The 125,719-nt window shown below is 38.2% G+C and overlaps 9 protein-coding genes and 1 long non-coding RNA gene across 17 annotated transcripts in view; 7 read left to right on the top strand and 3 right to left on the bottom strand.

The window, feature by feature from the left end:
* Positions 1 to 6,965: 6,965 nt before the first annotated feature.
* Positions 6,966 to 31,161, top strand: LOC134310926 (carnitine O-palmitoyltransferase 1, liver isoform). Its single transcript, XM_062992691.1, has 19 exons — positions 6,966 to 7,002; positions 15,239 to 15,381; positions 16,465 to 16,604; positions 17,408 to 17,579; positions 18,340 to 18,441; positions 18,536 to 18,673; positions 19,794 to 19,871; positions 19,976 to 20,083; positions 20,567 to 20,654; positions 21,395 to 21,590; positions 22,508 to 22,696; positions 23,461 to 23,566; positions 23,673 to 23,789; positions 26,040 to 26,204; positions 26,299 to 26,427; positions 27,243 to 27,398; positions 27,509 to 27,622; positions 28,480 to 28,572; positions 28,683 to 31,161. Exons 2-19 carry the CDS (start codon positions 15,241 to 15,243, stop codon positions 28,815 to 28,817), a joined length of 2,367 nt encoding a protein of 788 aa, XP_062848761.1. The 5' UTR covers positions 6,966 to 7,002; positions 15,239 to 15,240; the 3' UTR covers positions 28,818 to 31,161.
* A 2-nt stretch (positions 31,162 to 31,163) lies between these two features.
* On the bottom strand, positions 31,164 to 43,586 carry LOC134310927 (dynein axonemal assembly factor 3-like). Of its 2 annotated transcripts, none has more exons than XM_062992692.1 (12): positions 43,528 to 43,586; positions 42,641 to 42,762; positions 42,347 to 42,453; positions 40,901 to 40,994; positions 40,057 to 40,217; positions 39,773 to 39,949; positions 39,219 to 39,341; positions 38,290 to 38,412; positions 36,752 to 36,962; positions 32,899 to 33,013; positions 31,941 to 32,015; positions 31,164 to 31,845 (listed from the first exon to the last, which is right to left on the bottom strand). In XM_062992692.1, exons 2-12 carry the CDS (start codon positions 42,729 to 42,731, stop codon positions 31,707 to 31,709), a joined length of 1,416 nt encoding a protein of 471 aa, XP_062848762.1. In that variant the 5' UTR covers positions 42,732 to 42,762; positions 43,528 to 43,586; the 3' UTR covers positions 31,164 to 31,706. The 2 variants fall into 2 exon arrangements, with proteins under 2 accessions (XP_062848762.1, XP_062848763.1); XM_062992693.1 differs by lacking the exons at positions 42,641 to 42,762; positions 43,528 to 43,586 and adding exons at positions 41,193 to 41,276; positions 41,386 to 41,454 and having other exon boundaries at positions 42,347 to 42,422.
* Positions 43,587 to 43,766: 180 nt separating this feature from the next.
* Positions 43,767 to 53,592, top strand: LOC134310924 (probable DNA double-strand break repair Rad50 ATPase). The gene is made up of 9 exons (XM_062992688.1): positions 43,767 to 43,925; positions 45,102 to 45,189; positions 46,074 to 46,406; positions 47,449 to 47,475; positions 48,074 to 48,133; positions 48,968 to 49,249; positions 50,276 to 50,335; positions 51,095 to 51,385; positions 52,426 to 53,592. The coding sequence occupies exons 3-9, from the start codon at positions 46,076 to 46,078 to the stop codon at positions 53,370 to 53,372; spliced, it is 1,998 nt and encodes a 665-aa protein (XP_062848758.1). The 5' UTR covers positions 43,767 to 43,925; positions 45,102 to 45,189; positions 46,074 to 46,075; the 3' UTR covers positions 53,373 to 53,592.
* Positions 53,593 to 54,869: 1,277 nt separating this feature from the next.
* On the bottom strand, positions 54,870 to 61,599 carry gnptg (N-acetylglucosamine-1-phosphate transferase subunit gamma). 2 transcript variants are annotated; one of them, XM_062992689.1, is made up of 10 exons: positions 61,464 to 61,599; positions 60,770 to 60,824; positions 60,082 to 60,204; positions 59,846 to 59,929; positions 59,044 to 59,137; positions 58,536 to 58,650; positions 57,471 to 57,553; positions 56,957 to 57,082; positions 55,409 to 55,490; positions 54,870 to 55,072 (listed from the first exon to the last, which is right to left on the bottom strand). In XM_062992689.1, exons 1-10 carry the CDS (start codon positions 61,510 to 61,512, stop codon positions 54,984 to 54,986), a joined length of 900 nt encoding a protein of 299 aa, XP_062848759.1. In that variant the 5' UTR covers positions 61,513 to 61,599; the 3' UTR covers positions 54,870 to 54,983. The 2 variants fall into 2 exon arrangements, with proteins under 2 accessions (XP_062848759.1, XP_062848760.1); XM_062992690.1 differs by lacking the exon at positions 61,464 to 61,599 and adding an exon at positions 61,001 to 61,018.
* A 727-nt stretch (positions 61,600 to 62,326) lies between these two features.
* tsr3 (TSR3 ribosome maturation factor) lies at positions 62,327 to 67,699 on the top strand. The gene is made up of 6 exons (XM_062992686.1): positions 62,327 to 62,657; positions 63,216 to 63,426; positions 64,031 to 64,224; positions 64,762 to 64,932; positions 65,296 to 65,350; positions 66,107 to 67,699. Exons 1-6 carry the CDS (start codon positions 62,537 to 62,539, stop codon positions 66,207 to 66,209), a joined length of 855 nt encoding a protein of 284 aa, XP_062848756.1. The 5' UTR covers positions 62,327 to 62,536; the 3' UTR covers positions 66,210 to 67,699.
* On the bottom strand, positions 66,004 to 68,345 carry LOC134310923 (uncharacterized). Of its 3 annotated transcripts, none has more exons than XR_010011349.1 (3): positions 68,218 to 68,345; positions 67,092 to 67,197; positions 66,004 to 66,190 (listed from the first exon to the last, which is right to left on the bottom strand). It is a non-coding gene; the product is annotated as an uncharacterized LOC134310923 (long non-coding RNA). The 3 variants fall into 3 exon arrangements; XR_010011351.1 differs by lacking the exon at positions 68,218 to 68,345 and adding an exon at positions 68,104 to 68,173; XR_010011350.1 differs by lacking the exon at positions 68,218 to 68,345 and adding an exon at positions 67,460 to 67,542.
* pdpk1b (3-phosphoinositide dependent protein kinase 1b) lies at positions 68,285 to 82,472 on the top strand. Its single transcript, XM_062992685.1, has 14 exons — positions 68,285 to 68,441; positions 73,504 to 73,698; positions 75,209 to 75,251; positions 75,544 to 75,681; positions 76,256 to 76,400; positions 76,790 to 76,887; positions 77,446 to 77,521; positions 77,626 to 77,694; positions 77,789 to 77,885; positions 78,186 to 78,359; positions 78,811 to 79,040; positions 79,173 to 79,230; positions 80,042 to 80,194; positions 81,150 to 82,472. The coding sequence occupies exons 1-14, from the start codon at positions 68,418 to 68,420 to the stop codon at positions 81,261 to 81,263; spliced, it is 1,614 nt and encodes a 537-aa protein (XP_062848755.1). The 5' UTR covers positions 68,285 to 68,417; the 3' UTR covers positions 81,264 to 82,472.
* Positions 82,473 to 84,133: 1,661 nt separating this feature from the next.
* Positions 84,134 to 92,438, top strand: kctd5b (potassium channel tetramerization domain containing 5b). The gene is made up of 7 exons (XM_062991597.1): positions 84,134 to 84,319; positions 88,485 to 88,593; positions 89,483 to 89,574; positions 90,292 to 90,387; positions 90,480 to 90,590; positions 92,197 to 92,322; positions 92,409 to 92,438. The coding sequence occupies exons 1-7, from the start codon at positions 84,134 to 84,136 to the stop codon at positions 92,436 to 92,438; spliced, it is 750 nt and encodes a 249-aa protein (XP_062847667.1).
* A 3,844-nt stretch (positions 92,439 to 96,282) lies between these two features.
* On the top strand, positions 96,283 to 104,955 carry ube2ib (ubiquitin-conjugating enzyme E2Ib). Of its 4 annotated transcripts, none has more exons than XM_062991840.1 (7): positions 96,283 to 96,385; positions 100,535 to 100,611; positions 100,768 to 100,851; positions 100,932 to 101,004; positions 101,463 to 101,572; positions 102,280 to 102,359; positions 104,039 to 104,955. In XM_062991840.1, the coding sequence occupies exons 2-7, from the start codon at positions 100,546 to 100,548 to the stop codon at positions 104,100 to 104,102; spliced, it is 477 nt and encodes a 158-aa protein (XP_062847910.1). In that variant the 5' UTR covers positions 96,283 to 96,385; positions 100,535 to 100,545; the 3' UTR covers positions 104,103 to 104,955. The 4 variants fall into 4 exon arrangements, with proteins under 4 accessions (XP_062847910.1, XP_062847909.1, XP_062847908.1 ...); XM_062991839.1 differs by lacking the exon at positions 96,283 to 96,385 and adding an exon at positions 96,664 to 96,695; XM_062991838.1 differs by lacking the exon at positions 96,283 to 96,385 and adding an exon at positions 98,096 to 98,190.
* Positions 104,956 to 120,432: 15,477 nt separating this feature from the next.
* Positions 120,433 to 125,719, top strand: part of cog7 (component of oligomeric golgi complex 7) — a 12,056-nt gene continuing 6,769 nt past the window's right edge. Inside the window, exons 1-8 of the mRNA XM_062991836.1 lie at positions 120,433 to 120,669; positions 121,373 to 121,594; positions 122,208 to 122,356; positions 122,759 to 122,875; positions 122,954 to 123,122; positions 123,706 to 123,788; positions 125,232 to 125,354; positions 125,620 to 125,719. The exon at positions 125,620 to 125,719 is cut by the window's right edge and continues 99 nt beyond it. Of these exons, the coding sequence (XP_062847906.1) occupies positions 121,429 to 121,594; positions 122,208 to 122,356; positions 122,759 to 122,875; positions 122,954 to 123,122; positions 123,706 to 123,788; positions 125,232 to 125,354; positions 125,620 to 125,719 (907 nt within the window). The 5' untranslated portion in view covers positions 120,433 to 120,669; positions 121,373 to 121,428. The remainder of the gene's footprint in view (positions 120,670 to 121,372; positions 121,595 to 122,207; positions 122,357 to 122,758; positions 122,876 to 122,953; positions 123,123 to 123,705; positions 123,789 to 125,231; positions 125,355 to 125,619) is intronic.

Raw genomic sequence — 125,719 nt, 5'->3', positions numbered from 1 at the left:
AATCAATCAAAAAGCCGCTCAGGTGGCGCAGCGGTAAAATACGCTAGCACACCAGAGCTGGGATTTCGAATACATATTGAATACATATTGTATTGAATCTCAGCTCTGCCGTCCGGCTGGGCTGGGCGATCATATTAACAACGTTTGACTGTTGTTCATCCAGAGAGGGAGCCGGATAGGGACCTCATAACTGATTCAATTATGATCTCTGCTGGCTGATTGATGGCGTCTGCACAGAGTAGAGGAATAATGCATTGATCAGGGTGTGGCTCTCCGTGGACAAGGCTGATCCGCATATGAACTCACCTTGTCTGTGTCAGAGGGGGCGTGTGTCAGTTCGCTCTCCTCAATCAGGGCAGGGGTCAGCACTAGTAGAGAGGAAGCATAACCAATTGGGTAAAAATTTGGCACTAAAATTGGGAGAAAAAGGGAGAAAATTAATCAAAAATGTTTGGGAAGAATGTAAGGTCATCTGTCCATAAACTAGAGCTGAGTTGTAATTGGGTTATGCATTAGAACAATAATCCAGTTAACAAAAGCAAGTCCATATCTAGTCAAAGTCTTGTCTTAAACCCAGTATAGCTGCTGTGCTGTGACCTGAAATGAGAAGTGTATGCCTGAAAATCAGCCCTGTGTCTAATTTAAAGCTGTTCTGCAGAAGAGTGAGCTAGCATCAGCAGTGATATAAAACACATAATTCAAATTATAGAATGTATCAGCTAAAAGTGGTCCAACCAGCAATTAAAGGGGCTATTTATTCATGAGAGTGACATGGGTAATTTTGTTTCTAAAATAATACAATTATTTTTCCTTTGTGTAACATCATGGTTTGTTCAATTGTAAATTGACTGTCAATATTTTATAACATAGATAATTAAACATGGGGCAATTACTTTTTTACAGCATGGTTGGTCACACTCTTTCTATGCAAGTGGGCAGTGCCTATTGTGTCAACAACCTGGACCATTGTTACCGTTAATATACAAACCTTAGTTCCAGAAAAAGTGGACAGTATGTAAAATGCTAATAAAAAGAAAACAGTGATTTACAGTGGTTTACATTTATTTAAACAAAAACAGGACAAAGAAAAGATATTGAATGTTTTAATGTAGAAAACGCTCATTTTTCAGGAATTCCTGAAACAAGTTTGTTTGTTTATTATGATTTTAACATCATGTTTTACACTTTGGTTACATTCATGACAGAAACGGTAGTTACTCATTACACAAGACTGATCAGTTCACACAAGGTTATATCGAACACAGTCATGGACAATTTAGTATCTCCAATTTACCTCACTTGCACGTCTTTGAACTGTGGGAGGAAACCGGAGCACCTGGAGTAAGCCCACGCACACAGGGGGAGAACATGCAAACTCCACACAGAAAGGACCCGGACCGCCCTACCTGGAGATCGAACCCAGGACCTTCTTGAGTGAGGCGACAGTGCTACCCACTTAGCCACTGTGCCGCTCCCTGCAACAAGTAAAAAGCACAAACTGTGAGAACTGTAGGAGAAAAAATATCAAACAGGTGATGCAATCATGGCTGGTTATAAATACAAAATCCAGAAAAGGTTTATTCCTTTATTGATCAAGTGTGAGTCTAGGTGTATTACTATGCCAAAAAATGCATTAGTGAATAATCCAACACTACAGTTTTACAGTTTAAAAACACACCTGCATTCCAGACTTGTGTTCCACTGAAAAATGTGTGGCGCATGATGAAGAAAAAAAGGCCACAATAAAGCTGCATACAGCTGCACAGCTGAAGACTTGCATAACCATGGAATGTCAAACTAATCCACTTTAAACTGAATAATTTTTTTTCAGAGTTGTTTTTCAGTTGTTAAATCTACAGTGGTGCACTTGCTCCTGTCCAGACTTTTTGGAACATGTTTTGCATCACAATTGGAATAAAAAGGTAAGGTCCACCCTTTACCTCCAGAACAGGTGTAACTCAACTTGGAATGCTGTCATACAAGACCTAGATTGTTTGGGGTGAGATGTTGAAGCATATTTCAATAGAAAAACCTTCTGGTTATCTAGGATAGAAGGATGAAGATTTGCACTTTTTAAAAAGATTAATGACGTTTACATTTGTGGATTTAAGGCACTTTATATACACTAATTTCTACAGTTTCTACACCACTGTCCTTTTTATCAGCTCCACTTACCACATAGAAGCACTTTGTAGTTCTACAATTATTGACTGTAGTCCACCTGTTTCTCTACATACCTTTGTAGCCTGCTTTCACCCTGTTCTTCACCCCCCACAGGAGCACCACAGAGTAGGTATTATTTAGGTGGTGGATCATTTTCAGCATTGCAGTGACAATGACATGGTGGTGGTGTGTTAGTGTGATGATGATAATGTAGATTGATGTCTATCATGTTGATCTAGCTCTGTTGGGATCTGATTATGCTCAAGGTTTTGCCCAATTAAAGCAATTCCGTTACCGTTCATAACATCTGAATGGAAGGAATTACTATCCTAAAAGAGACCATACCCATCAGAACAGACATGTATCATTATAGTATACTATCAGGTGATCAGGTACAGTAAATTTGTATTGATTTGCAGTAAGCCTTTTATCTATGAGAACAAGTGGACCAAACTTTGCACCCTACAGCGTACAGAACAGCTGGATCCATTCACTGTAGTGGTCAAGCAATTATGTCCTCGATATAATGTTGTCTGAGCACCACTGTTGCTCAATATGCCGAAACTTCTTTCCTGTTTTCCTCGAATCTTCACTTGGTTTTTCGGGTCATCCTCGTTCTATTTTTGTTTTGGGATTGTTTTGACCGATAGCTTTGCAGACGAATGGCATTTCCTCTGATGTATTCACAGCTGTACAAACATTTTATTCCACAGCCACACATTGATTTACAGTCTGTTAAGCAGTTTGCACATGGCTTCATGCTATAAGCACATGACTTCATGGTCATAATGTTGTGGAAACAGTGCAGTTTGTTGCTGTGCTAAAAATGCAGTATGTGAAGTATAAACCCACTATACCTGTTAGCAAGGATAAAACATGTATACACAAGCCACACTAGTGTACACACACTATATGGTCGAAAGTATGTGAACACATGATCGTTGTTAGACTTCATCCATCTCAAAACCTCCCACATAAGTTGGCTACCCTTTGTTGAAGCTTTCACTTATGTGAGAAGGTTTCCCTCAAGATTTAATTGTATCTGTGAACATTGTGAGGTCATGCACTGGTGCTGGATGAAAAGACGTGGCTCATAATTAACTAGCTGATCCCAAAAGTGTTCAGAGACATTAAGGTCAGACCTCTATGAGGCCATGAGTTCCTCCAGGCCAAACTTGTACTTACAGACCTTTTTCTGTGCACAGGGGCACAGTCATGCTAAATCAGAAAAGGATCATCCCCAAACTTTTCTTACTTGGAAGGTAAAAACATATGTATTTTCTAAAACTGAATGAAGAAGGATCGGGCTCTCTCAGCCGGGCTTTCAGGGTCATTTCAGAGTGGAGTTTGCATGGTTTCTCCTGTTTATATGTGGGTTTCCCCCGGGTGCTCCAGTTTCCTCCTTCAAGTGTAAAGACATGCAGTGAGTCTTACTGGAGTTAGTAAAATTGACGTAGATCTGTAGGTTTGTGGGTGTGTGCCTTGTGATGGACTGGCAACGTGTCTGGGGTGTTTCCTGCCTTAATTAATCAGACCCACCACAGCAACCCTGACCAGGATAAAGCAAGGGTAAACAGTCATAAAGGAATGAAAATAATAATAATGATTTGGCATTTTACCAATTTTGTTGGATGTGTGTAACCTCGTCTTACCACTAGAGGACACTAAAATGCTTTAAAGAATTGACTCATTCGGGTCAGTTGAATAAAAAAGCCTTTTTATAACGTCACTAACAAGTTACCTACTGATTTTCACCAACGCCTCAGCACCTCCTGTTAGGCACCACCCCAAAATACTGGGACATCACAGTAAACACAGTCACGCCCTTACTGAAAAAAACTACACAGACCAGCAGGTCATTATTGGTTTTGTGTTTAAAACACAGTAGATTCTGGGTATCGGGGATATGTAGAAATACACCCTGGACAGACTGCCAATCTATCACAGGGCAACATTCCACCAGCCATTCACTCATTTGCTTACACTAAGGAATTATTCAGAGCAGTCTACCTTTTGCCTGTTAGTGCAAAAGTGCAAAACTCAGACAGTAATGCAGAGGCTTGAACCCAAGTGCGCAGGACCCTGTAGCTATGTGGCACCCACTGTACCAGCTGTACTATTATTGTCTGAAACTATAAGTGTCTAAATTAAAAGTACATATTAATGTGTTCCTGGAGACCTAGGTTTAATCCTCACCTCCAGGTCACAGTCTGTAAGAAGATTTTTCAAATACCCATGTTTCTTCTTGGTACCAAGGTTTTTGACCTGCACAGTGCCTTGCAACTGGTATAGAGTGTGAGGCCCAACAATTTAGGTCCCAGATACCTGGGTTTGATCCTTGCCTCCAGTCTCTGTCTGTGATGAGTTTGGCACGTTCTCTATGAATCTGAGTAAATTTTCCTTTGCATATTCCAGTTTCCGTTTATCTTCCTAAAGTGTCAGTAGGCTGAACAATCCCTGTCAGCTATCTTTTAGTCACAGAAACGGTTGTGCAATTCTAAAACTTTGAACAAACTGTATTGTTTATTTCCCTCAAAACCATTTTTAGAAAAAAAAGCCGGAGAACACTAGATCAGGGTCACTGTGTCTGTAATGAACTGATATATCTTCACCTCCTAGTTTATACTGCCAACTGCGGTAAAGTTGGCTTAATAATAGCAAATTATTATTGTTGACATCCAAGGCAAGCAGCTACAACTTACTTTACTTCACAAATGTTTGTCTTCTGAAATCCACACAGCATGTTGTGTTCTACACAGTAAAAAAAAAACTCATAAATGAGTGTAGCTAATATTGACTTACTATACCTCTTATCCTGGTGATTTTAACATCTGCAGGCCTGTAATAAAAGGCTCTTGTGAAAATTCCAATCTTCAAGATTGATTCAAAACAATATGTATTTAATTCCAACTCCTTATGATACACCACATATATTGGTTAATTTATCTTTAATTTGCTCTTTTGATCAAATGATAAGCAGTATGCTTATTGCTCCATAATAAGCAGTATAAGAACATATGCCTTCTACACAACTGGTAGCTTTAACATTAGCTTAATTCTGGTGGTAGATTTATTTCTGTGAATTTATTTAAATAGCTTTTGAACAACTGCTCATATTGCTTCAAAACAAATTGTGTTTTATAAAAATACTCATTTTACATACTTCAACTCTTATATTGACTGTCACCATTTATTACAACAAATTTTTATTAAATATATTCAATAACTTTTAAACCAGTGGTCATATTGCTCCAAAACAAGTTGTATTTTATCAAGTGTAACCCACATTACATACTACAACTCTTATATTGATACTGTCACCAATTATACAACTTGTTTTGGAGCAATATGACCACTGGTTAAAAAGTTATGAAAATATATAATAAAAATCTGTTATTACTATGAAATAAAGGGTGACGGTATCAATATAAGAGCTGTAGTATGTAATGTGGGTTACACTTGATAAAATACAACTTGTTTTGGAGCAATATGACCACTGGTTTAAAAGTTATTGAATATATTTAATAAAAAATCTGTTATTACTATGAAATAAAGGGTGACGGTATCAATATTAAAGTTGTAGTATGTAATGTGGGTTACACTTGATAAAGTTCAACTTGTTGTGGAGCGTTTTGAAGAATTGTTTGGAAGGTATTGATTTTTTATTATTATTAAATTCTGCCAGCTTAATAAGGCAGTAATTACGTTGTCAATTTGATAAAATACAACTTGTTTTGGAGCAATATGACCACTGGTTTAAAAGTTATTGAATATATTTAATAAAAATCTGTTATTACTATGAAATAAAGGGTGACGGTATCAATATAAGAGCTGTAGTATGTAATGTGGGTTACACTTGATAAAGTTCAACTTGTTGTGGAGCGTTTTGAAGAATTGTTTGGAAGGTATTGATTTTTTATTATTATTAAATTCTGCCAGCTTAATAAGGCAGTAATTACGTTGTCAATTAAAGAGGTGATGTATGTCATGTTGGTTCTATTTGATTAACTTATTTCTCAGAACATTTATTCAAAAGCCACTGAAACGATTTCATTAAAAAAACTAATAACATGTAGTCTGACAGGTGTTTGCTGCTGTTTCTGAGTTTTTAGACGCTCCCTGAGCTCTCGTAGCGGTTACGGCACACATTAAAAGTAATGTATTGTTTACATTTTGAAAAGCATCTATTACAGTAGTAAACTGAATTGTAGTTGATTGTCTTGATTGCCAACAATGACCAGTTACACAGATTAGCCTTTTTGTACGCATCTTTTAACCAACTTTACCGCAGTACACTGCCACACTGAGCTGAATTCTCCTCCTGAAATACACACAAACTATAAAGTCATATGATCTTGCCCTGTCCATGGTGTCTTTCTGTCTTGCGCCCAGTGTTGTTGTTTGATCCACCCCAACACAGAACATCATGAAGCCCCTCGTGCATCTAAAACATGCATAAGGTGGATTGGCTGCCATTTAAGTGAGTAAATGCGTGATTAAATGAGTTAAGGCGTGATGGCCGGCGATGCACTGGCGGCAGACTCATCATGTACAGTATTCCTGTCTTTGGACCACCGCGACCCAGTTCATAAACGTACCGATTTCAACCGTAAACTAGAAACTAGAGAGAGTTTTCGGGTTTTATACAAACGCGTCACAGCTCGGCATCTGATTGGTTCGTTCCTCTTTTGATCTTCAAGCCCTTAGCCAATCAGAAGCGTGCGCGGTGACGAAGAAATCATTTCGGCGAAAGACGCTTCATTCGTTGTTGCGACCGGTTGATGCGCGTGCGCCTTGCAAACGTTCCCGAATCTTCGGTTTCATCTTTTTAACCATCGGGTAGGAGCGATTAAATGTTTGTTTATTTGGTTTTTTTAGCAATTTATGTCATTATTTGTGGTTGTAAGTTTAAATTTGTTGTGTGTGTGTTATTGTTGACGTTTGTGTATTCGTCATGAAACGGGGTTTGGCACTTGACACTAGTTAGCTGGTATGCTAACGCCTTCATCAGCATCATTCATCAGGGTGGCTTCTTTTTTTATCCTACCTGTTTATTTAGAAAAGCCCGCCTACTGTACTGCGATTGGATGGTCGTACTAACAAACGCTTCTGGCATTGGACTGAGGAGTTGGATTGGATCTTTTGGCCAATCCTAATAGAGAAGGCAGAATACGGGTGGAATGAGAAGACTTACGGGATGTGTCTCGCTAACTTAATTCATATTTACAATGCTTTCTGTTGATTAATCTTTGTTCTAATTATATGGAAACTAATTTGGTCTGGTTTTAAATACATTTACCAAAGATATTTACCTGCTGTGAGTAAAACGGTGGCTATATATCGTTGGTTTATGACTTTTGTCGTAAATTTAAACCAACCATTTGCTATATGTACTATAATAGTAAATTCCTATTAATTTAGGAAAGCCCAGTCTTACATCATCTCGGTTTTACAGCAAATAAACAATATTAACCATAGAAATCTTTACTGTGTCTCTTCCAGTTAAAACCCAAAAGTTTACGTACAATTGTCGGTCTTGAGATTATCGTTCCTTGTTTGTCTAAATGACACGAACACACTTCGTTGTCCGAAAAGCTTTTTGTTTACAGTCCAGCGAGCTTCGATGTTTCCAAATAGGAAGTTTTTACTCCGTTGTTTATGTAATCGGCAGCACGTTTTTGTGAAGCTTTAAGTTGCCAAGGCCTTATTTCTCGTAGGGCAGCTTAGTGCTTATGCTATTGTGAATCTTCCTCGACTGTGAACAATGTTGTCCATGTCTCAGCGGCTTCTACGTAAGTCTAAGACGTGTTTTGTTGGTTCTCGGATTACATCTAGGCATTTCGAGAATCATCCTCTTAGAGGTTTCTTTCCAACAAAGACCACTGTTCCATATACTGATAAACATGTGCAGTGTTTATAAAGGCACAGTGAAGTCATAATTACTATCAAATAAGGTCATTATGGAGCTTTCTACATGACCAGATTTCTAACTTAAGTTGTACTGTGTATTGCTGGCTCCTCACATCTCCAAAAACCCACAATAAAATAATAAAGAAGGAGAATGGGATATAAGAGTTAGTCACTGAAAAACAACTAGAGACGTCCAGACTGCCATGACTTGCTTCTCTTGGAGGTGTATGTAAACTTTTGATTTCAGCTGTATGACTACAAGGTAGGGCTGTCCTGGGTGTCACCCTATTTCCTGGTGTGCTTGCTTGCTCATTATTTTACACACCAGTAAACATTTAACAGTGATTGTTTGTAAAGCCACCCAACCGGTTCAGCTTGGTGTAGTATCAATTACTTGAACATTCAACCAACCAGGCAGGCAAGACAACCTTTTAACTTTTAGAAAAGGGAAATGAAATTCTTGGGTGAAACCAAAAATGTTCATGATTTCCCCATACTTTAAATTTAGTCAGCCATCCAAGATCTGTGTCTGATCTGTTGCTGTAGTTTTGCAGATTTAAATATGATAATTCATTTACTAAGTCATGAAAGCCTTTCTTTCTTAAACCTTTTTAAATGTAACCACATATTTCTTGTGAATATAGACTATTCCAGAGCTTGTCCTGCAAAGCAGAATTTTGTGTTAAGCTAGCTATCATTAAGTACTGCGATTTTTGTTTTGTGATGGTGATTGTTTTTAATAGGGTGCATTGCTGTACTTTAAATGTTGCCTGTTTTTAGGGCTTAGGTTGTCTCTTGAGGCTAGCTCTCATCTCAAGAGTTTTTGTGAGGGATTAGTTTTGGCAAAAGGCGGTTATTAATTGCACTGCAAACAGGTGTGGCTTTACCCTGGAGTTTTCTAAATACTATTCCTGTTAAACAGTGGTTTATGTTTTTTAATATACCAAACACAGCTCCTCAACCGGTTGTGAACAAATTATGAACGAACTTATAGCTACAAATTTGACAGGGAGATGCTTTGTACACTATTGATTGCATTGCTTGTTGCATCCCAAACAGCATCTTATGTAGTGTATAACTATATTGTCAATACTAAAATAATCAGACATACTGTTTAGTCCAGTACTGTGTGACTTGAAAGACTTTAAATGTGAACAATACATTAAGCTCCACCTGTAGAAGGCAAATGTTTATAAAGCTCAAATAACTTTGTGTACACACACACAAAGCTTGAAGCCAAAACGTATGTGCCCCTTTATGTTAAATCTCATTATTACAGTAACTGTGTGCATTTTGATATTTTTAAAGTACTGTACTAGAATGTAAATTAAAGCCAGAATCCCATCAACTGTTTTAAAAAAATTAGTAATGTGTGTAATAGTGAAGCTGTTGTTGAACAGGTGTTTAGAAACAGCCTTGTATATTAAAAGCTCTTTGCTGAAAATGTTTATAAATAATATAAAGGGGATTAAATAGACAAACAAAGATAGTTTCATGTTATTTTGGTATGGATTCAGGCAATCTGGAGAAATACCTGTGCATAAAGTGGCAAGGCGAAAAGCGCTATTAAGTGCCTTTGTCTTTTAATTCTGTACATGGCACTGAATTAAAACCTGGAATAAAAATCGGCTTTGAAACACTTGTCAAACCATTGTCAATCACATTTCATCAGAAATAAAAGTTGTGTACTATGGACAGTGAAAGCTGTGTGTCAACAATGTCCAGAAATGCAGTCAACATTTCTGGGCTCAGGCTAACCTGAAATTGACTTCATGACCATTGGAAATGCTGTGCTTGCTTTGAGACAATGTCTATTGTACATAGTGCTATACAATTTCTTGCAAATACTGGATTAATCACAAACATCTGAAAACAGACAACATAGAAAACCGAGTACATCAAAAAATTAACAAAACACCTCTCAGCCATGATTATTAACTTTGTGTGTACATGATGTTAAATACCCCAATCAACCAATCATTCACGAATATAAAACTAAGGACTCACATATGAAGATAAAAAACAAAAACGAAACAAGAAAGGCTATGACTTGATCACAACAAAATAAAAAACTTGAAGAAACAATGATCCTGCCATGAATGTAACCAATGTTTTAACATGGTGTTAAACCATAAAATAAACAAACAAACATATCTCTAAACAAATAAATTTGACTTGACTCTGCTGTGTACGTACATTATTGCCTCTTAGATTGGTAACTTGCACGTAAGTGAGAGCCCCCTTATCACTAGAAGATATGTGCATATTTTGAAACTTTTTTTCAGGTACAATTATGCTTTTTTTAAATGTTCAAACAACAAGCCGCATTCTGCAGGTGTTAGAACAGTGTGGCTGCAGTCCAGACTTGTCTCCAATTGAAAATGTTCATTATGAAGTGCACAATATGACAACAAAAGCCCTGCACAGATGTGTTGCTGAAGACTTGTATAGCACAACAAAAAAGAAATCTTCATAAAGAGAACTAATTGATTTCCTTAGTTCCTCTTATTTTTTTATTTATATATATTTTGCCTACTTTCTGACTGCCAGTGTCACTGTGGATCTGGACCATCAAGGGTGCAAGGCAGAAATACTCCCAGAGAAATACCAGTCCATCAAAGGGTTTAACATCATTATACACTCGCTCACATTTGATGTAATTTAGAGCAGCAGTTTACCTACTGAGTGTTTTGGTAGGTGGGAGGAGAACCTGGGAGGAAACCCAGAAAGATCTGGGGAGAACATGAGAAAACTCTTACAGAGAGAGTTATTTTATTGCCATAGCAACTCTTGGTTGCTATAGCTACATCATCAGATTTAAAGGCATGGCATACTTTCTCCACTGAGATTGCAGTTTTCATTACAGCTCAGATTTACTTGTCTTGTACAAGCCCTAACTGGCATGAGAAAAAACTGAGAATTGTTATTTGCACAGCAAAAACATGGGAGTGCTATAATTAAGAACTATTTTTTAAGTCGATGTGTAAATAAATGAGATTTTTACATAGCCAAGGCTGGTTCTCTGTTCTGACCATTCGTGCCTGTGGGAGCAATAGCAGGATACCCAGATATTTACATAACAACATTTACTGGCACACAAGTGCATCTTTCTCTCCTATCTGTCCTTGTAAAGTATCTTTCCTGGTTTTACAATTTTGCTTTCCATTTTTTTACTGAAAGCATGTGTAAATACTGGTGTATGATTTAAAAATAATATTTTTTGTTGCTTTTATCCTGGTCAGGGTTGCAGCATGTTTGGTTTCACCAGAAAACGCTGGGCACAAGGCATACAAATCCTGCACATGGTGTCAGTCCATTACAGGGCATAGGAATTGTATACATTCCTCAGTAAGCAAGTAAATTGGTAACAGGTGAGGGAATCATGACTGGGTATGAAAAGAGGATCTCAGTCTTTGCAACCAATGGTGGTTCAGGGTTAACCACTTAGTGCCAAACTTTATGAGACAATCGGTTAAAAACATTTCTTAGTGCAAGACTGCAAATAATTTAGGCCGTACATAATGCTGTGAAAAGAATTTGGACAGATCTCAGTTTGCTTTGATCAAGACCAGAAATGTCATTGCATGAGAAACAATCATGTGAGAAATATAGCAACATGGGCAAACCATTGTCTCTTAATAAAAACAAAATGCAACCCTTAATGAAACTCTGTTTTGCAAAGAGAAAGCCATACATCAACGCTGTGGTTAGATGAGTCCATGTAGCAGCTGGATTTATTTACTAAAAACTACCAATGTTAAAATCTTTTTATGAATGTAGCGTTAATGTGGATTTGTTTAAGCTTCTCTATGACTGTTTGGCTGGTGCCTTTAAGTACACAATCTTCTTGCCTCTGTACTGAATATTTGTGTTACAGCATTTGGCTGTACATAACTACTACATACAGAGTGTTACTATTTTTGCTTGGAAAAAAGTGATGCAGATACCCAAAGTCATGCGCTTGCACAAGAAATGACCGTCATACATTGGTGTAATTAAGCAATAGTATACAAGTGGTAAGGTGTTATCACAAATTAGACATGACGTTCAGCGTAATGAGGGCTGTAGTAGGTTCGCATGTGAGGTACTTAAATAGTGATCAGAAGGTTGGAATTTTAGCAGAAATGAAAGGGAAAAAAGCGTAACAATAATATAATGCAGAAAGTAGCTTGGTGCCGTTAATGATCGACAGGGTTGGTATAGACACTGATCTTGTCTTTTTTAAAGTTATTATCTGTCCTTCCTTTTTGTAGTCGCTTTGTTGGTATCATCCAAATCTATATGCTATTTATCTCCAATGATTAAATTGTGTGGAACATGTTCTCTAGACCATTTTTGGCCTACAAAGTAAAACAGGCTCTTAGCAAATTTTGCCAATTTCTCTTAACCAATACCCATTAAGCTCATATAGCTTCTTATCAGAATAGAAAATACATAATCAGGTTTTATATTAACAAGAAGTCATGCTTTATTGATCAAGAAGCATTATGTAGACAATCTTATTATTATTATTACAACCCCTGGCAAAAATTATGGAATCACCACTCTTGGAAGATATTCTGTCAATTGTTTAATTTTGTAGAAAAAAAATTAATCACAGACATGCCACAAAACTATCATTTTTCAAAATGTCAACCTTCTGGCATTAAGAAACAATAAAAAAAAGAAACAAATATAATAGTTGTGGTCAGTCACAATTGCTTTTTTTAGATCAAGTAGAGGAAAAAAATATGGAATAACTCAAATCTGAGGAAAAAATTATGGAATCACTCTGTAATTTGCAGTTTAAAAACAAAACATCTGCAGCAGATTAGATTTGCTAATTATTCTTCAGTTTAAAAAGAGTGCTTACACCTCGGAGAGCTGTTGCACAAAGCAGATTGTCATGAATCATGGTTCCAACACAAGATATGTCAGTTGAAACAAATGAGAGGATTATAAAACTCCTTCAAGAAGATAAATCATTGTGGAATGTCGCAAAAGATGTTGGTTGTTCCCAGTAAGCTGTGTTTAAAATCTGGACCAAGTACAAACAAAATGGGAAGGTTGTAAAAGGGAAGCATACTGGTAGACCAAGTAAGACATCAAAGCATCAAGATAGAAAACTTAAAGCAATATGTCTTGAAAACAGAAAATGCAGAAATGAGAACAAATGAGAACAAATGAGAAACAAGTGGCCGGAAAGTGGAGTCAATTTCTGTGACTGAACTGTAAGAAATCACCTAAAAGAAATGGGATTTACATACAGAAAAGCCAAACAAAAGCCATCATTAACACCTAAAAAGAAAAGAACAAGGTTAAAGTAGGCTAAAGAAAAGCAATCGTGGACTGTGGGTGACTGGATAAAAGTGATCTTCAGTGATGAATCGCGAATCTGCATTGGGCAAAGTGATGATGCTGGAACTTTTGTTTGGTGTCTGTCCAATGAAATTTATGAAGATAACTGCCTAAAGAAAACATGTTAACTTCCACAGTTGTTGATGATATGGGCCTGCATGTCGGGTAAAGGCACAGGGGAGATGGTCTTCAATAAATGCCAAAGTCCACATTGAAATTTTGGACGCTTTTCTTATTCCATCAGTTGAAAGGATGTTTGGTGATGATGACTTCATTTTTCAAGATGATAATGCATCTTGCCATAGGGCAAAGGACGTGAAAACTTTCCTTCAAGAAAACATATAATGTCAATGGCATGGCCTGCAAATAGTCCGGATCTCAATCCATTTGAAAATCTCTGGTGGAAATTGAAGAAAATGGTCAATGACAAGGTTCCAACCTGCAAAGCTGATCTGGCAACAGCAATAAGAGACAGTTGAAGGCAGATTGATGAAGAATACTGTTTGTCATTAGTTAACTCCATGCCTCAGAGAGTTTAAACCATTATAAAAGCCAGAGGTGGTGCAACAAAGTAATAATGGTGCAGTGTTTTCTAATGATTCCATAATTTTTTCCTCAGATTTGAGTGATTCCATATTTTTTTCCTCTACTTGATCTAAAAAAAGCAATTGTGACTGACCACAACTATTATATTTGTTTCTTTTTTTTATTGTTTCTTAATGCCAGAGGGTTGACAGTTTGAGAAATGATAGTTTTGTGGCATGTCTGTGATTTATTTTTTTTCTACAAAATTAAACAATTGAAAGAACATCTTCCAAGAGTGGTGATTCCATAATTTTTGCCAGGGGTTGTAATTATATAATCTTATTGCGTACTACACTACGTATTACACTAGTTATTTCTTAGGCCTAGATAATTGTTTCAGAGCAACCAAACTATGGAACTAAGCAAACGCACTGAATTATTCACTTCCTTAGTGACATGACTGGCCATTGAGTTAATGATTTGCCCTCTCCACTAAGTATGGTTAGGCTTCAGACAGAGTTAAAAATTTTAAAACCCTTTTGCTTTGCATTTTTATCATTGTTATTAGTTTATATAATCTAATATAATCTGTTATTTTCTCAGGGGTTTGACCTTGAGACAAAAATATGCACTTGGTACAATGTAGTGTCTTCTTTTTACAAAGCTTGAAAAGAGCATCACTCAGTTTGAGTGAAAATACTTTAACCAGTTACCTGTTTTTACAGATCTAACCATCTACTTTCATGTGACTGAGTAGACAAGGACCCAATGACCACAAACCACAATTGCATTATAACAGTTTTTCTTTTTTTTAAATGGTTTTTTTATGGCTGACATCTGCATTGTGCTCTGATTCCAGCAGATAGGCATGGGTACTTATTGCATCAGCCAGTGAAGAAAGGCAAATTGAATCTGATTATTGATCATTCAGCTTGCTCATCCTGAAATGACGTCTGCACTCATTTAGAGGGTCACAACTGATTGTGTTTGGTCTATGCTCAGCAGCATACGGCACAAATAACAAAACCAGTCGATTAACCTCTTACAGATATGCTCTATAGGTTGAATTTGGAAGTGTACAGTTTAGAAACTGTGAACTCACTAGTGTTGCTATTTATGGCTCCATGTCCACTGAGATCAAACCATTATTGTTTTCCTACTGTATATTAGCCAGACTGTTTGTGGTCACAGTGAGAAGATTGAAATAACTTTGTCATATTACATTTTAAAGCATGTTTCTGCATTTGTAATCCTGAGTTCATGCCATTTTAAATGTGTTTGTCTTGTGTGTGTTTCTGTACAGGGATGGCCGAAGCACATCAGGCCGTAGCGTTCCAGTTTACTATAACCCCAGATGGAATAGACTTGCAGCTCTCTCATGAAGCCCTGAGACAGGTTTATCTCTCTGGTTTACGTTCCTGGAAAAAACGTGTCGTACGTCTGAAGGTATGACTAATATCTAATGTGTAACTTCAGAGTGTTTCATACAAACCTTTTACATTTACATTTTTTTAGGTTTGTTCAAATAAAAATTAGGAACACTTGAACTACAGAGGTTTTTTAGTGTTACAGCGGAAGTACAAACAAAAGGAGCAGTTTAGTTTTTAATTTTGGTATAAAAAGTAACTTACTAAACGGTAAATACAGAGCTATAAACAGCTACAAACTAATAGTTTTTTTTAATTAACTTAATAAAAACTAAAGGATTAGACATTCTGATACATTTAGTACAAAATGATACTTTTAACACAGATTAAGTTAAAATAATATTTTTTTTTCATGTAGGAATGTTAATGATCAACTGGTTAGCCAACAATGAGGCTGTTTGATTCATGCAGTCAGTTAATATTTCATTTTAATTTATTTGCAACTGCTGGTGCTTGATTCCAATTGAGTGCATGGCTACAGATCTCACACCCCGAACCCACTATCAGTGCACATGCTCCAGCTCAGCTTCAGATTCAACCCAGACAGAAGAACAGTTATGTATTTATTTTCTGATGAAAACTGATGTGGATATTTTGCATCATACTTCAGTTGGTGGAACTCTGCTCTGCTGATATTTTAATAATAACTCTAAAACTACTGCTGTCAGGAAAAGCTCTAATTTATTAACTGGCTCTAATAGCATGTTTATTTAGGGTGTGTAATAAACTGTTTGATACCGACTCTGTAGAACATTTACAATTATGATGCTGAACTGGTTCTACTCTCAGTATTCACTACATAACACTGTTTATTAATCAATACAACATGTCATTTGTTGATGTGAAACTCAAAGGCAGTTAGCTTCTCGGTTATTGGTTAAAAGAAAATTTACATTCATAGTTATATGGTCAATCTCTGTTTATGTTTATTCATTATTAACATGCAATTTGGTGGGAAAAAAACTTGTTAATAAAGACTGATATTTTGTATTTTTTGATAGTGCCCCTTCTTACATAAAAACTTTATTATAAAGACAAAATGCAGGTGATATTTGTAACAAAAAACACAGACTCAACCCTGTACGTTTCTCTGTCTCTCCAGAATAATGTAATCACAGGTGTGTATCCTGCAAGCCCTTCCTCATGGCTGTTTGTGGTTATAGCCATCCTGGCCACCATGTACACACGCTCGGACCCATCCATGGGCCTCATCGCTAAGATCCAGGAGCACCTGCCAGCCAGGTATTAAATCCAACATCTATAGAACATTTTACATGGTTACAATATGCAACAAAATCTCAATATAATATACACAAAACATATATTGGAAATGTAGCGTAGAAATAAACAAATAATAAGTAAGTTCAGATAAAAAACAACAACAGATTAGCCAAAGCAGTTCAATTCCTACATTACAGTTATTACAAATAAAGTACATAAGAGGAGAGTTTTCCGGGTGTTAAGTTCATGCAGCAATCTAAAATGCTTGGCCACTTCTCCAAGTAGAATCCCAACAGACACAATTGCCTGTGTCTGAATGAGGGAACATCAAATAAGGTTTCTTCACATTGGCACTGCATCAATCACTCCTGCTGCCTGGTCGATGTATTAATGAGTGATTTCCCTCCTAGAATTGTATTTTTAGCAGGAATACATCTGATTTGTGATTTACTGGTGTAGCTCTTAAATTACAACAGTGTTTATTAACTTTAAAAAAAAAAAAGCGCTAGATATGCCAATCCAAATTATGTTTTTTTTTCACAGATTAAAACAAATGTAACCATCATAAGCTACTGATTTTTGTCAAGCAATTGAAAACTATAATTCGCAAAGCAGGCACACCTAAGTGCCTTTTTATTCTCAAGAGGTCATAGTCAGGTGACTGTACCCTGTAAATTTGCTACCGGCTTTTACATTTTTTTTTCCATAAGGCGCAATGTAGGCTCATAAATGATTTAGCTAACCGGAGCATTATGCTTTTACTACTACATCAATTATACAGCCATGTGCTTTTAAACTTGAACCCTCTCCTTGTGTATCCGCAGTGGCTCTCTAAGTGTGCAGTGTCAGACGGTGGTTTCTGCAGTGGTGTTCAGCACTCTGCTCTGGCTCTCCCTTATCTTCACTATGAAGCTGTGCTTAAAGCAGCTGCTGTCTTACCACCACTGGATGTTTGAGCAGCATGGCAACGTGTCCACCACCACCAAAGTCTGGATAGTATGTACCTGTCTCTTTTTTAAAACATTTTCTACTTAACTGCCCAGACCTTAGTATCACAGAAATACTACACAGAAGAAAACATGAAAAACCTCTGAGAAAATCCCACCAAAGAAAATTCTAGACTTTTTATTTCACATAAACATTAACCAGCCTGTTTTTTTTTTTTTTTCTTTCTGAATCAGAATGCCAGTGCCTACATTAACTGATCAATAAATGTGCTTGTACTCAAGATGGTTCAAGAACTACTTCAAACTGCATACCTTTGTTACAGTAAACCATTTTAAATATTTAATCAACCCATGAGTATAGGACTGCAAATCAAGCATTTGAGTTTTGATGTTTTGCTTGGGTAATGGAATGTGGAATAGTTGCTGCAGCAGTTGGCTTGAAAAGGAAAGGGCAGAAGGGTTTTTGCCTCTTGCTGCTGCAAGAGCAACCTCTGTGGTGTGGTCAAAGCGCTGGCACCTGTGTTCGAAGGGCAGATGGTGACTATTCAAAATATATAGATTTTTTTATTGAATGTATTTTGATCAAAAGATGAAGTTTGACCAGGGGTATACAAACATGTAATACTAGTGCTGTCTTTAATGTACCATAACTGTACAGTACCACTTAATGCTGCTTAAACAGTCCAGGTAAATTGTTGGTACTAAAAAACTGACCAAGTTTCACTTCTCCAGTGGCAAAAGTTACAGAACTTTTTGCATTGGAAAAATGCTTTTTATAATAATTAGTTCCCTTTTTGGGTGTGCTTCAGATGTTGGTGAGGATTTTTTCTGGTCGGCAGCCTCTACTGTACAGCTATCAAGGCTCTCTGCCTAATCTACCTGTACCTGCTGTCAAAGACACAGTCAAAAGGGTAAGAACACAATCATCATGATGATCATCATCATAAAACTAGGCACACCTTTAAATAGAATTAGATAGTGAAAGTATGTTTCTTCCTTTTGCAGTATCTGGAGTCGGTGCGATCTCTAAGGAATGATACAGAGTTTGAGAGAATGGCCAGCCTAGCCAAAGACTTTGAGCTCAATCTGGGAAACCGGCTTCAGTGGTACCTCAAGCTCAAGGCCATGTGGGCTTCCAACTATGTAAGTGTAAACTTAATTGTAGCTGTTTAAAATCAATACAGATATTTCTGTATGTTCTCATAATTTATCAAAAAGACCAATGATTGAGACAGATTGTTAAATAAAAAAAACTAATGTATTTAACGTACAGTGTGTATATGCAGGTTTTTGAGTGAGACTGACTTCCATTTCTGTAGGTCCAGTATTAAATAAAAGAAGCAAAAACTTGCCTGATTAACTACATTAGGGATAGGAGTATTATTAATTTTTCATTACCAAATTACAAATTCATTTAAGGTCTCAAGTGAATGATTACTAGTTCTATAATTTAACCCTAAGCCACCATTTACACACTTAAACATTCCAAGCCCTATAACTGTTAGTTTAAGGTTTTGTTGGGTATTTACCACTATTTGACATGAAAAGGAATTCAGAGGGGGTGAAAGTGTTCACATCGCATAAACTACTTACTGAAAAAGGACAAAAGTAAATTTCACATCTGGCTTAAAAAGAGATCATGAAAGGGGAACATCTTTGCTTGTTATAGCCACGAGGCAAATTGCAAAATACAGTCACAAGTTAGTTTTGTACTTGTATTTTAAATTCCTCTATACATTTTAAATGAACTGGATGTCAGGATACTGGTTTAAAAATAATCTTGATGTCTTGATGATCTAGCCAGTCTTGAGCCATTTTGGCATTTTGTTGAAACAATAAAGTCCTGATAATTCAGTTTTCCTCATGTTGATGTGATCTAGTCATATCCAACTGCACCCTTGTCCCTGCTACTGATGCTTCCCTCCTCTATAGACTGTCACTCACCCTCTTCTACATGCACTTTGCCACTGACCGTTTCCTCTCACCTGCTGGAGGTGAGGTTTCTCTCAAGTCGAAGTCAGTTGCCTGTGTTTCTCTCCCAGGCACACTGGTTTCCTCTGAACCCCTGGACTCATTCTCTAAATACCGAATAGCCATGTGGAAACATGAGACCCTGTAATGGACTGATATTCTGTCCAAGGTGTATTTGTGCCTCACGTCTAACGTTTCAGGACTCTGCTTCAGATACTGGATAACCACCAAGACTAAGTGAAGTTCTTGAAATGGAAGAATAAACAAGAATGCTAAACTTGGTTTGTTCTAGGTGAGTGACTGGTGGGAGGAGTACATCTACCTGAGAGGTCGAGGTCCCATCATGGTGAACAGCAACTACTATGGCATGGTGGGTATCTGCCACAAACACTGTATAAAGGTATAAAGAGTTGTATAGTATTAACAGTTCATTGTTGGAATACCACGTGTGAATACCTATTATATTTCTGTTAGGACTTCGTGTTCGTCACACCAACCCCCATCCAGGCAGCCAGAGCAGGAAACACCCTGCACTCTCTTCTCCTGTACCGCCGAAAACTGAACAAAGAGGAACTAAAACCTGTGAGTTTAATTTCTAGAAAGCTACAATTTTCTACTAAATCTTCTTTATTGTCTCTTTATTATTATTGTTGTGCATTTTAAATAAAGCAGTAACCAGTTCGTAAGTAAACCAGTTCATACTAACCTCAGCAAAACCTATATTATTTTTCCATCTCAGGGCTTTGCCAACCCCTGCCAGTCATGTCTGTGTAGTCGCTCAATCAGCCGATAGCATCGCCAAGCTTTTGTCACTCCTTGGCCAGCGTAGGGGTCATGTGTTTGGGGGAATTGGATATGTGTCATGTGTTTGGGGAAATGACAAAATGACAATGAATTGAGGGATTTTGTGTTTGTGTGTGTTTACTTTATAGCCCCAGTCCTTTAAAGCTTATTTGCTTTCTTAGCTTTCTGTTAAGTTTATAATCCAGTTGGCATTCAATTCACCCGTGCCTGTATCTCTCTCTGTCTTTCTCTCTGTCTCTTTCTTCTGTCATTCTTTCTTAGAGCCGTATCCCTGGTACTGGTATTCCTCTGTGTGCAGCTCAGTGTGAGAGACTTTTCAACACAACACGCATCCCAGGAGTAGAGACCGGTAATTTATGCACGCACACACACACACACACACACACACGACATACCAGACATACAGCCCATGCAAGTCCCACTGAGCTCTCACACACACACACACACGCACACACACACACTATAGTGCTGCCTTGTACTGCTGAAACAGTGAAACAGATAAGCTGGGTTTGTTTTTTTTAGAAAGAAATGCAGGTGAAGAGAGAGTTCATCATCCCCATCGACTGCAGTGTGTGTGGGTGGGGAAGGATGATGTTGTTGTTCTGATTTGCCTCATTCTTCCTGCTTTAACCTGCTCACACTTTTCTCTTGGTTTTTTTACATCTGTAAAACATTTCACTTTCACTGGTGCTCTGTTCTTATTTTATCGTCTGTTTTATTTTCTCACCAGGTGCAATGTTTTAATTAATTTCTTCTCTGTTTTGGTGTGTTTTCTTGTATTTTCCTGGTGTTTAGAGATTGTTGGGGTCTATCCTTGCTGTTCTTATAAGTTTAAGACATTGTTTAACACTTTAGCATTCCTGAAATTGTGACAGGTACACACACATACCAGGGGTTCTTAGCCTGTAGCCATAGCAAAACAGCAGTTTAAGAACGTAAATGTACTAAAAACCCTATAAAATAATATATCACATACGCTTGCACTACCGTCTGTTTGCACACTACCCTCTGATTGTACTAAAATAAGTGGGTCAGGACAAGAGCGTCACCTTCATGCTGGAAATGTAAATATCTCTTTTCTGTATGCAGACACAGTGCTGCACTGGAACGACAGTGAGTATATAGCAGTGTATCACAGGGGGCGCTATTTCCGCCTTTGGTTGTATCAGGCAGGCCGGTTGCTAACACCACGTGAGATTGAGCAGCAGATCCAGCGCGTCCTGGACGACAAGTCAGCACCAGCACCGGGCGAGGAGAAGCTGGCAGCATTAACTGCAGGGGAAAGGTACACACACACACACACACACACACACACACATATACACACATTGAACTATACAGAGATCTCATGGATTATGCTTTTCTTAGCATTTTACATTGTCAGCATTTTACATTACTGCCCTATACTGCTCCCTATACAGTATGTGTTAGTTCTTTTATAATACTTGCTTACACCTTCCCCTGCCTTAATAATAGAGCTGATTGTATTGGGTGCAGATTCCAACAGTGTCTTCTGTGTTAGCCAAACCCTCCCCTAACAGTTTGCAATAAAAAAAGAACAAAAACCAACATATGATCACTTAAAAGTGCCCTATCCACATTTAATATTATTTTAATGTACACAGCACTTTAACTTCAATTCATGAATATAAGTGACATACTGGATAACAGGACTGGTAGCCTTACATCAAAGGCAAAATTCTTTTGACTGTATCGCCGGTTGTCACTTATCGAGGCCTGTCAGTCAGTTATAGAGGGTACATGTCAGACCTGCATTACAGCTCAGTTTACACAACAATACTTCTGTCAGTATTGATTTACACACATTGTGTACACACTCATCAAAATCTCCTCAACAACCAGATTTTCCAGTTACTTGCTACAGTAGTTCACATGTACAATCTATTAACACTGAACAGTAAGCTACTGCTAATATTGGAGATTGTTGAAAACATGTTAAAGATGTTGGCTAAACTCTGATAGCTAGCTAGCAATCACCCCAATTTTTGGTCATTAAAGCAGCTAAAATAATGTGGCCCGTTGTTGATATTCGCTTATCTTGTTGTAGATTATTAAGCAAGTATTACGCTCAAGCACACGGTTGTCCACCTCTGAGTATAGGGCTAAGACCCAAGAAAAAAGTAACATTAAGCCAGATAAAATAATTAAGAGGCTTTTTATTTCTTATTAACATTTTCCCAGAATTCCCTGGGCTGAAGCTAGAAAGGAGTTCTTTAACTCTGGAGTGAACAAGAGATCACTGGACATTATTGAAAAAGCTGCGTTTTTTGTCACGCTGGAAGACGAGGAGCAGGGCATGAGGGGAGAAGACCCAGATGGAAGCATGGACCGATATGCCAAGTCCCTCCTACATGGAAATTGCTACGACAGGTAAGTGCAACAAATTTTACACTGAGGAAATGTCTGGTTTGTGTTTTACTAGCTTTCTTTACTAGCATTGACTCAAAAAGTGCCTGTATCTCCCTCACTGAGACTGAATTTAAAAAAAAAAATTGAATTTGGGGGTGTTTTACTCACCTACACACCACTGTGGACCACCCAACAACTGCTTAAAGTACTAGCACTTACAAAACTTTAAAAAAAAAAGCAATTAAACTATACACCCTCAAAGTCACACAAACACTCTAACCATTACACACACAGGTAAAGAAGGCAAATTGGCCTTTTCTGATGTTTACAGACTGAATCTATTATTCAGCCATGATAATAACCATAGCAGCTGACATGACGTTAAGAATTAAATAAACAAACACCACTGCCGAGTTCCAACCTGAAATAGACCGACACCTGAGTTTGAATCTCAGCAGAGCCGCCGTCAGGCGTCCACACAAACACAGCTGGCCGTGTTTAAGGAAGGGAAGGTTGGAGGGTTGTGCAGGGATGGTGGAGTTGCAATCAGGATTAGGAAATGACTAAATTTGAAGATGGGGGGGGTATACAGAAAAAAAAGGTTTTCAAATAACAGCACATTTGTGATAGAGCAGTGATGTGTTATTAGGCTTTATAGTAAGACTATAAGATTATGGAGTGACACTTTTTTAGCTGTGAAATAAGATATGATTAATAAAAATTTGTCTTCACTGTATGTATCTTGTGTGTGGTTACATGGCTGTGTTGTTATGGCTGTTTATCAGGTGGTTTGATAAGTCCTTCACCGTGGTGTTTTATAAGAATGGGAAGAACGGTCTGAATGCTGAGCACTCCTGGGCAGATGCTCCCATCGTCTCACACATGTGGGAGGTACGACTTTAAATAAAAAAGGCAAACAAGTATGTTTGAATGTGTGTAAAATGTCATTTTACCATTTGTTCTCATCTACTTATGCATCTTTTTACCTCTGACTCAGTATGTCCTGGCTACAGACTGCTTTCAGTTAGGCTACAATGAGGAAGGACATTGCAAAGGTGATGGAAATTCAACTCTATCCCATCCACAACGGTTAACCTGGAGTATTCCTGAACAGGTATGAATATATTTACTGGAGTTTTATATAGTATTTTGGCGTAGCTGTAAATTGAGCTAGCCCACTGCTGCAGGAATTAGTTAGTGGTTTGAATCCCCAGCAGTGCACACAGACATGATTGGCTGTGTCTTGGGGAATTTGGTGCCATGTCCGGTGTGTTGCTGCATTGAAATAATACTGTAAATATCTTAGTTTCCACAATGCAGTAGTAAGCATGTTGACCCTTTTAGATCACAGAAAAGCTTTTATTTATTTTTACTTTTCTCTTCTTTTGAACTTTACCTTGGGTAAACATGACAGTCCATTTTGGCCATTTTCAATTTTTTTCCTAAAATATGTAATAACCTAGCTTTTGACATCAAGTAAGAAGTAATCATTTATATGTGTTCTTTATCATTTTGGCTATTTGTAGTCAGTTCTAAGTTTTAAGACATTTAATAGCACTTACAGGTTGATAATGCATTCATACGCAGTATGTGAATACAATCATATACAGTGTATCACAAAAGTGAGTACACCCCTCACATTTCTGCAGATATTTAAGTATATCTTTTCATGGGACAACACTGACAAAATGACACTTTGACACAATGAAAAGTAGTCTGTGTGCAGCTTATATAACAGTGTAAATTTATTCTTCCCTCAAAATAACTCAATATACAGCCATTAATGTCTAAACCACCGGCAACAAAAGTGAGTACACCCCTTAGTGAAAGTTCCTGAAGTGTCAATATTTTGTGTGGCCACCATTATTTCCCAGAACTGCCTTAACTCTCCTGGGCATGGAGTTTACCAGAGCTTCACAGGTTGCCACTGGAATGCTTTTCTACTCCTCCATGACGACATCACGGAGCTGGCGGATATTCGAGACTTTGCGCTCCTCCACCTTCCGCTTGAGGATGCCCCAAAGATGTTCTATTGGGTTTAGGTCTGGAGACATGCTTGGCCAGTCCATCACCTTTACCCTCAGCCTCTTCAATAAAGCAGTGGTCGTCTTAGAGGTGTGTTTGGGGTCATTATCATGCTGGAACACTGCCCTGCGACCCAGTTTCCGGAGGGAGGGGATCATGCTCTGCTTCAGTATTTCACAGTACATATTGGAGTTCATGTGTCCCTCAATGAAATGTAACTCTCCAACACCTGCTGCACTCATGCAGCCCCAGACCATGGCATTCCCACCACCATGCTTGACTGTAGGCATGACACACTTATCTTTGTACTCCTCACCTGATTGCCGCCACACATGCTTGAGACCATCTGAACCAAACAAATTAATCTTGGTCTCATCAGACCATAGGACATGGTTCCAGTAATCCATGTCCTTTGTTGACATGTCTTCAGCAAACTGTTTGCGGGCTTTCTTGTGTAGAGACTTCAGAAGAGGCTTCCTTCTGGGGTGACAGCCATGCAGACCAATTTGATGTAGTGTGCGGCGTATGGTCTGAGCACTGACAGGCTGACCCCCCACCTTTTTAATCTCTGCAGCAATGCTGACAGCACTCCTGCGCCTATCTTTCAAAGACAGCAGTTGGATGTGACGCTGAGCACGTGCACTCAGCTTCTTTGGACGACCAACGCGAGGTCTGTTCTGAGTGGACCCTGCTCTTTTAAAACGCTGGATGATCTTGGCCACTGTGCTGCAGCTCAGTTTCAGGGTGTTGGCAATCTTCTTGTAGCCTTGGCCATCTTCATGTAGCGCAACAATTCGTCTTTTAAGATCCTCAGAGAGTTCTTTGCCATGAGGTGCCATGTTGGAACTTTCAGTGACCAGTATGAGAGAGTGTGAGAGCTGTACTACTAAATTGAACACACCTGCTCCCTATGCATACCTGAGACCTAGTAACACTAACAAATCACATGACATTTTGGAGGGAAAATGACAAGCAGTGCTCAATTTGGACATTTAGGGGTGTAGTCTCTTAGGGGTGTACTCACTTTTGTTGCCGATGGTTTAGACATTAATGGCTGAATATTGAGTTATTTTGAGGGAAGAATAAATTTACACTGTTATATAAGCTGCACACAGACTACTTTTCATTGTGTCAAAGTGTCATTTTGTCAGTGTTGTCCCATGAAAAGATATACTTAAATATCTGCAGAAATGTGAGGGGTGTACTCACTTTTGTGATACACTGTATGTATTCAAATATAAACTAAGTGCAAAAAATTATATCCACAAAGTTTTAAATCCACAACAATTAACTGAAGGGGTTTTAAATCAGTGTTTCTCTCTCTGGTCTTTACCCACAGTGTCAGGAGCGCATGGCACAGTCCCTCTCTGTTGCACAGGCACTTGCAGACGACATCGACTTTCATGTATTTGCCTTCAGAGACTTCGGCAAAGGCAGCATGAAAAAAGTCCAGATGAGCCCAGATGCCTTCATCCAGTTAGCCCTGCAGCTAGCCTACTACAGGGTAAATCCTCCACTGCTGCTAGCTTTCCACTTGCAAAGATGTATGTTGTTCAGGATAAAAAAAGCATGATTTGTGCTCTCTCTTTCTCTCTCAGGACAGGGGAATGTTCAGTCTGACGTATGAGGCATCGATGACACGCCTGTTTCGTGAGGGCCGAACAGAAACGGTGCGATCGTGTTCCAGTGAGAGCTGCGCTTTCGTCAAAGCATTCGAGAACGGAGAGGTACACACTGACGTGCACAGTGGTGGTTTATTGGCTACAAAGAATCGCCTGCCAACAAAAAACTGGATACATTTAGCTATACTTGTGTTCCCCTCCAAGCTTTTTCATTTCATTACGATTAAGCGCTTAATCCTGGTCAGGGTCATGGTGTCACACTGAAAGTAGAAAAAAGCTCACAGTTAATCATGCAGAGATGCTTCTTTTTCTGAAGTAGAATTTGTTATTTTCCATTCCAAAATAGACTAACCTTCACAGCCTAGCCTTTATGGTCTTATGACCGTCACTGTCTAAATCACAAAATGGCCCGCAAAGGGCTTATGTGGCAATAAACTGTAAATAAATTTTAAAAAAAACTCTATAACGTTATACATGGCACTCTTAAGCTTTATTTAATCCAAAATGCAATCAAGTTAAATTAAACTATTCCTGCCATTAATTCATTATTATATATATTGTTGTAGCCTTTGTAAAGTAAAGGCTATAAATGCTTTCTGTGAAGTTTGATTGAGCATTCTCAAACTTAAAGTAGAAAAAAAAATAAAAGTGAGGTTTGTGTTTACATGGGTGATACATTTAAACATGTACATGTAATAAACATACATGTAAATCTACTAAAAAGTAAATGTTAAAATTCCAGTACTTTCACTGCTTCATTATGGTTTTATGTTAAATGAAGTCACTCATCACTTCATTTAGTTATGAATTGCATTTTTTTGTGTTTTAACAGATTTTGTATCTTAACCATAAAACATGTTTATTTTTATGCTAATTAAAATGCAAAACTCTCTTTAGACTTAATCTGTTTTTCTCATCAGGAGGCAAACGTGTGCAGGCGCCTGTTACGCACTGCATCTGAGAAACATCAGCTGCTCTACCGGCTAGCCATGACAGGAGCAGGAATAGACCGACACCTCTTCTGCCTTTATGTCGTCTCCAAATACCTGGGTCTCGAGTCACCCTTCCTGAAAGAGGTGTGTGTAAAATGAAACAACTTTCATGCTCTGAATCTAAGCTTACCCTTAAGTTACTTACTTCCCAACAGAGACATTGAAAACCATGCACCATGCTTTGTGATTTGTAGGTGTTTTCGGAGCCATGGCGACTCTCCACCAGTCAGACTCCTTTCCAGCAGGTGGAGCTGTTTGACCTGGTGAACCACCCAGACTACATTACCTGTGGAGGAGGATTTGGACCTGTAAGGCTTTTATATACATGAACTAATCACAGATACAGTAGCACAATATAACATTATACAACCACAGCACAATATAACCTTATTCAAAACTGACCTCCAGTTGAGTCCGTGTCACTTTACTGACCAGTTTCTGTTAAGCAACGGTGACAGTCCTCTCAGCTTCCACAGTTTAATTATTAATGATAAAAAGACTCAGCAATGTTATGTGTTTTCTGCAGCATGTACTTGGGCCAGACCCAAGAAACATAAATAAGACATTAACACGGTAAACTCCAGACCTGTCATTGCCCTTAATCCATTATGTTTGTAAGCTGATACGGACAATGTGCTGATGGACACGCCTTTGTTGTAGCGAGTCCTGTTTAATTCCTACAGACAGACTCTACAATACATCTACAATAAATAGTAAAAATTTTTATATTTAACAGGTTTTTTTATTTGTCTGTAGCATTTAATTTTATACCTGGTTTTACGTTGTGTTAAGACCTTGGCACAAACTCCCACAGACTTACATCAAGTCTTGTGAGAAGCCTTCTCAGAAGAGTGGCTGTTGTAGCCGAAAAGATCACATAGGTTCTATTTTAATACTGCTTGTTTTTTTTATTAGATGTCCAACAAGCTCATGGTCACCACGTATAGTGAATTTTGTGTGTTTCATGGCAGTGGTAGGCTCAGTGGTTAAAGTAATGGTCTAGTGATCAGAATGTCGCTGGTTCAGTCCCCACCACTGCCAAGTTGCCACTGTTGGGCCTCTGTGCATGACCCTTAATCCTCAATTGTTCGCCTTGTATTCAGTCATGATTGTAATTTGCTTTAATAAACACATCTGCTAAATTCCATAAATGTAAATGTTTCAGGTTGCTGATGATGGCTACGGTGTGTCTTATTCCTTAATCGGAGAGAAAATCATCAGCTTTCACGTCTCCTGCAAGCACTCGTGTCCTCTCACTGTGAGTTGCTGGATGGCAAATGAAAAAATCATTAGTGCCCGGTACTTCTGATTACATTTTTTAATAAATATGAAATTGAGCATGAAAAGCTTTTTTATGTGTTTTTTCAGGGCGCTCGTAAGTTTGGAGCGCAGATCAGGAAGGCACTGCTGGACCTCTTGAAACTCATGTCGGATGATCAGAAGGATGCACCCAGAACCGAGCAGAACCACAACGCGAACCTCAAAAACAAGAAAGCACTGTAGACTAAAGAAGAGGAGGGTAGTGTTAGGAGGAAGGATAGTTTACTTGTTTTCAAGAAGTGTATTCCTTTTTAGTTTTTTTTTTCCTCGTGTGTTTGTATGGTAGAAGGAAACTAGGGACTTGGCAGCAAAGAACCACTGAAATTCAAAGATCATCTCAAATGAAGCAGAAATAGAGAAAGACACGGCAGATGATTAAGTCTCATCTCTTTAAAAGCATCTCGTTACGTATTGAGTACTCAGGAGGTAGGAACAAACGATGTCGGTTTATATATGGTCTTACAGTCGCTTGCTATTTAAATCATTTTCTATGTCAACAGGATGAATTGTGGCATTTTGTCAGAACGTGCACAAGTATTTTTGGCATTTATAATCACCTGCCTGTTTTTCCAGGTTCTGCATCAGTCACAATGCTCCCTTGTATTATATCTGAATTAGACCTCTTTTTGCAGTACTGTTAACAAGGTCAAACAGTGGTGCAGCAGGTACGCTGGGTGCTGCACACCACCTTATCCTAGAGACTTAAGTTTAAACCTCTCTTTTAGTCTGTTCTTTTTTAGGAGTTTGGCATTTTCTTCCCATCCATATGGGTTTTCTCTAACCTTTCAAAAACATGCAGAAGCTCGGCTACTTTAATTTGCCCCGGGTGTGTGTGAGAGTGGGTAAATAGTGTGGTGCATTACAATAGACGTAGTGCTCTTAGGTGGCATCTTGGTCTGTTTTGCATGATTGTGCATGTCCCTATGTGGATTGGCAAATCTGAATTGTGAGTAAATGTATGATGACTTGTGTTGAACTGCCATCCTATTAAGAGTGGGTGCCAGCCTTGCACCCAGTATCTCTGGGTGGCCATGATGAATGAACTTGAACTGTATTGGACTGCAGCACCGTCTGCTTGATGCATGCTTGCTTTATTTCTTGAAAAAAAAAAAAAAAAAAAAAACAGATTTGGAACACAGCCTAGGCTCATGAATTTGTATTGATGGTGGTTTCTGTCACAGGTTGACTGTATTCTGGTAATCTGCAGGAGTTTTTTTTTTCTGTGTTATAAAAATCCTTTTGTGTCTATAGTGTGGTAAGAGAGCAGCCTTGCTCTCTCTGAACATTCATGTTTATTCTTCTTCTTTAAATGCTCTTCAAATGAAGAAACCTGTTTAGTGATGAAGAAATACTAGATGTTTCAGTAGACTTGCATTAAAGTCTCTGACCTGTTTTTATTGCAGGAAATTGACTTTCTATTCCACATGAATGCACTGCAATGCAATCTAAGCAATTTCTAAACTAGTTACTGTCTTACTACATGGTCATTTTAGAGACGTGTATATTGTAGGAAACTCGATATTGGAACATGCATTCCGAACCTATTTTACTTGAATGCTGAAGACTGTCTTAAATCTTTTTGCCGTTACTGATTTTGGGCCAGTTTCAAAGTGAAGTTGACTTTAAATAGCAAACTTTAAAAGTAAATGCTCCAAGGACCTGTGCACTATGCAAAAGCTTAGAAGGAAATGAAAAACTAAAATTAAGACATAGGGTATGTATTCCTCCTAAACACATGTAGTCATGCCTGAAGGGAACATGGTCATGCAGTCCAAGCACTGCAGACGTCTCAGTGACGGTGTGATGATGCACGAATCATAATGCACAGGTACAGTAAATGTTAGGATTTGTAGAAGTAGTGGAACCTCGATCAGATGAAAATCAGGAAGCTACAGAGTTTTTTTGTAATGCTGTTGATTGAGATTGAGACCTAGACTTGCACAGGATTGTACCGTCATAATTGTGGTTATTTACTCTTATTATTACTCTGGTAGTTTTTTGTGTTAACAATTTTTTTTGTGTATTCAAGCACTTAATTTACATGTTTTATAATATTGACATATTTATGTACTATTTACATGTTCAGTCACTGGCCAGATACATTTTTATTTGCATATGTAAATTAAGCAGGTCAAACTTGGGCAGTGCTCTAAAAGTTTTCACTCTTTAGCTTCTTTGTTACTGTCAGAATGCAATGTGGTGTCTTTACTAACTAAAACTCTAATAGTGGTACATTTAGACCAAGTCTGGAGAGACATTTATTTATACCTCATTTTTAATTATGATCTTTTCTTGACTTGTATATCCATTCCTTTCTGGGCCAGTAAATTAATTCTGTCATCGTGTCCCACACAGTCTTTAGTCCTATGTCAGAAAGGGCTTTGGGACTTTCAGGTTTTGGCGTTGGGCTTTATCTATTTGGTCTTACTGTAGCGAATGTCTGTATTTTACATGTAATCTTGGAAAAAAGTAATTGTGAAATCCTAGAATCTTTTTTTAATAAAAAGAGATTGATGCACAAATGTCACCTTTGTAAACAAAAGTGGTTACATTTATTTTTTTTACTGTACGGTTCCCTTTTTTAAGTTTATCCAACAGTCATTCCTGTTTTCACTGGAATATAAATATAAGGCCTTTCCCATGTCATTTATCCATGTGTACAGATTAAAGAATAAAATTTGTGCACAATGCACTGACACACCGCAAACAGGATGCCAGTCTATTGCGGGGCCTCAACCTCACGTGCCATGTATATCCATGATCGACCAATAGCACCACTGGGGATTCGAACCCTGGATCCCAGCGATAGTGAGCCAGCATAAATAATCTCTGTGCCACCTGAGTGCCTGCCTTGAATACATACATAGCTTAAATGTCTGAATCCATTGTTGGGGCAATTCTAAATCTGGAGGAGGATGCATGGGTATAACTGTAACTCACCAAAATATTTCATACAGTGCAACAGTTGTGTATTAAGGTCTGGGTTTTTTTTCCATAGCCTGTGCATATAGACTGCTAATACTGTATGGGTTTGTGTGTTCTGTGTATGTGTGAAGAAGTGTGTGATGAGTATCATTCTGTTTGCAATGTGAAGACAGCATATGCATCTTTGTCCTGGTCATAAGCAGGTTTGAATCCTGCTTCTCTAGCAATCTCCACAACTCTGGCTGCAAAATTGGCCTCCTGCTCCTTAGACAAATCCAACAGGTACCTTCAACACAAACACTCAAAACAATTAAAACATGAAACAAAATACCATTTAAAATCTCAGTTTAGTACCACTATTAGATTGTGTGCTAGACTTACTTTCCAAGCTCCACCATTAGGAGAGCATCCGGTGCAGCTATTTGCATCAAGGAGGAATCTAAATGGTGCACCATGCTGTAAATGTTCATTAAAGACAACACAATATGTGAGAGATGACGTCTAAAGAAAGTGTTCTAACAAAGTTACTGGAAACTTTAGCCACATTGCAAAAGTAAGTCAGATTGGATGCTGATGCTTTATAATAACTGAATTATATTTAAAGACTGATTATTTTACATTTGAAACTTACTTTTCCTACCTCAACCAGCTTCCTATGGTCACATGTTAATAATCACTTTATAATGCTGTTTGCCTTTAATTTCCACCCACTCAGATTACAAATAATTACTATTTCAGTATAAATACTATCAACAGTTTAATTGTACCAATAAAGTTAGTTTTGTACAATTACTGAGAAAACATTATTAGGGAAATAAAATGGTTTAGACTTATAGCCTGTTAACAAGTATTGGCTTTATTTTGTTATACTTGGTTTATTGTTTCAAGTTCTTTTAAAATTAAGCTGCTTAAAAATGTTTTTGAGCTGTAATTGCCAACTGTTTTTAAAACAGGGTATTGATGTTATTGATGTTGTTTTTTCCCTGCTCTCATTTTTCTTGGTTTATGCATATAAATACTTTTTGTTTATAAGTACAAAGCCATAAGACATGGAAGTTTGAGTGTACATTTGAAGTAGATGTATGCGCTGGAGGGCATCGGGTGGTGCAGTGGTCTATTACGCTAGTGCAACACAGCTGGGACCCGGGTTAAAATCTCAAGAGTTGTTATTATCTCTCCAAGTGTCTACAGGATTGGCTATATATAAAGGGTAGGTGGATGAAGCCCTGTGATGGATTGGCGCCTTGTTCAGGGGGTTCCTGCCTGGTGGAGTTGGACCTGCTGTGACCCTGACCAGGAGAAAGAGGTTGATGAACATGAAATAAAATGAATGTCGTACCTGGCTGAACAGTAGATGGCGTTAAACAGATGACTGTATCTGCTTTTGACAGGTAGTTTGGCCAGGGAGTCAAGTGACAGGAAGGACACTGTCACATCCTTAAGATTCATCAAATCTATATTTAGACACAATCACATAGGACATCAGTCCATCACAGAGCAACACACACTTATACACAGCTAGAGGGGTGCACAAGTAAGTATGTATGTATATATATATATATATATATATATATATATATATACAGTGTATCACAAAAGTGAGTACACCCCTCACATTTCTGCAAATATTTCATTCTATCTTTTCATGGGACAACACTATAGACATGAAACTTGGATATAACTTAGAGTAGTCAGTGTACAACTTGTATAGCAGTGTAGATTTACTGTCTTCTGAAAATAACTCAACACACAGCCATTAATGTCTAAATGGCTGGCAACATAAGTGAGTACACCCCACAGTGAACATGTCCAAATTGTGCCCAAAGTGTCAATATTTTGTGTGACCACCATTATTATCCAGCACTGCCTTAACCCTCCTGGGCATGGAATTCACCAGAGCTGCACAGGTTGCTACTGGAATCCTCTTCCACTCCTCCATGATGACATCACGGAGCTGGTGGATGTTAGACACCTTGAACTCCTCCACCTTCCACTTGAGGATGCGCCACAGGTGCTCAATTGGGTTTAGTCCATCACCTTTACCTTCAGCTTCCTCAGCAAGGCAGTTGTCATCTTGGAGGTTGTGTTTGGGGTCGTTATCCTGTTGGAAAACTGCCATGAGGCCCAGTTTTCGAACGGAGGGGATCATGCTTTGTTTCAGAATGTCACAGTACATGTTGGAATTCATGTTTCCCTCAATGAACTGCAGCTCCCCAGTGCCAGCAACACTCATGCAGCCCAGGACCATGATGCTACCACCACCATGCTTGACTGTAGGCAAGATACAGTTGTCTTGGTACTTCTCACCAGGGCGCCGCCACACATGCTGGACACCATCTGAGCCAAACAAGTTTATCTTGGTCTCGTCAGACCACAGGGCATTCCAGTAATCCATGTTCTTGGACTGCTTGTCTTCAGCAAACTGTTTGCTGGCTTTCTTGTGCGTCAGCTTCCTTCTGGGATGACGACCATGCAGACCGAGTTGATGCAGTGTGCGGCGTATGGTCTGAGCACTGACAGGCTGACCTCCCACGTCTTCAACCTCTGCAGCAATGCTGGCAGCACTCATGTGTCTATTTTTTAAAGCCAACCTCTGGATATGACACCGAACACGTGGACTCAACTTCTTTGGTCGACCCTGGCGAAGCCTGTTCCGAGTGGAACCTGTCCTGGAAAACCGCTGTATGACCTTGGCCACCATGCTGTAGCTCAGTTTCAGGGTGTTAGCAATCTTCTTATAGCCCAGGCCATCTTTGTGGAGAGCAACAATTCTATTTCTCACATCCTCAGAGAGTTCTTTGCCATGAGGTGCCATGTTGAATATCCAGTGGCCAGTATGAGAGAATTGTACCCAAAACACCAAATTTAACAGCCCTGCTCCCCATTCACACCTGGGACCTTGACACATGACACCAGGGAGGGACAACGACACATTTGGGCACAATTTGGACATGTTCACTGTGGGGTGTACTCACTTATGTTGCCAGCTATTTAGACATTAATGGCTGTGTGTTGAGTTATTTTCAGAAGACAGTAAATCTACACTGCTATACAAGCTGTACACTGACTACTCTAAGTTATATCCAAGTTTCATGTCTATAGTGTTGTCCCATGAAAAGATATAATGAAATATTTGCAGAAATGTGAGGGGTGTACTTACTTTTGTGATACACTGTATATATATATATATATATATATATATATATATACAGGGGTTGGACAAAATAACTGAAACACCTGGTTTTAGACCACAATAATTTATTAGTATGGTGTAGGGCCTCCTTTTGCGGCCAATACAGCGTCAATTCGTCTTGGAAATGACATATACAAGTCCTGCACAGTGGTCAGAGGGATTTTAAGCCATTCTTCTTGCAGGATAGTGGCCAGGTCACTATGTGATGCTGGTGGAGGAAAACGTTTCCTGACTCGCTTCTCCAAAACACCCCAAAGTGGCTCAATAATATTTAGATCTGGTGACTGCAGGCCATGGGAGATGTTCAACTTCACTTTCATGTTCATCAAACCAATCTTTCACCAGTCTTGCTGTGTGTATTGGTGCATTGTCATCCTGATACACGGCAACGCCTTCAGGATACAATGTTTGAACCATTGGATGCACATGGTCCTCCAGAATGGTTCGGTAGTCCTTGGCAGTGACGCGCCCATCTAGCACAAGTATTGGGCCAAGGGAATGCCATGATATGGCAGCCCAAACCATCACTGATCCACCCCCATGCTTCACTCTGGGCATGCAACAGTCTGGGTGGTACGCTTCTTTGGGGCTTCTCCACACCGTAACTCTCCCGGATGTGGGGAAAACAGTAAAGGTGGACTCATCAGAGAACAATACATGTTTCACATTGTCCACAGCCCAAGATTTGCGCTCCTTGCACCACTGAAACCGACGTTTGGCATTGGCACGAGTGACCAAAGGTTTGGCTATAGCAGCCCGGCCGTGTATATTGACCCTGTGGAGCTCCCGACGGACAGTTCTGGTGGAAACAGGAGAGTTGAGGTGCACATTTAATTCTGCCGTGATTTGGGCAGCCGTGGTTTTATGTTTTTTGGATACAATCCGGGTTAGCACCCGAACATCCCTTTCAGACAGCTTCCTCTTGCGTCCACAGTTAATCCTGTTGGATGTGGTTTGTCCTTCTTGGTGGTATGCTGACATTACCCTGGATACCGTGGCTCTTGATACATCACAAAGACTTGCTGTCTTGGTCACAGATGCGCCAGCAAGACGTGCACCAACAATTTGCAGTGATGGGTCGTACTGTGCCGAGGCTTCGGAGCGTGTGTCGAGAAATCTAGGAAGTCTTTCGTGAAGCGCGTATCGAGGCTTGCTTCTTTAAGAACAAGTGACGTCACGGATGACGTGTGCTCGCCGGTTCAGGAAGTGGTTCGAGTACTGGCGCGATTTATGAGCATATTTAAAGCGCCATGAGTCCCAGCACAGTGGAAAAAATACTGTTTCTAAATAAAAATGAATAAAGTCCATCTCACCAGTATTCACAAACACAATCCTATAAAAACACCACTAAAATTTAAACATGAATAGACCTATATTACTTTTTCCCACTTAACAAAAATCATATATGAAATCATGAATGAATGGATGGATGAATTAACCACACAAAATCATATTAAGATGTTTTTATTTCTATTCTTGGCAGTGATTATTCCCATGTTAACACTTGCATGGGAGGCAGGGGTCATCACATCAGTTGAAATGACAATAATAGTTTTGACCAGCAGGGGGGTTTGTGTGCAAATGAAGCCTCGAGAAATGAACCTTTTCTCGAACCAATTTGATGGAAAGCGTCAAGGCTTCACGAGGCTTCATCAGCCCATCACTAACAATTTATCCTCTTTTGAACTCTGGTATGTCACCCATAATGTTTTGTGCATTGCAATATTTTGAGCAAAACTGTGCTCTTACCCTGCTAATTGAACCTTCACACTGCTCTTACTGGTGCAATGTGCAATTAATGAAGATTGGCCACCAGACTGGTCCAATTTAACCATGAAACCTCCCACACTAAAATGACAGGTGTTTCAGTTATTTTGTCCAACCCCTATATATATATATATATATATACATATATATATATATATATATATATATACACACACACACACACGCACACACAATATATGTTTATTTATTTGTGTGTGATTGTAATTGTTACCTAGTTCATGGGTTCTCTGTGACTTGCTGGATTGTGGTTGTTTAACTTCTGATTGTGTTTCACTGGCTGGTTCGATGGATTCTTTAACAGAGAAGTGATGATTGTCCTCTGAATCTTGTGATCTGTCTGGCTCAGATGTATGCAAGTGTCCTCTATTGCACAGAGAAGTAAAGAGCGCCTGTATATTCCATACAGAGATATCCTGAGCAGTCTGATAAAAAAAAAAAAAAGTCATGAGGAGTGAATGTTAATTGTTTATGTTTGTTTATTATGATTTTAACATCATGTTTTACACTCTTTGGTTACTTTCATGACAGGAACGGTAATTACTCATTACACAAGGTTCATCAGTTCACAGAGTTATGTCGAACACAGTCATGGACAATTTAGTGTCTCCAATTTACCTCACTTGCATGTCTTTGGACTGTGGGAGGAAACCGGAGCACCCGGAGTAAACCCACACAGACATGGGGAGAACATACAAACTCCACACAGAAAGGACTTGGACCGCCCCACTTGGGAATCGAACCCAGGACCTTCTTGCTGTGAGGCAACAGTGCTACCCACTTAGCCACCGTGCTGCCCAGGAGTGAATGTTAAACATCCAGATAATGAAAAGAAAGGATCATATTTATATAAGGTGGGAGGGGGGACTAAAACACAAATCAACATGCTTCTATTTTGCATTTTCTTAGTGAAAAAAACTAATGCATAATAGAAGCATGTTCACTAGTGATCCAGGATGAATGGGTTGAGTGAGAAACAATACACACGGTTGATCGATTAAAAAGAATCTCCACTCGAGTGAAAAATAATACAAGCTCCATATTTAAAATCCAACTGCAATTGATTTTATTAAAGCAGTGCAGTAACAAAAATAAAAAAGCTTAAACAAAGCTACAGAAAATTAACCAAAAACACCCACAGCAGGGCAAACCGAAAATCTGATTGTTGTCGCTATTGCTGTTATTTACAGTTACCGTGGCTTTGCTTACTGTCAACTGAGAATGTCCTCACAGCCTCACCTTTAGTGAATTCCTCCTGCTTTCACGAGTACCATTGTGCAGTCGGAAACTGACAAGCACATTAGGTACAGCACGGGTACTTCTGGATTTAGATGTCTACCATATCGTACTGTGAGGTACCATGCGATGGAAAGGAGCGTTAGATTTGTGGCCTCCACTCATGTGGTTTTAATCCACCTAGTTTAACGTACAGCATTTTGTATTTCTGTGTGGGGTTTGCATGTTCTCCCCATGTCGGTATGGGTTACCCCTCGGAGCTCCGGTTTTCTCCCACAAAAAGGCTGTCGTGTATTCAGGTTAACTGGAGATAATCGAGATGAATTAATTCATTTTGTATTCCACAATTTTGTGTCGCACACAAACTGTAACTAGGAAAAAAAATACTATATTGTTTATAGTCCCATCCTTTCTTTATCAAAACTTACACCTCAACTAACTATAATTGCGGTTTGTGTACAAATTCAGAATTTGCATAAACACATACATATGCAGAAAGTTTGTTGTGTTTTTTACCTTTAAATGTTGGTTGTTTTGTGTCTTCAGAAGGTCTTTGTTCTCTGTTTCTATACCAAAGGACAGGTAGGGACTCGAGACAATGTCTCCCCAGTAGCCTCGGACACCCACCCTGTCTCCTCTCTGTCTTACACACACACACACATATATAAAAGTGTTATTTTATGCAGTTACATACTTACAGTATATCAGTTAGAACATACCCAAGAGATTCAACATGGTAATGTTGGTCTTGTGGGTGCAGTACATCATTAATGTATTCATTTTCTACAGCCACTACATCTTGGCTATGGGTGCAAGAAGGGAATATACACCAAAATATACACTGAAAGCGCCAATCTTTCACTGTGTACCACACACTAAAAAGTTAGTGAGACTTAATGTATTTTCCTAAATGTCAGTGGAAACTGAAGCAGAATGTTGGTGCAGCTAGTAACATGGGTCCTACACAATCCTCCGTTGGAATTAATTAAGTAACTAATTAATGTAAACTGGGCTGAGTAAAGCGTACTTAAGCATTAACATCATATAACAGCGAGACTAATGTTCTTTGTCCTTCGTAATCAAAACTTGCTCATTTCTGCTCCAACAACCTATTTGGTGATCCAAATCTGATCAGTTTCCTTGTATGTGACCAAGCTTTGTCTTTTCACTAACATGTGGGCAACAAACATCACAGCCCAACTCATTTGTCATAGAGCAAATGGGATAATTACATATTATAAAACATCATATTGAAACCGTGAAATTAATTCTGACTAAACTAGAAAAATAAAATACAGTGTGTGTTGGTTTAGACTGGTGTCAGATACAGATCACATTAGGATGGTAATATACATTGGTGAAAAACAAAAATCAGAAATAAGCACTAAATAATGTAATGTAAATATTAACTGAATAGAAAACATCATGATATCGCTCTGACTTACATGACGAAACACACGTGTGGACAGTAGAGTCTGATTGGCTATCTGATATAGCCCCTCCCTTAATTCAAAGGCCACACCTGTCTCCCTCCATTTGGCATACTGGAGTTTGTGTATGACACTGCACTATAAAAAAAAAGAGGGAAAAGCAGAAAGAAGTTTAAACATACTCAATTTTACTTAACATGATTTCAGCATTAATGACATTGCCCACATTGGGAAGATCTGTAAATGCACAAAAAAAAGTGTGTACACATTTTATAAATTACACAGATTCCCAGATCCATTGTAATAAACCTGTCTAAAATATGAGCCATATGTATTTTGCTCTGATGCCCAGTTAGGGAGGTAATTGACTAGAAACAAATTCTGTGGTCAGATGAGACCATTTTGGATTTTTTTTACTAGGTTGTTATTAAAACTCTCAGCTTTGGTTTAATGCGAGGTAAAGTCATTGATTTGTGTTGTGTTGCAATAGAACAAAAAAAAAACTCTTCCAAGTCTGAACAAAAATACGGCTAAGTAATTTTTTATTTAAGTAGCAAAACTTTCCATACCCCTCTGTCATGCAGTTTCATAGTAAGGTCCCAGTCAAAGCAACCCTTGCGGGCATCATAGCGTGTGCCCAGGTGTTGCCTGACACGAGCACCCCATGCCTTTTGCACACTGACTGGAGTGGAGGGTGGGCATTGCCACAGCTTGAATATCCGAGCCAGCTCGTCCCGCTCTTTAAACTGTAGACAAGATTGCAGCAAAAATATCAATAAAAACAAGTAAAACTGCACAGGAATCCTACCAGAGGAGGCTGTACATTACAACCTTAATTTCCATTCACACTGACCTTAAGGAAACTAGTATCCAGGCAGGGGTGGGTGTGAGTGTCAGTGCTGAGCGTATCAGTAACAGAAAGAGACAGTTGAGCCGCGATGGATTTTAGTGTTTCTTCTGTCTGATGGCGAATCTCACTGTTCCCGAACTGCTCAAGAAAAAACTCTGTCTTTTCTGTGTAGATTAAAAAAAGACAAACAATATACAGTATGTACACAACACAATGACAGACTCACAAGTGTAAGCATTTTACTGTAAGGATGCAACAACTGATTACTGTAATCAGTTTGGGTTGTGGTTGTTCCATGAAATCACTTGGTACAATGCAGTAACACACTCCAGACAGGGTGGCAATCCACCATGGGGTTTCAGCCATCCCTCCATCTCATACCTAAAATAACAGCCAATTATGTCTGTATGTAGATGCCTAACTGGCTGATCGCTGGGGATTCAAACTCTGGTTCCCAAAGATACTGGGCTAGTGTAATTTACTGCTGTGTCACCTGAGCAATCTTTCAACGGGGTTTTTTTACAGAAATATATGTATATTCATATAAATTTTTTAGATTTTTAGGCAATAAGAAACCATTTGTTAGTCTGCCTTAATAGACTTAGAATTATGTGATGATACATTATTGCTTAGTCAATTCCAGTATGCCATTCTGGCATATTATGTACATGTGAAAAAACATTTCAATACTTTCAATATGATTCAATATCTGTTTTATTGTGCAATAACAAAATCATATTGATTTTGTTAATAAGTTGATGTAACCCTACATAACTGAACAGTTCAAATGCATTTGTTGACCATTTCAGGCATGATATAAAATGAAATGCATATTTTTAATACCCACCTTGCAGTCCCATGATCTTTGGATTAGTCAGAGATATATAGAGCAGCAACAGTTGTCTAGCAACAACTTCCATACTGTTTTCAATCACCCAAACCTGCAAAGACATTCCACAATATGTCAAAAAACAGCCCTTCATGCCCTTTGAGAAATGTGTTTCTTTGAGAAATGAGTTAGCTTTTTTGGGGGCACTTTAACACCCTCAGCACGTTAATGTAACATCCAACTGACTCTGACCAAAATGGCTTTTCATTCTTTTTTTTAGACATTTCATTTGTGATCATGGACTACTAACAGCAGTGTTATGTGGTCCCCAACGTGAAGTGGTGTTTGGGTTCAGAATCCTGAAGACCTAGCTTGCTATGTTCAGGCTTGTGACCTTAAAATAAAGCAGTTATTGAAAATAAATAATGAATCTGTGGTTCATTCAGCCTTGTAGGTTTTAAGATTTATACTTTGTGATGGTGTGTTTTAAACTTTATACTAACCACTGTAATATTGGTTTATTCTCCCTGTGCCCCTCTGGTTACTTTGGCTTCTTCTGACCTTGCAGAAACCTACCAGTAAGTAAACAGTAGTGGACTATTACTCTGTGCAGACAAAATATGCTGGGTCAAAAATATACACAGCAACTTTATATAATAATTCGGTGGTGCAGAAATGTTCTAGTCGTGTTATTTAACTTGATGGCCTCTTGATTCCTTTAATTGATTATAATTAAAGAGAGTTTTTTGTAATGTCCATATAAATGGGGCTGGTTTAGCTGAACCCATTGGGCTATATCAAACAGTAAAACAGGTCTGCCATAAATAAAAAGTTGTTTCAGTCCTCAATCAAACAAGCTCTACATTGCTCTGACCTTAGAAATTGCTGTATAAGAGCTTCTGTTTTCAAACCCTACAACATCTTTCTTAATTTTTAGCATGATAGTACTAAAATTGTGTTAATATTATGCTTTGAAGCTGTATTGCAAACTGTGGATCAAATCAGTAAAATGCAAAATTAGTTCTAAATTGTTTGGCACAACCTCAAACCTCATTACCATGTGGACACAATTCCAGCAGACAATGATCCAAAAGACAAATTACAGCTGGTTTTGAAAGGCTGAATCAGTAGGTAAATGTTTGACCAACTGTCTGTTTCAAATTTTTAGAGAATTCACTTAAATCAAAATTCATTAAATCACTACAGTTTCAAGACTACCATAAAATAATGTGCATACCCCTTACAACTGCACGTAAGCTCTTAACTTTACCTCTGTATACACACTGCTAAGTTTCCTACTGTGTATAAACAGAAGCTTGTATCCTGTTTGAACGGGTTTAACTTATTTGTTAAATATGACATAACAGAAATATTTTTTAATCATCATATGCACAAGAAATCCAAGTGACCAAATCCAAGGGACAAGTGTCCAGAAAAGTATACATCTTGTATTCAGTAACTCACATGAAGCTTGTCAGTGTCTTTTAGGCCTGCAATGGTCTTTAGGATGTGTCTTGGGTCTCCACTGCCCACCAACAACACATTCAGTTCCCCCTGTGGCCTCGGCACTCCTGCATTAATACACACATTAAATAAGAGACATAATAGAATGGCTGTGATGTTTTTTTTTATACTTCCTTATTTAGAGCCAAACACAGCAATATGTGCTGAACTTCCATCAGGACCCATCAGAATAAGGACAAATCCACATGTAAGTAAAATCAACTTAAAATAGACATTGTAAACCTTATATCTCACCTGTGCTGAAAAGATCTCTTGCCGGTCCAAACCCCCACCAAGTGACACAGCCTGCACTCTCAATTGACCAACCAGCACTCATTCTCACCATAGAAGCACAGCTTGAACTCAGAACTAAACACCTGCAGATGATGTTATAATAAATAATGTTATGGAAGTGTTGTCATAATGTCATTAACATTGTGGCATGGCCTCTTAATTTTGTAGTATTTTAGCTTATAATTTTTTACAAAGTCTCTGTCGGAAAGTCAGAAAGAAACCCTTTTTTTAATTACATGAAAAAGCAGGAGCAGAAACTTTTTTGCACTTGCAAGCCTATAGTAATGTAGTTACTAAAAATTACAATAAATAATGAGCAAAAAACATAGCATAAAGTTATGACATTATAGAAGTTGTTTATATTACCAACAATTACCAATTACATACGGTATTTTCTGTAAAAAATTTTATATTTACAAACAAAAATTTCCAGTACATTTTGTCATATTTACAAATGTATGCAAACTTTTGTATATAAACACACAAAGAATTTAGTTTTGCAGGTAGCAAGCTGGCAGTCGTATTATCAGAATGTGTTTAAATAGCTTATATTTGAAACTTATTGATAAATACCAATTAATTACTTATTTCGTACACAAGTGCACTACACAATGTGAAAAATACAGATTTATGTAGCATATTTAGTGCACTATGTAGAATACAAACATCCATTTGGAATTCAGCTATAAACGACGTGAATATTTTTCCATTTTTACGGTCATATTAAGAATTTTCTGAGAACAAATATATGTGCTTTTTGTTTACTTATATAACAACATATAACAACCATATATAACGGCAAATACTAAACAGAATAACTATTATTAATTATTTCATTAATACTTTACCTCACTCCCCACGAAGTGACCACTCAGACTGAAACGGTTTGTCTTTGGTTGGTTGCTTGGCAACGGTTTGCCTGTTGCAAGCTTTACATTTAAACCACGCCCACAATGGATCCTTGCTTCTCTGATTGGACGAAATCTGACACGGGCGAGATCTCTGAAACGGACTTTTCATTCGGACAGAGTGGCCGTCACTAGCTTAGTCACGTGACGGTACGACAACAAAACACAGCAGAGCAGGAGGAGTGAACTGTGCATGTAAATTGTAAGATGAGCGGCGTGACATGGTTTCTACTTTGTGATAAAACGGGAGAAACATGCTGAATGTAGCGGAGAAAAAGTAAAACCGAAGTATCGATACTATCAATATTTGGATCGATCCGCCCATCCCTAGTAATAAGGTAGGAACAGCCGTGTGAAAGTGTCAATATCTAGCCTAGCCAACTAGTTCACAGCTGATATACTGACTAAAACCCAAATAACTCATACAACATTATTATTATTATTATGAAAGATAAAGACTTGTGCACTGTGTGCTTTCTGTGTGGAGTTTGCATGTTCTCCCTGTGTCTGCGTGAGTTTCCTCCGGAAGCTCCGGTTTCCTCCCACAGTCCAAAAACATGCAGTCAAGTTAATTGGAGACACTGAATTGCCCTATAGGTGAATGGGTGTGTGTATGTGTGTCTGCCCTGTGATGGACTGGTGCCTCGTCCATGGTGTTACTGTGTGCCTTGCGCCCATTGAAAAGCTGGGATAGGCTATGTGAGATAGGCTTGTGAGAATAACACAAGGCGATATGCTATTAATGATACAGTTGTGTTCATTAAAGGTGGGTTATAACGCGTTACATAGTCTCTGTTACATTTATTTATTTTCCTACATTTAAATATTATGTACTACATATTGTGAAGTGATCATTTTAATTATTAGCACTTAATTACAATTCCTAACTTGACTGACAAATGGAGTTTTTTATTACCATGGTTTTTATATTATTTTTTTGTATATATGTGTTTAGATTTTATGTGATATCGTAGATATAAGTAATATACAGTAAGTAGAAAGGGGTTAAGTGGGAATTCTACATTTGTATGTGGACTAGCATTCCAGACCTTTAAATTTTTTGGCAAGGAATGTATTAGATGCACCAGACCAAATATTCCCAGGGAGCTACATGGCACAGTGCCTATGTAATGAATTAAACTAATCCACATCAGTGCATCATAAAAGTGGGTGTGCCTGTGAGCCATAAAGAGCTCCACCCAAATGCCAAATAATTTCAGTTTCCTTCTCATTAGATTTTAAATAACAACAAGAGTGAAAACAGGATGCTTTTATATTCAGATTTAAAAACAAAATGAAAAGGGGGGGCTTCTTTTTTGCATTGCAACCTTTGAGCCTTCTGCAATGTAGAGCTCGCTTGACTGTGAACAGACTCACCTGAGTTTTGAATTGTGTGTGCATTATGTAAGTACGCATGCTGTTAACAAAGGAGTTCTCTGGTGTTATAGCCTGCAGCACATTCAGGTCACTGAAGTGTTTGAGCAGTTCTGACAGATGGGTGTGTCTGCATGTAGGTATGTGTGTGAGACTGTGTGTGTGAAAGCATGTTAGTTCACACACACTTCTGCCCAGACGAAGGACGGAAGGAGCTGTAAACGGCAGGTAAGAAAAGAATGTACTGATTTCCTATTTATTGCTGATATCAGATAAAAACTGTATGTACAAAGAATATAATTACTAGTTTGATCATTACTATTAATAGACTGGTTTGCACTTTATTTATAAGCTGCATGACATTAAAAATGTGACTCCTACCAAGGGCAGGTGAAATACCCAAAACCTTTACCTTATCCTGAGAGGAAAATGTCCACAGCAAACCAAGCTTTTGCTGTGGACTTAGAAGTTGCCCTGCCATAAAGGAACCTCTGCTCCTGCTTTCAACTTTCTCTTTGTCTATGTGATCCCCAATGAATTCCAGTCAAGTGTTTTTTAAAACAGCAGCTTTTAAGCCAGGGGCTCACAACCTGCAGCCTGTTGGTTGGTTTGTTTGTTTGTTTATTAGGATTTTAACATCATGTTTTACACTTTGGTTACATTCATGACAGGAACGGTAGTTACTCATTACACAAGATTCATCAGTTCACAAGGTTATATTGAACACAGTCTTGGACATTTTAGTATCTCCAATTCACCTCACTTGCATGTCTTTGGACTGTGGGAGGAAACCGGAGCACCCGGAGGAAGCCCACGCGGACACGGGGAGAACATGCAAACTCCACACAGAAAGGACCCGGACCACCCCACGAGGGGTTCGAACCCAGGACCTTGCTGTGAGGCGACAGTGCTTCCCACTTGGCCACCGTGCTGCCCCGCCCGGTGGTTAGTTATGGCTTACAACACAATCCAGTGCAGCCTATACTTTCATGCTATACTGTATGCCAAATAGTTCTATACATTAATGCATTAGTACACCCTGTAAAAGTGGATTTTTGATATCTGTTTTTGATATGCTTTTGATCACAGTGTTTTATGTTTTCTATTCACAGCCATGTTCATACTAATCTGCCGCTATAACCGGGTGTTAGCCTACCCAGGTGATGACGTCACACTGTCCTCTTACCTCTCACCTGAAACCAGTGCTGTACCCATGGAGATCAGGTGGTTTCGAGAAAATGAATGCATTTACCAATATAAAAATGGGCAGGTGAGTGTAGGCAGAGGGTACGAGGGTCGAATGAGCATGTTCACACAGGAGCTGGCAAAGGGAAATGTGTCTCTGGTTCTGAAAGGCGTCAGACAAATGGACACAGGAGTCTACATCTGTCAAGTCCTTACTGGCCAAAACAAGGTGGAAAAGTCTATACGTTTATGTATGTCAGGTAAGTTATGGTGGATTTATGGCATGCACATATGTATAGATGATGTATATGTAATGTATTTTTAGTATCCGATGGGGTATAACATCAGTCCTAGAATGATGTTTTACTGCCCTCAAAAAGGGACATGGTTCGTTGTTTTTTTTTAGTGTGTTTTTGATCCCGTATTGAACAAAGCAACACTGGCCATCTTAGGTATCTGTGAGCAGGCCAGATAACACCCTCCTTCTAGCATGTTTAGAAGCATTTTAGATTGCTTGAAGAACAATTTTATAAATAGTCAGTACATTGCAGGGTTTCTTAGAGGAAGCATGTGTCAACCCTTACCCTTTTAGGGTGGTAGCTGTGGTAGTAGGTACATATGTATATATAAAATACATCAACAAAGAAGTACATGAATAAAAGCAACACAAAGAAGTATAACTACATTTTCATTTAAAGGTAAGGTTAATTTAACATCAGTCTAAAAAACAGCACAATGTGCAGACCAAACTAGGTACCAAAGAATGATACTCGGACTCAAATGTAGACTTATAAGTCTGTGCCTGTTCCTCTGACAGATCTGAATCTCTGTATTTACAGTAAGCCCATTCGTACCCAGAGGGTATTATTATATAACAGCGTTTTCATCTGGTAATTCACTTTATAAGAAACTTTTGTTGGTTTCTGTTACTCTTACTTTTATAATGCTAATCTTACAAGTGATGTTAATGGCAACCAAACAACATTGCACTATTTTATACTGGTTTACTAGGTTTGTTTTAATAATGTGTACAATATGATCTGTATGGTACATCTAGTATCATATACTGTATATTGATTATAGCTTAAGGAGTTAAAACATATACAGTACTGACAATTTTTTACATTGAAAATGTTGGTACAAAAGAAATACATTCTGCAGCTGTATTAATAAAAAAGAATATATTTGTTATTTTGTTTATTAAGTGGTTTGCAATGTTAATTTCTTAATAAAGGATGAGTTTGCATTCATAACTTTCATAACTTTTATTCATAACTTTTATTTGACCTCTGTTTTATTTAGGAATGGAACCAACTTCACCTGATAGCCGTAAGTTCTGTGTTTTTATTTAATGTTTTAGATTAAAATACTGGAATTTTAATTGCCACTGAATGCTACTAAACTACTAAACTACTTACTACTAAAATTAGATATAGAAGTGATATAGGAGGATGCTATTTAAACACAATAACTGTCAGGCGACCAGATAATTAACAGCATTTCCAGGCCATTTTAATAACATAGGTAGTGTGGAAGCCACAAGGCTCCAGTGTCATGGGGACCTGGATTCATAGTGCATCCCCAGTTAGTGTCTGTTCCTTCAGGTTTTCCCACACCCAGATGCAATTTAGAATAGCCAGTCGAAGCACAGGTTTCAGGGACAAAGTTATTAAACCCTTGAAAGGAAATGATAGAAGAGCCATAGCAAACATTTTATTAATCTCTGTCAGGACAAATCTGATCATCAACTAGTGGAATGTTTATGGGTCTAAAATGGAGTGGGTACTGCAACATTATATAATGGACCAAGAAACTAAATCTGGACAGTTTAACAAAACAATAACTCCAAACATAAAGCCAAAATAATTGGAAATTTGAAGACCTGAAAATAGAATCTAATAATGTTTGTATGTTTGTAAATCCACAGCGGGGACAATGATCACAGAAAAGAAAAATCTGGAGATGGAGGAATCTATCCAACTAATTGGTGGGTGTTTTCTTGTTCTGGTGATATTAACTGCTGATCAAATCCAATTAGTAAATGTACAACAAAGTTTCCTTTTTAATTTCAACTGGAGCAACAAAAACTAATATTGCTAACAAGCAATAGAGGTTTATTTCCCATTGATTCTTCATATATTTAGTTTATTTTTAAATAATAATTTTTCTCAATAGTCTGTATTTATAAAAGATAAAATGACATCAAACTGCACCGTAATAATCCAATATTGGCAGCTTGGCGCTGCACCCATTAAAGTGGGTGGTGCACAGCAGTATGGGTCTTGAGGATCTGGGGTCTTTCCTCACTTTTGCTTACTATCTGTAAGAAGTTTTGTATTTTTTCCAGTCCATGTGTGATTTTTCTCTGGGTACCAGTTTTCTTCCAACCCACATCTTGCTATACAGTAATGCGATTTTGACATTTAATACAATGTATTGTTATTGTTGTTGTTAATGTTGTGGTATTTACTGTGTCCTAAACCACTGTAGCAAATCTTTACAATATTATTTAAGAACAGGATTAAGTTAGAGGTGTGCATGGACCATACTGTATAGTTTCAGTAAAGCTTATATAAGAGTAGCTATTCACTTGTTAGCTACATTAGCTCCAGTGCAAAATTTGCAGACCAGCATCAAAGAAGCAACAAGCAGTTACCAGGCCAGGCATGTCTTGACTAATTAACTACATTCTAAGTTTGTGTAAATAGTAATGTTCACCTATCAATTCCAGTCAAACTTACATATATAAATGGACTGTTGTATGAGTATTTGTAAAGTTATTATTTGTTTTTTTTATATGTTTTTTTCATATTATTTAAAGAGTTGAAGAAATTGTTGCAAGTCAAAGAGAAAAAGCTTGAAGATAAAACAAAGGAGTTGGAAATCATGAGTGAAATGCTAAATAGTAATGCAAGTCTCCTGCATTATAAAGACTCGGATCTGGAAACCATGAGTAACCTAGCTCATGAGAAGGATGAACGTATGAAGACCATGTACAGTGCTCTGAAAATGTATAAAAGCGAACTTGAGATGCTGGGAAAGAAATTGCAGGAGAAGAATAACCAGATCCAGCAGCTGTCACTCACTCAATCAACAGTTACAGGTAAACTCCTTATCTTAATATCTATTCACTGAGGACTAGATTTTAAGTGTTAAATGATATTGTGTATTCATTATGTACAAAATAATAAATGCCAGCCAACAAAGCCAACAAAAATCTACTCTAAACAGAAATTACTACAACAAGTTTCCTCAGTTTCAGTCCCCAGAATTCACTCTATCTTGATCAGATTCAAGACTTTCTTCTAAAGGTTAGGCAATACTGTACATGGGTTTTCAGGACTAGTTTTAATTAGACATCTGCATTTTGCCAGAGGGAACATTGATTAGTCTTTTAAAACTGTTGAAAAGACAACTTATTTGTATATAAGGCACATTAGAATGGTTCTAAGGGGGTGCAACTGTTGTTGAGAAATACTATAGCTAAATTGACCATAATTGTTTAGCTGAGATCAATTATCAAGAGCTTTTGTTAGCTCAAGTATACAGAGTACTCTGCTCCAAGTATGTTTAGCTACCTTGTGATGTCTGGAGTTGGTGATTGACAATCAGTGTTTTGAGGGAAGCATGTGTTAGCCCTTACCATCCAGGCTGGTTACTGTTATGTGATAATGGAGGGTTAATTAGTGAGTGAATGGCTAAATTGGAAGGCAACAAGGTTTGAACAAAACCTTAGGAACTGAAAATAGCTCCACAAATAGAGGCAGATAAAGTTAATTCATGGTCAACTTAAATAAAAACAATAACAAATATTATTATCATTTAATGTCAGGCCAAGCTGGCCTCAATAACAAACATTCATGGATGTCACTGTTCAGTAAGTCAAACACTAATCAGTTTGTGTTTTAAGATGTTAGTTTTGAGGTTAGCTTAGTTTTAATATTGTACACTATATGTATTGCTCATTCTATTTCACAACCATGGGCATTAACATGCAGTTGCCCAAGTCAACCACAATGTAACAGGACAACTGAGCAATTCCTTTCAAAGTGGCAATGCCACGCCAAACATTTCCCCACACTATTTATTATTCTGTTTATTTAGGCTAATAACATGTCTTTGTTTTTAGGGAAGTTAAATAGCACAGATCCTGACATCATCGACACTGAGGAATCTGTCCAGGTCCTTGGTGAGTGTGTAGTTTATCTGAAGCAATGTACAGTTAAAAAAATACATACATTTTATTGAATGCTTCTTTGAAAAAAAAATCACATATGCAAAATTTAGATGAGACTAAACTGGAAGGCACACTGGAACCGTAGGGAGAATTAATGCCACACAGCAAGATGGGTTCTAGGAATCTGGATTTGATCTTTTTTTTTCAGATGTTGCCCCCACGGTTGACAAGTTCGCCAATGGATTTTCATTTGGGTACTTCCTCCCTCCTCCCAAAAAACATGCTTAAGGTGGATTTCCTGCCTTGGAGCAAATAATGTATTAAACAATTTATTCTTCTGTGCATCTTTAAAGACTGGGAATTCTGAGCCTTGAGCCACATAACATTGGGCACACGATTGGAGTACTCTCTGCTCAGCCTCCCAGTCCATCACTTACTTGCTCTCCTACATCATGGAGCAAGTAGAGCAACTAACTGCCAAGTTCTTAGGGTATGGAAAACATTAATTGTAATTAAAGACTATATCAGCTATGCTACTCAATTATTTATAACATATATTTGAATTTCCATTGGTATTTATAGAAAAAATATATTGTAGCTACATTAGCTTTTTTTACCTCAATAAAAAACATAATAAAAAATATGAGCCAGACTGTTTTGGCTAACTGACCACACTGGTTGAAAGTAAAAATTGGGTAAATCTGATTTCAGCTGAACCATTTATTTTATAAGGTATTTCTAATCCAGATGGTATCATTTTTTGTACCTTAGAGTTGAAGAAATTATTGCAGAACAAAACAAGGGAGCTTGACCATAAAACTAAGGCATTGGATACCACAACGAAAGAACTGGGAAGGATGGCAAGTCTTCTTCAGAATGCAGACACAGATGTGCAGTACGAACGGGAAGAACGTATGAGGATGATGTTCAGTGAGCTGGAACTATGCAAAAGAGAACTGAGGAGACTGGGGCAGAACCTTCAGGAAAGAAACAATCAGGTCCAGCAGCTTACAGTGATTCTGCAGGATAAAGAACAAAAACTGGAGGAAAGTCTGAATACAGGTGAATTGTTTTTATGCAATGAATGTGTTTAAATGGACCACTAGTCACTAGATACACATTTGTTTAATAGGTACATTCTGTCTTAATACACATCGTTTTTAATCAGATAAGATAGTGTGTTTAGTTATTCTACTCAGGCTGCTTTGCAACTCCTTGTAACTAACAAAAAACGTCGAATTAATGTACAACCAATAGTGTCATTACGTTATAGATGTTTATGAAAAGGAATATATAAGAATATATGTAATACCCAACTAAGGGCAGTTCAGAACCTCTTCACAAATAGTGACTGGCAGCATGGGTTGTACCCAGATTCACATGATCTAGGTCAAAAAATACATTCCAGCCGCTCAGGTGGCACAGTGGTAAAATACGCTAGCACACTAGAGCTGGGATTTTAGATACATCGTATCGAATCTGAGCTCTGCCATCCGGCTGGGCTGGGAGGCTACATGAACCAAGGTTCCTCATAACTGGTGCAATTACGACCTCTGCTGGCTGATTGATGGCTCCTGTGCAGGGTTGGGGAATAATGCGATCAGGATGTGGCTCTCCGTGCACAAGGTTAATCCGCATTTGAACTTGTGCAGGTGCAGTCAGTACTGCACACGTGTCTGAGGGGACGTGTGTAAGTTGCGAAGCTCCTCAGTCAGTAGTGGAGGGTTGTATCGGCTGGATATATTTTTGATTGGTGGACTATTCTCAGTCCAGCAGTGACAGTGAGGTGTTTAAAAACTCCAGCAGCGCTGCTGTGTCTTATCCACTCTTACCAGCACAACATACACTAACACACCACCATCATGTCAGCATGCAGAGAAACAGATGGACTACAGTCAGTAATTGTAGAACTACAAAGTGCTTCTATATGGTAAGTGGAGCTGATAAAATGGACAGTGAGTGTAGAAAAAAGGAGGTGGTTTTAATGTTGTTTAATGTTGTTGATCAGTGTAATTCAGTATTGTTGTGACTAAATTATTTCCTTTGGTTTAGATTGTTGGAAACCTTCATTACCTAACCAGTTATCTTTTTTTTATTTGTAGCAAACGGAGGAAGTTCCAACATGTTGCTTTATTACCAACATTTTGTGTCTGAATTTCTTAAGAATAGTGAAGATATGCTTACCAAAATGTACCAGAACCCAAAGAACCAGCTGGAGGATATTGAGAAATGGATTTTACAAAAAAGGGAGGAGAAACAAATGATGGAGGAGCAGCAGAGCATTGCAGGGTTGGAAAAAGAGTTTTTTAACAATGTCACGATGATAAAACAACAAATTGAGACAGAACATGGAAAGATGGTGGCTTTAGCAAAGTGGATGGCTAAACTAAAGAATGAGTACGAACATGCAGAGACTGACGAGGAGAGACGAGCCTTGGGTGTGCAGCTAAAAGAAGCTTATGAAATCTACAAGCAAAGAGAAGAACAGATAGAAAGTCTGACCAAAAAAATAGACAAACAGAGAAATGGAATTGAGGAAAGACACAGGCAGGTGATCCAGATGATCAGGGAGAAGTATGAAACCGTGTCCAAAATTGAGGCTGAGACCAACATCCTAAAAATAATCCTTCCTGATGTACAGATCTATTTTAGGAATATCACAGCAAATCTGAGGAGCTTCTTGGAGAAGCAGGCAGATAGCTCGGCTACAGAAAGTCAAACTTCAGATCACACAGATGAGAATGTTCAAACTGAGACGAATGAAGCCACAGTGATGGAAATGAAAGAGAAGCTAGACAAGAAAGAATATGTGACGGTTCAGGTTATCCACCAGACATCTAAAGCAGAACCATCCATTAAAGTTAGTCAGGAAATAAATAATAATTGTGATGAAACACACATGTTTAAAGAGGTTAGAGCAAAAGGAGTAGTATTTGTAAATGAGGACACAGATTCAGAATATGAGAGCTCAAATCTGAGGAGTTGGCACAGAACGGTGAATGGAGTGATACTTGAGGAGGATGAAGGAGAACAAGAGGAACAGGAATAGGGAGGAAAGTTGAGGAAGCATGTTTAGACAGGTAAGGTGAACATGGGTCCTGATTCCTGTTTTGCTCTATCAGCTTTGAATTAAAAAAAAAATACTGTAAGACTAATGCTAACTGACTTCTGTCGAAATGATTGTAATTATGAGATGAAACTCCAACACACCCATGACATACTGTTGGGGTACTATATTTTGTCAATAAACGATATAATGGCTGTCATTACTTAGATGTTACAATAGATGCTTTGATATTATGATACATGTTGCAATGTTTTTTTTTATTAATAATGTTTTAGCACATGCAGAAAGCTTGTAATAAAGAGATGATGTTTACCTTAAGCTCATCTTGAAGCTACAGTATATATTAATATGAAAAAGTAGATGGGGCATATAAATATGTTTGTTTGTTTATTAGGATTTTTAACATCATGTTTTACACTCTTTGGTTACATTCATGACAGAACCGGTAGTTACTCGTTACACAAGATTAATCAGTTCACAAGGTTATATCAAACACAGTCATGGACAGTTTTGTATCTCTAATTCACCTCGCTTGCATGTCTTTGGACTGTGGGAGGAAACCGGAGCACCCGAAGGAAACCCACGCAGACATGGGGAGAACATGCAAACTCCACACAGAAAGGACTCAATCCCCAGGCCCCACCTGGGGATCGAACCCAGGACCTTCTTGCTGAGAGGCGACAGTGTTGCCCCATAAATATATGTAAATGGTTTCAAATTTCAATAGTGCACTTAACAAATCAACCATCATCAGGTCTAACAAATGTAATCTAAATTTCAAGACAGCTTTAGGGCTTGCATTCCCTTGTGGGACTCTATTCCAGAGTTTAGTGGTGTTATAAGAAAAACATCTTTCACAAGATGTGCTCGAGTGGTGCAGTGGTGTATTTCAATAGTCTTCCACCTCTGATTCGAACGCATTGTTTTGGTCTGCGTTACTTAATTTGGCTGTTTTTCCACTGGATACCCCTTCTGGCACAACACTGCTTATTTTTATCCAGGCTTGGGACCTGCACTAAGAGCACACTGAGAAGTGCACCTCCCAATAGCTAGGCTGTTTGGCCAGCCCCCTTAGACATAGCCAATCATGTCTGTGTAGCTGTCCGACCACCAGATAGCACCTCTGGGGATTGGAACCCTGGATCTCTGTAGTAGTGGGATGGCACAATTTTGCTCTGCGCCACCTGAGCACCCAACTAAGCTGTTTGTGTAGTGTAAATGTAGTACAGCTTATCAATGTTTTAACATCCCTGCTGTAAAATAAGGTGGTACAGCATCATGCAGTGGGTGTAATGTGAAAATGAGTCAGAATTATATAAATTTCAGGTTGTTTATCAAAAAGGGTAAATACCAGCAGATGAAAAGCAGGCTAGAGTTCACAGTATTACTTTTATTGTAAAATAACATTTAATTGTCATAGTAAAAACTTTATAGTCAATAAATCTGTGCAGATCACTGTTACAAACAAGTCAATGAGCATTAGTTCAAACACCAATATCATCTTTTTATTACATTTCAATTAGCAAACACAGGATCACATTATAATGCTGAACTTAAATAGTCATGAATAAATTGTCATATAGGTTGTATTTTTTAAAGGTTGGGGATGATTCCTGGATCACCACGTAGATGCCGGTTCTGTTGTACTAAAGGCTGAGGGGTCACTGGGGTGTTTGGTCTTTCTAAAAATAAAAAAAGGAACAGAGGAATATGAGTTTACTGTGATAGAACTTTGTCACAATGGTACATATTATTATTTCCAGATGCTAAGAGGATTGATTAATACATGATTTTGCATTATGTAAAGTTATTCACTTCTGAATTATCTTATATAGTAGCTAGCTTCATACAATGGTGTAAAAATTACACATATATTGTAAAGACTCTTTCTGTACCTTAGTTTTATTGCATTCTGAAATAAATGAAACTTTAATGACTATTAGAATGAATCCTCATAGAAACTACATGCACAGTATGAGTGTTAGTCTTCAGTGAACCAGAACTCTTATGGCTTGCACCTGTCTCCACGCTGTATGAAATGTTGTGCTGGGTGAGAAGAGAGCGCAATCGCTCTATTTCCAAATGCTGCTTCTCAAAGTCCTGTCAACACACATATACACACACACACACACACACACACACACACACACACACACACACACACACACACACACACACACACACACACAATTACATTTACTCAAGTACAGTTTCTCAACCTGTAAGCCCTGTGAACATCTGCAGCCTGTAATTAGAATTAGAATAAGTTACTTCATTGCTGTAACCCATGACACCAGCTTTTCCTCAAGGTTGGTGACATCTAATGGCATGTTTGGTGTAAAGTACACATTCTTGCTTGAAGAATTCAAAAACATTGAGCAGTTTGTATAATTTCTCATAACAAATCAGGAAACGACATTTTTTGTCAAATCCCAATCATGGACCCAACACCATGACACCCATGCAGCCTTGTTAGTAATACATCTGTATTATGTGCCCACATTTTCTTTTCTTATTGCTCAGTGTCACTTTTGCTGCTAAATTCTGGACGCTGTTTACTATGATAGACCCTTGAGAAAAGAAAATCATTTGTTTTTACCACTGTCTTGTGGCTGTTTTTTTCTCTTAATTTTCAGCTACACTTGATAAATATAGTTTAAACAAAGGGATAAAAGTCAGTAATGGGACTAAAAACATCCTGGTTTAAATATTCTTGGTGTCACAGGTCTTGTTAGGTGTTTTGCACACACAGCTGGCCGTGTGTAGTTTTAGCTTAGCGGTTAAAGTACTGGATTAGTAATCAGTACATTGCTGGTTCACCACTGCCAAGTTTATATCGTTGGGCCCCAGAGCAAGGTCCTTAATTCTCCATTGCTCATAATAGTAAGTCATAATTGTATTCCACTTTTCCATCGTGTGTGGTACAGCTCTCTTTAGAATTCTGCCACTGGTGTTTGCACTGGGTCGTATCCCCGTTGGGAGTCACGAGTGAAAAAGAAACTGGCCATAAGTAGAAAATGATAGCATTATTTCATCTCTTTAATCAAATTGAATCGAATCAAGGTTTGTCACATACATAGTCATACACAGTACAACTGGCAGTGAAATGCTTTTGTGACTGCTCGGCCACAGTAATTACAAAATATATATTTATACAAAAAAAATATAAAAATGTTTTTTAAATTTAAAAAGTGTAGAAAATTAGACAATTTAAAATTGAAATTGAGAAAAGAACTTGAAAATATAAAAAAAAAAAAATAGAAGCAATTAAAGGTGAAATAGAAGTAATTATAAGTGAAATAGAAGTAATTAAAAGTGAACCAGTTGTGCAAAAGTGACAAAATAGTGCAGAAACTGATTATAATACTGAACATACTGTATATTGTGCAACATAACGCTATAGAGATGTAATTATTATACACAAATACAAATCTATATACATATACAGTACATAAAAACTGTATACACGCATGTACTAATATACACATACATAAAAGTCTATATATACACACATATATACATATAAATTTAGATCTGTGTAATTTAGCATGAACTATAATACACACCTCTTTACACTGATCCAGACTTTGATGTTTGGGACTCTGTGATTGTTCTTCCTGTCTCTGGGGCTGTTCAGCTAGCTTCAAAAAACCAGCCTCTTCAAACAAGCCCCTTAACATCTTGTTGTAGCCCTGCAGGTAATAATATGTACAGTATATTCCAGAGTTATGCTCCCTTGGTAGATGTATAATAAAGGTAATGAAAAACATCTCTGGTTATACAAATAAGGCACACACATTTTTAAAGTGTATCTTTTCTATGTTTAGTACAAAAGAAGGTGGCACCACTTCGGCTGGCTAGATGTACAAAGGGAATGAAGCACTATGTGACTGTGAAATCTGTGACCACCACTGGTGATCAGTTAACATACTAAATCTGTAGCTAATATTGCCCCTATGGTGAGCTATACTAAGTGGCTATTGTTCATAAGAATCTTATAAGAAGAAGAAGTGTATGTGTCACATAATCTAACTATACATTTGAAACTAATGCCGAGTGACTTTGATGTGTGTTGGTCACCTGTTCAGTAATCAGATCTTCATATCGATTCTGTTCAATTTCATCCCATTCTTTCCGCAGCCTTTCACTCAGCACTGGGTACACTATACGTGCACACATACAAACATACACACACAATTTTAACACATCTACATATACAGTTACAGATATGTAACAACCTATAAAAAAAAAAAAAATCGTCTGGACTTGGTACACTACGGGCCACCAGAACAGCTTCAATGCACGTTGGTTTTGGTTCTCCAAGTCTCTGGAACTAGCCTGGCGGGATGAAACACCATTTGCAGCATCTTCACTTGTCCTAGAGTAGCTTGAAACTTGGTGACAAATGCCATAGCACATTTTTTCCAATTTTCCCTCCAATCTAGTCGTATCCAATTACCAGATTGCATTACGCTTCCTCTCTGCTGATGCTGATTCCCACTTCTGATTGAGTAGAGTGAGACTGACACACGCCCCCTCCGACACGTGAAGTAGCCGACTGCATCTTTTTACCTGCACAAGGCGAGTTCATATGCGTATCAGCATGGTGTATGGAGAGCCACAACCTGATCAATGTATTATTCCTCGACTCAGCCAGCAGAGGTCGTAATTGCATCAGTTATGAGGTCCCTATCCAGCTTCCCACCCTGTATAAAGAACAGCCAATCGTTCGTGTAGCTACCCAGCTCAGCCGGATGGCAGAGCTGAGTTCCAAACCAACGAGTTCACAGGAATGAACAGGTGAATTCACAGGATCCTACCAGCTAAATTTCTATGAACTGTATAGAACATGAACACATAATTTTTAAATATAAACAATAATTAAAGTCACGCATTCAGGTCTGTATTGTTCTTTTGGTGTACGCCACACATGCCCTTGTCCACTTGACGAAAATATTGTGAAGATGACTTCTAACCAGATTACTTACCAAGATGTAAATTTCCTAACTTCTCAAAACATTTATATAAGTTTTTCCTTTCATTTGTTACCTGCCTGGAGGCTGGTAAAAAATAAATGTATTTAGAAATCAAAAAGGACCGATTGATCTATCTTTAGCATGCAAACACACACACTTACACACTTACCCAGGAGGGAATGTGCATGGCAGACAAGTGGCGTCTCAAACACCAGCAAGTACAGACACGTCTGCGGCTCAGAGACTCTGACCAACCTACTGCTATTACCACATGTCAAAAGAACCTGAAGAAAAGCATGTTACATTATTAACAAATAACTATTACGTTGAGCTCTAAAGTAGTGCAGCAATAAAGCATTCACAAAACCTTTGGGAGATTGCCACTGATGACACTAGTCTGGGGGTGGAATGGATGGAATTCATTCCCCAAGCACCAGTGGCTTTTTAGGAAAATGCATTGGCATTTAGCTACCCTGTGATAAACAAGACTTAATAAAGTAAAAGTGGTTTCACAAGACTCATAGGAAGTCCCATGCTGGCCCTCTGCCCACCAGATTAGCAGGTGTTATGATAAAGAATTCTCAGGTAATCATAAACATGTCCTGGCTAATTATTTTGAGATTTCAGTTAATGCAATTATCTCACTCACTGACACACACACCTTCACACCCACACACCTTGGACTGTCTGTTCTTGTTTCCACAGGAATCACCTTCTCTCATCCACATAGCAATGAACGTGTTATTCTGGATCTCCCACTCCTGCCAGATACTGCACAATCACACACAAACAATCCACATGTTAGCAATTACATAATATACTGTGCAGTCTTGTGAAATTTTGGACACCTTAAATTCCATGTTTTGCTGGATTCTAAATAAAAATAAGCTACCTTACTCATCCTTTACCTAAAATACTAAATGTGCTATACCCTTTGCACATGCCACATATATTTTTTTGTCAATAGGTTATTTGTTTTACCACTGCTTTATCCTGGTCAGGGTCACAGCAAATCTGATTTATTGGGTGAAAGGCAGGAAACACCCCGGACAGGTCACTAGTCCATCACAGGGCACACACACACACACACATTTACACGTAGGACAATTTTAGCACCTCCAATTGGCCTGACTGCATGTCTTTTGACTTGGGAGAAAACTGGAGCACCCGGAGGAACGCCATGTGGACACAGGATGAACATGCTCCACACTAGGACCCGGCCGGGGAGTCGAACCCAGGCCCTTCTTGCAGTGAAGTGACAGTGCTACCTACTGTGCCACCCACAATATAGCAACAAAGCAACAAACATTAAATAGTTATTTATATTTATGTGTGTGTGTGTGTGTGTGTGTGTGTGTGTGTGTGTGTGAAATGTATGTTAATTATTAAAATTAAGACAATTCTGAGGTTCAAATCGTATTACTGAATTAAGAGTATTCATATTTCAATACACTGCCTTGTGTGAGTGTGTGTGTGTACCCCAGTATTCCACTGTATGCATTCCACCTAAAGCTCTGCTCGTGCTGTGTTACGTTATGGAAAGGACAGAAGTCAAACTTGTACCTAACGCACATGAAAACAAGAAATTATTCATGAGAAATGAGGCACACATTAACATACAAACATCAGTGAGTGATTACATCATCTTAATGGTCACAGCACACATGGTCCTTTTATCAGAATCTACATCAGAGTTGAGTAAAAAGACTACTCACATGGCCTCGGTGTAGCTGAAGCATTTGCCAGCCAGACGTGCCAGATGAGGTGGACCTGATACAGGGGACGGAGAAACTCGGGCCCGGAGCTGGTTGCTCTGTGCCAGGAGAGGATTGTTCAACCTGAGAGAAACAGACATGACAGACACTGATGAATTAGGAACACTACTGCTGTGTCAAACTTAAGAACACAATTTGGGACTGTCTGATTCTAAGTTTCTGCTCCCCAATTTTGAGGTTAGTCGAATGCAGTTGATAATGCAGCTTGCACTCCCTATTCACCAAACACAGTGCTGTAAAAAGTAATTGCCCCATTTTCATTTTTAATTGCCTCATTTATTGCATATGTCACATTACATATAGTCAGTGTATTAAAGCAAAATGTTACACAGACAAAAAATAAATGAAAATTGGTGCAACATTTTAATTTGCTCAGAGAATCAATGTCATCTAAAGTTTTTGCTCAACTGATTCTTGCTCAAAAGTTCTTGCTCAACTGATAAATAGTGAGTTTTGGTGGAGGGTGGTTTGTAGTACACGCTTGGCCCTCTAATACCATTTAAACAATGTTTAACAGACCCAGCCTGTTAAAGCAAAGAACACACCAAGTAAGTGTGTGATCAGATGTCTGTGTGTGGATTAGTATCTCATGGGCAATTGTCTTAGACTGAATGATGTGGTGACTTACCCAAATGTATTTGGTTCCTCCACAATCTTCATCTTCCCAGCAAACACAACTGACACTGCAACAAAAAATCATGATTTATATACACCTGGATTACAAACACATATGAACTAAATCACTGAGTCAACAATAATAAATAGCTTACAATTTACAAATGGATTCTGGTTAAATAACTGTCTATAGAAGATAATAAAACATACAGTGATGCAGGTATTAATTGTGTGTGGTTTTTACTGAGAATAATCTGTAACCAAGCAGGTCGGCACTGTCGCCTCACAGCCAGAAGGTCCTGGGTTCGATCCCCAGGTGGGGCGATCCGGGTCCTTTCTGTGTGGAGTTTGTATGTTCTCCCCGTGTCTGCGTGGGTTTACTCCGGGTGCTCCGGTTTCCTCCAACAGTCCAAAAACATGCAAGTGAGGTAAATTGGAGACACTAAATTGTCTTTGACTGTCTTTGATATTAATCTTGTGTGAACTGCTGAAACTTGTGTAATGAGTAACTACCGTTTCTGTCATGAATGTAACCAAAGTATGAAACATGACTTTAAAATCCTAATAAATAAACAAACTGCGTCTCTTTGGTTCGAACCATACAAAAGATTCGATTCTTTTTCTGAATCAATCGGTTCATTTGATTCAATCTCTGAAAATACCCGTTATTAGCGTGAAAACACAAAATAAAATAACAGTCAACTTACCCAGACATGCCAGCCATGGTAAATATCGTCCAATAAAAGTACACAACATGAGTGTGAAATCTACAGTGTGTTTAAAGAGAATTCAGCAGAATTCACACTCTTTCCCTGTAGGGTCTGGAGAGCATCGCCATCTTGAAGTTACTGTTAATCACATGACTCAAGAGTTCAAAAAGCAAGGGTGCATTCACTAAGCCTGAAGATTGAGCAGAGAGAACTGTTCTGTGTAAAAAGCTGTATTAGGGGTTATACTAGATTAATTTTGTTTGATTTACGTAACGTTATATTTTTTAAGTTAAAAGAAGTGCAACGCATCTAAATAAATATTGTTTTTATTTGCATCTTAACCACATTATGCCACGATTGGTTCGTTAAAATCAGAAATGCATACCATGATGAATGGATTAAAAAGTCTGTGTGCTTTGCATGTTGTTTCACAACGCAATTTAATTAATTACATTGTAATATTTATAAATCTCAGATTTCTTTGACGACAGACAAAACAAAATGGAAAAACTACACTTTATCTGGCGTTTGTTACAATTCTGATAACTTAACACCCAAACCTTCAAGAACTTGAAGGTAGCATTTGCGTAGTCTATTTTTAACGAACTACATATCCCATAACGAAACGTATGTTGTCTGGACAAATCAGATTTCACATTCTTATCCGGGAATTGTTAGCGTCCAATCCCGGCTATGTTTCAAATTAGATATAGATTACTACATAGTATGACTTACTAGAACACAAGCAAGCCTGTTGTAAACAGACTACTTAGGCTTGTAGTATGCTGTTTGAAGCACAGCCGTTGTAATCGGAAGCTGCACGTTGTTTGATGGTAGCTCCTGTTTTCTTGTCTCAGAGCTTTTCCAGTACTAATAAAATGTTAACGTAGAGATGTATAGATTTAATTTGACAGTAAATTAATACAGAATGAGTAACAACGACGAATCAAAGGCGTTAATTTGAAAGTAGGTCAAACTAAGTTTATATAGTTAAAACAGATATAGAGTTATTAATAAAGTTATAGGTTACCTGCAGTGAAAGCGTGTCAATAGTAAATAAACCTGACATAATGGGTCGCAAAAAACAGTATCATAGCGAGCGATCCCTCAACAAGGGTAAAGAAAAACGCCACAAAATGAAAGGAAAGTCTCTGGAAACCTTCACAGAAGAGATGCACGAAGTCTTAGAAGGTAAGTGCTGGAGGAAGATTAAACCAGCTTCTTTTTCTTTTAATTTGTCACCATTCTGTGTGTGTGTGGTTGTTGTTCTTAATAAAGATCAATGCAAGGACATCCAGTCCAGCCAAGCATTAATTCAGTTTATAATTTAGAAGTGGAGAAACTATGGAATCAGGCAGCCACCATGGCTATCAGGCTACAGATGATCTTGTGTAAAGGATACACAACTGGAGAAAGTTTATAAGTTGGTGGTGTAGGACGTTCTCTAATGTCTTTTAACCTTGTCCTTCTATTCCATTATTATTAGTGATTAGATATAAATAGCTGCTGATCTTTGTGTCCATATAAATAGTGCTAGTTTGCCTCTAGCTAGGGTTGTGATACAGACCCTTGTCTGCATAACATCACAATGGGTTTGAATGCTGCCATGCAAGAAACAGTTTTAGTTAGAATTGTGCTTTTTACATATGAAGCATGTCACTTGACTTAAATAATGTGTTACTTTACATATTATAATCAGTGTGTGTGTGTGTGTGTGTGTGTGTGTGTGTGTGTGTGTGTGTGTTTCAGCAAGCAATAATGCAGAATCCGAGGAGGGGATGGCATCTTTGAAGTTGCCGTGCCCGTTAGCCATGTGGGAATTGGGTCACTGTGATCCGAAACGCTGCACTGGGCGGAAATTGGCACGTAAAGGTCTGGTGCGTTGCCTCAGACTCAACCAGAGATTCAATGGCATCGTCCTTAGCCCCATGGGAATTAAATATGTTACAGCCGCTGACAGGTGAGTTCAACAGTTTGCCACAGTTTCTACAATCTACCAAAAGTGCATTTATATACTGTGTGTTTACAAGCTAACACATCTGGAAATAGTTTAAAATAGGGTTGTTGCCATGTTGTATGTTTCAGTTGGGACTGTTGTAAATACTGGAACTGATACATTAGCCAAGCCAAAGTGATTATGACACAAAATCTAAACTGATATCAAAACGAGTGTCTAATTGATGCCTGTGCTGGATAAATTATTAAAAAGAAAGACTTGGCAATTGCAGATTTATGTGCCAGCCAGAGAGATCATGTCAGGAGTGCATTCAAATGCTGACCACTGTTATCTGAAAAAAAAAGAAGACAAGAACTGTCTGATGGCTAGTGGATCTGCATTACATAGACATGGACTGTAAATTAAACAAGCATTTCCAGTTTAGTGTAGATCGGTACACATTAGTATAAGCCAAGACTGCTTCATTCAAACAGGGAATGTGGCTTTTATCCCAGGTGGTGGCTTTAGGGGTTAGACTGGGTTATCCTGCAATTCACATGAGTCAGAGAAGTCAGCTCCAATAATCCATCTTACATAGGAAGTAACTGACTGGATTTGTTCTTTTCAGAGAAATTGTGGCTGAAGGAGGAGTTGCTGTGATCGACTGTTCTTGGGCCAGACTTGAGGACACGCCTTTCAGTAAGATGATCGGCTCTCATCCGCGGCTCCTGCCATTTTTGGTGGCGGCAAATCCTGTCAACTATGGCAAGCCGTGCAAATTAAGCTGTGTTGAAGCGTACGCAGCCACTTTCTGCATCGTAGGTGAGTGTGAATGTGTGTTTGGGCTTTTGTGCTCGTGCATGCAGGGATGAAATAAGTATCCAGATGACACCAGGCCGACTCACTAGTCCAGGATTAATTCAGCCCCCTAAATACATTTCATTATAAAGGCTTATAGATACAAATATCATACACTCAAATAGTAAGTCAGTAAATAAGTAAGTTTTTGATCTACTATATATAAATTGAAGCATACTGTACTTTTGGTGGGGACAAAATCAGAAAATGCTAAAGATTTAGAATAAATTATTGTATGGTTTGTGTACAGTATGCAATTCATGTCTTAAGTACATTCTGTCAGAGACAGAAAAGGGCCTGCTTTTGGCATTTGGGCCCTTCGCATATGCCTAAATCAAGATGTTTGCATGTGTGTGTGCCTGCTTGATCATTTTCAATACTACGACCCTTTGCTTGTCAGCTGTGCTGGCTTTGCAGCTCTAACATATAAATGCTGATTGCTTACAGTTGAAAATCATCTGTCAAAAAATTTTAAAGGATACCTTTAATACCTGGTTCCAGGTTTTAGGGATCTGGCTGTGCTCTTGCTGAGGAAGTTTAAATGGGGCTTAGGATTCCTCGAGCTGAATAAGACGCTTTTAGAGCGCTATGCTGGCTGCAAATCAGAAGAGGAGCTGCTTACTGCGGAGAAGGAGTACCTCAGTTCTACCCCCTCGGAAGAAGAGCAGTTGGGTATGAGTTTGAAATTGTCTGTTTAGTACTGTTCTCAATACACAGGGTGTGGAATGAAATACGGTTTGGTCAGGTCATAATGCTTTAGGTCTAACTTCTGCTCATTAGATGCAATATGTTAAATTGATCTCTTGTAACTTTAGGAGTCCATCTACGATTTTCCTGTGCTAATAAAACTCTAAAGAAAGTTAAAAGGTGGATGATGAATGCTACTTTCAGTAATTGTTTACCCACATAGTGCATTTATATGGTAGGGGTAGTTCATAAAATGGCTAATGAATGTAAGGACAAGACAGGCGAAACTAATAAATTAGCAGGTGAGTGTGTGTGGATGTTTACTTTTTACACATGTGTTTTATTTAGATCCGTTTGATGTGGACTCAGGAAGAGAGTTTATGAACCTCAACAGGCCAGTGCGGTAAGGAAACAAACCTCAACACCTTTTGTAGTCCACAGTCGTGTTACAGGAGATGACATTACTGTATTCTCTGAACTCTGGGTCAGTGTAGAACACAAAATAGTAATTATGATTGTACTGCATGGAACGTATAGATTTATTCTGTTTTAACAGTTTTTTGTTCGACAACAAAATGACACTCATATACAGAAATTAAAACCTACCATACCTTTAAATGTGATTGGGGCAAAATCAGGAAATTCACAAGGGTTAGCATATGTAATTATTGGGTTTACATATCTAATAATTAATTTCTGAAGACCCAATCTGTCTAAGCCTGTTTAGCTTAACGGGCTAGTCTTTAGTCCCAAGCCCAAATCAAAATGCGGGGGTTGCATTAGGAAGGGTATGAAAACTGCCGGAACGGGTATGCGGAACAGAATGCTCTGCTGTGGCACCCCCTTAATACGTCACCAGCCGGGCAAAAATTATGTCAGCCACTAAGGGGGCATAACTATGTTATATTTTGTTCCAAACATTAAAACAAGAATTTTGGTAGCAGTATTGGCATGTAAGCCATCCAGCTTGATGTGCACTATATGGCCTTAGGTATGTGGACATCTTACATATAGAGTTAGAGAAACTTGTACAATGGCAATGTATAAGTCACAACACAGAGCGCAAAAAGCATATTTATTTACTTCTTGACAACGTAAGACATGAAAAGGACATAATTGCATATTTATGTGTGGTCTGCATTTTCTTAACCGTATGTAGGGTGGATGAAGATGAAAGTGATGATGCAGAGACATCAGAAGATGAGGAGGAGGAGAATGAGGAGGAAGAGGAGAAAGATAACAGCTGTAAAGAACAAGCATGATATTGTCTGGATTGTGGGTTGTCTGGGTTGTGTTTTAAATGCTTATGTAAAAAAAGTCAGAAAAGTATGAAGAAAGTCATATCTCGTCACTGCTGGTTCCTCATGTTTGCTAATAGGAATTTAGCAGCTAGTGAGATTAAGTCACTTTCTGGAATTTAGCACTAGACTCTAGGTAATATGGACAGTAATATGATAAATATTCAGCCACATTTGTTATTTAATGTACTTTTCGTGCAAACATTCACTTTAAATTTGTTTTTGACTGCAGTTATAATTACAAACAAAATTACAGCTTTGAAACTATCTATAATGCGAAATATGAACTTTTTGTAGCTTTGTACATACAGTAAAGTACATCCTTTTGTTTATATTTATTAATCCAACGTGTGTAAATTTAAGGTGGGATATATGCACTGAAACTATAATAAATAACAAACAGTTGAGCACTTGTTGAGCCTCACATCAGGTATTACATAAATTCACCAGCCTAAATTCGTTAAACAATTATCAGGTAAATACTATTGCGTATATACTAAGAGTATTGTGTATATGCATTTAAATAACAATACAAAGGATCTTTTCAGTGCTCTTCGGTTAAGCAGATATAATTACTATAATGTAATTATATTTAATGTTTGTCTTAATAAAATTTCTGACTAATGAAATGTAGGATGTTCTTGATTCGTCTGTTGAAGAACCCAGCTGCAGTGAGTAAGCTATTTTTCTAAGAAATTTCCAAGCAACATGAGACAACCACCACAGTTCTAGAACAAACTGTATTTTCCTGAATTGCATTAGTCACAAAAATACTGTCATGTTTTGGGATGAACAACCTCAAGAGTCATGCCAATGAACACTATATAGGCACAAGTATTGGGACACCTGATCATGAGCTTGTTTGACGTCCTATTCTGTGTCAGTCTCGGCTCTCCTCAACCAGGGTGGAGATCAACATCAGTAGAGAGGAAGCGTAATGCAATTGGATATTCTAAGAAATGGGAGAAAAAGCAAAATAAAAAAAAATAGCTATAATAATTATGAACAAACAACTATATATTTATAAACAAATGTATTTTGGTAGGAAAAAAAGAGTCATGCCGATGTACACTATATAGACACAAGTATTGGGACACCTGACCATGAACTAGTTTGACATCCTATTCCAAAACTTTGTTGCTTCAATAACATTCATTCTTCTGGAAAGCATTTCTACATTTCTTTGGGGGTGGCTAAGTGGGTAGCACTGTCACCTCACAGCAAGAAGGTCCTGGGATTGATCCCCAGGTGGGGCGGTCTGGGTCCTTTCTGTGTGGAGTTTGCATGTTCTCTTCGTGTCTGTGTGCGTTTCCTCTGGGTGCTCCGGTTTCCTCTCACAGTCCAAAGACATGCAAGTGAGGTGAATTGGAGATACAAAATTGTCCATGACTGTTCGATATAAGAATGTAACCAAAGTGTGTAAGTGAAAATCCTAATAAAACAATCAAACATTTCTTTGGAGTGTGTCTGTGGGAATTTGTTTATTCATTTACCTATAATTTACCTGGTCTGTAAATATCAAAATATAATATAGTCAAAATATCATGGCAGAAAGTTGCAGATGGCAAAAATAATCAGAAATGTTAAGGTTTTTTAAACGTTGAGGTAAAAAGCGTTGAAGTTTGGGTTGGTTACTGTGTTACGTTGCATAATGTCGTTACTCCCATGAAAAGTGTTTCATTTCGGCCTACAATAGCGGTTCCAACGATGCCGTGACCATGTAGTTGTTGTTTTTTATCCTTGGCCAGGTTAAAGTTATAATAATAAAACAAGAACATGCCAAACTCTTTACATAAAGTGACCGAAGACGAGTTTGGAACCAGCTGCCCTGGAGTCCCTGGAACTACGCAGTACTCACACTCCTACGGCACCACTGTACCCCGAGGCGGAGCTCGGACCCTTGTGATCGCTGCTCGCTGCTGTATTTATTGTATTTCGTTACCGTGGCAGCAGCAGAGCGGCCGTTACTGACCGTTAGTTTGAATGTCGTTATAACGGCTGTAACCGGCAGAGCGCGCGCTGTGCTCTTCATCCTCCTGCCCGAACTGCCTGACTGCGGTAGCGTTGTTGTTGAGTGACGTCACGGCGGTGAGCAGAAGGCAGCGGTAGCGGCAGCCATGACTCCGGCTCTCTGATTATTTCATCCTGAATAAATCCTGAGCCAGAACGTCCATGGCAAGAGCCACAAGTCAGATCGTGAGTACCAGCTTTTTCTCCTCGAGCCTGATTCGAAGCCGTTAATGTGCGCGTGGCGTGTGTTAGCTGTTAGAAGACGTTGTGTCTCGGGGCCTACATTCACCCGCCGCGGCTGAGAAGCTAGCTTGCTTTGCTAACCTATTATAGGGTGTTTATCTTTACACCTGTCTTTAGATAGGTTCCGCCTTCTTCTATGCTTCGTTCTGCGATTGGGTAGTTGTTCGGGCTTAGTCGGAGATTATCCAATCAATGCGGAGCTTGACGGAGTGCTTGGCGAAATACTGGTGGGGAAAAAAAGTTTAACAAGATGTTATATATCCGTTAGCATATCAGTTAGCCTTAGCTTTGTTATTGTTGCGTTTGCACAGTTTATAGTGGCAGTGTTTTAGTCTAGTACAGAATTTATACTGTGTTGTGTATTTTATTAAATATGTACTAAACACATTATCATTTGGCTGTAAACACACTGTTAGCATTGCTAACTGGCTAGTTAGCGTAGGCAACAACTCCAGTTTCCAGTGCTTACCATAAGCAACACAGTCAGCTGTAGCTACTTCACATTTGTGTTATCTGCTTTATACGAGTTCCTTGTTTGTCAGTTTTTGATAAGTAACAAACCTAGATGTTTTATTTCTGCTATACCAGTTAGCTAACTAGCTCTGATCACTGTCTGAATTTAGTTGACGAGGCCTAATCATTGGACTTTTGACTGGAAGTGATAATCATGTCTTGCTCTGTGAATGCCAGTTAGTCTGAGCTATGTATCAACATGTTGGACATTTTCCTCTCGCTTTTTGGATTCCTAATATCACATTGGTAGCAAAATCAAGGCCCAATTTACAAGCGACCTTGTAAGGATTTGTAAATAGTGAATCGTGAACGCCCCACCCCATTAAGTAGGAGTCACAGGACTCAAACCTACGCTACTGTATCGGAGCTGCTTCACTATCTACGCTGGCACTATTACTAATAATCAATAACAATAATCAGCATTTTCATGTTAACAGGACTAGTCATCTTGGTCTATTTTAATGTCAACTTAATGTCAGAACATTGAATGCGCTATTTACTCTCCAAACTATTTCTGAGGTAAAAAAATATGCAAAGAAAACTGAGTTACTGTCTCTGTATCAATCAGTGGGAAAACTCGTCTCCCAAGAACTAGTGTGGTAAGGTTTATAAATTATCAATAAAAATACAGTCTAGAGAATTTCTCTAAGTTTGGCCATGCTTGATACCAGTTTATAACTAGTCCAGGTTTCTTAGCTTTTTTCCCACATCAGAAATGGGTAATATGCATGTTGACCCTTCACAATGAGAAGGATCTGGGGTCTCTATTAGTAATGCAAATTTAATTATTCAATGGTTAACCAACAAACTTCTAGAGTCCCATCGAAATATAAGACACATCAGTGGTTTTATGCAGTTTTATTCCTGCCGGTCATCTCTGGGTGCTCGGGTGGCACAGCAGATGTTTACGTCACCATTGTGGTTGATCACTTAAATTTCAGTATAGTTTTTGTGCTCTCATTCTGTACCTCTTCAGTTGTTGGAAATTTATTTAATTGACTGCTTTTTAATGAATCGATCAATTATTAACATAATACGTCCCTTAGAAAAGGTCACTGTGAATCAGTAAAAAAGTTAATCTAGTTTGTAATGTGATAACCATGACTGAACAATATCGTCTTCATGGTAATTGTCTTTTCAAATATAAAAGTGACCTCATCCACAGTGCATGTGGATCACTTAATGGTTTGACCATTGCAGTTTCAATGTAATTAAACATCTATTGTCCACCACCATTATTAACAGATCAGTTAAGGCAGGATTTTTGTAACAGTGGGGTTTTATCCTTTCCCTAAAGTTCCAAGGACTTGTAGTCCCGTCCCCCCACCATATGCTAAATATTTGAGAGGCTATATACTGTATAGTGAGGTCCATCAATAATGTCGTTCTCAACTGTGATATTTTTTTTTTTTGGTCACATTAACAAGTATAGTAAAATAATTCACATTTTTTAAGCATGTAAATGACACTTCTAATCACTTCTTTGGTTAAATTACAAAATTGTTACAGTTCTTAGATCTCATGGTTCAGCTATAATTAGCACAGCATGGGCTAATTATAAAAAAGAGTTTTACTCTTTGTCTTTTTGTATATCTGTGAGTTCTGTTCAATTTAAATAACTGTGTCCTGACTGTCTAATTATTATTTATACTCTCTCTGTAAACACGAGCATTTTCTTTAGTCATCCAGAAAATCCAGTTCCTTACTGGCCATCCCTGTTAAGCATTGTTTTTTATGCATGTTTATGCAAGTATATTTAAGAGTTAGTTAGTTTAAGAGTTAGTATGTATGTCCTGGTTGGGCAACATAGTTTTTATTTCGAGTAGTGCTGGAGGTTTAATTGTAAAATGGGCACCAAGTCAAATGAACTCGGTTGCACCTCTGTTACCTTGAGGACTCACACTTGCAGATTTGCATATCAATGACGTCAACAAGTGCTCATATGGGAGGAGGCAAGAAGCGGATTATGGCGATACTGGAATTTGTCATTATGTTGTTAATCGGATCTGTGTCTCAACAGCAACATAAGTCCAGTTTTTGGCTTGAATGTCTGATAGTACAGTATGTTTGTTATTTAAACTTTGCTGTCATAACAGGTACCGAACTTTAATCATTTTGTCTTGTGTGTCAGTTTCACTAAACATTCATGTCTTTCAACCAAGTTAACAACAGTCTGTTATTAAACATTAGTAGCCATTACAGGGTGGCGCAGCAGCTAGAGCCACACATTGACATAGGTCATGGGGACTTAGGACAGTGTATTTGGTGGAAATACACTGCATATGTCTTGTAGCATAATGTATTAGCTTTCTGGGATAACGGATCTAGGCAAGCACATTAGAGGATTTACTTACTGGCTTGGTGGGCCAGTTATTGTGACTGGTATAGTACAGTGTGAGGTGGTAGTTTGATGAATTCAACAGTGCAGTAATAATTGGCAGATCATTGTGGAGCAGTGGGGTTCTGTACTACAGAGAAGCATTGTGCAAGGTTTGGACAAAAGTAGTAGGTAAACCACAACATAGTAGGTCCACAACTCTGTAGAAGAACCTGTTTGTGTTCCTGGTTGCATTTACTTATGTGTTTGCTTAATCTGTGTCTTCTAATTTAAATACATGTGAAATCAATAAGGCTCTTCAGATGTTGTGGACATCTGGCTAATAGGCTTAAAAAAGATTTTTATATACAAAAATGTGCTATATATTGTCCTGTGTAAAATGCAAAAATACTCATGGCCTAATGTGTTAGCTGTGCTGTCTTGTATGTTTAAAGAACATATTTAAGGCAGTACTGTAGTATTAGTAATTAGTGATGCTTTGTGTCTTATCTGATCACTGATGAGACCATACAATCAGGGTAAATAAATGCAAAACATTTATTGGCAGCTACGGTCATTTACATGTAAACTCGGTTTTGCTTTGGAGCTTGTGTTGCATAATAACTCATGATAAAGTTTTCACAACGTACACCTGTACCACAAAGGGAACTCGGTCAAATAGTAAGCCTGTTTCTTTGATGGACTAAACTATGAATTTAACTTCCCCAGTGTCAAACTGGAATTGGATTGTGTCTGTGAATGTAGCTGCACTATTTTTAGCTGTTCATAGCTAACCTTTAGCTAGCATAGACTTTTCCCAAACGGGTTCAGATGGGTTCAGATTTGCCCTGCAATATAGTATGTCACTTGGCAGTGCAAACATTGAGTAGTTGTGGTAACCAAGAACTGATAAGATGCCCTGTAGAAAAGTGACTTTTAATGGTCCAGTGTCTCATGTTAGGAGGTAGATGTTTATGGTTAGAAGGGTTGTCTCTGTCATTTATGCCAGCACAGTTTACACTTGCTAGTGTAAAAGTCTTGAGGGGACCGTAGATTACACTCAGCGAGGTGAAGGAGCTGAACCATGCAGCTATGGAGAAGGTGATGATGAATATCATGATAGAATTGGATCTTATGTTTTCTTGGCACTGGAGGCTCTCTGCTGTTGCCAACTTGTGTTCCAGTATATAGAGCATAGGAGCTAGTTTTATGCTTTACCAGAAGTTCTTCTGACAGCTTAAAAAAAACCGTCAGTATTTATAGCTAGCTATCGAACAGCAATAAAAATCATGGTTAAAGCTTGAATGTAACTGGTAGAGTACAGAGTGTAGACTACAGGGTTTTATTTGGACTCCGGTGTTGTCAAACAGTGGTCCACTTTAGTACATATTCAAAATCTGACTCAAAAAGACCAAAGAAAACACCCCATTCTGTCTCCTCAACCCAACATTTAACAACAGTAAAACCATTTTTCTCATTTTCTACTTTTAAATGTGATTTTTGCAGTATTTGCTTTAGATCAATAAACATACGGACTCAGTACTTAGTTACATCTTTAATGTGGACGTGTAAATCGGTTTGTGAACCTTTGGTATTCTGACAGACAAGACAAAACAAAAACAAGCATTTTTTTAAGGGCGTATGTGTTTCTCTACCTTTTAGCTGGAAGCACTGAGTTTGTAAACAATGCATTTCCGAGTTCCAACTTGCCAGTTTTGAGAAGTTGAATGCTGCATTGCTCTACAGGGCTTGGCTTTTTTGTCATAGACACACACATAATCTATTAGACTAGGGGTACAAAATACATTCAGGGGGACAAACAAAGATACATTTGGTTTTGATGTCTTTCTATATTAGATAAACACCAGCTGCTTGATGTGTTTGATCATGCTTATCATTTTCATCACTCTCTCTTGTGCTTTGTTGTTTGACATGTCCCCTGTCTGTTGTGCTTGGATCATTTCCCCCCTATTTTTTCACATTTTGCTGATTGAATGCAATCATTCAATTCCTTGAAAATGCTACGGGCAGTGTGGGAAGGAAAATGACCAAGATCAAAACTGCATTCTACAAATCAGTTGACATGTGTTTACCTCTACTACAACAGCGTACGACCTCTTTAAATGATTGACCTGCCTTGTTCTTTCTTCGTTTCTTTCTCTTTTCCATGAGCAGTATGATGTTGTATCCCTCCACTCCTCTGGTCTCTGCCCGTGTCCATCCATGGTAAGAGGTCAGCAGGACGCGTCCCGTCTCCACGGCAACAGCATGGAGGGCCAGGCCGTGCCTCCTCAGCCGACTCAGCCTCGCAAAAAGAGACCCGAGGATTTCAAGTTCGGCAAAATCCTGGGAGAGGGCTCATTCTCTACGGTACAGCACACATACACATGAAACGCAATAGTAGTGCCATTGAAGTTATAATTTGAAATAGTTACTTGCATAGCAAGTACAGACATGAGAAAATGTAATGGATATCTTACAAGCTATTAATCTAAGTCAAGTCATGTTGCACATCTCAACATCGTAACAGTTGTGATTAGTCAGAATGTCATAACGGATCTATGGCTGAACTGGGTTTCTTCATAACTGCTGCAATACGGATCTCCATGTGAAATCGCCTAGTGCAGTGAAAAGATGTGGTTGGTACTGCACATGTGTCAGAGGGACGTGTGACAGTTACAACCCTCCTCAGTTAGGACTGCAGCAGCAGAGGTTAATTACGTTTTTAATTAAGTTTTTTTTTTTTTTTTTTTGCATCTCAGTCTGGTCCTATAAAACTAATTAATCGGGTTAATTCTCTACCTGTTGCCTGATGGTGCTTGTTCTTTTTTTTTCGACTGCTCTACTTAAGGGTCACCACAGCTGATCATTCGTCTCACATGCTAGAGCGCTTTAATAGCTAATACATGCAATTAAATGACCGTATTAGAACTCACCTGGACAATTGTAATGTGGATTTTGTGACTTCACAGTGAAGCTCCTTTTCTGTTATTTTGTCCCAATATACAACACATGAATACACACAGCCCTGCAAGCAGCTGCTTTACAGTAGAGCATGCACCCAAACAGAACCATAACCTAGATTTTGCTTCCTCTGTTTTGTAGTGTTTTACTTGTGTTAATGTTGTTCTTGGTGCATTTGTAGAACATGTGAACAAAACAAAGAGAAGTGGCTTCTACTTCATGTGTACAGAATTCCTGTGTACAAAATGGTTATAAAAGTCCGTGCCAGAGTTATAATTAGCTTACCAGGTTGCTTGAAATGTAACCTAGTTATAAAGCTGTAGCAGATTATCACGAGATCCTCTTGTGTCTCCAGATCTGCATTTATTAAATTGTGGGATAATTTCCATTAGTTCCTGGTAACATGATAGCCCCGTTTTATTAATGCAGTGGTAAACATCTGTATCCTATAGCTAGTCTTAAACAATTTTAGTCTTCTTTCAACATAATATTTTGAATTAGTTGTCAGTGGTGCTACATTCTTTAACAGTTCCTTTCTAAAACATTTTCAATTACTTACCCCCATAGAGATGGGTTTGCAAACCATTCTAAATCTATAAAAATGTCTAAAGCCTTGTAAACACATGCCTACTCTGCAGATCACCTGCTTTTTCCTCTCCTATTTAACTCGTATCCACCTACGTAAGTGCCCACTCATTCTCACTCTGTCATTAAGTGATGATGAATAGCTGTTCTGTCTTTTCCCATAACAACAGCTTTGATAGATGCAGTGTGTGGGGAGGGACAGGCGGATGGATGGATGAATAGATGAATGAAGACTTGAGATAGATGGAGGAATTTAGAGACGTCTGGATGATAAAATAATAATTTTAAGTTTCTTAATTCCAATAATATTTCTTATTTTTGTTTTGTTTAGGTTGTCCTAGCAAAAGAACACTCGACGGGGAAGGAATACGCAAGTAAGGCGTTACACTATACTCATATGATCACAATTGTATTGTATTTACTTACAGGTTGATACAGTTAAAGGTGAAAGCTATTCAACAGATGCAATCAAAATCACATTAAATTTAAATGTTCATTAAAACTAGTGGAATACATATGCAGGCATATGTTGTTATTGTTGTTTTCATTACGTGGTGAACATGTGACCAAGTTAAGATGTTGATCCATCAATCACATCTATCAAACAGCTGCTGTCTGAAATGCTTATAATACAATTTGAGCTTGTGTGTGTGTGTGTGCATACAGTTAAGATCCTAGAGAAGCGCCACATAATGAAGGAGAACAAGGCGCAGTATGTGAAACGAGAGAGGGATGTCATGTCCAACCTTGATCACCCATTTTTTGTCAAGCTCTACTTCACTTTTCAGGATGAGGAGAAACTTTGTATCCTTAAATCTACATTTACACCTCAGTATATTGACTTTTAATCTCTGGTGATGTCACTCGGTTTGGATAATGATCTCTCACCAGTAAAGGTCGATGATATGTTCAAAATCCTCACCCAGTTTAGGTCAGGGTAACAGATTTATATCACAATATAGTATTTTTTGCTTGCATTATAGACAGTGGGGACAGTGGAAGCCTAGTGGGTAGAGCTTTGGGCTATCAATCGGGAGATTGTCAGTTTAAATGCAGGCTCTGCTATGCAGCCACTGTTAAGCAGCCTTGAGCAAGGCCCTTAACTCTGTCTGTTTTAGAGGCGCTGTACAATAGCTATCCCTGCGCTCTGACCCCAGCTTCCAAACAAGCTGGGATATGTGGAAAAAGCATTTTGTTGTACTGTTCTTGTGTATATGTATATATGTTATACAGGCATATGACATTCTTCTTCTTTTTCTTCTAGTTTTGTTGCCCTTTAATGAGGTGTTTAAGTGGGTTCATTTGGTTTTCTGTATAAAAAAATGCTTCATAGGCATAAACTTATTAAATCAGATGTTTTTCCTGAGCTCGGAGCCAGATTTTGGTTTGAGTTATGCCAAGAATGGTGAATTGTTAAAATACATTCGCAAGATTGGCTCTTTCGACGAGACCTGCACACGATTCTACTCGGCTGAGATCGTCTGTGCACTTGAATACCTGCACCAGAAAGGCATCATTCACAGGTAAGAATCAACATTTCACAACATCTTCTCACTGTGATCTGCCCTAGTTTGTTCATAGGCTGATGCCAATGTTATACATGTCACAGTTTACAATGTAACACATATATCTTGGCTTCAGACGACCTGCAGCAGCTTCTCATTTGAAATTCAGAATCAGAACAAATGACACAAGATTGAAAAGTATTCAATGCAGCTGATAGGCTACACTCGTTAATTGGATATGCCGAAAGATCACTAAATTGCTGATGAATGTATGTTCATTTGGGTGAACCTAATTAGCTGGTAGGTGTGTGTATGTTTTGTTAGTCTCTGTGTATGACCTTTGGCAGAAACCTGGGTGTCTGCTTCCATGGTCACCTCATTTGGTATGTTTGTGTATAATTCTGCAGAGATCTAAAGCCAGAGAACATTCTGCTCAGCGAAGAGATGCACATTCAGATCACAGACTTTGGCACGGCTAAACAGCTGTCTTCTGACAGCCGGCAGGGTAAGAAACAGCATTGACAGTTTTCTTTCTTTCTTATAAGAATATCTTATTATTACCTTCATTGTTTACTTATGTGATTGAAAAGGTGAGGGAAAGTCCTGAACTTTAACCTGGGAGCACCTTTTGGGAGCATTATCATCCTGGAATTTGGAACATGAAACAAAAGTTTGTGCGTGTTCATGTAATATTGCCCTATTTTTCTGCCTTTTATACAACAATATGGGCGGCACGGTGGCTCAGTGGGTAGCACTGTTGCTTCACAGCAAGAAGGTCCTGGGTTTGATCCCCAGGTGTGGTGGTCCAGGTCCATGACTGTGTTAGACATTAAACTTGTGAACTGATGAATCTTTAATGAATAACTACCGTTTCTGTCATGAATGTAACCAAAGTGTGTGAAACATGACGTTAAAATCCTAATAAAAATAACACACGTTTTCACAGATTTTCTTTTTCATGTGCTTTCCACCAGCTCATGTTCTTAGTTATTTAGCCCAACAACTGTTCTGATATGAATGTGGCTTTATTAGATATTCAGACTGTTGTCATTTTCGTCCACAGCTCGAGCAAACTCATTTGTTGGTACGGCTCAGTACGTCTCCCCCGAGTTACTGACTGAGAAATCTGCCTGTAAGAGGTATGTACATATGCCTTTACTTACTACAGGCCACTGCTAATGTATTTAAATACTTAACAGAACTATTGACTGTATTGTTTACTCTTTTTTTCCCTCTTCCTAAGTTCTGATCTTTGGGCTCTAGGCTGCATTATTTACCAGCTAGTTGCTGGGCTACCACCATTCAGAGCGGGGTAAGTATGCACTTTTTGAACATAAAAACAGCAGTTTAAAAGTAACCAAGTTAGCCGTCACACTGACTCTTGATTGTTTTTTTTTCTCTGTCAGAAATGAGTATCTGATATTTCAGAAGATTATTAAGCTAGAGTACGAGTTTCCTGAGAAATTCTTTCCCAAAGCTAAGAATTTAGTGGAACAACTTTTGGTAAGTGCTGCATCTTTTTCAGAGCAGACAGTATAAGAAGAGAAGTAGAGCAAGGATGCACAATATCTCTTGATTGCCCGGTTTAATCCAAAAAATATGTAAATTGAATTGCCCCGATAACTCTTTATTTTATCCAAGTTTAAAACAGAAATGTTTTCTGTTTAGTAAAGTTATCTGACTATAAACGTCATTGTGATCAGAGTTGTAAACATCACTGCTGTGCATCATCACATCCAAAGTCTAGCTAATTTAATTGTATTGATTTCAAATTTTTATATAGAATAAAAAATGTTTCCACAGTTGCTGGATCCTTGTAAGCGGATTGGCTGTGAGGACATGGGCGGGTACGATCCCCTGAAATCCCACCCCTTCTTTGAGTCAATCACCTGGGATGACTTGCATCAGCAGTCTCCACCCAAACTCACCCCCTACCTGCCTGCCATGTCTGAGGATGATGAGGACTGCTACGGGAATGTGAGTGCTCACACGTGTCACATGTGCAAATTGGGATTCGTGCATTATGTAGATTTTTTTTTTTTTGCGAATTTAAAAAATCTGTTTTGGAAGGGACAGGTTTAGTAAAACTGGTAAAATGCCCAAAAATTTTTTGCAATTATTTGTAATCTAGCTCACATTTCCCAGTAACCTTCCTATAACTGCTGTGCAGATAATTGCACTGTATTTAACTTCAGGTTATAAAATAGTTTTAAATTATTAAGTGTTTATTTGTGTATTATTTAAAGTTTATTGTTTAAAGTTTTTTTTTTTAATTGAAAATATCCAAATGTCCCTAAACTTGTTATTGTTAAAGGTGTTAAAATCACAACCACTTAATATTAAGTAGTTATTAAGCATTACATTTTAAGCTTTTTTTTTTTTTTTTTTTTTTTTTTAATAACAGCATCCTTCTTTATTTTTCTCTCAGTACGATGACCTCCTAAGCCAGTTCAGCAGCATGCAGGTGGCCCAGCCCGGCCCTGTGTCCTCCCTGACTGAGCCTTCAGACAGTTCACTTCCTGTATGTAACCCCGCCCCCAGCGTGGACCAGTTTATCCACATTCTTGAGATGGACAGCAACAGCATGGAGCTGGACCTGCAGTTCAGCGAAGAGGAAAAGCGCCTCCTGCTGGACAAGCAAAGTGCTGCAAACCCATGGTACCTCCATGTTCTAACAGTTATTGCTAATGTTGTTATTTGGACTGGACAGTAATGTAAAGAGTTCCACATAAAATCTCAATTTTTTTCCCTTTGTATGATCGTTGTATCATTTGTTTATTTTTTTCACAGGCATCAGTTTGTGGAGAATAACCTCATCCTAAAGATGGGCCCGGTTGACAAGCGCAAAGTAAGTGATTTATCTTAATTGTGTGTAAATTAGTCTTCAGCTGCTTTATATCAATGCTCAAATGCCAAAATGAACTGGTGGTCCTCTCAGTCTAGACATCAGTACATTCTCAAGTTCAAAACTTCATAGAAGGCTAAGCCTGGCATATGTCTTCGGGGCTATCTATAAATGTGATGTACAAGAAAAACTGCAGGCCAAACAGAAATCAGTCAGTGGGCTACGTTCAGCCCTTACTTACACATTAAAACGCCTATAAGTAAGGCCATTCGGGTGGTGCAGCAGTCAGATTCACTTTACAGTCCAGGCTCCTGACACAATTAGCCATGTTGGAGGACCAAAATGGGAATCACAGAGACTCATTCTGTCTGGTCAAGACAGAGACACAAGCAGTGTAGAAATACTGAGAGTAGCAAGGTGTTCTGTAATAGGTGAAGCTTTCTCTAGGAATTTGCCCTCAGCTGGTGTGAAGATGAGACTGGCAGCTTTCATTTCTTAGTGAAAGCATGTACTAGCCTGCAGACTTTGCAGCTGACAGAATGCACTTGGAATTTAACAAGATCCAGTTTGGGACTACATGAAAAGTGGAAATAATAAATCTCTGTGACTGGCAAATATTTATGTTGTAGGGGAAAGGTTTGCAGCTCTTCCTGTACCTGTGCTAGCTGTTTAAAAATATAAAATCTCTAATGGAATTAAAATCTGTTAAATTAACTACAGAAATGTTAAAAATAAAACAAAGCCAGTGTTTAGGGTGACTTAGTTTTGATGCTTGTGTGTATAACTGAATTTAAAAACAAACTTTTTTGTGTAGGGTCTGTTTGCCCGGCGCAGACAGCTGCTTCTGACTGAGGGCCCTCACCTGTACTATGTGGATCCAGTAAATAAGGTCCTGAAGGGTGAGATTCCCTGGTCACAGGACCTTCGACCTGAAGCAAAGAACTTCAAAACCTTCTTTGTCCACACGGTAAACACACTGTTAAACATTCAAACCTATTTTTGTTCAGCATGTCCACAATAAAAAAAAGAAAAAGCCCATTTTTGATAAGGTGGGTCAATTCTTCTGCCTGGTAGTATATGTTTTAAATCACCTCCTGTTTTATAAACATTTTTTTACTGCTTTATCATGGTCAGGGTTGCAGTGGGCCTGGTCTTCCTGGAATCACCAGGTGCAATGCATTACCACACCCCAGACAGGATGCCAGTCCACCTCTAGCACCAGCACCAGCTGATAGTGTGGCTGGGGTTTTAACCTGGATCCAAACTGTAGTGTACTAGTGTAATTTATCTCTGTGCCACCCAAGCACCAACTACTTTTTTTTAATCCTCCCTAAAACCCCAGTCTGTCTCACACATTCACTGCTGTCACCAAATCTTTACACTGCTGCTTACTTTCATTCATTAATAATCCTTAGTGTTGCATAAATTGTCAGTTTTTTGAAAGTCATTCAAGGTAAAACTGTCAAGATTTAGAACTTCAATTCCTCCATGTAAGTTTTCTGAATATTTATTTAGTCAAAAATATATAACCTGTATCTTTTACCACTTTACAATAGTGTTTGATAGAGCTGCCTTGCGTTCAAAGAGACACGCTAATCTCTTCATATCATCCATTGGTAGCATAGGCACCTCAAACAGACAGCAAAGGCCTCACTGCAGCAATGAATTTCCCCCCAATGCTTGGCGAAATCTGCCAATTTAGATATACATCCAATCTTTTTATTACTTGTCTCTAAAATCACAAGAAAAAGTTGATATTCTTGAGAAAACGTGAAACATTCCCTCTTTTGACTGAATAATCTCTAGATGTAAGTGCAGCACAGTGTTTCAGATTTTTCAGATAAAGAGAATAGCAGTATCAGTAAAAATGAATTTCGAGATTATTACTTTAATAAATATATGTCTGAAATGTTTGCTTGCAGCCAAACCGGACGTACTACCTGATGGATCCGAGTGGCAATGCCGACAAATGGTGTAAGAAGATCCAGGAGGTGTGGAGGAAGATCTACCACAAACACCAGCGCCCCAGCGTATAGGCGCTTTCCCTTTACGGCCACACCCCCAGCTGCGCTTCGACCATTCACAGAACAGGCACACCCCCTGGAGCGTCGACCCACACATTTTGTTCACTCCCCCTGTTCCCCGCACTTTTATCTTGCATTCATGAATTTCCTTGTAACGTGGGGGGGGGGGGTGTGTCCAGTCTGTCTGACTGGTCTGCATTTAGAGTTAAGGCGGGTCCTTTGCCCTCATTGGCCGCAGTAGCTGGTCTAGCTGATCTGATTGGAGGATGTGGTGGTGGTGGGAGGTCGATCTCATGCGACCAAATCCAAAAACTCTGAACAAAAAAAAAAAAACAACACACAAATCTTACAGGAATACAGCTCCATCGCAATCATCACCACACCGCAACAATCACTGCTGAACTATGGGTAATGTAGTTCTTCAGAGGGTGATCCATCTCCCCAGGCCCTGAGCCAATCCGCGACTGATTTTCAGTTATTTTTGTTTTCTTCGAATCGTCTGCAATGGGATATTGACTGTGTGTAAGCTTCTGAGTGGATACATGACCATGTGTGTGTGATTGAATGCCTGATACAGATTGGTGTGAATGTATGCGTGTGTGGTTCCTTCTTTCACTTGGTCGTTTTATCAGGAAGGAGATAAACACGTGTGTGTTTGTGCCTCCTCTTCCTGGTTGGTAACTGATGACTGTGATGTATAGTTGATGTAATATTGAACTTGGAGGCGAGTGCAGCGAGGCGACTCTCGGATCCGGGTTTTGTATTTTTATTCTTGTATAAGGTTATTTGGGCTGCTCTGTTCAGGCCCGGCTACTCTGTGTTATTTAAATTCTAATATATGAGAATCATATTTGCATTGAAGTCATGTTCGAGGGCCTTGCTGTGTATGTTTTGAAATGTAAAGCCTTTGAATGTGAAGAATTATTGTAAACTATGATATTTTACAGCTTTTGTTGTTTTTTTTCTTACTATATCATATACATTTTCTATTTGCGCAGTGATCGACTCATATTCTGATAATTTAAAGCCTTGACATTTGCAGCCCCCGCACACGTGTGTACATGAGAGTGAGTGTGTATGTGATGTGTGTGTCGTGAGAGAGAATACGCGTGCGCCGGTTTTGGCTTTTGCGTGGGCGCTGTGTGTTTTCCTTGTCTGGCTCTTGAGCTTGACGCCACCTAGAACTGAAATAAAGCATGTAGGGGTTTAGGCCAACAGATACTATGTCTCCTGTCCTTTTTTGACCAGTTACATGTTTATTATTACTAACTATCATTTACTTCACCTTTACCAACTACATGGAAATCAAATCAATTCTTAGGAGCACTAGCACTTCAAAACACCATATAAGTTATGAAAAACACTTAAACTCTGCACCATCACTTTAATGTTTAAAGACTAAATCTATTATTCAGCCCTGATAATAACCACAGCAGCTGACATGGCATTAGGAATTAAACAAACTTCACCTTTACAGGACATGTACAGTGCATTCAGAAAGTATTCAAACCCCTTTTGACTTATTGTCTTGTAGATTTGATTTTGAATTTACCATTTTTACCCATCAAATTACACATGATCACAGATGAATTTAAAATAAAAAACTGAATTCTCTTTCTCACAAAAGTATTCAGATTGTTTGCTGTGGCACTCCAAAGCATAGGCATGTGCAGTCTGCTTGCTTTAATTTGATTTCAGATGTGTCTAGAACTCAAGAGCAGTTTGGATCAGAAGTCACTTTTGGATCTGTATGGGCCCACAATTTATGCTGCATTGTATGGACAGAATGTACTGTATGACACCTCAGTCTTAAAATTTTTACTTCAGTTCTTTCCAGTTTGTGGCCATTCTGAAAATCTGCTCAGTTAAAAATATACAGACAGAAACTGAGTTTAATTATTTGGTGGTGTAAAAAGTTTCATAATGGCATGTTAGCCCGACCACCTCATTTGTTTGCCTGTTAAAAAATATGGCTATATTGAAAGCACCTGTAAAAGTACGTGAAAACGTTTTTTCTTGTCAATGTCTGGGGGGAAAAACATAAAAAAATATATTTGCCTAAATGGTCAGGTGTAATCTAAGAACCAGCATCCCTTCACCCCTCCAGAAGAAATAAACTGGTCTGCCATGAATGGAATATGGGTGGGAAACGAGTGAGCTTTTAATGCCTTAATTGTGGTGGCTTGTTGTGCTGAGTAAGTACCCCATTATTGTTTTTATTTGTCCATTAAGTTCATGATTACAGCCTTGGATCTAAAAGACTAACAATGTCTGTATTGCATATCAGAAATGTATTATGGGGTTATTTCCTGTGGTGCGGTTAGAGGAGCGTTGCAGTAATCGATCCGACTCGAAATAAAACCACAGATGAGGGTTTTTTTTCTAAGTCTTGTAAGGACAGGAAGCTTTTAATTCCGCCTTCATTTGTAGATTGGTAACATGATCTCTGCAAACATTTTTCATCACAATTATTCTCGGGCTCAACCAGATTATGTTTCTGCATACCTGCAAAGCAAGCAAAAGCCATTGTTTTATGGTCGTTATGAAGGTAATGTACAGTACTTGCTTTCGGAATGCCAGCCCAGACTGATCTCAAGTGAGGATTCATGACCAACCTGGCAACACTGAACTGAGCCGCACTTCCAACCTTAAAAGCTCGGAGCTGCTGTTACTATTATCATTGGTACTACGACCGAGCAGAGCACCACCATGCAGCCCTTATTCTAACCCACAATTATTACAAGCAAGGAAGAGTTCCAGCACTGCCAGGTCACTTGTCTCTAACTTATGTGAAACGGATCGGACTGTCCGGTGTGCGCGCTCCCGTGCGTTTGGTAAAGGCTGGTACGGTTTACCGTTCATGCAGGCGGCACCGTGCGGCAATGGCAGCTAAGGATGACGATAACTCGTGTCCGGTTCACACCTCCTATTCTCTCAACGTGTCCCGATGGGTCCGTCTAAACGTGGGGGGCACTTACTTTCTTACAACTACTCAAACTCTGTGCAGGGAACCGAAGTCTTTCCTGTACCGGCTGTGCCAGGAGAATCCCGAGCTGCAGTCTGACAAGGTAACATACTGATTTACATAGTAGCTTTAGTAAAAAATACTTTTTCCTAATGGTCACTTACATTGTTAAGCCAAATTATTATAGGACCACTCCCCAAAATTGTGTATTGAAGTATCTCTAAAACAGTAATGGGTGCTGACAGGCAGCTGTGGTGAGTTCCCACATACAGTGGTCCGACGAGGGACAAGCCACAAAACACTGACAGGTTGTTGGGTGCCTAAAACTCATTAATGGCAGAAAACATGAAGGCTACCACAAGAAACCGTCTAGTACTAACTGAATGTGTATCAAATTGCAGATCATTTTTTTACTGGAATGCAGCAAACCCTGCTGTGTATGGGGCCTAGTAGTCACAGGTCAGTCCAAGTGCCAATGCTAACTAATGTCCACTGTTGAAAGCACCTACAGAGGGCACGCAGACATCAGAACTCGACATAGAGCAATGGAAGAAGGTTAACTGATGTCTAATGAATCCTGTCTTGTCAAGATTATGTTGGGTACATGTGCATTGTTTACCTGCATTAAAGTTTATGGCATAAACTATGTGGACACCACCTCTAAGTATTGAGTTTAGGTGTATAGAATCTATTGTACACAAACTGAGGTCCATACAGACATGGTTTACACAGTGTGGAGGAGCCCTGCGCAGATGGGATAAACCTATGGGATAAATTGGACTGTTGATTGCAAGTCAGGCCTTTAGTTCAGTGTCAGTGCCTGACCTAACAAATGCCCTTTAGACTAAATGTGCACAAATTGCTACAAATAAAATCTTGTGGAAAGCCTTCCCTAAAGAGTGCAGCCTATTAGACCACAAAAGGGAGCCAACTCCAGAATGGTTTTGGATGAGATGTCTAACAAGCTTGTGCTATTATTATTTTTGCTTACATTTCTTTATTTCATTACTTGTAATATTATTCACAAGCTATGTAAATACAGTACTTTAATATTTTTCTTGTTTATATGTGCCTGAATATTACCATGACCCCTTTTACACCTTGAAAAACTTCCTTCGAGTGTGAGTGCATGCCGATTAAGCGGTATAAACAATAATAGGCCATCTTTCTGCATGAATAAAAATAGTGCAGTCAGGCGTGAACAAAGATACCCAGCTGTAATGTGCTGCTGTACAGATCAACAACACAATTTGTGCTATGCTAATTACAGTGCATGAAAACACTCATTTTGTATGTATCTTCACACAACAAATGTCATTTTGCTCAAACAAATGTAAAATAATTTTCTGATAATAAAACCACAGATTTTTCAGCCGTTTAGAAGTTAATTCTGGTGCATTTCAGAAGCCAGAGTGGAACAAATCTAAAATTTAACAGCTTCCCAACTAGGAAAGAGAATCAATGTGACTCATGTTCCAGTTGCCTGGAAAAATAATAAAATTCAAAACATAAAGAACACAATTTAAACTCCAGAAAATTTTGGACATTTTGTAACATGCATTAAAACATTATTATTAAAATTCATTTTATTGACCTTTTTCGTAAAGCTAGAAACCAATTTTTAATGTACCTGACCTTTGAGCCCCCAGACAACACTGCATAAGAAACAGTCATGGATAAAATGTCAGTTATAAATCAGTATTCATAATCAAATTCACAGAATACTTTCTGAATCCACTGTATGTTTTTGGCCTTTTCCATCATATGTAAATACTGAGTATTTTTAACCAGACCTTGGTGGAAGTAATCTTTCTTTGATTCTGTAAACACATCGTTTAATTCCACCCCCTTACACACCTTAAGTAGGGGTGTTTTTCCAAACATTTTCAGAAATGAGGTGTTTTATATACAGTATACTGCACACAAAGTTGGTATGTTCTGTTTTTTATGTCTTATAAAGCAATCGGGGTGGCATGGTGGCTCAGTGGGTAGCACTGTCCCCTCACAGCAAGAAGGTCATGTTAACAATGAGGTGTTTTTTTACCCTGAAAATAGCTTTCCAGTAGGATGGTCGGCACACTGATGCAGTTCTTCTCTGACAGCCAAAAACAAGACTCTTTCTGTTTAAAGCTGACCTTACTAACACCTTATTTTTACAATTTTCTCACATTTTACTCATATGATGAACTCAAGGGCTTAAATCTTCTCCAGTGTAAAAGTAACCATTACCTATTAAAAACTAAACCTACAGAGTACTTCTGATGAACAATAAATCTTGCTTTACAATTATAAATTCATCACATTTGATATTCCTGTTATTATAATAGGATTATGAGATTCCCCAAACATCTGGAGAGGCCTTCCTATATCTAAATACATCTAGTCTAATTACGTGTTTTGTTAACATGTGTTCACATAAAGTGAAACATCAGGTCAAGAATTACAGTTTACACACAGTAGAAATGAAAACATTGATTTAAATTTTGGTTATTTATCATACAAGTGATCTTCAAAAAGTTTCCACACATATTTTTCTTTAACGCGGTGAGGGCGGGAGGAGTAGTAATTGGTCGTGTCTGAGAGACTGAGAGAGAGCTTATAATCCGGATTTAGCACCATCTGATTTCCACCTTTTGGGACCACTCAAAGAAGCTTTAGGGGGAAGAAGGTTTTTATGTGATAATGATGTGAAAGTTGCGGTGCACCAATGGCTACGGGGTCAACCACAAACATTTTTGCTGATGGCATTAAAAAGTTGGTACAACACTGGGGGAAAAAAAGCTCATTCTTAGGTCCCCAAAAGTGGCACTCAGGCAGTGCTGAGATTGGGAATCTTAACCCCTGACCTACCACTTGAACTCTGATTTGAAAAGGCTGTATCAGGTTCTGTGGTGTGTGGTACTCAGAGCATTGATGTTTGTGGTCATCACATGTTCCTGGCCCTGCTGTCTCTCATGGCCTAATTGCAGATAGTAATCTCAAAAAATCCTAATCCACATTAATCCCTGTAATCCTGTTCTTTGGGGCCATTAACTCTAAATAGAGAGCCATGCTGAGATGAACACATATCCACTTTCATTTAAAGCTATATCATTAAAATGGTCTTTTACGGGAGCAGTATGTCTTTGTGTCTGTCAATCAAACGCAAAATAATGTTTTTTTTCTGTTAGTTTTGATTCATTTTGTCAGACACCAAAACAACTTACAAGAGAGATCGATCGAACACTCAGTAGTGGTTTTCTGACAGTCCTGGGGTTAATGTTCTTGACCTTTTTATTACGCCACACTAAAAAGTAGTTTCTCAAAATATAACATGCATCATTTCCCCATTACCCCAAATGTAGTCAATACACCAACTTCAGTGTGCGGACAGCATGTGGACACCTCTCCTAATTACATTCAGCCACACCCATTGCTAACAGGCATATAAAATCAGTTATCTAAATTGTTTTGATGAGCTTGGTGTAGAAGAACTCTAGTAACATGCACATAATCCTGACCTCAACTTATTTGGGATGAAAAGTTTAATTGTGGAACATCAAACCTTATCATCTAACAGCAGTCTCTATCATTCTAAACACTTTTTTTGACTAAATTGGCAGTAAATCCCACAAGCAAGGAGGCTGTTACAATCACAAAGGATAGCACCTTTATATAAATGCCTAAAGTTTTGGGATGGGATGTCCAAGAAAGTCATGGTCAGGTGTCCAAGTACTTTTGATTGTAAAGTGTATAGTTTGACTGTTCAAAAAACACAAAAAACTGTCAAAATACCCCAAAACCTAGAAACCTTTTGTATGGAACACTAGGATTGGCATGACAAACTAGGATTTTTAAGGACCAGTGCTCACTGCTTATTGGCACATGCCTAATGCAGAGTGTCTCCAGAGATTGGAACCATGGGTATTTTAGCTCTTCTTTTAAATCCATGCTGTGCAGAACCCACACACAGTGTGTTTTATTCACAAACCCCCAGCCATTAAGGAAAGAGCTAGTGGACAGAAACGAACACTCATGACTGTGGGCATTAATATTTAACCCCAAATTCCTTCAGCTTATTTTTCTTCTCTTTCAATGCTGAGATACAGTGAATATATTCAACCACTTTAGTTTTTTCATTCTTTAATATACATCCAGTGCCTAAATTATTTATAAATACATTAGTCATGACTAGAGATGAGTGGGATTTTAATGAGTCTAAAATACATGTGCAACATTATTTTGTCCATGCTCTAAATAAAATACATTGTGTGTGTGTGTGTGTATAGGATGAAGCAGGTGCATATTTAATTGACAGAGATCCAGTGTACTTTGGGCCTGTGCTAAACTACCTCAGACATGGAAAACTGGTTCTCAACAAAAATCTGACTGAAGAAGGTAACACACACACACACACACACACACACACACACACACAAAACCCACACAATCTGTTTGTAGGATATTGAGAGGTAACATAAAGCATCATAATGCATAGTTGCCATAATTTGGTATATTTAGCAGCCATTCAAATTCAAGTAATATACTATGTAGCCAAATATAATTTTACAACAATGTAATGTGATGTTTGCTCCATATTGCTCCAACACTGCCATTTATTTGTGCGATTTCATTGGTATTATATAATTGTTTTATTTCACACTGTATGACAATCTCAGTAAAATCACTTGACAGCACTTACAGTAATCGGGAGATCTAACAGGGCAGAAATCTTTCCAAAAAGTGGCATCTTGTAAAAGCACCACATATTGAAATTGACTACGCTTTCCACTCATTATATTGGGTATGATAACTGTCCACATTACAAAATCAAAATCAAAGAAACTTTTAAAACAAGGAAGTAGGCACTGAACATAACCACCTGGAAAAGTTCAGTTAATCATAGAAATATGGGATCAATATGAAACTACAGCCACACTCCCTTGGTTAGACCACTTCTCTTAATTTAAGTCTACCTACTAAAAGAAGGATTGCAATAGATTCCAAAGCTAGCTCAACAAAGTATTAAACAAAAAGAATAAATATAATAGAATGCCTTTATTTGTCATATATACATATACAGGTGTACAGTACAACAAAATTCTTTCTTTGCATATCCCAGCTTGTTCGGAAGCTGGGGTCAGAGCGCAGATTCAGCCATTGTACAGTACCCTGGAGCAGAAAGGGCCTTCCTTAAGGGCCCAACAGTGGCTGCATATGTATGATCGAATACTTATATTCGAATACTATAACTAAAGTCTTTAAAGTTTTTGTATTTGTGTTGCAGGTGCTTTGGAAGAGGCGGAGTTCTACAACATCACATCGCTAATTAAAGTGATTAAGGACAGAATCAGAGAACGAGATGCCACAATTGCACAAGTGAGTAAACCTAATAACATTAGCATACAGCTAGCAGACATGATAATAAGCTCCAGAATATTAAATATGATCAGTTCACAAATTTGTCAAGCTTAAAGAATAACTAAAGAGTCTAATGCTAAAAAATCATGCCCTTAATTGTTGGTCGATTTTCTCAGCTCTGCTAATGGCAGAGGCAGGGGGTAATAGAGATTGATGCGTGACCCTCCATGCACGATACAGATCCCCATATCATGCAAGTGAAAAGAAGTGGTCGGTAACTGCACACTTGTCTGAGGTGGCATAGGTTAGTTAGTTACAGCCCTCCTCGGTTAGAAGTGGAGGTCTGCAGCAGTAGAGGAGAAAATAGAAATTGAGTAAATGGATATGACTAGATTGGTAGGAAAACAACAAATTTTAGCCAAAAATATATACAGTTTAGCAGCCTGAAAAGGGACGTGAAAGTACACAAATGATATACTGAAAAAAGCTCACCTTACAGTTACTTCCTTCAGAGCCTAAAATAACTCATGGCCCATTAGTTTATGGACCAATCAAGTTCAAATTCAAGCATTTTAAAAGTAAATGGCATCACCAGAGCAGCAGTAATGTAAAGATTTATGAATAATGATGTATTTATTTACAATAATGACAAATGAAAGGTTTCAAACAAAAGTGGTTAACCCCCACCCTTTCAAAAGTATCATCCCCCTTTTTCCTCTTGCTCTTTCTCTGTAGACTCCATTGAAGCATGTGTACCGGGTGTTGCAGTGTCAGGAAGAGGAGCTTACTCAGATGGTCTCCACCATGTCAGATGGATGGAAGTTCGAGCAGGTGAGACAGACCCTAACATTCATCATTTCATACCTCAGTCCATCACAGTTGAACAGCAGTGTGTGATTACGGGCTCTGATTGGTTGTTCCAGCTTATCAGTGTAGGCTTTGGGCGGGCACAGAAGTCTGAATTTCTGCTGATTGTGTCCCGTGAGGTGAAAGGGGAGGAGTCATATCAAATCCACCCCGCCCACTGTGGAGAGGTGTGTCCCACCGACAATCCCTTGTGAGCTCGTGTCATTCGCTGCATGACCTGTCTGGCCCACCACTCATTTTTTTGTTTTTGTTTTTTTTGTTTTTTGTTTTATTTGGGGGGGGGGGGGGGGGGGGGGGGGGGGGACATTTTATTACTACCTGCATCACTGGATAATTGTAGTTGTTGGAGTGGTTGATTCTTCCAAACTACGCTTTTACTTTAAATGTAGTTGAACACAAACAAAATCTTCACCCGAAAAACTTAAAGCAGACAGTTCAAGTTATTGATCAACAACCTGTTCATATTTTTGGCTTGAACTGAAGAATTATAAAGCAGCTTTGACTCAGAACTTTTAAACGTGTTACTTGCAAATGTTAAATACAATTTGTGTGAATAAAATGTATTGATTTGTCTGTGCATGAAATTGATTCATTGATTCTTTCACTTTAACGACTCCCAGTGACTAACTGTAAATAACTGATTTAATAAATTGATTTAATAAATTTAATTTTAACCATCAGATTGTGGTTCATTTGAATTTGCATTACACTTTAATTAAAACATGTTTATAGCTTTGCTCTGATCACAATAATCAAATTGTTCACAAATCAGTGAAATCTTTCTCAGTGAGTCACTTACAATGAGCAAATTGTTTGTAATCTGTCATTAGTGAAAAGTTGAACAAACTTTAGTGATGAGAACTGCGAGTAACTTTATTATTGAGCTTTTTTTTTTCAATTTGGTTTTTAGTTACTTTGGCCTTTAACTGACCAGTTTCTCATTACTTGATCATTTTGAAGTTCTGTGTTAATTTGCTACTACCTACATTTTGCAGCATCTGATTTAATAAATGGAATTAAATGTGACATTTAAAATAATGTGACTTCATCAGAGTTTATTTGATCATTAAAGTTAATTGTTATTAAAAAAAAGATTAAGTTGTGCATTGTTTCACAAATCTCACTTAAAAGAGTTACACAAAATCCTGTAAACTGCCTGTCATTAAAAAAGAGCTGCACGAAGGTACTTTTTTTATAATGAATCTAATTTTAAAAGTCTTCAGTTATGTTTACCAGCTATCCTAAATATCCTCATTCTTTTAAACTGCTTTTTCAGTATACACTTTGATTTAAAAAATGAATTACTTACAATGAACAAATTGTTTATAAATCTATTATGGGAAAAAAAAACTACTCAACCTTTTTGAATTTACATTTATTGCCATTTGGTCTGTGCACTTGAACACACTATGAATGATGTTCCCACAGGTCTGATGATGAAAAGTCACCTACAATGGACAACTTATTTAGCACTCACACTTGTAAAAGTAAAAGCGTGTACGCGCATTCAGTGTGTCTTTCTGTTTTTGTAAGTTGGTAACAACAGGCCTCCCTCATGAGCTCTGGGCATGTCTAAGCATGTTGGCTCTATTACACAACTGTGTGTGTGTGTCTGTGTGTGTGCATGCATGCATATATGTTTTCTTGTACTGCTTTTTATGTATTTTTTTCTCGACAGCAGCACTTCAGACCTGTCAAAATAATCAGTAAATCATACATTCTTTTGTCCTCTGTAATATATATGTGTGTGTGTGTGTGTGTGTGTGTGTAAAGCTGGTAAGCATTGGCTCCTCCTATAACTATGGCAGTGAGGATCAGGCTGAGTTTTTGTGTGTCGTCTCCAAGGAGCTTCAGAACCAATCACATGGAAATAACAGTCAGCCAAGTGAGAAAGCAAAGGTAAGCAGAGTGTATGCAGTGTTTTGTAATTTATTTAAATAACAGTATGTTTTTGTTTGAACTAATTATCATATTTTACTTCTCAGATTCTCCAGGAGCGGGGGTCTCGGATATGAGCTGGTAAAACAGGGATGCATTGGTAGTGAGCTTTGTAGAAAAAAAAGATTGGGATTGTTTCGAGCCAAGTCAAAGAAAAGGCAGGGGTAACGCTAACCTGTGTCAAATATTTTAATTCTTGTGTTAGTTAAGTTATGGCACAATAGTTAAAGAGAGAGATTGGTGATAATTTGTTGTTAGGAGGTTATAGGAGGTTAACTGCTGTATGTCCAAATTTAAAAATCTTTTACTTCCAATCAGATCCTTTATCCTTATAATTGTTATTAATATATCTATTTTTAATTGTTATTATTGTTAATAATAATAACAATAGGTGTACGCTGGGAATACACACTGGACAGAGCACCAATCCATCACAGGACACCACACTTAATACACTTATTTCTTTACACACACCTATGGAAGATAGTTAGGGAGGAAACACATAGGCAGCATGAAAAACTCAAAAAACTCAGGATCTCAAGAACCATGTTGCTGTGCGGCACCCTGTTTACCAGGTGCATTATCATATAATATAATTATTGTTGTTGTTTTCTTGTTGTTTTACTCTAAGATTTGCTATGATCTGATTGGTGGAAATAAAGCATTTCATTTTATTGAAATTTTTACCATAGCTGGAATTAACATGATAACTTAATTCCTATAAAGAACAAATGTTAAAGTAAGCAAAATGAAAACTGGAGATCCAAAAGAGTCTAAGGGTTAACAAATGGCTTTTATTAAATGTCAAAGCAGGTCCTGAAACCCTATTGTTTTATTATTAACATTTTTCTCAAATAAAACGAAGCGCAGAGACCAAACTGCAAGTCATACCACACGAGACTTGCTCAACAGATAGTTGCCCACCCAGATCCTACTCAGGTGTTCAAGCTCAGGCTTGATGGTGGTGCTATAGCGTAACTTTGAGGTTTACATCTCCTACCCCATATTTTTCCTTTAAGTACTTGTCTCATGCCCTATAAATACGCCACAAGAACCATATAGCTCTGTTCACTTAGATCATGAGTTCATTAGCAGACTATGTGAGTGTGAGCTAGAGTGTGAACTAGTCTCTGGATTTTTACCTAATATATACACAAATGTGGAATTAAAATAACACTAAGCACTTGCTTAACCTAAGCACAACCCTAACACGAAAAAATGCTATACAGTGTCATTACCAGATGCCAATCAAAAACATGGGTGGAGCAAGCCAACCGTAATGCACAGTCACCAATTGTGACTTAAAAGGCACAAAGCATAGGAGGTTTGTAGGCTATGACAAACATATGGTCTAACTGCAGTTCTAGGTGGTGCTTTAAAATGCAAGATAATTGCAAACAAAGAAAGATTGACATATGAAATTTGGCATAGTATTTCTGTGTCCTATCCTCCTTCAGGAATTGCCCCATGTTCACACATTGGGCCATCTGGCTAATACATTCTTGGACCCCAAAAATTGCTGCTTGTGGCTATATTATTTGGTATATTATTTATTTCAAATTTTTTTTAAAGGACAGTTCTTTGTAACAGAAGGAAATTTGTCTTTTGTTGTTTGTCATTTGGTTTTCTCAGTGTGCTATCATTAAATCGTTAATGTTACATCTGCTTCCTGTTATCACCGTTGATCCTGTGTTCAAATACCTGCTAAAGCCGTTTTTGTCATGTCTTACATTCATATAAACTGTCACTTGTATGCTCACTTTAGACACAAAACTGTTACACCAATAAACCAATTAAATGGACACCTTTGTGAGATACTGTTTTGTCGCAATGGACCTATTGCTCATCATATATAAGAAAACACTACTATGTGACTAGAATAAAACCTCTGTGTGTTTTTTTTTTTTTTTACATTGCTATGCCTTGAATTCCTCCCTTTTGAATATACTGTATACAGTCAAAGTCAAAAGTTCAGGTGAGAGAAAACCAAGTTACTCAAAGGAACTCAACATGGACATGGTTATAAAAATGCTATTGTTTTTAAAATGTATTTTATGTACATTAGGCTACATAAGCTATATCCCAAAAAGCCATGCATGACACTACATACAGTTAAATGCTAACGTTTAGATACACTTAAACAAAAAAAGAACTAGAAATGTAATCTATTACAAGGCATGTATTAAGTTTCACTTATGTTTTGTCATTATTGCAAGTAAAAGCAGATCAGGAACAAAATGGCAACCAAATTTAGAATATGGATTATTTGATGTATCCTAGGGATGTAACGATGCACCAGAAGACAATTAAAAATCGGTGCACACGTGCCACACTTCTAATCGGTTATTCATTTAAGATAAATCGATAATCACTTTAAACAGCAGAGGGCACTGGCACTATTCACCTTGCCTGGTTGACGTCACTTCACATTTATGTGAGGATACTTGAATTATTTATTTATATATGTTGGATTTGTTTAAAATTTCATTTCAGTTTTTTTTTTTACACAATAAGCATTATTTGACATAGTTTGTACCTACCTCAGAAATAAAAGGGCATTTATTATTATTATTAGATAAATAAAAAATAAGCACAAATACTGCATTTTATTTTATTTTTTAAAGAGAAATAATAAAAGGAAACTTTGTCATAATTTGTTTTCAATTTCATTTTGTTTAAAAAAAAAAATTGGGAAAAATCGCATCGTGAATCGTATCGCATCGTGGGTAGAGTGTATCGTTACATCCCTAATATAGCCACAATATATGCCTAGTAAACCTCATTAAGTGTAATGTTTGATGCACACTCCCCAAAGGTCTGCTGGATTGTCTTACTCTCTCTTCTTTAAATCAAGTCGTGGTAAAGCCTAATTTTGTTTCTATTACTAAAATATAGAATGTAGAATTAGCCTTATTTGGGTCATGTTTTAAGAACACACGAACATTACTTTTTTATATTATTTGTACTTGTTTCTTCCTTCTGTTAAAAACTTGGTTGGGAGTATTTATTACAACCTAAGATACTTTATCGAAGGGCCTGAATAAAACAGAACACTTTTTTTACTACTGGTTATATTGAAACTGTTCGCCTGTTTCAGTCCCTGTGTACTGTAGTACATGTATGGAGGTGGATATTCATGCGAATATTAAGCCGAATTCTGTATTACTAATAAATCATATAAATATTTCAACATTTCCACTGTGGATTGATTAAGTTGCTCTTACGTTTTTGGAATCAGGGAGGCTCTGATCTCCTCTCATTTTATTTTCGTACATATATGTATGTCATAGGAGGTACAAACTAAACAGATTTGAGGGCATATTCAATTCAGTTGGACTCGAGAATTATTACATGGCTATAAAGTCTACGTATTTCGACTCCTTCGATCCACAACGTGTGGTGTTAGAATCAGATTATGAATCGACTCCTTCATTTCTAGAATCAAACAGCCTGTGTGTGTTTTAAGTTCTTAATACATGTGTTCAGTCTAGATAGATGCAAGTCATGAAAATGCGTAACAGGCATAAAGTAAATTAATTTCACTTTTAAGATGGGCATAGTACATTAAGGTGGACTCGATACTAATTAAATTTTTTTAAAGTGGACTCTTAATATCAACTCACAAAACCTGAAATCAGAATTTGAGTAAATTCAACATTTTTGGAATCAGATTTTACGAGCCTGTGACATGGTACTGCGCCTTTAAATATACGGGCGTCTTGAATCGTGCCTGTCTTGAAGAGTAAAGCAGACACGAAGGACACTAATTTACAATCCGAGACATACATTTTAAAAGTGAACTATTTGTCTTCTATTGAAATGAATATACAAAACCATGTTACAATATAATAAATGAAAAAAAGACATTTGTTATGATTGCCATGTGTTCAGGCTATATAAATGTGCTACTGGTGGTCCTAGTTAGTCCGGTTTAGAACGGGAGGGAAACTTGTCTGGGTTTTTTATCCCGAGCCTAGCCCGGGTCTAACAGAAGAATCTGGAAAGTCACGAAGCGGCCTCACCGGTAAGACGGCGAGCACAAGTTTTTGCGTTTTAAAAACGAATTCGATGGCAAACGATGTGTAATGTTTTACAGATGTACTGAAATCTAATAGTCTGTGTGAACAAATGCGCGTTCTCGTGAAGTCGAGTCCAGTTTTCTTTGTGTTATGCGCGGTCTTGAGCTCGAAAGCAGGCTGCGTCCTAAATCGTCTTCTAGTGCATAAGCCTGCCGCAAACTGATCGTGTCGGTACGTTCTATCAATGTGCACTATCTAGGGGGGCAGTATGTGGTTTAGGACGCGGCCGTAAAAGGACTCGGCAGCGTTTAGCCGGCGAGTAAATATATTTAAAGGCATTTTTGAGAATGCTTACAAAGATGTTACATTACTAATATGTTAAATAAACAATAATTTTTTCTAATAAGAGAACAATGATACTTAAATTTGGAGTCTAAACTGTATTTAAATCATTTCTAGGAAGTAGCTCTCTCGTTAGCTTTCTAAGCTAAGCTAAATTGCTAATTAAAAATTAAGGAGCTACTGTCTTAAGCCCAAAATGTCTAATTGATCTTTAATTAAATCATAAATCTGGTCCAAAATACACTTTAAGTAGAATTCTGTAGAAATTTTTAAACGTATAAAGAGAATCTGCTATATTTTCACGGGTTCGTTGTTGTCTGGACTGTTAGCCTAGCCTAGAAATATGTGGGAGTGCAGGCGCGGTAGTTCTCAGGTTCACCGAGAGTTTTATTTTCTAATTAGATTTTCTACTCTTATTATTGCATATTAATTTAAATCTAAATTGCCACACAATAAAGGGCTAACTATGAAAACTTTGAAAAATAGCCAAATTTACACATTCTCTTTACTCAAAACGTAGTCAACACACCAACAAACACACTTAGTTTTTAGGAGTTTTAGCAAAATATTACAAATTGTTTGGGTCAGAAATATACATACATCAACTTAACATCAACAACTTCATCTGACATGTAACGCGGCCTTATAATTCCTTATTAGTAATTGCTTGACTGCAGCTGTTGACTTCTCTGTGCCCATATTAATAGATCACTGTAGAAAAGTTTAGGCAACTATATTCAGATCTCGGAATGCAGATTTTTAAAATACACAACTTCTGAATCCATGATAATCTGGACAAACAATAGTCAGACAGCGCAAAGACATGGAACCAGTTGCTTTAGTCAAATCAATCTGCAGAAAGACATCATTTTTCGTAGTCAAGTTAGTGTTATGTCGTCTTGGGCTTACATGCCACCATGCAAGAAAGAAGACAGGTGGAGATTTTTTTTGGCTCAAATAAAACTGACATTGAGTTTTTTGGCCACTGTAAGAAAGAAGACTAGGCATTTAACAACACTGTACTAATGGTCAAGCCTGATGATGGTGGTATTATTATAAAAAAATTGCCACCATCTCCAACCATCAGCCAATATTGCACACAAGTTGGTGTTCCAACAGGATAATGACTCGACATACACAGTTGTTTTTGTACTGCCCTCCCAAAGAGCTATTTTTATATTGGAAATATGTGGACTGTACTTTCAAGTCTGTGCCAGAAAACCCAAAAAATGATAAAGTAAACTTTATTTATGACTATGTCAAATTTATTTTTGATAATGTCAAATGTGTTAATGCCTAGCAAATGCAAGGCGAAAAGAGCCATCTGCTGGCTGGTCTTTGTCGCCTGCACAGATACTGGGAGTAACGGAGATAAGTGCATGACTTTCCGTACACAGTACTGTCCGAACCTCACTCCAGATAGTAGAAAGAAGCGATTCTTCCACATGTTGGAGAGGGTCTATGTTAGGTAAGGCTGTTTTTGGGAAAGTTCATAAAAGGAAAGGTGCATCAGTAGAATAAAGGAAAAAGTACATCAATAATACATAAGCAAAAGCAAAGTAATTAGGCGATTGGGTGGTGCAGCGGTAAAACACACTAGTCTACCAGTGCTGAGATCCCAAGCTCGCTAGGACATGATTGGCTATGTGTGGGGAAGGGCAGGTTTTAGTGCAGCCTCACTACAGCTTCTGCTGGTTGGTTCATGGCAACTGTTTAGTGATGGGGGATAATGAAGATTAGTGTGTGACTGTCCGTAGATGACGCTGATCTCTGTGTGAACCCACCTCACGCAGGTGAAAAGAGCGGTTGACAACCACACATGTCGGAGGGGAGTTTGTTAGGTATGGCCCTCTTTAGTCAGGAGTGGAGGTCTGCAGCGGTAGAGGAGAGAAAACCGTGTAATTGGATAGATAAATACTTTATTAATCCTTAAGGGAATTAAGGCCTAAACCTGATAGAACAGCAATTAAGTTACACACTATAAAGATTCAACAGTACATAAACAAAAACTGAGAGGTACCTGTAGTACATGTAAATATGCACTTTTTAAGACAATTATGCAATTATGAATGAATTAAGGGCGATTGTGCAGAGGTGCAATGTCAAAAGTAGAAGTCAGTAAGTAGAACATAAAAATAGTAAGAAAAGTGATGGTTATTGCACAGTGAGATGAAAATGTATGTGTAATTTATGTAGTAGGTCTGTATAGAGACAACCAATTAATTTGTATTTCTGAAAACAAGAAAATTAATAAGTCTTAACCAAAACAGACTGTACTTCTAAACCAGACTGTCTGTTGTGTTGCACTAATCTAAGGATGCAAATCTTTTCAATCAATAACTGAACACATTTGGTGGTTTACCACTGATGTAGGCTGAGGTAAGCCACTGAAAGTTTTATTTTATTTGATGCCTGTCTTCCACTTGGCAGACACTAAGTTTCTGGGAAATATTGATTCCTTTTTATTTTGCTGTGGCATCATTACACATTTTTTTTTTCTTTTTTTTTTTTCTTTATTTAACAATGGAATATTGAAATGCTAGACACTTAGCATAGGAGTCCATCATATTGGTGTTGTGGACAGTAAAGATGGGGAGGTTAAGTTAGGAGCCTATAATATGACTGGCAGAATGGACTTAAACAAGCCAGTCCATCCGTACATTGTTTCAACGATTGTTTTGGAATAAAAAAAGGGGGGAAAAAACATGCATAAGGTGGCTTGGCTACTTGAATAACCGATTGTGGTTATTGTCCAATGTGTATTCTTGCCTCACATTCAGTGTTTCCAGTTGCCAATGGACCTGCAATGACCCCAACGAGGATGGAGCAGTCAGTTAAAATTGCAAACCATTCCTTACATTTTTCAAAATTTGCTGTTTGTAGGCACTCATGTGGTGCAGCAGTAAAGTATGCTAGTCCACTGCAGCTGTGATCCGGGTTCAGATCTCAGAGGTGCTATCTGACATTATTGCCTAATGTCTGGTAGTCACTGCGAGGTGCACATGTCAATGCGCTCCCATTTCTGGTCCCAAGCCTGGATAAAAATAAGGGGGTTTGCGGCAAAAAGCTGCGTTAAAAACTAGTGTAATATGTGGACCAGATGGATCCGCTATGATGGACCCATGAATGTAGGAGCAGCTCAAAGAAAAAAAATGCATTCGCTGTATTGTACGTAATAAAAAAAATAGTGTACCTGTTGAGTAGTGCTGTGTGCTCACCACAGGTGTATAATGCCCATACTTGCATTAGTCTGAGAATTGTGTAATGTAATCTTGTGGTCTGTGGGCAGTCAGGTAACCAGTGTTTGTGGTAGCAGGATAAAATAAGACGGTGGGAAAATGTTTTAATGGTTGGATGAACATAAGACCCTAAACCACATGATGACAAGTGAGTTTAAAACCACATTTGTTCTAATTTGCTTTTTTATTCACACCAACATGGTGTTTGAGCCCAGGAAATGTGTCATTATATCTGCTCTCCAAAACAAGTAAAACAGAAAATTTTGTTTTTGTATTTTTATGTGAATGAGAAGCTCAAAATATTTTTGATGGTATGTAAGAGATGTTGGCAAAAACTTTTGGCCTGTGGCTCAATTTAATTGGCTATAGCATTAAACAGCATTTAAGCATTGTAAATTTTGGTCATTTTTGAGTTTGAGCAGAATTTTGGGGAAAACACTAAGTAAAAATAGTCCAATGTGGACGTTTTTCACCAACATCCCTTTTTTATTATCAAAGTAGCTTACTGTAATATCACTGCTGAGCTGTAACCACTCTGGCAAGAATTGTTTTAATTTGACTACCTTTTTTTAGGATCAGTGGTCATGTCTGGCATTGCTTTGAGTCGACTTGCACAGGAGCGTAAGGCATGGAGGAAAGACCATCCTTTTGTGAGTATCTGTCTTATGTATAACTCAAGTCAAATGTTTACCACATCCCTGACCAAAATAAAGATGTTAGTAAAACTGTTTGAAGAAATGCATTCATCAAAGGCTTATTCATAATTATTATAATGAATTAATTGTTAATGAATTTTTTTCCTATAGGGCTTTGTTGCTGTACCCACTAAAAACCCAGATGGTACGATGAATCTGATGAATTGGGAGTGTGCCATTCCAGGGAAAAAGGGGGTAAGTCTTGCTCTTGTTTAAAATATTTCGATTGTGGCAAAATGCTCTGTTCTTAACCCATTTTACTGTGTTCTTTGTAGACTCCATGGGAAGGAGGTCTGTTTAAATTAAGGATGCTTTTCAAAGACGACTATCCTTCATCTCCTCCTAAATGTACGATATACATGCATGCACATTCACTCACTTGTGTTGCTTTTAAACTAGTAGATGCCCAAAAGGCTATTAGTATTTACATTTTCAGCATTTAGCAGACAAAAGTGCTTCCATAGTGAACATTACCTTATTCTAGTTTAAGAAAACAACAGTCCAATAATACAAATCTGCTCTTGTGCAAGTAATACTCAAATTTAAACCCTGGATCTTAACAGTAGTGGGCTAGCGGGATTTACCACTGCATCACCCAAACACAATTTTATGTATGTGTTTTAGAATCTGAAATGCTGCACCTTTTAAATATCTAATATATTTGTAATAAAACACATGGGGTTCATTAGTTTCCCAGATGTTTGGTGATATTACTTATGTTTAACTTTTCTAAATGCTACTGCACCTTTCTTACCCCATAAACTTTTTAATTAGCTCTAAATAAGACCTTTTGACTTGCTTCACAGGCAAATTTGAGCCACCGTTGTTCCATCCAAACGTATATCCATCGGGAACTGTGTGTCTCTCCATTCTAGAGGAGGACAAAGACTGGAGACCAGCCATTACGATCAAACAGGTAACCTATGTTAATGGTTTATCAACAATACGCTACAAAAAGCTTGTTTTTATGTTAATGCACACAATAAACACAAAAAGGGTGCTCACATGCAGTGATCCACACACATCATTTGTTTACATCTTGCCCTGTCTTTAACTTCCTCCTCTTTCACACCAACCATCTCACCACATCCATTAACCTTTTTTGGTCTTCCTCTCCTCCTCTGCACATGCTCAAACCATTACATTCTTGCCTCTCCTGCTTTGTCTCCACTGTCTTGGTAATAAACTAATCTTGCCCATCCTTTATATTTCTGTCCTGTATTTAGTCCTGGAACAAACACAAAAATGAAACAACAATAAATGTTTTATTAAAAAAAGACACAAAAGGGCAGGGGGGGAATGTTTTAGTGGGTTTGGAGTTTATCTGGAAAAGGGCAGAAACACACCCTCGACTGGGCACGAGTCCATTCTAATGCATCACAAACACATTCTCATTCACTTACTCCCTCACACCTATGGGATATTTTAAAGTAACCAATATATCAAGAAGCAAACAGTATGAGGTGGGGGAAACTAAAGCACCTCTCAATAGCTTGCTCCTGTTTTTTTTACACCACATTTCGTGGGCATGATTTTCATTATGGCTGATATTTTTTGCTCTTGGAGTCTTGATTAGGCTGCTTTGTGCATACATTAGTTGAAGTGCAGTTTCCTCTTCTGTAGATTCTGTTGGGAATCCAGGAGCTTTTAAATGAGCCCAACATTCAGGATCCAGCCCAGGCTGAGGCCTACACCATCTACTGGTAAGGTGCACACACACACACTATATGCTCATTATTTTACAGAATGAACTATTTTTCTCCAGCTGCTACTGAGGCAATAAATACAAGTCTTACCTTCCACCTCTAAGCTCTATGCTGAAATTGTTGTTTATAAACTGTTATTGAGGTGGAACAGTCTAGCCAGTAGGAGGTGCACTTGACTGCAATGTGGCTCCAATCTTATATTATAAGTAATGCAAATCATTTAAAGTATTTTGGTATTGTGTTCTACATATATTAAATGACTGTTTGATTATTTTGGCTAATGTTTTATTTTGCCATTGGCCTGGTAGGTATTTTTTTATGATTGATCTGTGTTATCATAGCCTACACAAGTATGGTCACTACATCCAATGAAAAAGCTGCAGTTTTGTTTGGCCTGGTGGAAAAGTCATTGGAGTAAATAGCAATCTTGTACAAACAACCCTAAATTAGTGCTTACTTCCAAAACTAAAGCAATTCATTTTTTCACCCACAGGAGACATATTTCATTAGTCTAACTGACCACACACACACACACACACACACACAGAGGTTTATGTTATCCAGTTCAGTCTGAAAAAACCTTAAAAATAGGTCTAACAGTGAAGATAAACCGGTTACAAAAGCACGACGTGTGTGTCTAAGAGACGCTCTGTTCACAGTATCGATATAAGAGTCGGTTAATTTTATGCGAAGCGTAAGTTTCTCTTCTCAGTTATCTCTCCGTGTTTACTGTTATTAATTAATGTTGTGGTTTTAAATGAACACCAGCTACTACAGAACATTTTGTGTGACTCTCTTACAAGCTTAATTAAACTGCTATTACCACAGAGCGGTAACCGAGTCAGACTCGTTCTGCCTGTGGAGCTAAAAGTTTTCTGTCAGTCAGAGCAGATGATCCTGAACTAATGAATTTAGTCATTAATAAACTTTTGCCTCTGATTGGCTCTGTAATGTCTTCTGTTCTCATCTACATCAAAAGCAAGCACCACTTACGATTTACCAAAGTGAACCACGAATTTATATAATGTGCTCATAGAATCGACTCAGATGGAATCTGGTTAAATTATCTTTTTAAAGTAAATATTTCAATCAGCAAAATTGCATCGTATGTACGATGCCCAACGTTATTTTAGGTTGTGAAATGCGATGGTTGACTAATGGTGATGTGATGGTTGGCGCTTTGTAGCTCAAAGTCTGGATCAATCCACTGAGCTGTTAAGCTTAACATGGAGGTGATCTTTATATATCACACGATCGGATCTGCTGAATTTAGTAAATATCGACCGATCGCATATTTTGATGAAAAATCTGCCAATTTCGATACATAGCCGATTGATCCTTCCATCTCTACTATCCATACCTGACTGTTAAGTTTTTAAATGTGCCGTGTGTGATGCAGGTGGCATTCTGTGTAATGAAGTTGCCTGACTCTGAATATATGCACACATTGCTTTAAAGAATAGCTGGGTGGATAAGTAGGTTAAAATGACACTTCATCTAAATATTACAGCCTCACTATCACCACTAGAAAAAGGACCACTTAGGAACCCATCTGATCTGATCAGTGAATTATGCCTAGATATCATTCATTAAGAAAAAACTATAAATGACCTGCCAGATAGGGTTGAGATAAGAGGAATGAGATGTTATTTGTGTGTCTCGTTGTGTCTTTCCAGTCAGAACAGAGTGGAGTACGAGAAGAGGGTCCGAGCACAAGCCAAAAAGTTCTCTCCTTCGTAGATGAGGTGGTTGAATGGATGATGGAGGAATTGTGTTGGCGCTCCTATTTACCTACTCCCCCGCCCGCCTCTCGCTGGGACTGAAAGGACTTAACGTGATGTCTGTGCCATCTGCCCCACCCCTAATAGTAATGTCACTCACAGGCCCACCCCTGTCAAGCCTCAGCAGGACTGTCCCTGCATCCCACAACTCTCTTAATGGCCAATCAGAAACGGACCTCATTCTTTCCAGTCGAAGTAACTATGGACTGAATGGAAACTATTAACTTTCTGTGTATGTGGTGTGTGTGCGTGCGTGCGTGCGTATGAGCATGTATGTTTCTTATTTTAATGTCGTACTTCCCTTTGTTGATCATTTTTCCTCCATAATGCAGAATGTGTCGAGTAGCTCGGGGAAGATCTCTACAGCGTAAAACTGTGCGAGTGGAGCGGAGTTTTCCTCTCGTCCACTTTTTCCATCTCGGTTGTTTTAAATTGTTCCCACACAGTAAAATTAGCTCTTAAGTCGCGACACTGGCGTTTCCACAGTGTCGCTCAGTACAGAGCGGCTTCCGCTCTAAAGCATGCGAACGCTGGTTTCAGTTGCCTAATTGTAAATTTGGGATCATTGTAGGGTCAAACTTGCTCGTATTCATCAGGGTAGCTTTTTCAGTTTGTTCATTTGTTAATGATGGGAACACGTGTCCTGCGCTCTTTGTTGGTTTAATAAAGATCTTTCTACAAAAAACAGGTCTTGATCTAATCAAACAACTTTCTCTGACGTTAGGCATGAACATCTTAGACCACTCATGAAAATGCTTAGATTTTATTATTATTATTATTCAAATTAAATAAAAAAATTTTTAAAGTACAAATAGTAATCAGCATAAAGTTGATAAATGTTAGTATTTGTTGTGATGTTCACTCTTGCTGTGATGACCGCATGTACTTGAGTTGGCTTGGACATCACAAGTGTGTGCAAAATCTGTTCTATCACATCACAAAAATTCCAAGGAGCATCCTGAGCTGTTACTGAATGATGCTAAACTTTCTGTCTTGAGAAATATATTAAATTCTATAAATGTTCAATGGGGTTTAGATCAGCTGATCAGACTGGAGAAAATTCCGTTTGGGGTAATGGTAAGTGTGAAACGGCATCAAAATTCTGGTGGTTTGGATGTGGGCAAGGCTCACAAACACATCATTGAACTTAAATATAATGACTGCTAGATTAACTTGAACATGGAAAGATTGTGTAACCACGTTCTGCTGTACCAGATCTTTAGCTGTTATTGAGGAGGTGAATATGTGAGTTTGTTGTGCTCCACAATAGACTGGCAGTCTATCCAGGAGGATTTCCCATGTTTGGTTCAATGCTGTGTATTTCTACACTGTGGGTGGGTGAGTAAGAGTGCAATAATCCACACTGCATATCAGACTTTCCTTCTCTCCTGTGAAGTTGGTCTTTGATTCAACAGAGAAGTGGAGCATGTTGGGCGATTTGGGTGTGTCAGCGACCGTGGCATCACCGGAGGTGTCAAAAGCATTCGTTTTCTTTTCACAGTGGACTGGACTGGGTTGAAATGGAGAGTCACAATCTTTAATCATGATCTCGATCTTCAGTGACTTCTCCTGCTGCAGCAGCTCTTCCACTATTGGCAGCGACGTAGCAATGTGCTGAGAATACACACATTTAAGCTTAGATTTAATCTGAATCACAGGCACATAAAACATTTGGGCTAATACAGCGGTCACATCAGTGTTGAACTGTATGCAAAACTTCAGCGACAAAGGGACTAGAGCAAGTCAAAACAGCATTTAAACATTGGGCATCCCATTCTAAAACTATGGGCAGAAATGTGAGGCAACATTTTGTAATTATATCAGCCTTTTCTCTTTTGGAAAGTCTTTGGGAGACCTGTGGGAATTTGTACCCATTCAGTCCAAAGAGCAATTGTGAGGTCAGTCCCTGATTTTAAATGAGAACGTCTGGCTCGCAATCTACAGTCCAATTTATCACAAAGAGGTTTAATTGGGTGGAGTTCAGAGCTCTGTTCTGACCACCGGAGTTTCTCCACATCACACATATCAATCCATGTTTTTATGGACTTTGCTTTGCACACAGGACAGTCATGCAAGAATAGGAAAGGAAATATATATATATACACATTTCTTTTTTTAGTTCAGAAATCAGACTCACTTCAAAAGCTCCAATAAAAGGAACAGGACTTGGGATGGATACATATCTCTTCATTCTGTTAAACAAATAGAGGTGATCAATAATACAGTGGGGGGCAAACACCTGAGACCACAAGTAAACATGCTTCAGTTTCTCATTTTTTCTTGAACAGATTTTATTCCATTACAATTTGAGTAAAAAGTTGAGTATTTATCCTGGTCAGGGTAGAGGTGGGACTGGCTTCCTCGAAATGCCTGGGTGCAATGCAGTAATACACCCCAAACAGGACACCAATCCCTCAACTATCTCCCCTCCTGATCAGGCTCAGGCAATAAACTGTCTGTAGTAGTCTTACCGGCCGATAGCACTGCTGGGGATTCAAACCCTAGATCTGAGCGGTAGTGGGCAAGCATAAATCACGGCTGTGCCACCTTAGCCTATTGGCATTGTTGAAAAGCACATTAGCACATTTGTGAAAGTGACCAGAGTCAGATTTCCTAAGAGTCTGATCCTTTCCATTGAAAGAAATGATCAGACAACTCTGTGCCAGTGGATTTGATTGACTGGTCAGAAACTTGTTTAAGTTAATGAATTGTTGACCTATTATACATATAAAACAACAAATACAAAAGTTCTAAAGTTCATGTACATTTTTCCAAAGCTTCAGTGTTTAAATATGAGAAAGCACTTTCACCAGTGGTCTCAGACTTTTGGTGTGTGTGTGAGGGAGTATACGCCGATCAGCCATAACATTAAAACCACCACCTTTTTTCTACACTCACTGTCCACATTATCAGCTCCACTTACCATATAGAAGCACAATTTCTGACTGTAGTCCATCTATTTCTCTGCATGCTTTGTTAGCCCCCTTTCATGCTTTTCTTCTATGGTCAGGACCCCCACAAGACCACCACAGAGCAGATATTATTTGGGTGGTGGGTCATTCTCAGCACTGCAGTGACACTGACATGGTGGTTGTGTGTTAGTGTGTGTTGTGCTGGTAGGAGTGGATAAGACAGCAGCGCTGCTGAAGTTTTTAAACACCTCACTGTCACTGCTGGACTAAAAATAGTCCACCAACCAAAAATATCCAACCAACAGCACCCCGTGGGCAGCGTCCTGTGACCACTGATGAAGGTCTAGAAGATGACAAATCAAACAGCAGCAATAGATGAGTGATCGTCTCTGACTTTACATCTACAGGGTGGACCAACTAGGTAGGAGTGTCTAATAGAGTGGACAGTGAGTGGACACAGTATTTTAAAACTCCAGCAGCGCTGCTGTGTCTGATCCACTCACACCAGCTCAACACACACTAACACACCACCATCATGTCAATGTCACTGCAGTGCTGAGAATCATCCACCACCCAAATAATACCTGCTCTGTGGTGGTCCTGTGGGGATCCTGACCATTGAAGAACAGGGTGAAAGCAGGCTACAAAGGTATGCAGAGAATGGACTATAGTCAGTAATTGTAGAACTACAAAGTGCTTCTATATGGTTACTGGAGCTGATAAAATGGACAGTGAGTGTAGAAACAAGGAGGTGGTTTTAATGTTATCGCTGATCGGTGTACATGTGTAAATTGTGTGTGTGTGACTCACAGGTAACAGAAAACAAAGCCGATGGGTAACAACAGTAACAAAAACAGACCCAACCAGGGAAGGAGAGATGTATCCACACTGCAAGTTTCTGGAACAACAACAACAAAACACGGGTTTCAATTGTAACTGTATAAGCTAACCATTATACAACCTCATATTCTAAACACGTTACAAAACTCGAGGCAAAATTAAGCAAAAGATGCTCAGTATGATGCTTTGTAAATTATACAGTTTATGTTTATATTTATCCAAAATGTTCTTACTGGTAGTGGCTCTAGTCGTCCAGTGAATAGCAGGTCCCCATTGGCTCCAGACACCTTTGTAATGATTCTGACTGGGTTCTGATCTCACCTTTGCTATGTAGTTGGTATTTGGTGTGAATCTGCACACTTGTACTAACACATGGGTGTCAGTTGAATGGATGGTCAAGTTCTGCAAACATGCACGCATTGTTATTATAACAGTAAATACAGCAGGTAGTGTGGGTGCACAGCTACTGGGTTATGCGTACCAAGTTTTAAACCTTGTGGCTGGTTCCTGTCTGTGTGAAATTTGGTATGATGTTTCCATGTCTGTATGGGTTCCCCACCCCACAAAATATGCCTCCAGGTGTAAGTGCATGAGTGAGTGTGTGAGTGTGTTTATTCACCATAGCTGAAGGTGTGGCCTTTATAATTACTATACAGGCCACTTAAACACAAAAATCTTAAAGGTCTCATCATTACCAGTACACTATTGATGTGTCCATTCATTTCATTTGATTTTCATCAACTGCTTTATCCTGGTCAGGGTTGCAGCAGGTACTGTTCCACCGGGAATCACTGGTGGACAGGGTGCCGATTCATTGCACAGCGTAGACCAACCCAATTCCCACTGTTAGGTGTGCTTAATGATCTGAGATGTTTTGGGGCTGTTTAACCTCCAAAGCCTTTAAACATTGTTTACATATTTAACATTTCAATGGCTGGCTGTGTTAAGATCCTCCAGCAGAACAATAATACTAAATGTGTCCAAATATACACGAATATGTTTGATGATCATAAAGTCAAGCTTTCGTCATGGTCATCTCAGTCCCCTGACCTAAACCCCATTAACAAGCTATGTGTGAGCAGAGCGTAAAGGCCACAGAGCCTGAAGGATCCACAGACATTGTTTATAAACTATTTATTCTTTCTTAAACTGTAAAAAAAAAACGTATAAACTTATAAACTTGTAAAAAAGACCCTCATCAGTTTGCTGTGGATGTGCTCCAAATAACATATCCTATTTAAAATATAGGCCACATAACCATAATCTCAAATGTTTTACTATAATTAGCCCACTGTCACTGTGATCCAAACCACACACAGGTAGCTCACATCAGCACATCACAAACACTAAACGGCCAAAAGAATGAGGACACCTCTCCTAACAATTGAGTTTAAGTGTTAAGGAGTGAACAAAATCAAACTGAGATGTCATTTAACAATGTTGTATAGCAAACCTCTTTTTTTTTAATTAGTAATTATGATTGACTTCAGTTGATGACTCCTCTGTGCACATATAATAGGGCTAGATTGACTGCACATACGAAGTACTTAACTGCACCTTGGACAAAAAAAAATACTATTCTGCATGTTCAAATGTAATTCAGGAAGTACCAAAAAAAGCAAGCTTCATGCTATTAAAGACTGTGAGGCTGCAGTCAAACTAGCTCTATACAGACACACAGAAGTCACCAGCTGTAGTCAGTCATAATTACCAGTGAGGAATAATAATACTGTTAAATGACATAAGAAGTTAAATGACATTGTAGAACTTTCTACACATTTCTCCTTGTATATTTTTTGACTAAGCAAATTCGGTCATATTTGGTCAGAAACCATATAGTAAACTTTGGACAAAGAAGTACATGGTTTCATTTAGTAGCATACACACCCAAAAGTGCTAAAATATAATTACTAGGCCATGACCAACACACAAACCCACTTCCTGTAAACCATCCAAATAATAACCATTATTAACAATAAAGCTATAAAGAACGTTACAAACAATATAGCACTGAAACCCTCCAACACAGTTTAACTACAGCTTACATTAATCATTCTCATAATTTACGGTTGTATTTATAGCTTTAACATAGCTAATCAAGTGCATACTTGTTTTATTTATTTGAGGGGGGGATCTAATGAAGTAGATCTATTCATCTTTTTATTTTCATTTAAGAACATTTTGTCCACATTGAAATGAATCACAACAGCTACAGTGCAGCATGGTGTAAAACTTCTACAAGTCTCTACAAGGCTCACTGTTTCATGTCTGTTTCATTTAACCCTCAGTTGCTTGGATTGGACTGTACATTAATCAGGGACATTGCTGTTAAGTAGTTAAGGTTAACTGGGTTTTTGATTAGAAGGTTCAGGCTCTGCCAAGCTGCCTCTTTTGGGCTCTTGAGCAAGCCCCCTAACCACCTATTGCTTGTATTGTGTGCTCTATCAGGATATATTAAATTTAAGTGTCTACCAAATGTTATAAATGTACTGAAGGGCAGAAACTCATCAAACAGTTCAGTGCCTTGTTTATAAGAGCACTGATCACTCTCATTATTCATATTTTTCAGAGGATCAGTCAGATGGTTCCACCATTCTGTAAAATGCCATCCACATCACAGTGCACTTGTGCACTTGCCGACTTGTTGAGAATAATTGAAGGGGTGACTCTTTATTACTGTCCATGCTGCTTTTGATCAACACAAAGTGCTCAAAGTGGTGCAAAAAGTGTATAAAACCCATTTGCATAAACTCAACCACTAATAAAATCTGGTCTATTCTTAAGTTAAGGCTTCTTTCTTTCTTCATAACACATAATACACAAACTTTTAATACAATTAAAAATATTCAGTGTTCTTATTGCAGTACATTGTAAAAGATGTGATTCAGGCCATAAGAATTTGATCTAATCACAAACCTGATTGCTGCTTCTTATGCTAAGTTGGTATGTGAGGTGAGGGACAAGTGGCACATCTGCCTTATAGCCACTTAACCAATGAAAAGCAGTCTTATTCATCTCCAATAGCAACGTCAGGTTTGATGGAGGGATGGGTTGTACTGCAAAACACATACATATACACGTTACAAAATGTACACTATGTGGCCAAAAGATTGTGGACACCAGACCATGAGTTTGTTTCCATTCCATTCCAAAACCATCAGGCCTAATGTAGAGTCTTAAACCCAATATTCAGGAGGGCTGTCCACATACTTTTGGCCATATGGTGTATGTACACCTGTGTGTGTACGGCTATTTTTGTTTGTGCTTGTGTTCTTACTGTGCTTTACTGGCTCATACTGTGTTGGCGTGCTTAGCACCTCCAAGCTGCTGGTGTCATTAAGACTGGAGTCCAAGTTGATTTCGAAGAAGTCTGTGTCAGTGAATGAGTCCTTGACCAGCAGAGACAGGTTCAGTACACACACCCATGAGTACGTCTGTGACTTTAACACACACCTGAATGTACCCCTGTAAAATATTCCTAAGAGTATCAGCATGCAGTGTTGGGCATAGAGCTGTAATATTAATTCACCATCTGATAAGTGTGCCATATAATATGGTAGATTTAGATACAACATGGTCCAGTCAGAGACTTAAAAAGACTTTTAAATGTTTAAATGTAGCAAAGTGACCTCATAATGTCCTAATTTGTGCCTTTAGGCATAGCTTTTGTGCCCATCAGTCCCAGTAAAGAGGTGTGGCCCAAATGTTCATTAGTTGAAGGAGGTGTGGACTCTCTGCCTAATACAACCAGTTAACCAGACATGGCATCTTCGCCACGCAGTCACACTGAATTAGGCATGATCTTGGTACCTGTCAGTCCTAGTGTATGAGTCATGGACTTTGTGGCTATCAGTCAGGTTAGGTGTGGCCTTTGTGCCTGTCAGTTTCAGCAAAGTGGGACTTACATGGTGTCAGTTCCAGTAAAGGAGGTGTGGGTTATGTACCTGTCGGTCTCAGTGAGGGAAGAGTGCCTTTTGTCAGTTGGTCAAAGCAAATAAGATATGATATATGTGCCTATCAGGCAGAGTAAAGGAGGCATCACTGTTGTTCATGTTAGTCCCAGGGAAAGGTGTATCCCGCCTGTCAGTCCTAGAAAATATGCGCCATTTGTGCCTGTCAGTCCCAGTGAAAGAGGTGGAGACTCTTCTGCTGTCAGTTCTTCTCTGTATAAATCAGTCACTCTCCCAAAAGCTAAAATGTTCTTCAAAAACTGTTTAATAGTTATACATTTTATTAACAATAATATCAGCAAAGTTGTAACCTGTCATCGACGAACTCTAGAAAATAGGCACCATCTTGGGTTGGCAGCTTGGAGGATACATTCAACTCACATGTGATGGTGAAGAGGTAATCATTTAAACACTCCAAACTGTAATTATTCCCTACAAACAAACATACAAACAATATGGAAACACAGAAGTCTTTTGGACTAAGAAAAAAACAGTTGCCAAATTTATTAAGGACATACAAGCCAAGATATACAAGCTTCCTATAAAGTGTACGTAAGCGTTTGGCTTTAAATCATAAGCAACTATGAAATGTGAAATGAAATGTCTGTTATGTTAAGTGTTTTTAGAATCAATGTACTTACATTTTCAGACCAATTAAGACTTTTTACATGCGCTTAGAATAAGCTTAAGTTAAAATAGTGTCACAGTCTTTTTTTATTACAAATAAATCATGTTCACTGTTAAAACACTGACTCTGTGCAATCCCCCCCAGAGCTATAAAGAATCTGGATGCAATTGTATTTTATCCCCAGAATTGGGATGCAAGTGGATTTTGCCCTAATATACAATGAGATGTATGGTTTCAACTTTGTTCAACCCAAACTGTTCTATGGACGGATGAAACAAACGCATTAAAACAACAGCTTAATGGCAACACATACTCAAAGTAGGTTGGCATAAAAAGAATAGTTACAGAAAATAATGATCTAATCCGCACTGTTAAGCACGGCAGAGGATTTGTGATCATGTGGACCAGTACTTTTTCCACAGGACCTGGAAAACTTGTAAGGATACATGGCAAAATGAACTTCACAATGTACTGGTACAATACAATTTATTTGAAAAATAAATAAAATAAATAAATAAGTAAAAATAATCCAAACAAAAAGAAAAGACTGTGTTGAGGAGCATTTTTAATATATAGTTTATAATATATAGTTTATTCTGTAAATAGAACAGAAATGCAGATATTACTGCGATATGATACGTCTTACCAAGACATGTCTGATATCTCCACAGGTGTACAAAATAAACAAGGCAGAAAAAAACCCTGAGTCTCATCGTCTTTCTCTGTGAAACACATTTGAGAGGGTAGAGCTTTAAAAATCTAAATCAAAAATGCTGCAAAAGCAACAAAGAATGATGCTTAAACATGTTACAGTAAAATGATTACGTTTTTCATAGAGGTTAACCAAAGGATAATGAAACAAAATTAGATCTTCAAATCAGATCTAAAGTTTTGTTATATTATTTTAATAGAAGATGTTAGAGCTTCACCTGGAGATGTTGCTGCATGAGTTCCACAAGAGTGTAAAACCAGACCAGAACACACTTCCTCTCTCTCTCTCTCTCTCTCTCTCTCTCTCTCTCTCTCTCTCTCTCTCTCTCTCTCTCTCCTTTTAGTGGGTTTTGGTGTTTCAATTCCTTGTATAACATTTATGTTCTGATCATATTGCAATTATATCATTATGAAAATCCTTATTTCTTTTTGCAAAATGAAAAGTTTATTTAAATATTTACTTTTTAAAGATGACCTTGTAGTATACAATCTATACTATATGCTATACTCACTCACTCAGAATAAATAAGTGAAACTCTACAATTGCAGACTGGGTTCAAACCTTGCTTCTAGTCATCATTTGTGGTGAAATGAAGTTGATTGGTGCTCTTCAAGGAGTATACTTGCCTTGCGCCCAGAGTTTCTAAATGGCGCTGGACTAAACTGCAACCCTGATCAGGATGGAGCAGTGAGTAAATATTAAGAAATAAATATATAAATAATTAGTTGGTGCAGTCCTATAATGATTCTGATTAATTCCAATCAGAAAGAAGTGTCTTAACAGAAACTTAACAGTGCCTTAAAAAACTAGACACATCAGAAGAGGCCAGTTTATAGAGCATCACACACTCAATCACTCATTCATTAACAGTCCCACTAGGGCAATTTAGAGTAGAAAACTCATAAAAAGAACCCCCTTGTGTTTCCAGGTTGAACTAGACATACCACAACCCTGAACTTGTAATTAAAGACAACTTAGTGAATGAATATCACTAATCTCTTTTCAATATTCAGGATTTTCCTTTCATTTGTCTCCCACCTGGATTTTATATCCACATGTTGTTCACTGACACAAGTTGATAAGTGTGTGTTTAAAATTTAGGCCAAGTGCAGTCTGCGTTGTGAGCATGAATGCTGCACTTAAATGTATTTGTTCAGAAGAACACTGCACCTCTGAAATATTAAATATATTGCTAAATATTGACCATGTTCACTCAGTGTTGTGAACATCTTTAAACCAATCTTATCTCCTTCCTGCAGTTTAAAACGTGTGTCCTCCTGCACCTCAGTGTTTATCTGTACAATACAATCTGATAAAATTTGGAGAGGTTTTCACTTTTTTCCACTTTTTAAATTCAAGTCAGTGACACTTGCTACAGCCAGCAGATCTTAATAATTTGATTTGAGTACAGAATAATAATAATAATAATAATAATAATAATAATAATAATAATAATAATAATAATAATTTATTTACTTATATAATTTGTACTTTGTAAGAGCATCTAGGGTAGAAAGACCTACAGTACAAGGTTGGAACACCAGTGTGAATATTGTGTGAAAGACTAAAGCACTGATATTAGTATGAATTTAAGGATACCCCCATACCAGCTAGCTTCTATACACACCACAGGCATAACATTATGACCACTTTCCTAATATTGTGTTGGTCCCCCTTTTGCTGCCAAAACAGCCCTGCAACTGCGATGTACTGTGTATTCTGACACCTTTCTATCAGAACCAGCATTAACTTCTTCAGCAATTTGAGCTATGGTAGCTTTGTGGTCATAATGTTAAGCCTCGTCGGTGTAAATATGACTGTGTCAATCATTATTTTATGTGTTTTTATGAGTGGCATCTCTTTAATTAATTTGTCTTTTCATAATTTCCACATAACTGAACTCTAACACTATCATCTTGGTCAACAAGTAATCCAGTTGTTTCATCCCACTACAATACAAATTACAACAAAGTTCTCATTACTGTTTTAAAAAGTGAAATACTCAATATAATTTTTTTTGCATTTAGTTTATTAACTTTATACATTTTATATATAAGTTTTGTGTCATGCCAAAAAAGCCAAACAATCGACAACAACAACAAAAATCATGATTCTATTTTGCCCAATGTTCTTACTGTCTTAAAGCTGTACTTACATTTGTTTTATCTACCAACTTGGTTTCCCAGATATCACTGTTTATGCTTTGTTCACCTTCATAAGAAAGTTAAAAGAAACGTGTTAATTTGAAGGCAGAATGAAGGTACAGAATAACTTATGTAGGTAACCTATGAGAACTGCAGCAGAAGCTGAACCACCAGGTTTTAAATACAACACAAATAGACTTCCTGAAACTGCCATAGTGCTTCTTATACACCCTTATCAGATGTACATGTGTGTGTGTTGTGGCCGTGGTACACTTTTATTTAAAAACAATGACCTGCCAAAGCCCACCAAACACCCACGTATTGGCTTAGATTACTGACCAAATGTGAATATACTGTTAATAAAAGTAAGGCCTTCAAGTATAAATACAACACTCAAAAATAAGCGCCCACTTTTTCAGGGTTTTTTTTTCCGAAAATGGGCTCCCCATGGACAACTTAGAAAGTCCTTTAAGAAAGAGTTTACAGCATTTAATCAAAGCACTCAGAGTCTGGGAGGGCCAGGGATAACAACAGAACTTTAAAAGAACTCTGGGTCTGACAGTCAGAGTAACAGGACCTGACATGAACTGCGAGAGCAATAGGAGCAGAAAGGGACAGGAAAGGTGACATGGACTCCGAGAGGGGCTAGAAGAGTATTGGAGTCTGAGGATATGTGATTGTATTAAAGGCTTAGAGAGCTTTGGCCTGTGTAAGAAGGTTGCTGTTATTTTAATTATTCTGTTTATGTCTGCTTGGTTGTGACTGAAAAAGTTTAGCATTTTTAGAAAGCAGATTAGATATTAAAGAATGATAAGAGGGAGAGAGCTACAGTAGCGAAAAAAGCTTATCTAACTTCCTTCTGCTTCTGAGGTTATTAAGGATATCTAGAACTGGGAGTCAAAAGTTGACATACACTTGCTTGGGAAGGATAAGAGCTGCCAGGCAGGAGAAGGAAGACCAAAGAGGATTTTTTTCAGGACAGGAGAGGATGAAAATGAATCATCTCCTGTGGCGAACTCTTTGTCCAAAAACAATGTCATGAATTTCAATGTTTTAATGGTCATAAAAACACTCACATGTGGATAATTTGATGGTGTAAAATATTATATCATGACATTTAACTTTGTTTCAACTGGCCATCTTAATTCATGTTAATGGTTATGATTGACTATAGCGGGCTACATGTTTGTGCTAATGTTTAAAAGGCAAGTTTTCTTAAAATGAACATAACACTTATGCCTAGTTCACACTACACGGTTTTTACTCTGATTTTCGCTCGCCGACAGGTCACTGCTAGATGTGGCAGCTCGGGAGCAACTCGGCATTTGCTCGGCGATCGAAACTCGGCTCTCAATCGCTCTGTGTGAACTACTCAACAACTCGATCCGAGCGACTGAGGAGAGATATCTAGCATGTTGAATATCTGGATCAGTCGGTTGCAACTGGCAATGAGTGTGGTGAGGGGGATAATATAGTTTCTATCAGAATACATCAGCGCACACACTCAAGCTTTACAATATTTGTGAACTTATCGTCCACGCCAAACCATAATACCAACACTGCATTACAAAAAATACTTATTAACCTCCAACTCGCTACAGAACAAAACAATCCCTGCTGGTCGTGTTGCCAAGTCCACTCAGATTCATTTATTTTTCTCTTTGATTTTACGCTGCACACCAGCGCACAAACTTTGATTGCTCGCTACTTGTTGACGTGCATTTTTGGACGTGGTATCATTAAACCCCTCGTCACTTCTCGCGTTTGTTTTCGTGACAAAATGTAGTTTGGGAGACCAGAGAAGCTCGCCTGTGATTCCAGTTGGTGATAGATGGTGTAATGTGAAACCCCCCTATCGCCGATCAGTCATGTAGTGTGAAAGCCACACCGACGTGAAAGACTCCCGATTACAAGAGATCCAGTTGTGTAGTGTGAACTGTACAGCGACCTGACGACTTGGAAAGTCGTGTAGTGTGACTCGTGTAGTGTGAACTTGGCATTAATCTTGCCAACTCCACAAAAAATGCAAGATGCTTATTTTTTGCACAGCAGCATCTTACACCATTTAAATGTGCCTATGTTCAAGCAGCTTCAAATTAATAGCAAACCTGTCGTGTGGCACTTGAAATATTTTTTAAAATCCCAACTCCTTTTCTTCTCAGCATTAGGTGGCATTTTGTTTTTTCTTTCCAGCTTGGGCAAACCACTTTAATGGGTGTAGTCATACTAGCCCTATTTATGTTGGTACAGATGAAACAAATTATTATATACATGACTGCCTGAAGCTCTTCTATTTTGGAAAAAACAAACATGCTTGGAAGATTGTAGGTAAAAGAGAAAAAGGAAGCCCAGAGAAAAGAGAGATGGACACAATTAAAGGAATAATGGAATATTAAGAAGCCTAAAGACCCAAACAGTAGACAGCACGTTCTGGAGAACATTTACATTTTCAGCATTTAACAGACGCTTTTTTCCAAAGCGACTTACAGGTATGACTGAACACAATTTTGAGCAATTGAGGCTTAAGGGCCTTGCTCAGGGGTCCAACAGTGGCAACTTGGTGGTGGGGCTTGAACCGGCAACCTTTTGATTACTAGTCCAGTACCTTAACCACTGAGCTATCACTGCCCTATCCACATGGAGTCAGAATCGACTTGACGACACTTTGCATGTACTTATTAACCTCACATGTTTTTATTCGACTTGTCTTTTAAAAACATAAACTATTTAAAATGCTAAGCCTCCCATTAGCCGTGTAAAAGAGTCGACTTAAAGAGTCGATACATCACTTGTCTAAACGAGAGACATTCAATGTAACACTGAGCCACGTCATTAACCCCACGTCACTGGTGAACAACCAGCAAAATAGTCTGTCATTTTGTTGTTAAACGCAAAGTTAAATGACAGCAGCGCATCTAAAACAGTACTGACATTTTATGCATTTTACATGTGTTCGGTCCAACGTTTAACGTTTTCACAATGCACAATCAGAACGCTTCTTCACAATAGCTGTTTCCACTGACCGCGTTGTTCTCTCCCCACCCGTTTTTAGACAAGTCCCGCCTTCTCTGTAGGATTGGTTACCAGCCAGTAATGAATTCAATGAAAATGAATACGGCACATAAAACACTTTATTTAGTCTTTTGGATTGACTTAAATAATTGTATTAATAGAAAAATTAAATTTATTTTAAATTTAAAATTGAATTTATTTTATTTGGGATAACCATTGAATTCAGACGGAATTTATGTTGTCAACCTATTAATATTATCCAAATATCACATTTATTGTTGTACATTTATGAATAACAGACCAAATATCAACACTTTTAAGGCACAGATTATATCTTACATTAATACATTAAAACTCTGTGAAAAGTACCTTAACACTGCTTAAAAACTTCTCTCTCCCTTAATGGTAATAATAAATCATAAATTGTATTAATTTTAAGTTCCTGTCTTAGCTACTTTTATTTTTAGTTATATCTTATTTCTTTTACTTTTATTACCTCGAGCAATTTATAGTTAATTATTACCTAATTGTCATTGTGTACTTTATATTTTGTACGTTATTTTAAGCACAAATGTCATTGATTGGTACTGTCCTGAACACATGAAATGTTAAAACACTGTTGTTGCCAACTGATTAAGTAAGAAATGTGAGGAGTAGAATATACAGGCTGTTTAATACTGTACATGATTAAATATGTAGTTTGAAGGTCTGAGTAAACAAAGTGTCAACAATAAAACTAAATGAAATCATTAAAAAAGTACTGTTATTGCACTTGGTGCATATAATTCTATAATATACAAAACTGGAAGATTTTATTACAACTCGATTTACTATAAATACATTGTGTGGATATTTCATACTGTTATTATATTAATATCATTAAAATGTAGTGTTGGGATTCGTTATTTGGTGTATGTATGATTTATTATAGTTTTTTTATTAAACCATTTACAGTTGTGTACATACAGTAAAAGTTGTCATATATAACAATAATATAATAATAATACCTAATGCATTCTTATTTCATCTATAATTCATTCTTTACACCTGGCTTAATAAAAAAATAAGTTTGGTATTGGTATTATAACAATTAACAAACAAACAAAATAAATATAGAATGTATTGATTTACCATTATTGGGAAAACAGGTTTGTTCAGTTTAACATCTTTTTAATGCTTTCTAACAAAATGTATGAAGTGAAGGATTTCATGACTGGTCACTCCAGCAACCCCTACCAGAACATAACATACACAATTCTGACTGTCACTATCCAACCCTGCACAATAAACTCATAAGACTATACCTTCATTGCACTTGCACTTTAACTGGACTTTGTTTACTAAGCAGCTAATCCACTACCTCAGACCTGTCTATGCACCTTGCCTTGTCATTGCACCTTTGTCTTTGCCTAAGCACCTTATGTGTGCACCTTTTTTTTAACCTCTCCCATCCCCTCTCCCCTATTGTTTTTGCACTATTGTCTTTCGTTGTCTGCACTGGAGATGTAGCCTGACAGTGTTTCGTTATACTGTACAACCCTGTATTGTACTGTATAATGACAATAATGTTGAATTGAATTTTAAATTTTAAAAATATTGCACAATGCTGTAATATATGCTTTTTTGTCTATGTTTGTCATTGAGTACAATATTGTGATTAAAATTGTTTTAATTGTTTTAATTTTTTTTAACCAAAAGGCTTTAAAATGTTTTAGTAGAACTTCTGGTAGTGTGTCCAATTTAATAGTAAATGTAAAACAATTACATTTATTGAAGTCTTTATATTGTAAAGCTCTGACTTCTCATTTAGTGTCTGCATCAGCAACACCATTCCATTATTAAAGCAAAAGTAAATATTATTTCTTACATTATATATATATATTTCGCATTTAATACTTATTGGATGAAATTGTGTTTATTTATAATTTGCCGAGATAAACTAAAAAGCTGGTTTGGGGAAAATGAACTGATTTGATGAGAACATTGTGTAAACAAACCTTGTCGACTCTGACTGTATGATGATTGACACCGATGCTGACCAATCCCATCTCAGACTCAACATCTACCGGAAAACAGGTGGGAACATGAGGCATCCAGGAAGTTGCAGTAAATACTGAGACACGCAACAGTAATCTCTTATGTTTAATTCACACCGTCTTTATTTGAGTAGTATTGGTTAAGTTTAAGGCTGGAGGAAGCAGTCGCGCTGCTGGAACTATATCTGGTCGTTATGGTCATTTCATTCTCCTGGGTTGTTTATTTTCTGTTTGTCTCTAAACCAGGACTGGGTAAAAACTACAAGATGGACTGATCTGAGTTCAGCTGCAGGTAACAAAGTCTGCATATAAAAACCATTTAATCCTAAACCACATTGTTCACAGTATATCAGTTCAACAGACTCTCACAGCCCGGATCTGATGAACTCAGACACAACGTTGTAGATCAAGTAATTGTCTATTTTTATCAGTTGGACCTACAGTACCATCACTGACTGTAATCCGTCTGTTGATATGCACAATGTATCACAATGTATCTGCCTTTATTTTGGCAGTCGATGGGAAAGAACTAAAAACCACCACTTATGAGATATTGTGTATGTGGTGGACCACTTTTATCTCATTAGTAATAATGACAAGGCAGGGACAGTGGTAGCTTAGTGGGTAGGGCTTTGGGCTATCAACTGAAAGGTTGATAGTTCGAATCCCGGCTCTGCCATGCTGCCACTGTTGGGCCCCTGAGCAAGGCCCTTAACCCTGTCTGCTCCAGTGGTGCCGTACAAATGCTGTTCCCTGCGCTCTGTCCCCAGCTTCCAAACAAACTGGGATATGCAAAGAAAGAATTTCATTGTGCTGTACACCTGTATATGTATATATGACAAATAAAGGCATTCTATTCTAAGGTGTGTGTGTGTGTGTGTGTGGTGCTGTAATGAATCTATGTGTTGGTGTGAGTGTATCATGGTAGTGCTTGCGTGAGTGCATCATGGATGATAAAGTGGTGCTTGTAAATCATGGTATTCTTTCTTTTCCAGCACATTTTTGAAGATATTAAGATTGAGGTAGTAGGCAACAGTTTGGAGCTTCAGACATGGACTTCTCCAAGTTTCTGGCAGAAGATTTTGATGTGAAGGAATGGGTGAATGATGCGTTCAAAGTGGCACAGAAAGAGGCGCCGGGCAAAGCAGATGCTCACGCTGCCACGCTGGTCATGAAGCTGCAGCTGTTTATTCAAGAAGTTAACAACTCTATAGAAGGTAGAGTTACATTCAGGAATTACGGTATTATAATACTATACAATCTAACCTACAGTGGTGTGAGAAAGTATTTACCATCTTTCTCACTCCCTTTTTAATTAAATGTTTATAATATTAAGGATTTTCTTGAAATAAATATGTGATATTACACAAATGAAAGACTAATACAGTAGGATAAACAATATTTTTTAAAAGTTGTCATGACCCATATCATCGATGTGGAAAGCAATTGGCCTCTTGGTTATCCAATGAACAAATTTCAGGGAACCAATCCATCACCCCTCATCCCAATATAGCCAATCATGTCAGTGTAGTAGCATCACTGAGATTGGAACTTGTTATTATGATGTTATGTCTGGGTGGGAAGGGGTAATGTGTACATCCAGGAAGTGGGCGTGAGACAGCCACAGCCCATCTTAATTGGGAATGGAGGTGGTGCCAGCATCATAAGATAACTAAGCTCCAATTGGACATGACTTGATTGGGTGAAAAGGAAAAAAAAAATCGAAATAATAGAAGATTAAAAAAGCCCTTCCTGGTCTTGCACATCTCACATATGAGATTGTTGTGTGTGTGTGTGTGTGTGTGTGTGTATGTGTGTATGTGTGTGCAGAGAGTAGTATTCAGGCACTGCAGAACATGCCACGTGTGTTACGAGATATTGAAGCACTAAAGCAGGAGGCATCATTCCTCAAAGATCAGATGGTCATGGTGAAGGAAGACATTAAGAAGTTTGAACAGGACACTGTGCAGTCCATGCAGGTAAACACACACACACGCACACACACACACACACACACACACACACACAGACATTTGCCCCACTAAATGATTACAGTGATGTAAAGACACATCATTTTATATTAATTTTATTATTATGTTTTACCACCACTTTATTCTGGTCAGGGACATGGTGGGTCTGGCCTTGGCCTCCCCCCACCACCAACCCCCCACATAAAACCAGGATTGTCTGTATGTAGATGCTCGACTGACCGATATCTAACCCTGAATCCCAGTGTGAGTGGGCTAGCAGAATTTACTGCTGCACCGCCCAAGCCACACTGAAATATTAAGTCTTGAGCAGAATAGTAGTAATGAGGGTTTATGAGCTGAATTATTATCCAGTTTTGCTGCATTGAGGTCAGTATATTCTGTGTTTTACAGGTGCTGGTCGAACTCGATCAGGTAAAGTCCAGGATGCAGCTAGCGGCTGAAGCACTACAGGAAGCAGATAAATGGAGCACGCTCAGTGCAGACATTGAGGAAACGTTTAAGACGCAGGTGTGCATAGTGTCTGCAGACTTACATGTGTTGTGTTTCTCCCTTTGATTAACCTGAGTTTTGTGTGTGTGTGTGTAGGACGTGGCTGTAATTAGCACCAAGCTAGCAGCGATGCAGAGCAGCTTGGCCATGCTAGTAGACACTCCAGACTACAGTGAGAAGTGTGTTCAGCTGGAGGCACTCAAAAACAGACTGGAGGCTTTAACAAGCCCACAGATCGTCTCTACCTTCAACACACACTCTACAGGTAAAACACACACACACACACACACACACATATTATTGGCTTGGAAGCAATGATACACTAACGACCCTCTTTGAAGTAGAGCAGTGTTAGCTCAGCAGAATCAGAAGGCTGCTGGTTTAAGCCCCACCACTGCCAGATTATCACTGCCAGGCCCATGAGCAAGGCCCTTAATTGCTTGAATTGTATTCAGTCATTAATGTAATACAGTTTGGATAAAAGCATCTGCTAAAGGCCATAAATATAAGTAAATGAAATGAGTATTATTTTAAGGTTTATATTTCTGTTTTTATCAACTGCTTCATTCTGGTCATAGTCATGGTGGGTCAGGATCACCCGACATCACTGGGCACATGGCAGGAATACCCTGGACAGGGTGCCAATCCATCTCAGAGCTTTGACCTCCCCCAAAAGAACAAAGAAAATTTACATTTGTGTATCAAACATCGATTCAGCTCAAGAATTATTGGCACCCCTGGTATAGATGGGTGAAAGAGGCATTGAAAAAAAGATTAAAAAGCTGAAGTTTGATTTGTGTCAGGAAACCTAAAATTTATACATATCTGTATTTGTGTTCCATTTTCAGATCAGGCCAAGCTGTTTGTGAAGGTTTTCACAGAAATGGACAGAATGCCACAACTGCTGGCTTATTATTACAAATGCCACAAGGTGAGGGTCATATAATAGCAATAAACACTCATCCAGTATAGTTTCTTCGCATGTACTCTGTTTGGGAGGGTCCCATAGTTTCCACTGGATCATAATATTTAATATTATTGTGAATGTATGGTCTGTATAACTGCAGCATCTTATGTCATGTTTTAGGTGAACTGAATAATCTTTTTGTATTGGTCAGTATATTGTTCTTCCATGTGCTTATTGCCAGTATCTAATGATTTGGACTGGCATTTGCTTTCTGTAAGCGATTTGATGCCAAGCTTGAATTTTTGTATTCAATATCTGCATTTCCCTTTTTTCCTCTCAATCTAAGATTGTCCAATTTCCTAATAGTAATATCTCTTCACTTCACTGTAAAAGTCTGCTTCACTTCTGCCCTGATCGAGGAGAGCTGCAGACTGTCATGCACCCTCTCAGATATGTGTGCAGTTACTAGCCTCTCCTTTTCACCAAACTTTTATCTGCAAATCAGTCATTCCTCATGCTGGTGCCTTGACCAGCTGGCAGATATCACAATTCCAGCAGCGATGAAAAACCCAGTTGACTTCCCTTCCTCAGGCACAGCCAATTGTGCCTGCTGTAGAATAGAATAGAAACTTTGTCATTGTACATAGTACAACAAAATACTGTTTGTCACTTCTCAACAGAAATGAATCATATTAATAGAAAACAGCAACAAGAAAAACAACACATACATAAAACATGCAGTCAATAATAGCATATAATGTTTTGAGGTGCAAAGTGGCAAAAATTAGGTGAAAACATTTATGAAGTCTTAATGGTTTGGGTGGGGGGTATACAGAGGGATTGATGGAGGTCATAGCTCCAGGGAAGAAGCTGTTCCTCAGCCTGCTAGTCCTAGTCTTTACTGTTCTGTATCTCTGTCCTGAAAGCAGAGGGACAAACAGTCTGTGTCCTGGGTGGGTGGGATCTTTAGTGATGTTATAATAATATAATATAAAATTGAAATGTTATAGTAATGTAGTAATGGGATCTGTAGTAATCTGTAGCAATGTAGTAACTGTAACCCAGGTTGATAGCACAGCTAAGATTTGAACTCGAGAGCTTGGGATCTCCATGATGGTAGTGGGCTAGCACCTTCCTATCACCCAATACTTGATTCTGTTGTTGATGCTTTCTAGGTTGAACATATGCTAGCTCCTGACATCTTCCCACACAATTTGTCCTCCATAAATACTGTGCCAAATTTCTTCATGTGCAAAATTGCATTGGGTTTTTTTTACAGACCAGATGTTGTGGGTTTTTTCACCCGATTGTCAAAGATCCCTCTAGCAGTGTTCTTTTTTTTTTTTTTCAGAACTACTGGAGTACTTTTAGTTCATTGTCCTTATGCCTGATTTCTGTTGCAGTTTTCTGCATATTTGCTTTAAACTGATGGCTTCATGTTTAACTAATATTATGTGTGTACTTTAGGTGCAGTTACTGAGTGTATGGGAGAGTGTTTGCCAGTCTGACGCTTCTCTAAAGCAGCAGCTCACCGAGTTCTATGACACACTCCTGTCCACCTGGTACACACAGCTGCAGTGGACCAGCCAGGTACACACAATTCATATAATCATTTAGTATGAGCAGTGGAAGCATCATGTATTTCTCCTTTCTGTTTAGAGCAGTGCACATGCTAGCACCTGTCTATCATTTAAAGAACATGCCGAACTCCTTACACCTGACATAACACTCATTTTAAGTAATCCTACAATTGAACACTCTACAACACTAATTCATTCATGCAACATAACAGAACTCACATGTCTGTGCATTTCCAATTGCATATGTGTGTGTGTGTGTGTGTGGTCTCAAACAGGTCTTTAGGAACCCCTATGAGGTGGTGACGGTGTTGATGATCCAGACTCTTGGTGCCATGGTGCCATCCATCCCAGATTGTATCACAGCAGCGTTGAACC

The sequence above is a fragment of the Trichomycterus rosablanca genome, chromosome 3 (assembly GCF_030014385.1).
Source record: "Trichomycterus rosablanca isolate fTriRos1 chromosome 3, fTriRos1.hap1, whole genome shotgun sequence".
In the NCBI taxonomy this organism is placed as follows: Eukaryota; Metazoa; Chordata; class Actinopteri; order Siluriformes; family Trichomycteridae; genus Trichomycterus; species Trichomycterus rosablanca.
This window is presented reverse-complemented; position numbering and strand designations above follow the sequence as displayed.

Excerpts from the sequence above, each read along its gene's own strand:
- LOC134310926 (XM_062992691.1), top strand. The coding sequence starts at position 15,241 with ATGGCCGAAGCACATCAGGCCGTAGCGTTCCAGTTTACTATAACCCCA. Across the intron at positions 15,382-16,464 it reads AACGTGTCGTACGTCTGAAG|AATAATGTAATCACAGGTGT; the intron begins GTATGACTAATA and ends CTGTCTCTCCAG. Across the intron at positions 26,205-26,298 it reads TGCAGCTAGCCTACTACAGG|GACAGGGGAATGTTCAGTCT; the intron begins GTAAATCCTCCA and ends TTTCTCTCTCAG.
- LOC134310927 (XM_062992692.1), bottom strand. The coding sequence starts at position 42,731 with ATGGTGAGAATGAGTGCTGGTTGGTCAATTGAGAGTGCAGGCTGTGTC. Across the intron at positions 38,413-39,218 it reads CCACACGTGTGTTTCGTCAT|AGAGGAGACAGGGTGGGTGT; the intron begins GTAAGTCAGAGC and ends TGTGTAAGACAG. Across the intron at positions 32,016-32,898 it reads GCCATCTACTGTTCAGCCAG|CATGGTGCACCATTTAGATT; the intron begins GTACGACATTCA and ends GAACATTTACAG.
- LOC134310924 (XM_062992688.1), top strand. The coding sequence starts at position 46,076 with ATGTTCATACTAATCTGCCGCTATAACCGGGTGTTAGCCTACCCAGGT. Across the intron at positions 49,250-50,275 it reads CACTCAATCAACAGTTACAG|GGAAGTTAAATAGCACAGAT; the intron begins GTAAACTCCTTA and ends CTTTGTTTTTAG. Across the intron at positions 50,336-51,094 it reads GGAATCTGTCCAGGTCCTTG|AGTTGAAGAAATTATTGCAG; the intron begins GTGAGTGTGTAG and ends TTTGTACCTTAG.
- gnptg (XM_062992689.1), bottom strand. The coding sequence starts at position 61,512 with ATGTTGTGTACTTTTATTGGACGATATTTACCATGGCTGGCATGTCTG. Across the intron at positions 60,825-61,463 it reads ACCATGGCTGGCATGTCTGG|TGTCAGTTGTGTTTGCTGGG; the intron begins GTAAGTTGACTG and ends TTTTTGTTGCAG. Across the intron at positions 58,651-59,043 it reads ACAAGAACAGACAGTCCAAG|GTTCTTTTGACATGTGGTAA; the intron begins GTGTGTGGGTGT and ends GCTTTTCTTCAG.
- tsr3 (XM_062992686.1), top strand. The coding sequence starts at position 62,537 with ATGGGTCGCAAAAAACAGTATCATAGCGAGCGATCCCTCAACAAGGGT. Across the intron at positions 64,933-65,295 it reads CTCGGAAGAAGAGCAGTTGG|ATCCGTTTGATGTGGACTCA; the intron begins GTATGAGTTTGA and ends TGTTTTATTTAG. Across the intron at positions 65,351-66,106 it reads AACCTCAACAGGCCAGTGCG|GGTGGATGAAGATGAAAGTG; the intron begins GTAAGGAAACAA and ends AACCGTATGTAG.
- pdpk1b (XM_062992685.1), top strand. The coding sequence starts at position 68,418 with ATGGCAAGAGCCACAAGTCAGATC. Across the intron at positions 76,401-76,789 it reads CAGAAAGGCATCATTCACAG|AGATCTAAAGCCAGAGAACA; the intron begins GTAAGAATCAAC and ends ATAATTCTGCAG. Across the intron at positions 79,231-80,041 it reads GCCCGGTTGACAAGCGCAAA|GGTCTGTTTGCCCGGCGCAG; the intron begins GTAAGTGATTTA and ends TTTTTTGTGTAG.
- kctd5b (XM_062991597.1), top strand. The coding sequence starts at position 84,134 with ATGGCAGCTAAGGATGACGATAACTCGTGTCCGGTTCACACCTCCTAT. Across the intron at positions 88,594-89,482 it reads CAAAAATCTGACTGAAGAAG|GTGCTTTGGAAGAGGCGGAG; the intron begins GTAACACACACA and ends TTTGTGTTGCAG. Across the intron at positions 90,591-92,196 it reads ACCCCGCCCACTGTGGAGAG|CTGGTAAGCATTGGCTCCTC; the intron begins GTGTGTCCCACC and ends GTGTGTGTAAAG.
- ube2ib (XM_062991837.1), top strand. Across the intron at positions 100,852-100,931 it reads CCATTCCAGGGAAAAAGGGG|ACTCCATGGGAAGGAGGTCT; the intron begins GTAAGTCTTGCT and ends TGTTCTTTGTAG. Across the intron at positions 102,360-104,038 it reads GAGGCCTACACCATCTACTG|TCAGAACAGAGTGGAGTACG; the intron begins GTAAGGTGCACA and ends GTGTCTTTCCAG.